Below are 119,131 nucleotides of genomic sequence, written 5' to 3'. Positions count from 1 at the left end.
AATTGGCAAGCAGACTGCAGGAATGTCTACCAGAGCTGTTGCCAGAGAGTGTATTGTTCATTTCTCTACCATAAGCCACCTCCGTCATTTTTGGGGGATAAATTGTCAGTACTGCATCGCGTGGGCGAGCAGTTTACTGATGTCAACGTTGTGAACAGAGTGGTGGTTGTGGGGTATGTTGTGGGCAGGCATAAGCTATGGACAACGATCACAATTGCATTTTATCGATGGCAATTTGAAGGCACAGAGATACCGTGACGAGATCCTGAGGCCCATTGTCATGCCATTCATCCACCGCCATCACCTCATCAAATCATCAAATTTATTTATATAGCCCTTACATCAGCTGATATATCAAAGTGCTGTACAGAAACCCAGCCTAAAACCCCAAACAGCAAGCAATGCAGGTGTAGAAGCACGGTGGCTAGGAAAAACTCCCTAGAAAGACACCTGGAGAGGAACCAGGCTATGAGGGGTGGCCAGTCCTCTTCTGGCTGTGCGGGGTGGAGGTTATAACAGAACATGGCCAAGATGTTCAAATGTTCATAGATGACCAGCATGGTCAAATAATAGTAATCACAGTGGATGTCGAGGGCGCAACAGGTCAGCACCTCATGAGTAAATGTCAGTTGGCTTTTCATAGCCGATCATTCAGTATCTCTACCGCTCGTGCTGTCTCTAGAGAGTTGAAAACAGCAGGTCTGGGACAGGTAGCACGTCCGGTGAACAGGTCAGGGTTCCATAGCCGCAGGCAGAACAGTTGAAACTGAAGCAGCAGCACGGCCATGTGGACTGGTGACAGTAAGGAGTCCTGAGGCATGGTCCTAGGGCTCAGGTCTTCAGAGAGAATTAGAGAGCATACTTAAATTCACACAGGACACCGGATAAGACAGGAGAAATACTCCAGATATAACAAACTGACCCTAGCCCCCCGACACATAAACTACTGCAGCATAAATACTGGAGGCTGAGACAGGAGAGGTCGGGAGACTGTGGCCCCATCTGAGGACACCCCCGGACAGGGCCAAACAGGAAGGATATAACCCCACCCACTTTACCAAAGTACAGCCCCCACACCACTAGAGGGATATCTTCAACCACCAACTTACCATCCTGAGTCAAGGCCGAGTATAGCCCACAAAGATCTACGCCACGGCACAACCCAAGGGGGGGCGCCAACCCAGACAGGAAGATCACGTCAATGACTCAACCCACTCAAGTGACGCACTCCTCCTAGGGACGGCATGGAAGAGCACCAGTAAGCCAGTGACTCAGCCCCTGTAATAGGGTTGGAGGCAGAGAATCATGCTGAATCATGTTTCAGCATGATAATGCACTGCCCCATGTCGCAAGGATCTGTACACAATTCCTGGAAGCTGAAAATGTCCTAGTTCTTCCGTGGTCTGCATACTCACCAAACATGTCACCCATTGAGCATGTTTGGGATGCTCTGGATCTACATGTACGACAGCATGTTCCAGTTCCTGCCAATATCCAGCAACTTCGCCCAGCCATTGAAGAGGAGTGGGACAACATTCCACAGGCCACAATCAACAGCCTGATCAACTCTATGTGAAGGAGATGTTGCGATGCATAAGGCAAATGGTCGTCACACCAGATACTGACTGGTTTTCTGATCCACGCCAATACCTTAAAAAAAAAATGCATCCGTGACCAACATGGCATGGATCAGAAACCAATCCTTTAGTTTTTTTAAGGTACCTGTGACCAACATGGCATGGATCAGAAACCAATCTTTTTGTTTTTTTAAGGTACCTGTGACCAACATGGCATGGATCAGAAACCAATCTTTTAGTTTTTTTAAGGTACCTGTGACCAACATGGCATGGATCAGAAACCAATCCTTTAGTTTTTTTAAGGTACCTGTGACCAACATGGCATGGATCAGAAACCAATCTTTTTGTTTTTTTAAGGTACCTGTGACCAACATGGCATGGATCAGAAACCAATCTTTTAGTTTTTTTAAGGTACCTGTGACCAACAGATGCAGATTTATATTCCCAGTCATGTGAAATCCATAGATTAGGCCTTGCCTCGTCCCTTCCCTAAAGCCAGATGTCCCTTCCCTAAAGCCAGATGTACCTTGTCTTGTCCCTTCACTAAAGCTGTTCATTACAAAATATGATTTATTGAACTAGATCTGGAAGACTTGTGATCCTATCAGATGTCTCTGGATTCTTTTATACTTCATTATGTTTGACTAATACTATGCATGTTGTATCTTGTCATTTTTCTGTGTAGTGGGAATTGCCAATTCGTACAAGGTATCGAAAGCAGGGATGTTGGCCCGTGTTGACTCAAATGCTTCCCACAGTTGTGTCAAGTTGGCTGGATGTCCTTTGGGTGGTAGACCATTCTTGATACACACAAGAAACTGTTGAGCCCAGCAGCGTTTCAATTCTTGACACAAACCGGTGCCCCTGGGCACCTGCTACCATACCCTGTTCAAATGCACTTCAATTTTTTGTCTTGCCCATTCACCCTCTGAATGGCACACATACACAATCCATGTCTCAAGTGTCCCAAGGCTTAATGGTCTGTAGTGGTGGTGTCTACAGGTTGGGCTGTATTAGGTTACTGTAATGGTCTGTGGTGGTGGTGTCTACAGGTTGGGCTTTATTAGGTTACTGTAATGGTCTGTGGTGGTGGTGGTGTCTACAGGTTGGGCTGTATTATGTTCCTTTAATGGTCTGTGGTGGTGGTGTCTACAGGTTGGGTGATATTAGGTTACTGTAATGGTCTGTGGTGGTGGTGTCTACAGGTTGGGCTGTATTAGGTTCCTTTAATGGTCTGTGGTGGTGGTGTCTACAGGTTGGGCTGTGGTGGTGGTGTCTACAGGTTCGGCTTTATTAGGTTACTGTAATGGTCTGTGGTGGTGGTGGTGTCTACAGGTTGGGCTGTATTAGGTTCCTTTAATGGTCTGTGGTGGTGGTGGTGTCTACAGGTTGGGCGATATTAGGTTACTGTAATGGTCTGTGGTGGTGGTGTCTACAGGTTGGGCTGTATTAGGTTACTGTAATGGTCTGTGGTGGTGGTGTCTACAGGTTGGGCTGTATTAGGTTCCTTTAATGGTCTGTGGTGGTGGTGTCTACAGGTTGGGCTGTGGTGGTGGTGTCTACAGGTTGGGCTTTATTAGGTTACTGTAATGGTCTGTGGTGGTGGTGTCTACAGGTTGGGTTTTATTGTTACTTTAATGGTCTGTGGTGGTGGTGTCTACAGGTTGGGCTGTATTAGGTTACTGTAATGGTCTGTGGTGGTGGTGTCTACAGGTAGTCCCCAGGACTACCTGACATGATGACTCCTTGCTGTCCCCAGTCCACCTGGCCATGCTGCTGTTCCAGTTTCAACTGACCTGAGCCCTAGGACCATGCCCCAGGACTAGCTGACATGATGACTCCTTGCTGTCCCCAGTCCACCTGGCCATGCTGCTGCTCCAGTTTCAACTTCCACCTGACTGTGCTGCTGCTCCAGTTTCAACCGTTCTGCCTTATTATTATTCGACAATGCTGGTCATTTATGAACATTTGAACATCTTGGCCATGTTCTGTTATAATCTCCACCCGGCACAGCCAGAAGAGGACTGGCCACCCCACATAGCCTGGTTCCTCTCTAGGTTTCTTCCTAGGTATTGGCCTTTCTAGGGAGTTTTTCCTAGCCACCGTGCTTCTACACCTGCATTGCTTGCGGTTTGGGGTTTTAGGCTGGGTTTCTGTACAGCACTTTTAGATATCAGCTGATGTACGAAGGGCTATATAAATAAATTTGATTTGATTTGATTTGGTGGTATCTACAGGTTGGGCGATATTAGGTTACTGTAATGGTCTGTGGTGGTGGTGTCTACAGGTTGGGCTTTATTGTTACTGTAATGGTCTGTGGTGATGGTGTCTACAGGTTGGGCTGTATTAGGTTACTGTAATGGTCTGTGGTGTCTACAGGTTGGGCGATATTAGGTTATTGTAATGGTCTATGGTAGTGGTGGTGGTGGTGGTGGTGGTGTCTACAGGTTGGGCTGTGGTGGTGGTGTCTACAGGTTGGGCTGTGGTGGTGGTGTCTACAGGTTGGGCTGTGGTGGTGGTGTCTACAGGTTGGGCTGTGGTGGTGGTGTCTACAGGTTGGGCTGTATTAGGTTACTGTAATGGTAGTGGTGGTGGTGTCTACAGGTTGGGCTGTATTAGGTTACTGTAATGGTAGTGGTGGTGGTGTCTACAGGTTGGGCTGTATTAGGTTACTGTAATGGTAGTGGTGGTGGTGGTGTCTACAGGTTGGGCTGTGGTGGTGGTGTCTACAGGTTGGGCTGTATTAGGTTACTGTAATGGTCTGTGGTGGTGGTGTCTACAGGTTGGGCTGTATTAGGTTACTGTAATGGTCTGTGGTGGTGGTGTCTACAGGTTGGGCTGTATTAGGTTACTGTAATGGTCTGTGGTGTCTACAGGTTGGGCGATTATTAGGTGACACGTGGAAAGTCACTGGAATGGAATTGTGTAATCTCATTGTGATTCAAAGTCACTGACTATTATTATTCTGTCTGAGGGAGAATGGGAAAGGTTGGTTTGGCTGGGATCAAAGCAGATTAATCAGGTCTGTGGCATAAAATTATCAGAATTAATGTACTTGCATTAACTTTTATACAGCAAAAGTGTTTGTAGTGTCAACGGTTCCCCTGAACAGCAGTTCACTCTGTCATGAGCTCACTTCTGTGACTGTAGTCAAGGGCTAGGCTGATATTACCACCATGGCTGCTAATGTTAGCACGATGGCTAATATTAACACGATGGCTGCTGATATTACCACCATGGCTGCTAATGTTAGCACGATGGCTAATATTAACACGATGGCTGCTAATATTAACACGATGGATGATAATGTTAACACGATGGCTGCTAATATTAACACGATGGCTGCTAATATTAACACGATGGCTGCTAATATTAACACGATGGCTGCTGATATTAACACGATGGCTGCTGATATTAACACGATGGCTGATAATATTAACACGATGGCTGATAATATTAACACGATGGCTGATAATATTAACACGATGGCTGCTAATATTAACACGATGGCTGCTGATGTTAACACGATGGCTGCTGATGTTAACACGATGGCTGATAATATTAACACGATGGCTGATAATATTAACACGATGGCTGATAATATTAACACGATGGCTGATATTAACACGGTGGCTGATATTAACACGATGGCTGCTGATATTAACACAATGGCTGATATTAACACGATGGCTGCTAATATTAACACGATGGCTGCTAATGTTAACACGATGGCTGCTGATGTTAACACGATGGCTGCTAATATTAACACGATGGCTGCTGATGTTAACACGATGGCTGCTAATATTAACACGATGGCTGATATTAACATGATATCTGCTAATGTTAACACGATGGCTGACATTAACACGATGGCTGCTAATGCTAACACGATGGCTGCTAATGCTAACACGATGGCTGCTAATGCTAACACGATGGCTGCTAATATTAACACGATGGCTGCTGATGTTAACACGATGGCTGATAATATTAACACGATGGCTGATAATATTAACACGATGGCTGATAATATTAACACGATGGCTGCTGATATTAACACGATGGCTGATATTAACACGATGGCTGCTAATATTAACACGATGGCTGCTAATATTAACACGATGGCTGCTGATGTTAACACAATGGCTGCTAATATTAACACGATGGCTGCTGATGTTAACACGATGGCTGATAATATTAACACGATGGCTGATATTAACATGATATCTGCTAATGTTAACACGATGGCTGATATTAACACGATGGCTGCTAATAACACGATGGCTGCTAATGCTAACACGATGGCTGCTAATGCTAACACGATGGCTGCTAATATTAACACGATGGCTGCTGATGTTAACACGATGGCTGATAATATTAACACGATGGCTGCTAATGTTAACACGATGGCTGCTAATGTTAACACGATGGCTGATATTAACACGATGGCTGCTAATAACACGATGGCTGCTAATGCTAACACGATGGCTGATAATGCTAACACGATGGCTGATATTAACACGATGGCTGCTAATGTTAACACGATGGCTGCTAATGTTAACACGATGGCTGCTGATATTAACACGATGGCTGCTAGTGTTAACACGATGGCTGCTAATGCTAACACGATGGCTGCTAATGCTAACACGACGGCTGATAATGTTAACACGATGGCTGATAATGTTAACACGATGGCTGCTAATGTTAACACGATGGCTGCTAATGTTAACACGATGGCTGCTGATATTAACACGATGGCTGCTAAAGTTAACACGATGGCTGCTGATTATAACACGATGGCTGCTAAAGTTAACACGATGGCTGCTAATATTAACACGATGGCTGATAATGTTAACACGATGGCTGATAATGTTAACACGATGGCTGCTAATGTTAACACGATGGCTGCTAATGTTAACACGATGGCTGCTAATTGTAACACGATGGCTGCTGATATTAACACGATGGCTGCTATTCGGTGGTATTGGCCTCACACTCCAAAAGCCCCAATAAGGCAGGGAGTTATCCTAGTCTCCAATCCGTACACTTGCACATGGACACTCATAGAAGTCATCCTGCACTAGTGATTTGGATTTCTCTTGCACTTTTCCACCAGCCAAAGCACTTGACCTTGTATAAAGGGAAATGGCCGCCTCCGCCCCTAGCTTGTAGCACCGCTAGCGTGATGCCAGCCACAGCAGATACTTTGCCCCAGCAGTGTTTGTCGAGTCAAAGGTTTTCCTGAACAGCGGTTCACTTAACTTTGTCCCAAGCTGACGTCTGTGACTGTAGTTTACTCTGGACACGATGGCTGCTGTTCAGAAACTCTTTCCTTATACTCCTAAAGCACCTATAAGGCAGGGGATTTACAGGTAGGCCTCACCTATATTTTACTAATCATTCATCAATGTGTTTTGTGGTGAATCTTTAGAATGCAACTTAGTGCATGGCTTATCTACATCGCTATGGACTGTGTTTCATAAACTCATGAATAAGTAGATCAAACACCTGATATGACTATATAAAGTAGGTTAGAAACAATGTTATGTTTTGAATCTCCATTTTAGCAGGGAGTCCCATTGAGCCCAAGGTTGTTTTGCATAGGAGTGCTGCATTTCACAATTACACAACAAATTACATAATCATGACAGCATAAGAGAATAAGAAAATACCAAAAAGTTGTTACCTAAAAGCTAGTTAAGTTTTTTTTTTTATTTCACTTTTATTTAACCAGGTAGGCTAGTTGAGAACACCTTTATTTAACCAGGTAGGCTAGTTGAGAACACCTTTATTTAACCAGGTAGGCTAGTTGAGAACAAGTTCTCATTTGCAACTGCGACCTGGCCAAGATAAAGCATAGCAGTGTGAGCAGACAACAAAGAGTTACACATGGAGTAAACAATTAACAAGTCAATAACACAGTAGAAACCAAAGGGGGAGTCTATATACAATGTGTGCAAAAGGCATGAGGAGGTAGGCAAATAATTACAATTTTGCAGATTAACACTGGAGTGATGAATGATCAGATGGTCATGTACAGGTAGAGATATTGGTGTGCAAAAGAGCAGAAAAGTAAATAAATAAAAACAGTATGGGGATGAGGTAGGTGAGAAAGGGTGGGCTATTTACCAATAGACTATGTACAGCTGCAGCGATCGGTTAGCCGCTCAGATAGCTGATGTTTGAAGTTGGTGAGGGAGATAAAAGTCTCCAACTAAAAGTTGTTACCTAAAAGCTAGTTAAGGTTACTAAAGGCTAGTGTAAAAGTTGTTTACTAAAAGGCTAGTGTAAAAGTTGTTTACTAAAAGGCTAGCTAAAAGTTGTTAACTAAAAGGCTAGTGTAAAAGTTGTTTACTAAAAGGCTAGCTAAAAGTTGTTTACTAAAAGGCTAGTTAAGTTGTTTACTAAAAGGCTAGTTAAGTTGTTTACTAAAAGGCTAGCTAAAAGTTGTTTACTAAAAGGCTAGCTAAAAGTTGTTTACTAAAAGGCTAGCTAAAAGTTGTTTACTAAAAGGCTAGCTAAAAGTTGCTTACTAAAAGGCTAGTTAAGTTGTTTACTAAAAGGCTAGCTAAAAGTTGTTTACTAAAAGGCTAGCTAAAAGTTGCTTACTAAAAGGCTAGTTAAAAGTTGTTAACTAAAAGTTGGCAACTGTGGTCAGGAGCCAATAAAAGGAGGAGGGGGAGGAGTTTGTTACCATGATCAGAGATAGTAAAAAGAGGATCAAGGTCCACCCCACTAACTAATGGTTAAGGTTGTCTGTTACAGAAACTATGCAGGGCAGCCATAATACTTCAAAGGAAATACAATAACATGTTCGATGTGTTATTTGGTGACTTGGTGTTGACCTAACAGGCTAAAGGAGAAGTCACCTTTTACTTGAATATAACATGGTCAACATAATAGCTAGAAGGAATCTGGTTATTTAAGGATAATTGATATTCCAGTCTCCGTGCACTGGCACATGGAAGTTATTATGTACTCTTTATACAGCTTCTCTCTAGGTGTTCAATGTAGGAGGACAAACTCACCTCTTCTCGTATCAATACGTAGCACCACCTGGGGGATCCCAGCCACGGCAGACACATCCATATGAGTGGAGAGGTTATAGGAGTAGAGGTTATAGGAGTGGAGTGGTTACGGGAGTGGAGTGGTTACGGGAGTAGAGTGGTTACGGGAGTGGAGTGGTTACGGGAGTGGAGTGGTTACGGGAGTGGAGAGGTTACGGGAGTAGAGTGGTTACGGGAGTGGAGTGGTTACGGGAGTGGAGTGGTTACGGGAGTGGAGTGGTTACGGGAGTGGAGTGGTTACGGGAGTGGAGTGGTTACGGGAGTGGAGTGGTTACGGGAGTGGTTACGGGAGTGGAGTGGTTACGGGAGTGGAGTGGTTACGGGAGTGGAGAGGTTACGGGAGTGGAGAGGTTACGGGAGTGGAGTGGTTACGGGAGTGGAGTGGTTACGGGAGTGGAGTGGTTACGGGAGTGGAGTGGTTACGGGAGTGGAGTGGTTACGGGAGTGGAGTGGTTACGGGAGTAGAGTGGTTACGGGAGTAGAGTGGTTACGGGAGTAGAGTGGTTACGGGAGTAGAGTGGTTACGGGAGTAGAGTGGTTACGGGAGTAGAGTGGTTACGGGAGTAGAGTGGTTACGGGAGTAGAGTGGTTACGGGAGTAGAGTGGTTACGGGAGTAGAGTGGTTACGGGAGTAGAGTGGAGTGGTTACGGGAGTGGAGTGGTTACGGGAGTAGAGTGGAGTGGTTACGGGAGTGGAGTGGTTACGGGAGTAGAGTGGAGTGGTTACGGGAGTAGAGTGGAGTGGTTACGGGAGTGGAGTGGTTACGGGAGTAGAGTGGAGTGGTTACGGGAGTGGAGTGGTTACGGGAGTGGAGTGGTTACGGGAGTGGAGTGGTTACGGGAGTGGAGTGGTTACGGGAGTGGAGAGGTTACGGGAGTGGAGTGGTTACGGGAGTGGAGTGGTTACGGGAGTGGTTACGGGAGTGGAGTGGTTACGGGAGTGGTTAGGACTAGAGGTTATAGAGACGAGAGGTTGTAGAGACGAGAGGTTGTAGAGAGTAGAGAGGTTATAGGAGTAGAGGGGTTATAGGAGTAGAGGGGTTATAGGAGTAGAGGGTAGAGGGTTATAGGATTAGATAGGTTATAGGAGTAGAGAGGTTATAGAAGTAGAGAATAGAGGGTTATAGGAGTAGAGGGTTATAGGAGTAGAGGGTTATAGGAGTAGAGGTTATAGGAGTAGAGGTTATAGGAGTAGAGAGGTTATAGGAGTAGAGGTAATAGAAGTAGAGAGGTTGTGGTTATAGGAGTAGAGTGGTTATAGGAGTAGAGTGGTTTTAGGAGTAGAGGGTTATAGGAGTAGAGGTTATAGGAGTAGAGAGGTTATAGGAGTAGAGAGGTTATAGGAGTAGAGAGGTTATAGGAGTAGAGGTAATAGAAGTAGAGAGGTTGTGGTTATAGGAGTAGAGTGGTTATAGGAGTAGAGTGGTTATAGGAGTAGAGTGGTTATAGGAGTAGAGTGGTTATAGGAGTAGATGGGTTATAGGAGTAGAGAGGTTATAGGAGTAGAGTAGAGTGGTTATAGGAGTAGAGGTTATAGAAGTAGAGAGTAGAGAGGTTATAGGAGTAGAGAGTTGTGGTTATAGGAGTAGAGTTGAGGGGTTATAGGAGTAGAGTAGAGGGTTATAGGAGTAGAGTAGAGGGTTATAGGAGTAGAGAGGTTATAGGAGTAGAGTGGTTATAGGAGTAGAGAGTTGTGGAATAGAGTTCCATTTAGTCATGGCTCTATGTAGTACTGTGCACCTACCGTAGTCTGTTCTGGACTTGGGGACTGTGAAGAGACCTCTGATGGCATGTCTTGTGGGGTGTGGACTGAGAAGGCTTGGAAAGACAAGAGACACCACAGTTGATAATTGTAATAATTATTGCACATGAACACTCACTTATTCGGGAATAATTGCAATCAATATATATATATTTACGCTTAGTGTGTCGTCATGATCTCTGTTGGAATCGTCCGTCTTTCTGTTGGAAAGTTCATCTGAACTTCTCTTTGAGTCCCTGGAGTCTTTAGTGGTTAGAATGGTTACTTCAGAGTTCCATTCAGAAATGTTCTTATAGAATAGATGTTTCGGCAGTTGTCGGTCTTCGCATTCCAGGTCGACATAAATTCTAGCTGCAGACTAGTAATTAGTATTGAAGATTTGCTCTTATTCTGTCGCTATCGATAGTCTGAGTTTAACCATTTCCACCAGTGTAGCCAATGGTTTGGTTAGGAATTCAACAATCATTACAACCTTAGCTCCCTCAGACGACCAAGGAATACATGGTCTCTATTCAAACCTTAGCCCTCTCGGTAATCGAGGTACACTTGGTCTCTATTCAAACCTTAGCCCTCTCGGTAATCGAGGTACACTTGGTCTCTATTCAAACCTTAGCCCTCTCGGTAATCGAGGTACACTTGGTCTCTATTCAAACCTTAGCTCCCTCAGCTGACCGAGGTAGGATTGGTCTGAAGTGGGCTTCTCCAGGTGGGGTTTATATTCGGAACAGCAGAAAAGTCTGTCCCATGATGCCAGATCGATGTCTGTGCTCATGGGGCGGGCCAATGACTTAGTTAAACTCCAAAGGGAATTGGATTCTCTTCCCTTAAACAGTTTAAAATCACATGACATAATTACACAAATAGTTTAATCTTTACTCATTCATTTTATACAATAATTAGATGCAAATCTCATAACGGAGGCTCTCTTTTAAAAACTGAGTTGTGGTAATGTGGCTGTATTGTCTCTCATGAGGTCACAAACACTAACACTAAACAAAATGGACCGGTCGTAGCTGGATTCTCCACCGACCGTTTACACATTCTCCAAAACATGGATATTGTTCAGTTCTCAAGTTCTGTGAGATAGAAGAAGTTCCTTTGTTCTACTGTGAACCCTCTCTCTATACCGCATGAGGGAGAGAGTCTCCTCCAGGAATTTACGACCTGAGATAACAGAACCTGGGTGTAGGAGGGAGAGAGAGGGAAGGCACTCCCAATACCCAATGAGGGCCACATCATGACACTAGCAAATTATTGATTTCATGAACCTTGTTTCTTAAGTTACATATGTTAACGTGGGCTATTTTTTTAGCACTTTAGCACAGGTTGAGTTGCACATGGTGGACTTCCTAGTAGAGTGACTTCTGTCCAATTGTTTGTGCTCCAGCCAGGCGGTGGTGGTGGATCGGACCATGTACATCTCCGGCCAGCTGGGGCTAGACGTGGCCTCAGGGAAGCTGGTGGAGGGAGGGGTACAGGCTCAGGTCAGACAGGTGAGAGATAGTGGAGGGAGGGGGGGGGTCAGGTCAGACAGGTGAGAGCTGGTGGAGGGAGGGGTACAGGCTCAGGCCAGACAGGTGAGAGATGGTGGAGGGAGGGGGGCTCAGGCCAGACAGGTGAGAGATGGTGGAGGGGCGTGGGTCAGGTCAGACAGGTGAGAGATAGTGGAGGGAGGGGGGGGTCAGGTCAGACAGGTGAGAGCTGGTGGAGGGAGGGGTACAGGCTCAGGTCAGACAGGTGAGAGCTGGTGGAGGGAGGGGTACAGGCTCAGGTCAGACAGGTGAGAGCTGGTGGAGGGAGGGGTACAGGCTCAGGCCAGACAGGTGAGAGATAGTGGAGGGAGGGGGGGGGGTCAGGTCAGACAGGTGAGAGCTGGTGGAGGGAGGGGTACAGGCTCAGGTCAGACAGGTGAGAGCTGGTGGAGGGGGGGGTACAGGCTCAGGCCAGACAGGTGAGAGATGGTGGAGGGAGGGGAGATCAGGTCAGACAGGTGAGAGCTGGTGGAGGGAGGGGTACAGGCTCAGGCCAGACAGGTGAGAGATGCTGGAGGGAGGGGAGATCAGGTCAGACAGGTGAGAGATGGTGGAGGGGAGGGAGAGATGGTGGAGGAGGGTAGAGAGATGGTGGAGAGAGAAGGGGAGAGGTAAAAAAATATATAGTACTATTATATACTTATCACTATTATATACTTATCATGTTAGTCAGGAATTCTTATATCATGCTCCCTCCCCTCACCCTCCCCCCCACCTCCTCCCCCACTCCCCACCCCTCAGGCTCTGGTCAATATGGGAGAGATCCTGAAAGCAGCTGGATGTGGTTATGACAATGGTAAGCCTCCCTCTTTTTAATATATATCATCAGATCAATAATAATTCATGTATGTTTATTAACTGTAAAAGACAAACAAGGATTAGATTAATACCACCTGAGATCTGAAATGTGTATCTGACAGACTTCCTTACTTTTGTATCTTCCAGTCGTCAAGACAACCGTGCTGTTGGCAGACATGAATGACTTTGTCAACGTCAACGATGTTTATAAGACATGTAAGTGCTTGACCTGACAATGTGAGGGGCTAAGGGCCAAATTATGGGATAATCTCAATTATATTTATTTGTTTCTTCACGTCCTCTCGCCTCCTACTGAAAACACACAAGGAAATCAATTGAGATTATCTCTCTGTCCGCATCGAACGTTTGAGTTTAATCCACCTCTTCAGACTGTCCTGCATGTCCACAACTGTACACACGATGGCGCCCTCTTCCCTGAATAACAGCACTTCTCTCAGGATCTGTTGGCCACTTGTTCGGTGTGCCAACTGCCTAATATTGAATACTGACTTTAGACCCAGCATTCTTCAGTAGCACATTCATATATGTCTGAAAGGACAACAGCTAAGTATATGCAAACCTCCAACGTGTCCTGCATGTACAACGTGTGGTAATCAGTTACATATGGGCCATCCATTGCTATAGTTCAAATTGATGCACAGCTGTACCTCTGCCCTTTATAATTAAACTCTTGTCTGTCTTTGCCTTGCTAAGTTAGGTTTCCCATAGTTCCTTGTCCAAAGGACACACAATGGGACCCCAGCTCTATGGGTATTATCACGATGCACAGTGGAACTGACCCTGGTGTGTGTCCCATCACGATACACAGTGGAACTGACCCTGGTGTGTGTCCCATCACGATACACAGTGGAACTGACCCTGGTGTGTGTCCCATCACGATACACAGTGGGACTGACCCCTGGTGTGTGTCCCATCACGATACACAGTGGAACTGACCCTGGTGTGTGTCCCATCACAATACACAGTGGGACTGACCCCTGGTGTGTGTCCCATCACGATACACAGTGGAACTGACACTGGTGTGTGTCCCATCACGATACACAGTGGGACTGACCCCTGGTGTGTGTCCCATCACGATACACAGTGGGACTGACCCCTGGTGTGTGTCCCATCACGATACACAGTGGAACTGACCCTGGTGTGTGTCCCATCACGATACACAGTGGGACTGACCCTGGTGTGTGTCCCATCACGATACACAGTGGGACTGACCCTGGTGTGTGTCCCATCACGATACACAGTGGGACTGACCCCTGGTGTGTGTCCCATCACGATACACAGTGGGACTGACCCTGGTGTGTGTCCCATCACGATACACAGTGGAACTGACCCTGGTGTGTGTCCCATCACGATACACAGTGGAACTGACCCTGGTGTGTGTCCCATCACGATACACAGTGGGACTGACCCTGGTGTGTGTCCCATCACGATACACAGTGGAACTGACCCTGGTGTGTGTCCCATCACGATACACAGTGGGACTGACCCCTGGTGTGTGTCCCATCACGATACACAGTGGAACTGACCCTGGTGTGTGTCCCATCACGATACACAGTGGAACTGACCCTGGTGTGTGTCCCATCACGATACACAGTGGGACTGACCCTGGTGTGTGTCCCATCACGATACACAGTGGAACTGACCCTGGTGTGTGTCCCATCACGATACACAGTGGGACTGACCCCTGGTGTGTGTCCCATCACGATACACAGTGGGACTGACCCTGGTGTGTGTCCCATCACGATACACAGTGGAACTGACCCTGGTGTGTGTCCCATCACGATACACAGTGGAACTGACCCTGGTGTGTGTCCCATCACGATACACAGTGGGACTGACCCTGGTGTGTGTCCCATCACGATACACAGTGGAACTGACCCTGGTGTGTGTCCCATCACGATACACAGTGGGACTGACCCCTGGTGTGTGTCCCATCACGATACACAGTGGGACTGACCCTGGTGTGTGTCCCATCACGATACACAGTGGAACTGACCCTGGTGTGTGTCCCATCACGATACACAGTGGAACTGACCCTGGTGTGTGTCAGACTCGGAGTGTAAGAGGATACAAGGAAGCTCTGTGAAACTCAACCCTCTCCCTGGGTCCTGTCTGTAGCCTGTAGCCATACGGTTCCAGACAGCCAATACGACTGTAATCAGCCATGAAGTTCACAGTACTAGGTCTAATATATGATCTGGAGAATACGTCTCATGTCCATTACCTTAGTTTAGTGTGAATACTACCAAGAGTACTCTCAAGCAGTGGGGTAAAAAGAGACAGAATCTTAGACCAGCATTCAGTCAGTTTTTCAGCCAGGTGTGTATTTGTGTATATTTGTAATTCAGAGTCTAGACCAGCGTTCAGCCAGGTTTTCAGTCAGGTTTTCAATCAGGAGTATATTTGTTGCTACTCCCTGACATTCAGAGTCTAGACCAGCGTTCAGTCAGGTTTTCAGTCACGTGTTCAGCCAGGAGTATATTTGTGGCTACTCCCTGTCATTCAGAGTCTAGATCAGCGTTCAGTCAGGTTTTCAGTCAGGTTTTCAGTCACGTGTTCAGCCAGGAGTATATTTGTTGCTACTCCCTGACATTCAGAGTCTAGACCAGCGTTCAGTCAGGTTTTCAGTCACGTGTTCAGCCAGGAGTATATTTGTTGCTACTCCCTGACATTCAGAGTCTAGACCAGCGTTCAGCCAGGTTTTCAGTCACGTGTTCAGCCAGGAGTATATTTGTTGCTACTCCCTGTCATTCAGAGTCTAGACCAGCGTTCAGTCAGGTTTTCAGTCAGGTCTTCAGTCACGTGTTCAGCCAGGAGTATATTTGTTGCTACTCCCTGACATTCAGAGTCTAGACCAGCGTTCAGTCAGGTTTTCAGTCAGGTTTTCAGTCACGTGTTCAGCCAGGAGTATATTTGTTGCTACTCCCTGACATTCAGAGTCTAGACCAGCGTTCAGTCAGGTTTTCAGTCAGGTTTTCAGTCACGTGTTCAGCCAGGAGTATATTTGTTGCTACTCCCTGACATTCAGAGTCTAGACCAGCGTTCAGTCAGGTTTTCAGTCAGGTTTTCAGTCAGGTTTTCATTCACGTGTTCAGCCAGGAGTATATTTGTTGCTACTCCCTGACATTCAGAGTCTAGACCAGCGTTCAGTCAGGTTTTCAGTCACGTGTTCAGCCAGGAGTATATTTGTTGCTACTCCCTGACATTCAGAGTCTAGAACTTCCTGTTTCTTTGGAAACGTAATTTCAGTATACACATTTTTGGAATTAGGCCTACTTTAATTCAGTATGACTTGGGGAAATTGTATGTACAATATACTTTCTTTTTTTCTTTCAGTCTTCAGCAAAAACTTCCCTGCCAGAGCTGCCTACCAGGTTGTTGCCCTCCCCAGAGTAAGCAGCATAACCACACAGCTCTAACCCTCCCCAGAGTCAGCTCCATATCCACACAGCTCTAACCCTCCCCAGAGTCAGCTCCATATCCACACAGCTCTAACCCTCCCCAGAGTCAGCTCCATATCCACACAGCTCTAACCCTCCCCAGAGTCAGCTCCATATCCACACAGCTCTAACCCTCCCCAGAGTCAGCACCATATCCACACAGCTCTAACCCTCCCCAGTCAGCTCCATATCCACACAGCTCTAACCCTCCCCAGAGTCAACACCATATCCACACAGCTCTAACCCTCCCCAGTCAGCTCCATATCCACACAGCTCTAACCCTCCCCAGAGTCAGCTCCATATCCACACAGCTCTAACTCTCCCCAGAGTCAGCTCCATATCCACACAGCTCTAACCCTCCCCAGAGTCAGCTCCATATCCACACAGCTCTAACCCTCCCCAGAGTCAGCTCCATATCCACACAGCTCTAACCCTCCCCAGAGTCAGCACCATATCCACACAGCTCTAACCCTCCCCAGAGTCAGCACCATATCCACACAGCTCTAACCCTCCCCAGAGTCAGCACCATATCCACACAGCTCTAACCCTCCCCAGAGTCAGCTCCATATCCACACAGCTCTAACCCTCCCCAGAGTCAGCACCATATCCACACAGCTCTAACCCTCCCCAGAGTCAGCACCATATCCACACAGCTCTACTTATTATGTATCTACTTGATATTAAAGATGTAATACTCTTCCAAATGGTGATTCTAATCTCTCTCTCTGTCTCTCTGACTCTGTGTCTCTCTGTCTCTCTCTGTCTCTCTCTGTCTCTCCGTCTCTCTGTCTGCAGGGTGGTCTGGTGGAGATCGAGGCTGTGGCTGTTCTGGGACCCATCTCTGAGTCCTGACTAACCGGCCAGAGCATCAACAAGCTGTAAACTAACTAACCTGGAAGTGAACGTTTAACAACCTTGAAATAGTCCTAGTTTAAACATTAATTAAATTAACCCAAACCACTCTTAGACTTAGACTACACTGCTCAGACATTCTAAGGCCTTGAAGAGGATATATAATGTCATAACATGTTCCTGTTTGTACACTGAACAAAAATATAAATGCAACATGTAAAGTGTTGGTCCCATGTTTCATGAGCTGAAATAAAAGATCCCAGAAAAGTTCCATGTAAACAAAAGCTTATTTCTCTCAAAATCCATATACAGGCCTTACCCAAAGCCATATACACAGGCCTTACCCAAAGCCATATACACAGGCCTTACCCAAAGCCATATACACAGGCCTTACCCAAAGCCATATACACAGGCCTTACCCAAAGCCATATACACAGGCCTTACCCAAAGCCATATACACAGGCCTTACCCAAAGCCATATACACAGGCCTTACCCAAAGCCATATACACAGGCCTTACCCAAAGCCATATACACAGGCCTTACCCAAAGCCATATACACAGGCCTTACCCAAAGCCATATACACAGGCCTTACCCAAAGCCATATACACAGGCCTTACCCAAAGCCATATACACAGGCCTTACCAAAGCCATATACACAGGCCTTACCCAAAGCCATATACACAGGCCTTACCCAAAGCCATATACACAGGCCTTACCCAAAGCCATATACACAGGCCTTACCCAAGCCATATACACAGGACCTTACCCAAAGCCATATACACAGGCCTTACCCAAAGCCATATACACAGGCCTTACCCAAAGCCATATACCAGCCTTACCCAAAGCCATATACACAGGCCTTACCCAAAGCCATATACACAGGCCTTACCCAAAGCCATATACACAGACCTTACCCAAAGCCATATACACAGGCCTTACCCAAAGCCATATACACAGGCCTTACCCAAAGCCATATACACAGGCCTTACCCAAAGCCATATACACAGGCCTTACCCAAAGCCATATACACAGGCCTTACCCAAAGCCATATACACAGGCCTTACCCAAAGCCATATACACAGGCCTTACCCAAAGCCATATACACAGGCCTTACCCAAAGCTATATACACAGGCCTTACTCAAAGCCATATACACAGGCCTTACTCAAAGCCATATACACAGGCCTTACCCAAAGCCATATACACAGGCCTTACCCAAAGCCATATACACAGGCCTTACCCAAAGCCATACACAGGCCTTACCCAAAGCCATACACAGGCCTTACCCAAAGCTATATACAGGCCTTACCCAAAGCCGTATACACAAGCCTTACTCAAAGCTGTATACACAGGCCTTACCCAAAGCCGTATATAAGACTTACTCAAAGCCATATACACAGGCCTTATCCAAAGCTGTATACACAGGCCATACCCAAAGCCAAATACACAGGCCTTACCCAAAGCCATATACAGGCCTTACCCAAAGCCATATACACAGGCCTTACCCAAAGCCATATACACAGGCCTTACCCAAAGCCATACACAGGCCTTACCCAAAGCCATACACAGGCCTTACCCAAAGCTATATACAGGCCTTACCCAAAGCCATGTACACAGGCCTTACCCAAAGCCATATACAGGCCTTACCCAAAGCCATACACAGGCCTTACCCAAAGCCGTATATAAGACTTACTCAAAGCCGTATACACAAGCCTTACTCAAAGCTGTATACACAGGCCTTACCCAAAGCCCTGTCCACAGGCCTTACCCAAAGCCATATACAGGCCTTACCCAAAGCCATACACAGGCCTTACCCAAAGCCATACACAGGCCTTACCCAAAGCCATACACAGGCCTTACCCAAAGCCATATACAGGCCATACTCAAAGCCATGTACACAGGCCTTACCCAAAGCCATATACAGGTCTTACCCAAAGCCATATACAGGCCTTACCCAAAGCCATATACAGGCCTTACCCAAAGCCATATACACACAGGCCTTACCCAAAGCCATATACACACAGGCCTTACCCAAAGCCGTATATAAGACTTACTCAAAGCCATATACACAGGCCTCACCATTTTAGATAAGCATGCTCCGTTCAAAAAATGCAAAACTAAGAACAGATACAGCCCTTGGTTCACCCCAGACCTGACTGCCCTCGACCAGCACAAAAACATCCTGTGGCGGACTGCAATAGCATCGAATAGTCCCCGTGATATGCAACTGTTCAGGGAAGTCCGGAACCAATACACGCAGTCAGTCAGGAAAGCTAAGGCCAGCTTCTTCAGGCAGAAGTTTGCATCCTGTAGCTCCAACTCCAAAAAGTTCTGGGACACCGTGAAGTCCATGGAGAACAAGAGCACCTCCTCCCAGCTGCCCACTGCACTGAGGCTAGGTAACACGGTCACCACTGATAAATCCATGATTATCGAAAACTTCAATAAGCATTTCTCAACGGCTGGCCATGCCTTCCGCCTGGCTACTTCAACCTCGGCCAACAGCTCCGCCCCCCCCGCAGCTCCTCGCCCAAGCCTCTCCAGGTTCTCCTTTAACCAAATCCAGATAGCAGATGTTCTGAAAGAGCTGCAAAACCTGGACCCGTACAAATCAGCTGGGCTTGACAATCTGGACCCTCTATTTCTGAAACTATCTGCCACCATTGTCGCAACCCCTATTACCAGCCTGTTCAACCTCTCTTTCATATCGTCTGAGATCCCCAAGGATTGGAAAGCTGCCGCAGTCATCCCCCTCTTCAAAGGGGGAGACACCCTGGACCCAAACTGTTACAGACCTATATCCATCCTGCCCTGCCTATCTAAGGTCTTCGAAAGCCAAGTCAACAAACAGGTCACTGACCATCTCGAATCCCACCGCACCTTCTCCGCTGTGCAATCTGGTTTCCGAGCCGGTCATGGGTGCACCTCAGCCACACTCAAGGTACTCAACGATATCATAACCGCCATCGATAAAAGACAGTACTGTGCAGCCGTCTTCATCGACCTTGCCAAGGCTTTCGACTCTGTCAATCACCATATTCTTATCGGCAGACTCAGGAGCCTCGGTTTTTCGGATGACTGCCTTGCCTGGTTCACCAATTACTTTGCAGACAGAGTTCAGTGCGTCAAATCGGAGGGCATGCTGTCTGGTCCTCTGGCAGTCTCTATGGGGGTGCCACAGGGTTCAATTCTCGGGCTGACTCTTTTCTCTGTGTATATCAATGACGTTGCTCTTGCTGCGGGCGATTCCCTGATCCACCTCTACGCAGACGACACCATTCTATATACCTTCGGCCCGTCTTTGGACACTGTGCTATCTAACCTCCAAACAAGCTTCAATGCCATACAACACTCCTTCCGTGGCCTCCAACTGCTCTTAAACGCTAGTAAAACCAAATGCATGCTTTTCAACCGGTCGCTGCCTGCACCCGCATGCCCGACTAGCATCACCACCCTGGATGGTTCCGACCTAGAATATGTGGACATCTATAAGTACCTAGGTGTCTGGCTAGACTGCAAACTCTCCTTCCAGACTCATATCAAACATCTCCAATCGAAAATCAAATCAAGAGTTGGCTTTCTATTCCGCAACAAAGCCTCCTTCACTCACGCTGCCAAGCTTACCCTAGTAAAACTGACTATCCTACCGATCCTCGACTTCGGCGATGTCATCTACAAAATGGCTTCCAACACTCTACTCAGCAAACTGGATGCAGTCTATCACAGTGCCATCCGTTTCGTCACTAAAGCACCTTATACCACCCACCACTGCGACTTGTATGCTCTAGTCGGCTGGCCCTCGCTACATATTCGTCGCCAGACCCACTGGCTCCAGGTCATCTACAAGTCTATGCTAGGTAAAGCTCCGCCTTATCTCAGCTCACTGGTCACGATGGCAACACCCATCCGTAGCACGCGCTCCAGCAGGTGTATCTCACTGATCATCCCTAAAGCCAACACCTCATTTGGCCGCCTTTCGTTCCAGTACTCTGCTGCCTGTGACTGGAACGAATTGCAAAAATCGCTGAAGTTGGAGACTTTTATCTCCCTCACCAACTTCAAACATCAGCTATCTGAGCAGCTAACCGATCGCTGCAGCTGTACATAGTCTATTGGTAAATAGCCCACCCTTTTTCACCTACCTCATCCCCATACTGTTTTTATTTATTTACTTTTCTGCTCTTTTGCACACCAATATCTCTACCTGTACATGACCATCTGATCATTCATCACTCCAGTGTTAATCTGCAAAATTGTAATTATTTGCCTACCTCCTCATGCCTTTTGCACACATTGTATATAGACTCCCCCTTTGTTTTCTACTGTGTTATTGACTTGTTAATTGTTTACCTTTTCTGCTACCTTTTTCTCTTCATGGGCTCTGCTCCATCGTCTCTATGATGTAATCTAACAGTGTGGATGAGATACTGTCTGACAGAAGTACTTTTCCTCATACAAAGGATGCTGCTGAAACAAGCAACTTGTCATTTAAAAAAAGCAACGTCAGTAAATGTCTTGAGTTCAGTACCTGTTTTATTCAAACCGTTATAACATGGCCATAGAGCTTAATAACATGGTCATAGAGCTTAATAACATGGTCATAGAGCTTAATAACATGGTCATATTATATACCCTTATAACATGGTCGTAACATGGTCATAATATGGGTTGTACAGTCTAATAGTTGTTGGCTTCATTTCTTAAATATGTGTGAGTAAATGGATTCAAGTTGTTCCTGAATGAATAACTCTGACAAATTAGTGTTGGTCGCTTAATCTGACATACTTGAACCCACATACTTGATTTCCCTCATACTTGATCCCACATCGTTACAAGGCTGTAATACGAACTCTAGTCACCAGAAATGTAGATTTTAGATTCAAGCAAATATTAATAAGCATTTATAAGTTACTTTGAAGCAATTATCTAATGAATGTTTCATAAACAATGCTAATAATACAACTAAATGCACAGGAAGTAGAGTATTTACAGAGGAAAAAGGCACAGTGATGACCGATTGATCCTGGTCACAGAGATCAGCTGATCTGCAGCTTGGCAACAGGCAAGTGGTGTGTATATATTGTCATCCTCTCTCGCTTTCAAATTAGGACATTCATGCAGATTCTTCATCCACAACAATGGGAAGACCGGCTTCATTTCCCTGACTAGGGGCTAAAATGCAAGCGAGGAAAATCATATTAGAATGGGTGGACATTCAAGAAATATGAAGCAACAGGTTCACTTTGTATTTCATGTAAAATAACCCACCTCGTTGCAGTTGTATCGGCCTCTGCTGTGACCTCAATAACCCTTCTCACCTCGTTGCAGTTGTATCGCCCTCTGCTGTGACCTCAATAACCCTTCTCACCTCGTTGCAGTTGTATCGGCCTCTGCTGTGACCTCAATAACCCTTCTCACCTCGTTGCAGTTGTATCGCCCTCTGCTGTGACCTCAATAACCCTTCTCACCTCGTTGCAGTTGTATCGGCCTCTGCTGTGACCTCAATAACCCTTCTCACCTCGTTGCAGTTGTATCGGCCTCTGCTGTGACCTCAATAACCCTTCTCACCTCGTTGCAGTTGTATCGGCCTCTGCTGTGACCTCAATAACCCTTCTCACCTCGTTGCAGTTGTATCGCCCTCTGCTGTGACCTCAATAACCCTTCTCACCTCGTTGCAGTTGTATCGCCCTCTGCTGTGACCTCAATAACCCTTCTCACCTCGTTGCAGTTGTATCGGCCTCTGCTGTGACCTCAATAACCCTTCTCACCTCGTTGCAGTTGTATCGGCCTCTGCTGTGACCTCAATAACCCTTCTCACCTCGTTGCAGTTGTATCGGCCTCTGCTGTGACCTCAATAACCCTTCTCACCTCGTTGCAGTTGTATCGGCCTCTGCTGTGACCTCAATAACCCTTCTCACCTCGTTGCAGTTGTATCGCCCTCTGCTGTGACCTCACTAACCCTTCTCACCTCGTTGCAGTTGTATCGGCCTCTGCTGTGACCTCAATAACCCTTCTCACCTCGTTGCAGTTGTATCGGCCTCTGCTGTGACCTCAATAACCCTTCTCACCTCGTTGCAGTTGTATCGCCCTCTGCTGTGACCTCAATAACCCTTCTCACCTCGTTGCAGTTGTATCGGCCTCTGCTGTGACCTCAATAACCCTTCTCACCTCGTTGCAGTTGTATCGGCCTCTGCTGTGACCTCAATAACCCTTCTCACCTCGTTGCAGTTGTATCGGCCTCTGCTGTGACCTCAATAACCCTTCTCGTTGCAGTTGTATCGGCCTCTGCTGTGATCTCAGCTGCTTTTGCAAGAACAAACACAAAACAGTCATCAACCTACATTCACTAATCGTTATGTATTAAGTGTTAAGAGGCCTGGAAGGGTAATCCTGAACTACAAAAGCTGCAATGTCCCTTTTCTGCTGTTTGAAGTCAGTGTAGGGCACCTTATTTGTAGTGCACTACTTCTGACCAGGGCTCCCTAGGTTTGGTTTGGCACTACTTCTGACCAGGGCTCCCTAGGTTTGGTTTGGCACTACTTCTGACCAGGGCTCCCTAGGTTTGGTTTGGCACTACTTCTGACCAGGGCTCCCTAGGTTTGGTTTGGCACTACTTCTGTCCCTCTCTGTGTCTCTCTGTGTCTCTCTGTGTCCCTGTGTGTCTCTGTGTCTTTCTGTGATTCTATACTGAACCACTGGTTCAATTCAACTATATACATCATTTGGACACACCTACTGATTCAAGGGTTTTTCTTTATTTGTACTATGTTCTACATTGTAGAATAACAGTGAAGACATCAAAACTATTAAATAACACATATGGAATCATGTAGTAACCAAAAAGGTGTTAAACAAATCAAAACATATTTCATATTTGAGATTCTTCAAAGTAGCCACCCTTTGCCTTGATGACAGCTTTGCACACTCTTGGCATATTCAACTATATAAGGTCTGCTGGCCCACTGGTTCTATTCAACTACATACTGGCCCACTGGTTCTATTCAACTACATACTGGCCCACTGGTTCTATTCAACTACATACTGGCCCACTGGTTCTATTCAACTATATACTGGCCCAGTAGTTCTATTCAACTACCTACTGGCCCACTGGTTCTATTCAACTATATACTGGCCCAGTAGTTCTATTCAACTACATACTGGCCCACTGGTTCTATTCAACTACATACTGGCCCACTGGTTCTATTCAACTACATACTGGCCCACTGGTTCTATTCAACTATATACTACCTTTATCGGTCATATTATTGGTACTTTGTATTCGACAAATACACTATCCAAATGCGCAGTACATGTGACTTGGCAGTAATTTGCATTGGGACTCACTAAGTAAATTGACAAGATTAGTAATGACTTCCATCACCATGGAACCTCTAGGGTCAGTGAGGGATCATGTTAGTAATGACTTCCATCACCATGGAACCTCTAGGGTCAGTGAGGGATCATGTTAGTAATGACTTCCATCACCATTGAACCTCTAGGGTCAGTGAGGGATCATGTTAGTAACCTTGGTAACAATCCTATCCCCTACCCTGGTAACAGACCTATCAATAAAGACCCATTCCTTAACCCCGGCAACAGACCTATCCTTAAAGACCTATTCCTTAACCCTGGTAAAAATCCTATCCCTAACCCTGGTAACAGACCTATCCTTAAATACCTATTCCTTAACCCTGGTAACAATCCTATCCCTAACCCTGGTAACAGACCTATCCTTAAATACCTATTCCTTAACCCTGGTAACAGACCTATCCTTAAATACCTATTCCTTAACCCTGGTAACAATCCTATCCCTAACCCTGGTAACAGACCTATCCATAACCCTGGCAACAGACCTATCCCAAACCCTGGTAACAGACCTATCCTTAAAGACCTATTCCTTAACCCTGGTAACAATCCTATCCCTAACCCTGGTAACAGACCTATCCTTAAATAACTATTCCTTAACCCTGGTAACAGACCTATCCTTAAATACCTATTCCTTAACCCTGGTAACAGACCTATCCTTAAATACCTATTCCTTAACCCTGGTAACAGACCTATCCCTAACCCTGGTAACAGACCTATCCATAACCCTGGCAACAGACCTATCCCTAACCCTGGTAACAGACCTATCCTTAAAGACCTATTCATAACCCTGGTAACAGACCTATCCCTAACCCTGGTAACAGACCTATCCTTAAAGACCTATTCCATAACCCTGGTAACAGACCTATCCATAACCCTGGTAACAGACCTATCCATAACCCTGGCAACAGACCTATCCATAACCCTGGCAACAGACCTATCCATAACCCTGGCAACAGACCTATCCATAACCCTGGCAACAGACCTATCCATAACCCTGGCAACAGACCTATCCATAACCCTGGCAACAGACCTATCCATAACCCTGGCAACAGACCTATCCATAACCCTGGCAACAGACCTATCCATAACCCTGGTAACAAATCTATCCATAACCCTGGTAACAGACCTATCCATAACCCTGGTAACAGACCTATCCATAACCCTGGTAACAGACCTATCCATAACCGTGGTAACAGACCTATCCATAACCGTGGTAACAGACCTATCCATAACCCTGGTAACAGTCAGGGTAATGAGACAGCCAAACAGGGAAACGTCTACATAGATTAATATTCACCTGGGCTCCTAGCTAGCTGTGTTCAGGGGGTCACTGAGGATTACAGTAGGCTAAGTGGAACACTTATCAGGTTACTGTTGATCATTGGCAGTACATTAACATTGTGTACTCGGTCTTGTCAATGGGACAATAGAGAGGGTCATTACACCTTGTTGTTGGATTAATACTGTAAGGGACGTATTTCCAGTCAGACAGGTTAAAGCCTAAAGTCTCTGACTAAAAAGCTATTTCAACTGAGATCATGTTTTTGTTGTTGTAAAGGACTGGGCTTTATCTGTGTCTGGTGAAACTATCCTAATGTGTTTTATCTGTGTCTGGTGAAACTATCCTAATGTGTTTTATCTGTGTCTGGTGAAACTATCCTAATGTGTTTTATCTGTGTCTGGTGAAACTATCCTAATGTGTTTTATCTGTGTCTGGTGAAACTATCCTAATGTGTTTTATCTGTGTCTGGTGAAACTATCCTAATGTGTTTTATCTGTGTCTGGTGAAACTATCCTAATGTGTTTTATCTGTGTCTGGTGAAACTATCCTAATGTGTTTTATCTGTGTCTGGTGAAACTATCCTAATGTGTTTTATCTGTGTCTGGTGAAACTATCCTAATATGTTTTATCTGTGTCTGGTGAAACTATCCTAATGTGTTTTATCTGTGTCTGGTGAAACTATCCTAATGTGTTTTATCTGTGTCTGGTGAAACTATCCTAATGTGTTTTATCTGTGTCTGGTGAAACTATCCTAATGTGTTTTATCTGTGTCTGGTGAAACTATCCTAATGTGTTTTATCTGTGTCTGGTGAAACTATCCTAATGTGTTTTATCTGTGTCTGGTGAAACTATCCTAATGTGTTTTATCTGTGTCTGGTGAAACTATCCTAATGTGTTTATCTGTGTCTGGTGAAACTATCCTAATGTGTTTTATCTGTGTCTGGTGAAACTATCCTAATGTGTTTTATCTGTGTCTGGTGAAACTATCCTAATGTGTTTTATCTGTGTCTGGTGAAACTATCCTAATGTGTTTTATCTGTGTCTGGTGAAACTATCCTAATGTGTTTTATCTGTGTCTGGTGAAACTATCCTAATGTGTTTTATCTGTGTCTGGTGAAACTATCCTAATGTGTTTTATCTGTGTCTGGTGAAACTATCCTAATGTGTTTTATCTGTGTCTGGTGAACTATCCTAATGTGTTTTATCTGTGTCTGGTGAAACTATCCTAATGTGTTTTATCTGTGTCTGGTGAAACTATCCTAATGTGTTTTATCTGTGTCTGGTGAAACTATCCTAATGTGTTTTATCTGTGTCTGGTGAAACTATCCTAATGTGTTTTATCTGTGTCTGGTGAAACTATCCTAATGTGTTTTATCTGTGTCTGGTGAAACTATCCTAATGTGTTTATCTGTGTCTGGTGAAACTATCCTAATGTGTTTTATCTGTGTCTGGTGAAACTATCCTAATGTGCTTTATCTGTGTCTGGTGAAACTATCCTAATGTGTTTTATCTGTGTCTGGTGAAACTATCCTAATGTGTTTTATCTGTGTCTGGTGAAACTATCCTAATGTGTTTTATCTGTGTCTGGTGAAACTATCCTAATGTGTTTTATCTCTGTCTGGTGAAACTATCCTAATGTGTTTTATCTGTGTCTGGTGAAACTATCCTAATGTGTTTTATCTGTGTCTGGTGAAACTATCCTAATGTGTTTTATCTGTGTCTGGTGAAACTATCCTAATGTGTTTTATCTGTGTCTGGTGAAACTATCCTAATGTGTTTTATCTGTGTCTGGTGAAACTATCCTAATGTGTTTTATCTGTGTCTGGTGAAACTATCCTAATGTGTTTATCTGTGTCTGGTGAAACTATCCTAATGTGTTTATCTGTGTCTGGTGAAACTATCCTAATGTGTTTTATCTGTGTCTGGTGAAACTATCCTAATGTGTTTTATCTGTGTCTGGTGAAACTATCCTAATGTGTTTTATCTGTGTCTGGTGAAACTATCCTAATGTGTTTATCTGTGTCTGGTGAAACTATCCTAATGTGTTTTATCTGTGTCTGGTGAAACTATCCTAATGTGTTTTATCTGTGTCTGGTGAAACTATCCTAATGTGTTTTATCTGTGTCTGGTGAAACTATCCTAATGTGTTTTATCTGTGTCTGGTGAAACTATCCTAATGTGTTTTATCTGTGTCTGGTGAAACTATCCTAATGTGTTTTTACAGCTGCTTGAACAAATAGGTATTACATCCTTATCAAAACTGTCACGCATTCACACCTGATCCATGTCCATCCTGAAACAGGCCTCCTGTGTGCCGTGAGCAGATATGAGGACAGCAGAAAGGTGTTATTTGCATTGGAAATAGAGGAACATGATCATGTTGGTTTTGAACAGGCCACTTTGGCTGCGTTTACAGAAGCAGTCCAATTCTGATATTTTGCCCAATTATTGGCAAAAGAGCTGATCAGGTTGATCAAAATACCAATTAGTGGAAAAAGAGCTGATCAGGTTGATCAAAATACCAATTAGTGGAAAAATATGACAATTGGGCTGCCTGTGTAAACACAGCCTCTGACTGTCTGTCTGTGCCTACAGTACCTACCTGGGTCCTGGGCTGCAGGGGGAGGCTCTGGAGAGCTGGCTGGCTGCTCAGGGGAAGTGGCTGCTGCAGGAGCATCGGCTGCAGGCTGGGTCTCACTCTGGGCCGGGGTCTCCGCTGCAGGGGCTGGGTCTGTGGTGTCTGCAGGAGCCTCGGCTTGGGCTGCAGCCGGAGCAGACTGGGCCTCCCCTCCTGTGGCTGCTACGGTCACTGTGGGATCTGGGATGGTCTCACTGTCCTCCGCAACCTTACCGTTCTCATTAGCCGCCCCTGGCAGTGGAACACAAAACATCAGCCACATGCTGGGAGCTCAAGGATTGGTCAATCAAGCAATCATTTTATCAATAAAATGTGATTTATATAGCCCTCAACAAGAACAAAGTTTTTTAATTTTACCTTTATTTAATTAGGCATGTCAGTTCAGGACAAATTCTTAATTTCAATGACGGCCTAGGAACAGCGTGTTAACTGCTTTGTTCAGGCACAGAAAGACAGATTTGTACTTTGTCCTAGCTACGGTTCCTAGTCCAACGCCTTAACCCCTAGGCTACCCTGCCACCACAAAGTACTTTACAGTAATCTACATCAATTGAAATATTCAATGTTTGATGGACAAGCTCAACGGTTACAACAATAGACAATAACGGTCACACCCCTCTACCTTACTGTGAGAAGTAGGCAATTATATAATTATATAGCAACCAGCAGTGTTAGAACAGTGTCATAGGGTCTGAATGGTGTCTATAACGTGATGACTAGGACATGGCTTCAGGTCATGATTAAGTAGCCGTGAAACTGGCAAACAATGCTTCACCTCATAGCAACACCAAACAATCACAGCTCTTTCTCAGTCAACAGCCCAGCTAGTGTAACACAGTTGGTTATGTTTCCACTTGACACTGTAGAAATATGTATTTCATGTTCATGTATTCCTATTGGTTGGTTGAATTAACATATCAATGAGATATTATGCCATTGGTCATTATGCAGATAGTGGGAGACCTCAAACTTAAATTCTACCCAGTCTTATATTTATTTAATTAGCCCAGCAGCATACCACCCAGCATACCACTGCTGGCTTGCTTCTGAAGCTAAGCAGGGTTGGTCCTGGTCAGTCCCTGGAAGGGAGACCGGATGCTGCAGGAAGTGGTGTTGGAGGGCCAGTAGGAGGCACTCTTTCCTCTGGTCTAAAAAAATATCCCAATGCCCCAGGGCAGGACACTGCCCTGTGTAGGGTGCCATCTTTCGGATGGGACGTTAAACGGGTGTCCTGACTCTCTGAGGTCATTAAAGATCCCATGGCACTTATTGTAAGAGTAGGGGTGTTAACCCTGGTGTCCTGGCTAAATTCCCAATCCAGCCCTCAAACTATCAAGGTCACCTATTAATCCCCAGTTTACAATTGGCTCATTCATCCCTGTAACTATTCCCCAGGTCGTTGCTGTAAATGAGAACGTGTTCACAGATAAATAAAAATATATATATTTACAATGACGGCACCGGACGACACTGGGACTCCTGTTCACGGCCGGTTGTGACACAGCCTGGATTTGAACCAAGGTGTCTGTAGTGATGCTTCTAGCACTGAGATACAGTGCCTTAGACTGCTGGACCAGGGTCTGTAGTGATGCAGTGTCTTAGACCTCTGAACCAGGGTCTGTAGTGATGCACTGAGATGCAGTGTCTTAGACCGCTGAACCAGGGTCTGTAGTGACGCCTCTAGCACTGAGATGCAGTGTCTTAGACCGCTGAACCAGGGTCTGTAGTGACGCCTCTAGCACTGAGATGTCTTAGACCTCTGAACCAGGGTCTGTAGTGACGCCTCTAGCACTGAGGTGTCTTAGACCTCTGAACCAGGGTCTGTAGTGACGCCTCTAGCACTGAGATGCAGTGTCTTAGACCGATGAACCAGGGTCTGTAGTGACGCCTCTAGCACTGAGATGTCTTAGACCTCTGAACCAGGGTCTGTAGTGACGCCTCTAGCACTGAGATGTCTTAGACCTCTGAACCAGGGTCTGTAGTGACGCCTCTAGCACTGAGATGTCTTAGACCTCTGAACCAGGATCTGTAGTGACGCCTCTAACACTGAGATGCAGTGTCTTAGACCTCTGAACCAGGGTCTGTAGTGACGCCTCTAACACTGAGATGCAGTGTCTTAGACCTCTGAACCAGGGTCTGTAGTGACACCTCTAACACTGAGATGCAGTGTCTTAGACCTCTGAACCAGGGTCTGTAGTGACGCCTCTAGCACTGAGATGTCTTAGACCTCTGAACCAGGGTCTGTAGTGACGCCTCTAGCACTGAGATGCAGTGTCTTAGACCGCTGAACCAGGGTCTGTAGTGACGCCTCTAGCACTGAGATGTCTTAGACCTCTGAACCAGGGTCTGTAGTGACGCCTCTAGTACTGAGATGTCTTAGACCTCTGAACCAGGGTCTGTAGTGACGCCTCTAGCACTGAGATGCAGTGTCTTAGACCTCTGAACCAGGGTCTGTAGTGACGCCTCTATCACTGAGATGCAGTGTCTTAGACCTCTGAACCAGGGTCTGTAGTGACGCCTCTAGCACTGAGATGCAGTGTCTTAGACCTCTGAACCAGGGTCTGTAGTGACGCCTCTAACACTGAGATGCAGTGTCTTAGACCTCTGAACCAGGGTCTGTAGTGACTCCTCCTCCAGCATTGAGATGCAGTGCCTTAGACCACTGAACCAGGGTCTGTAGTGACGCCTCTATCACTGAGATGCAGTGTCTTAGACCGCTGAACCAGGGTCTGTAGTGACGCCTCTAGCACTGAGATGCAGTGTCTTAGACCTCTGAACCAGGGTCTGTAGAGACGCCTCTAGCACTGAGATGCAGTGTCTTAGACCTCTGAACCAGGGTCTGTAGTGACGCCTCTAGCACTGAGATGTCTTAGACCTCTGAACCAGGGTCTGTAGTGTCGCCTCTAGCACTGAGATGCAGTGTCTTAGACCTCTGAACCAGGGTCTGTAGTGACGCCTCTAGCACTGAGATGTCTTAGACCTCTGAACCAGGGTCTGTAGTGTCGCCTCTAGCACTGAGATGCAGTGTCTTAGACCTCTGAACCAGGGTCTGTAGTGACGCCTCTATCCCTGAGATGCAGTGTCTTAGACCTCTGAACCAGGGTCTGTAGTGACGCCTCTATCACTGAGATGCAGTGTCTTAGACCGCTGAACCAGGGTCTGTAGTGACGCCTCTAGCACTGAGATGCAGTGTCTTAGACCTCTGAACCAGGGTCTGTAGTGACGCCTCTAGCACTGAGATGTCTTAGACCACTGAACCAGGGTCTGTAGTGACGCCTCTATCACTGAGATGCAGTGTCTTAGACCTCTGAACCAGGGTCTGTAGTGACGCCTCTAGCACTGAGATGCAGTGTCTTAGACCGCTGAACCAGGATCTGTAGTGACGCCTCTAGCACTGAGATGTCTTAGACCTCTGAACCAGGGTCTGTAGTGACGCCTCTAGCACTGAGATGTCTTAGACCTCTGAACCAGGGTCTGTAGTGACGCCTCTAGCACTGAGATGCAGTGTCTTAGACCTCTGAACCAGGGTCTGTAGTGACGCCTCTATCACTGAGATGTAGTGTCTTAGACCTCTGAACCAGGGTCTGTAGTGACGCCTCTATCACTGAGATGCAGTGTCTTAGACCGCTGAACCAGGGTCTGTAGTGACGCCTCTAGCACTGAGATGTCTTAGACCTCTGAACCAGGATCTGTAGTGACGCCTCTAGCACTGAGATGCAGTGTCTTAGACCACTGAACCAGGGTCTGTAGTGACGCCTCTATCACTGAGATGCAGTGTCTTAGACCTCTGAACCAGGGTCTGTAGTGACGCCTCTAGCACTGAGATGCAGTGTCTTAGACCGCTGAACCAGGATCTGTAGTGACGCCTCTAGCACTGAGATGTCTTAGACCTCTGAACCAGGGTCTGTAGTGACGCCTCTAGCACTGAGATGCAGTGTCTTAGACCGCTGAACCAGGATCTGTAGTGACGCCTCTAGCACTGAGATGTCTTAGACCTCTGAACCAGGGTCTGTAGTGACGCCTCTAGCACTGAGATGCAGTGTCTTAGACTTTTTCTGAAATTACAATGCAAAAATTCAACAACAAATAATCTTGTATATTGCACCTTTAACCATTAGTTGGGAAAATGCTGACTAAACTGACTCAAGATCAGCATCTAGGGGCAACTTTACCCTACTCCTTGACAAGACACAGGGACAGCTAAGGTTATGACAAGGTTATTATAAGGTTATATTCAATGTTATTATGTTATTATAAGGTAATCACAACGTTATCATATTATTACAATATTATTATAAGGGTATCACAATGTAATTTGAATGTTATCACAATGTTACTATGAGGTTATTAAATGCTATTATAATATCACAATGTTATTATTAGGTTATCAATGTTAGCATAGTTACTATGTTATTACAATGTTATCACAATATGATTACAATGCTGCTATTACAATGTTATTACAATGTTATTACAATGCTGCTATTACAATGTTATTACAATGCTATTACAATGCTATTAGAATGCTATCATAATGTATCATTATGATATTACAATGCCTTTGTTCCCTTGGACTGTAATGATATCAAAGTCTAACCCTAACCCGTTTCCTATTATCCAAGATGGCGTAGCAGTCGGACGTGAGTTTTGTCTTGTCCTGTGAAAATAATTGTTTTCCTAGTTTTTTCCATATATATTTCATATATATTTTAATCTCACTTTCCATCTACGGACTGAATATACTCTCCTGCAACTCGCCTCACCCAATGTGGTATGGATCTGATATTTTTTATACTAGATCCGGAACCCCCATCAGAAGCTAGCCAGCTAACTAGCTACTAGCTAGTAGTCAGTTAGCCACCGCTAGCGGTCTTCACCGTTAACTCGGACACCAACCAGCCTCAGCTCGGTTAATACCTGCCAGTCTGCACAGCGTGATATCAACCCGGAGCATATCGGACAGCTTTTTCTCTACCACATCTCTGGATTCCTACCGCAAGCTCTGGATCATTACACCGGATCATCGCAGCTCGCTAATTCTTGGGCTACAATACCTCTTTTGCCAATTGGCCTGGACCCTTTATTGCCGACACGGAGCCCCACCGTTCCATCACGATTGATCTGCCGACGTAATCGTCCGAGGTGGTTTCAACAGGCTTTTTTCCGTTGCGACATCACAAAAGACCCATCTGCCCGCTAGCTTTCTGAATTGCTGTGTCTCCAGCTTGCCTAGCCTAGTAGCGACTACCGAATGGCTCCCTGAGTCACATATCGATGCTCATTGGACCCTATGATCACTCGGCTACACATGCTTCTCCCTAATGTCAATATGCCTTGTCTACTGCTGTTTAGGTTAGCTATTATTGTTGTTTTTTTCACTGTAGATCCCCAAGCCCCAACCTAAATGCCTTAGATTTTTCTTTTTTCGCACCCTCCACACATGCAGAGACCTCACCTGGCATAACTGGTGCCTCCAGAGACCTCTCTCATCGTCATTCAATGCCTAGGTTTACCTCCACTGTACTCACATCCTACCATACCCTGGTCTGTACATTATGCCTTGAATCTATTCTACCACACCCAGAAATCTGCTCCTTTTATTCTCTGTCCCCAACGCACTAGACGACCAGTTCTTATATCCTTTAGCCGTACCCGTATCCTACTCCTCCTCTGTTCCTCTGGTGATGTAGAGGTTAACCCAGGCCCTGTAGCCCCCAGTACTACACCTATTACCCAGGCGCTCTCATTTGTTGACTTCTGTAACCGTATAAGCCTTGGTTTCATGCATGTTAACATCAGAAGCATCCTCCCTAAGTTTGTTTTATTCATTGCTTTAGCACACTCCACCAACTCTGATGTCCTAGCCGAGCCTTAGGAAGGCCACCAAAACTCCTGAAATGTCCATCCCCAACTATAACATTTTCAGACAAGATAGAACTGCAGAGATAGCCTGCAGAGTTCTGTCATACATTCCAAGTCTGTGCACAAACAATTTGTGCTTCTACTTTTAAATATCCACCTTTCCAGAAATAATTCTCACTGTTGCCGCTTGTTATAGACCCTCCTCAGCCCCCAGCTGTGCCCTGGACACCAAATGTGAACTGATTGCCCCCCATCTATCCTCAGAGTTTGTACTGTTAGGTGACCTAAACTGGGATATGCTTAACACCCCGGCCATCCTACAATCTAAGCTAGATGCCCTCAATCTCACACAAATTATCAAGGAACCTACCAGGTACAACCCTAAATCCGTAACCATGGGCACCCTCATAGATATCATCCTGACCAACTTGCCCTCTAAATACACCTCTGCTGTCTTCAACCAGGATCTCACCGATCACTGTTTCATTGCCTACGTCCGTAATGGGTCTGCGGTCAAACGACCACCCCTCATCACTCATGCAGGCCTTTCTAATTGACCTGGCCCAGGTATCCTGGAAGGATATAGACCTCATCCCTTCAGTAGAGGACGCCTGGTTGCTCTTTAAAAGTGCTTTCCTCACCATCCTAAATAAGCATGCCCCATTAAAAAAATGTAGAACTAAGAACAGATATAGCCCTGGGTTAACTCCAGACTTGACTGTCCTTGACCAGCACAAAAACATCCTGTGGCATACTGCATTAGAATCGAATAGCCCCGGCGATATGCAACTTTTCAGGGAAGTCAGGAACCAATACACAGTCAGTTAGGAAAGCTAAGGACAGCTTTTTCAAACAGAAATTTGCATCCTGTAGCACTAATTCCAAAAGGTTTTAGGACACTAAAGTCCCAGAATAAGAGCACCTCCTCCCAGCTGCCCACTGCACTGAGGCTAGGAAACAATAACCACCGATAAATCTACGACAATAGATCATTTCAATAAGCATTTTTCTACGGCTGCCCATGCTTTCCACCTGGCTACCCCTACCCCAGCCAACAGCTCTGCACCCCCCGCAGAAACTTTCCCAAGCCCCCCCCCCCCCCGCTTCTCCAAATCCAGACAGCTGATGTTCTAAAAGAGCTGCTAAATCTGAATCCTTACAAATCAGCTGTGCTAAACAATCTGGACCCGCTCTTTACAAAATTACCAGCCGAAATTGTTGCAACCCTTATTACTAGCCAGTTCAACCTCTCTTCGTATCGTCTGAGATCTTCAAAGATTGGAAAGCTGCTGCGGTCATCCCCCTCTTCAAATGGCGAGACAATCTAGACCCAAACTATTATAGACCCACAGCTGAAGTCAGACATTTACATACACTTAGGTTGGAGTCATTAAAACTCGTTTTTCAACCACGCCACACATTTCTTGTTAATGAATTAAAGTCGGTTGGGACATCTACTGTGTGCATGACACACGTAATTTTTCCAACAACTGTTTACAGACAGATTATTTCACTTATAATTCACTGTATCACAATTCATTTTTATGCTGATACTGTTATTTACTGTTGTGCCTTGTCTCTTACAAAAGCTTTCCAGAACATGCAAACTGATTTTTATACTGTTCAACATACCTTGTGTGTCAATTGAAGCTTATCCTCAATACTGACAAAACTAAACTAAATAGTGTTTTCTAATGCAAGAAATAGACCTCTGAACCTTTCACCTATTACTACCTGTCAGGGCAAGGAGATTGAGACTGATACCTCATATAAATAACGTGGAATTTTAATTGATGACGGCCTCTCTTTTAAATTGCATATTCAACAACTTACAAAAAAATTGGAGCTGAAATTGGGATTTTATTTTAGGAATAAGGCCTGTTTTTCTGTTGAAGCCAGAAGGAGGCTAGTATCAGCTACATTTATGCCTTTACTAGACTATGGGGATATTTTATATATGAATGCTTCCGCTCAGTGTTTGAGATCAATTGACACTCTTTACCATGGCACTTTGAGATTTATTTTAAACTGCAAAACCCTTACGCACCACTGCACTTTGTATACCAATCTCTAGTCACTCGTAGGCTCAGTCACTGGTATACTTTTATTTTCAAAGCCATTTTGGGTTTACTACCTTTTTATTTGTGCATTTTTATTGTTCAGAAATGTGGTGGGTACTCTCTTCATTCGCTGGACTTTATCCTGCTAACTGTTCCAAATGTCCGAACTGAATTTGGTAAAAGGGCTTTTATGTACTCTGCGCCATCGTCTTGGAACACCTTACAAAATACTTTTAAACTGGAAGAATTTGTCCCGATTGGTGTTTTTAAATCACTGATGAAGGATTTTGAGGCTGATTCCCTGACCTGTCAATGCTTTTAATTTGCTGTTTTATACTCTTGTGAATTCAATGGTTTTTACTAGATTACTTTTAGTTTTTCATGTTGTCTGTATGTAATTTTTTTGTAATGACTTGGTGCTGCCTATCTTGGCCAGGGCTTAATCTCAATGAGCCTGGTTAAATAACGGTTAAATAAAAAATCCCAGAACAACAGCAAAGGACCCTGTGAAGATGCTGGAGTAAACAGGTACAAAGTATCTATATCCACAGTAAAACGAGTCCTATATCGTCATAACCTGAAAGGTCGCCCAGCAAGGAAGAAGCCACTGCCTCAAAACCGACATAAAAAAGCCAGACTATGGTTTGCAACTGCACATGGGGACAAAGATTGTACTTTCTGGAGAAATGTCCTCTGGTCTGATGAAACAAAAATATGACTGTTTGGCCATAATGACCATCGTTATGTTTGGAGGAAAAGGGGGGAGGCTTGCAAGCTGAAGAACACCATCCCAACCGTGAAGTATGGGGATGGCAGCATCATGCTGTGGGGTGCTTTTCTGCAGGAGGGACTGGTGCACTTCACAAAATAGATGGCGTCATGATGAAGGAAAATTAGGTGGATATATTGAAGCAACATCTCAAGACATCAGTCAGGAAGTTAAAGCTTGGTCGCAAATGGGTCTTCCAAATGGACAATGACCCCAAGCATACTTCCAAAGTTGTTGCAAAATGGCTTAAGGACAACAAAGTCAAGGTATTGGAGTGGTCATCACAAAGCCCTGACCTCAAATCTCATAGAAAAATTGTGGGCAAAACTGAAAAAGTGTGTGTGAGCAAGGAGGCCTACAAACCTGACTCAGTTACACCAGCTCTGTCAGGAGGAATGGGTCAAAATTCACCCAATTTATTGTGGGAAGCTTGTGGAAGGCTACCTGAAACGTTTGATCCAAGTTAAACATTTTAAAGGCAAAGATATCAAATACTAATTGAGTGTATGTACAATTCTGACCCACTGGGAATGTGATGAAAGAAATAAAAGCTGAAATAAATCATTCTCTCTACTATTATTCTGACATTTCACATTCTTAAAATAAAGTGGTGATCCTAACTGGCCTAAAACAGGGAATTTTTACTAGGATTAAATGTCAGGAATTGTGAAGAACTGAGTTTAAATGCATTTGGCCTAGGTGTATGTAAACTTCCGACTTCAACTGTCTATCCATCCTGCCCTGCCTTTCTAAAATCTTCGAAAGCCAAGTTAACAAACAGATCACCGACCATTTTGAATCCCACCATACCTTCTCCACTATGCAATCTGGTTTCTGAGCTGGTCATGGGTGCACCTCAGCCACGCGCAAGGTCCTAAACAACAACCGCCATCGATAAAAGACAGTACTGTGCAGCCGTATTCATTGACCGGGCCAAGGCATTCGACTCTGTCAATCACCGCATTCTTATCGGCAGACTCAATAGCCTTGGTTTCTCAAATGACTGCCTTGCCTGGTTCACCAACTACTTCTCAGATAGAGTTCAGTGTGTCAAATTTGAGGGCCTGTTGTCCAGGCCTCTGGCAGTCTCTATGTGTGTGCCACAGGGTTTAATTCTCGGGCCGACTCTGACTATTTTATCTGTATATCAATGATGTCGCTCTTGCTGCTGGTGATTCTCTGATCCAGCTCTACGCAGATGACACCGTTCTGTATACATCTGGCCCTTCTTTGGACACTGTGTTAACTAACCTCCAAACGAGAATCAATGCCATACAACTCTCCTTCTGTGGCTTCCAACTGCTTTTAAATGCTAGTAACACCAAATACATGCTTTTCAACCGTTCGCTGCCCGCACCCGCCCACCCGTCTATCATCACTACTCTGGGCGGTTCTGACTTAGAATATGTGGGCAACTACAAATACCTAGGTGTCTGGTTAGACTGTAAACTCTCCTTCCAGACTCACATTAAGCATTTCCAATCCAAAATTAAATCTAGAATCGGCTTCCTATTTCACAACAAAGCATCCTTCACTCATGCTGCCAAACATACACTCGTAAAACTGTCTATCCTACCGATCCTTGACTTTGCCGATGCCATTTACAAAATAGCCTACAACACTCTACTCAGCAAACTGGATGTAGTCTATCACAGCGCCATCCGTTTTGTCACCAAATCCCCATATACTACCCAACACTGCGACCTGTATGCTCTCGTTGGCTGGCGCTCGCTACATATTCATCGCCAAACCCACTGGCTCCAGGTCATCTATAAGTCTTCGCTAGGTGAAGCCTTGCCTTATCTCAGCTCACTGGTCACCATACCAACACCCACCCGTAGCACACGCTCCATCAGGTATATTTCACTGGTCATCCCCAAAGCCAACACCTATTTGGCCACCTTTCCTTCCAGTTCTCTGCTACCAATGACTGGAATGAAATGCAAAAATCACTGAAGCTGGAGACTTATATCTCCCTCACTAACTATAAGCATCAGCTGTCAGAGCAGCTTACCGATCACTGGACCTGTACACAGCCCATCTGTAAATAGCCAACCCAACTACCTCATCCCCATATGGTTATTTTGTATTTTTATTGCTCATTTGCACACCAGTATTTCTACTTGCACATCTATCACTCTAGTGTTAATCCTAAATTGTAATTACTTTGCCTCCACAGCCTATTTATTGCCTTACCTCCCTAATCTTACTACATTTGCACACACCGTATATAGATTTTTCTATTGTGTAATTGACTATACGTTTTTTAATCCTATGTAATTGACTATATGTTTTTTTAATCCCATGTGTAACTGTGTTGTTGTTTGTGTCTCACATGTCCCTGAGAAAGATGAGGCATGCATGTGTATGTTGGGCATTATCCAAACTGCAGTATCAGCACTGTGTCTAAATCAAGTTGGTCTAACACACCACTTTAACCACAGGAAGAAAGGCGAAGAAAATACCCAGTTAATGATCATATGAAACACAGGCCTCAGGCTAACACAGATTAACTTCCTCACCCACCACAGCCCATGGTTCCTAGAACAGGAATGTGTGTACATGGATGTGAAGCCTGGAGGCCAAGACTAAGGGATATGAGACCGGGTATAGCAGTCGTTTGGAAATTGCTTCCAAGGATGAACCAGACTTGTGGAGGTCTACATGAATCTACTAGCAGGAGTATCTAAACTAAGAGAAAAAAAATAAACATCCTCTCACTGTCAACTGCGTTTATTTTCAGCAAACTTAACATGTGTAAATATTTGTATGAACACAAGATTCAACAACTGAGACATAGACTGAACAAGTTCCACAGACATGTGACTAACAGAAATTGAATAATGTGTCCCTGAACAAAGGGGGAAGGGTCAAAATCTAAAGTAACAGTCGGTATCTGGTGTGGCCACCAGCTGCATTAAGTACTGCAGTGCATCTCCTCCTCATAGACTGCACCAGATTTGCCAGTTCTTGCTGTGAGATGTTACCCCACTCTTCCACCAAGGCACCTGCAAGTTCCCAGACATTTCTGGGGGGGAATGGCCCTAGCCCTCACCCTCCGATCAAACAGGTCCCAGACATGCTCAATGGGATTGCGATCCGGGCTCTTCGCTGGCCATGGCAGAACACTAACATTCCTGTCTGGTGTCTTGCGAGGACCTGCCTTACTACAACAGGCCTACAAGCCCTCAGTCCAGCCTCTCTCAGCCTATTACGGACAGTCTGAGCACTGATGGAGGGATTGTGCGTTCCTGGTGTAACTCGGGCAGTTGTTGTTGCCATTCTATACCTGTCCCGCAGGTGTGGTGTTCGGATACCGATCCTGTGCAGGTGTTACACGTGGTCTGCCACTGCGAGGACGATCAGCTGTCTGTCCTGTCTCCCTGTAGCGCTGTTTTATGAGTCTCACAGTACAGACATCTGCAGTCCTCATGCCTCCGCGCAGCATGCCTAAGGCACGTTCACGCAGATGAGCAGGGACCCTGGGCATCTTTATTTTTGTGTTTTTCAGTAGAAAAGCCTCTTTAGTGTCCTAAGTTTTCATAACTGTGACCATAATTGCCTACAGTCTGTAAGTTGTTAGTGTCTTAACGACCGTTCCACAGGTGCATGTTCATTAACTGTTTATGGTTCACTGAACAGGCATGGGAAACAGTGTTTAAACCCTTTACAATGAAGATCTGTGAAGTTATTTGGATTTTTACGAATTATCTTTGAAAGACAGGGTCCTGAAAAAGGGACATTTCTTTTTTTGCTGAGAATACATTCTTCTACTTGCAGGAGTATCTACATTTATACTAGACCTACACAACTTTTACAAACCATTTGCATTCATGAACAAACATTTGCATTGAATGCACAACTTCACACTAACATCCCTCAGAAACCAACCCCCACTTTTACACTACTGCTACTCTCTGTTCATCATATATGCATAGTCACTTTAACCATATCTACATGTACATACTACGTCAATCAGCCTGACTAACCAGTGTCTGTATGTAGCCTCGCTACTTTTATAGCCTCTCTACTGTATATAGCCTCGCTATTGTATATAGCCTCTCTACTGTATATAGCCTGTCTTTTTAATGTTGTTTTATTTCTTTACCTACCTATTGTTCACCTAATACATTTTTGCACTGTTGGTTAGAGCCTGTAAGCATTTCACTGTAAGTTCTACACCTGTTGGATTCTGTACACGTGACAAATACACTTTGATTCGATTTGAAATTAATACTCAAACCTTTGATCAAAAAATGCAGATGGTGGGGAAGAGAAAGGCCAGTTTGAGTGAGATGACATTTACTCAGAGCGATGCCATGTACGGAGACAAAATACCCATTCAGGAGGGTGTGGGACCAAAACAGTTCCATTGGCATAAAAGCAGAAACAAGCCCAAGGTGTTCTGTGTGACACCTCAAAAACCAAAGCAAAACTATTCTTTCACTCTGTAGTTTGTGCAAGTTGACAATGTCCTTGTTCTGCCTGAGAGGAGTCAGGTTAAAGGAGCCATATGCAAAACTAAGGAAATGTCCCTGCTGCCACATGTTCATCTGACCCAGAGAAAGAGATTAGAGAATTTCTATGAATGCCAAACAGTGGATATGGATCATTTGCAGCAGTGGGAACATTACGTTTAAAGCAACACAATGTTTAGCGTATTTGGAGTGTCTGTAATACATGTTCTGGGGTTGATGGTCACTAGATTTATAGCTGCAGTAGCTGCAGTAGTTTGTGTCAGGGGGCTAGGGTCAGTCTGTTATGTCTGGAGTATTTTTCCTGTCTTATCCGGTGTCCTGTGTGAATTTATGTATGCTCTCTCTAATTCTCTCTTTCTCTCTTTCATTCTTTCTCTTGGAGGACCTGAGCCCTAGGACCACGCCTCAGGACTACCTGGCATGACGACTCCTTGCTGTCCCCAGTCCACCTGGCCGTGCTGCAGCTCCAGTTTAAACTGTTCTGCCTGCGGCTATGGAACCCTGACCTGTTCACTGTGATTACTATTATTTGACCCTGCTGGTCATTTATGAACATTTGAACATCTTGGCCATGTTCTGTTATAATCTCCACCTGGCAGCCAGAAGAGGACTGGCCACCCCTCATAGCCTGGTTCCTCTCTAGGTTTTATCCTAGGTTTTGGCCTTTCTAGGGAGTTTTTCCTAGCCACCGTGCTTCTACACCTACATTGCTTGCTGTTTGGGGTTTTAGGCTGGGTTTCTGTACAGCACTTTGATATATCAGCTGATGTAATAAGGGCTATATAAATAAATTTGATTTGAATGTTATGGATTGTTCTCATATCTGTTGATAGTGATTGACACCAGACTGGAGGTACAAGGACTGATGACATGCTGACTATTCACTGTTGTATTGTATTGATGACATTATGTTGAACACTGTGTGATTCTGTAGCAGCTGACAAAGTCACTGCCTTTTGGTTTAGACATCCTGCAAGACTCTCAGGCTGGTGTTTACAGAAAACTTGGTGCTGTCTGATTAGGATATTAAGGGCATGTCTCCAAGAGACTGGTGTTTACGGAACACTTGGTGCTGTCTGATTAGGATATTAAGGGCATGTCTCCAAGAGACTGGTGTTTACGGAACACTTGGTGCTGTCTGATTAGGATATTAAGGGCATGTCTCCAAGAGACTGGTGTTTACGGAACACTTGGTGCTGTCTGATTAGGATATTAAGGGCATGTCTCCAAGAGACTGGTGTTTACGGAACACTTGGTGCTGTCTGATTAGGATATTAAGGGCATGTCTCCAAGAGACTGGTGTTTACGGAACACTTGGTGCTGTCTGATTAGGATATTAAGGGCATGTCTCCAAGAGACTGGTGTTTACGGAACACTTGGTGCTGTCTGATTAGGATATTAAGGGCATGTCTCCAAGAGACTGGTGTTTACGGAACACTTGGTGCTGTCTGATTAGGATATTAAGGGCATGTCTCCAAGAGACTGGTGTTTACGGAACACTTGGTGCTGTCTGATTAGGATATTAAGGGCATGTCTCCAAGAGACTGGTGTTTACGGAACACTTGGTGCTGTCTGATTAGGATATTAAGGGCATGTCTCCAAGAGACTGGTGTTTACGGAACACTTGGTGCTGTCTGATTAGGATATTAAGGGCATGTCTCCAAGAGACTGGTGTTTACGGAACACTTGGTGCTGTCTGATTAGGATATTAAGGGCATGTCTCCAAGAGACTGGTGTTTACGGAACACTTGGTGCTGTCTGATTAGGATATTAAGGGCATGTCTCCAAGAGACTGGTGTTTACGGAACACTTGGTGCTGTCTGATTAGGATATTAAGGGCATGTCTCCAAGAGACTGGTGTTTACGGAACACTTGGTGCTGTCTGATTAGGATATTAAGGGCATGTCTCCAAGAGACTGGTGTTTACGGAACACTTGGTGCTGTCTGATTAGGATATTAAGGGCATGTCTCCAGGAGGACAGCTAGACATTTCTCTGCTTCTATGTTGAATCGCTCTGTTGCAAATTGTAATAAAACAGATATTTGCAGATATTTTTTTTCACCTGGAAAATCCTATTAACATCTTATTAATAGAATAGCTATTTACTATCATAGATATTCAGAGAAATTATAACAGGGATAATCTTGTTTTTGATGGTCTGAGAGTCTTTAGGTGCCTTTTGGCAAACTCACTTCGGGCTGTCGTGCATTTTTACTGAGGACTGGCTTACGTCTGGCCACTCTACCATAAAAGCCTGATTTGTGGAGCTGCAGAGATGGTTGTCCTTTTGGACGGTTCTCCCATCTGCACAGAGGAACTCTGGAGCTCTGTCAGAGTGACCATCGCATTCTTGGTCATCTCCCTGACCAACGCCCTTCCATATCATGTCCAATCAATTGAATTAGGATCACTGCTACTCTAACTTCCACGATGCATACAAGGCCCTCCCCCGCCGTCCTATTGGCAAATCTGACCACGACTCCATTTTGCTCCTCCCTTCCTATAGGCAGAAAATAAAACAGGATGTACCCGTGTTGAGAAGTACATGGAAATAAAATAACCGTCCTAACTATTTTGGGAACAAACAGCTGACTGAAGATGGGATGGGCGGTCATTCGTATGGTTGAGTCTGTTTCTGCGATAACATGGACTGAACAAAGTGATTCAACTTTGTTGCTCCTTGTTGAAACAAGCAAGGCGTTGTAGAAAACAATTAATAGAATGGGCTTGGAACCTCTAACTCAGGCAATTCGACTGGTAAACTCATGGGTACACTCACAATTGCTGCCTTGTAGAGTGGTGCAATCACTTCCATGGTAAAGGACTAGTCAATGCTGGTCTGACCAATCGGAATCCACGCTTCAAGATTGTTTTGATCACACGGACTGGAAAATGTTCCGGTCAGCCTCAGAGAACAACATCGACCTATACGCTGACTCGGGTAGTGAATTTATAAGGAAATGCATAAGAGATGTTGTATCCACTGTGACTATTAAAACCTACCCTAACCAGAAACCGTGGATAGATGGCGGCATTCAGGGCAAAACTGAAAGTGTGAACCACTGCATTTAACCATGGAAAGGTGACTGGGATTATGGCTGAATACAAACAGTGTAGTTATTCCCTCCGCAAGGCAATCAGTATAGAGACAAAGTGGAGTCGCAATTCAAAGGCTCAGACACAAGACATGTTTTTAATTTTTTTTTTATATATTCTTATTTTCAATGACGGCCTAGGAACAGTGGGTTACCTGCCTGTTCAGGGGCAGAACGACAGATTTGTACCTTGTCAGCTCGGCGGTTTGAACTCGCAACCTTCCGGTTATTAGTCCAACACTCTAACCACTAGGCTACGCTAGTAGACAATCACGGACAACAAAAAGAAAACCAGCCATGTCACGGACACCGACGTCTTGCTTCCAGACAAACTGAACACCTTCTTTGCCCACTTTGAGGATAATACAGTGCCACTGATGTGGCCCACTTCCAAGAACTGTGAGCTCTCCTTCTCCATGGCCGACGTGAGTAAGACATTTAAACATGTTAACCCTCGCAAGGCTGCCGGACCAGATGGCATCCCAAGCCGCGTCTTCAGAGCCTGAGCAAACCAGCTGGCTGGTGTATTTATGGACATATTCAATCTCTCCCTATCCCAGTCTGCTGTCCCCACATGCTTCAAGATGGCCACCATTGTTCCTGTACTTAAGAAGGCAAAGGTAACTGAGCTAAATGACTAGTAGCACTCACTTCTGTCATCATGAAGTGCTTTGAGAGGCTAGTCAAGGATCATATCACCTCCCCCTTACCTGTCACCCTAGACCCACTTCAATTTGTTTAATGCCCCAATAGGTCCACAGACGATAAATCGCAATCACACTGCCCTATCCCATCTGGACAAGAGGAATACCTATGTAAGAATGCTGCTCTTTGACTACAGCTCAGCCTTCAACAACATAGTACACTCACACAAGCTCATCATTAAGCTAGAGGCCCTGGGTCTCAACCCCGCCCTGTGCAATTGGGTCCTGGACTTCCTGACGGGCCACCCCCAGGTGGTGAAGGTAGGAAACAACATCTCCACTTCGATGATCCTCAACACTGGGGCCCCACAAGTGGGCTTGATTACCAACAACGTCAAGAGGAGGAGGAGGTGAGGGCACTCGGAGTGTTGAGTCAGCAAAACAACAGCCCCACTCAACTTCAACAAAAGAAAGGAGATGATCGTGGACTTCAAGAAACAGCAGAGGGAGCACCCCCCCATCCATATCGACGGGACAGCAGTGGAGAAGGTGGAAAGTTTTAAGTTCCTCGGCGTACACATCACGGACAAACTGAAATGGTCCACCCACGCAGACAGAGTGGTGAAGAAGGCACAACAGCGCCTCTTCAACCTCAGGAGGCTGAAGAAATGTGTCTTGTCATCTAAAACCCTCACAAACTTTTACAGATGCACAATTGAGAGCATTCTGTCGGGCTGTATCATTGCCTGGTACGGCAACTGCTCCGCCCACAACCGCAGGGCTCTCCAGAGGGTGGTGCGGTCTGGACAACGCAACAGTACTTGCCCTCTAGAACATTTACAGCACCCGATGTCACAGGAAGGCCAAAAAGATCATCAAGAACAACAACCACCCGAGCCACTGCCTGTTCATCCCTGCTATCATCCAGAAGGCGAGGTCAATACAGGTGCATCAAAGCTGGGACAGAGAGACTGAAAAACAGCTTCTAGCTCAAGGCCATTAGACTGTTAAATAGTCGTCACTAACACAGAAAGGCTGCTGTCTACATACAGACTTGAAATCATTGGCCATTTTAATAAATGGATCACTAGTCACTTTAAACAATGCCACTTTAATAATGTTTACATACAGTTGAAGTCAGAAGTTTACATACACCTTAGCCAAGTACATTTAAACTCTGTTTTTCACAAATCCTGACATTTAATCCTAGTAAATATTCCTTGGCTTAGGTCAGTTCCTTTACTTAGATGTGTGTGCTTCTACACCTGCATTGCTTGCTGTTTGGGGTTTAGGCTGGGTTTCTGTACAGCACTTTGAGATATCAGCTGATGTACGAAGGGCTATATAAATAAATTTGATTTGATTTGAGTTAGGATCGCCACTTTATTGTAAGAATGTGAAATGTCAGAATAATAGTAGCGAGAATTATTAATTTCAGATTTGATTTATTTCATCACATTCCCAGTGGGTCAGAAGTTTACATACACTGAATTAGTATTTGGTAGCAGTGGAGAACAAGTTCTCATTTGCAACTGCGACCTGGCCAAGATAAAGCATAGCAGTGTGAACAGACAACACAGAGTTACACATGGAGTAAACAATTAACAAGTCAATAACACAGTAGAAAAAAAGGGGAGTCTATATACATTGTGTGCAAAAGGCATGAGGAGGTAGGCGAATAATTACAATTTTGCAGATTAATAACACTGGAGTGATAAATGATCAGATGGTCATGTACAGGTAGAGATATTGGTGTGCAAAAGAGCAGAAAAGTAAATAAATAAAAACAGTATGGGGATGAGGTAGGTAAAAATGGGTGGGCTATTTACCGATAGACTTTGTACAGCTGCAGCGATCGGTTCTATTACTGTTTCATCAGACCAGAGGACATTTCTCAAAAACGTACAATCTTTATCACCATGTGCAGTTGCAAACCACAGTCTGGCTTTTTTTATGGTGGTTTTGGAGCAGTGGCTTCTTCCTTGCTGAACGGCTTATCAGATTATGTCGATATAGGACTTGTTTTACTGTGGCTATAGATACTTTTGTACCTGCTTCCTCTAGCATCTTCACAAGGTCCTTTGCTGTTGTTCTGGGATTGATTTGCACCTTTCACACCAAAGTACGTTAATCTCTAGGAGACAGAACACGTCTCTTTCCTGAGCGGTATGATGGCTGCGTGGTCCCATGGTGTTTATACTTGCGTACTATTGTTTGTGCAGATGAACGTGGTATCTTCAGGCGTTTGGAAATTGCTTCCAAGGATAAACCAGACTTGTGGAGGTCTACAATTTTTTTCTGAGGTCTTGGCTGAATTCTTTCGATTTTCCCATGATGGCAAGCAAATAGGCACTGAGTTTGAAGGTAGGCCTTGAAATACATCCACAGGTACCCCTCCAATTGACTCAAATTATGTCAATCAGCCTATCAGAAGCTTCTAAAGCAATTACATTATTTTCTGGAATTTTCCAAGCTGTTTAAAGGCACAGTCAACTTAGTGTATGTAAACTTCTGACTCACTGGAATTGTGATACAGTGAATTATAAGTGAAATAATCTGTCTTTAAACAATTGTTGAAAAAAATGACTTGTGTTATGCACAAAGAAGATGTCCTAACCGACTTACCAAAACTATAGTTTGTTAACAAGAAATTTGTGGAGTGGTTAAAAAACTAGTTTTAATGACTCCAACCTAAGTGTATATAAACTAGTTTTAATGACTCCAACCTAAGTGTATATAAACTAGTTTTAATGACTCCAACCTAAGTGGATATAAACTTCCAACTTCAACTGTATCTTGCATTACTCATCTCATATGAATGAACTGATTTTATACCATCTATTGCATCTTGCACACCCTGCTCTGTCATTGCTCATCCATATATGTATATGTATATATTCTTATTCCATTCCTTTACTTAGATGTGTGTGTATTGGGTATTTGTTGTGGAATTGTTAGATTACTTGTTAGATATCGCTGCACTTTCGGAACTAGAACCACAAGCATTTCGCTACACTCGCATTAACATCTGCTAACCATGTGTATGTGAACAATACAATTTGATTTGATCCTCAGTTTTCTCCTGTCACAGCCGTTAAACTCTGTAACTGTTTTAAAGTCAGCATTGGCCCCATTGTAAAATCCCTGAGCAGTTTCCTTCCTCTCCGGTAATTGAGTTAAGAAAAGATGCCTGTATCTTTGTAGTGACTGGGTGTATTGATAACCCATCCAAAGTGTAATGAATAACTTCACCATGCTCAAAGGGATATTCAATGTCTGTTTATTTAACAGGTATTTTTTAATCACAGCTCGACTGAGGGACCTTACAGATCATTTATATGTGTTGGGTACAGACATTAGGTAGTTTTCATAAAATCATACTAAACACTATTACTGCACTGAGTCCATACAACGTATTATGTGACTTGTTAAGCAAGTGTTTACTCCAGATCTTATTTAGGCCATAACAAAGGGGTTGAAACTCTAAAAACACAAGGCCACTTTGACATTATTGGATATTGTGTGTAGGCCAGTGACACAAAATCTCAATTGAATCCATTTTAAATTCAGAATGTAACACAACAAAATGTGGAACAAGTTAAGGAGGCACCGTATAAAATAACAAAAAAATTGCGACTAAATTGTGTGACACATTTTTATGTCATCAAAATAATGTGTCAACAATACAAGGATGTTGTATCAATAATATAATGACATTCTAGTATTTGAACTTACCTGTAGTGCTGGTTCCATTGCTTTCCTCTGGTTTAGAGCTGGGCTGTCTGGTGGTGTCCTGCGCTGTTGTCTGGGTACTCGTGGAACAGCCCATCCTGCTTGTCTCACATAGAGGACTGAAGCGGATGAAAATGAGATCCCCAAAGAGCCGTCTGTTGCTCTGATCACGGGCTTGATACTATTCAAATCAGCAGGACTGAAGGCTATACAGCAGGGATCATCAACTAGAGTCAGCAGCGGGACGCCAGCTGGGGAACCGTGCTATATAGTCATTTCACTGGTCTCCACAATTGCATATTTGCGCATGCCTCGTTTTAAATACACCGGGCAACGGCTTGTTGTGGCAGCAGCAGGTTACCACCAGTGTGATGCCTGCATAGTGTCGATACTGGGCTACAGCCTGCTTGCTGTGTATTTCAGTACCCAGCAGAGGACAGACACCTACATTATTCAGTGCATGCGATCAGAGAAGGAACGTTGTCTAGCGTGCGTGAGCATTGCACTCTAATAATTGGTCACGTCACTATAGCTGGAAAGCCATCCTGCCCTACCAAGCAAAAACGCAGTAATTGCTAATTTGGTCGAAAATGTGTTAATGTAATTTTTGCTAAGTTAAATACATGCTTAATAATGTGGACAAGTATCCTGCCTCTATTGTATTGTGTTTTGGAGAAAATGGGGGTCATGTTAGCAGTAACTGTATAAAGTTACTGTGAAAACAAGGTAAATAAAAACCACGCTCCGAGGAGTTACTGCCTTTTTGCTTGGTAGGGCAGCATGGTACTTTGTATTTATGTTATTTAAATTATTCTCATACGAATGTGAAGAACGTCAGTTCTTATGTGCGGTATTATTTATTGTTAAAGGGTGGAAAATATGAATGGATAGGCTATTTATTCAACCAATTAGGATGCATATAGTAAAGTAAATGTGTGACATTTTATAGAAATATTTGACTTCTGAATGTTTCGGTGTTTGGAAAAATAATACTTTATCAAGTTCCATACCATCAAATATTTTGTTCAAATCATAAAGTTATTATACAGAATAGAGACAACAGCGTCACCCCGTGGGGCTCCGGGGTTGTGTATGTGTGGATGATTAAATGCATAAAAACAGCCTCTAAATGTAGGTCCGTTTTGTGTTTGTCCTCTGGTTGGTAAAAATCACACTTGCCATTATGAAAGCTTTAGTGTTTTGGCCCTTGCTTTCTCGTGATAAGGTCGTCGGGCTGAAGAATGATATGTAATAGAAATCACCTCAAGTGGAGCACCCTGCTTTAACTGACCAATCCGCTGAGATCAGCGAATCAGCGCAGGACCACGCCAACCTGCCGCAAAGCACGCTGGGACTTCCTTTCTTTCCGAGGCCATATTGGAGCAACAGACTTGTAAGTTCACCTCTTTGTTTAATCTTTAACATTTATATATTTAGGCAATGTTGGTGGACATCACCCGGTTGATTACTAACGTAAAATTGTCCAATCTCATATTTTTTGTTTCAGGTTGGCCAGAACGGAGTAAATCGCAGCTATGGTGGCCGCCAAGAAGACGGTGAGTCGAGCTGTAGTGAACGCATGTGTGGTCTCATGCACTTCAGGAGGAATCATGGCGCTGTCTGGGCTTAGTGCAACACGTGTGTTTACACGTTTTTAGAAACTGTCAATGTCGCCCATACATAACTGTTTGGAACTTGGCCTAACATACAATGTTGTAGTTCCTGAAGATGTCTAGTTTTAGTTGTTAACAATTGACAGAATCCAGATAGCATGTGTTATATTAACCATCACCGGCTTGCCAGCTAACAGGCTAATATAGCGTTAGCCAGACAGCAAGTTGAATGGTTGCACTGGGGGCATTTTGACCTTATGGCTGGCTAATGAAGAAACCCTAACAGCACTGTCATCTGAACTATTATATCTGATCAATTAACTAGATAGGGTTGTGACTGTCATGGACTTTAGGATTTCAGTAATTGGCCACTACCCCCCCCCCCCCACTTCATCGGTAATAAGGTCCTCAATCGACTTTCTGAATTACCCAAGAAGCAACAAAACTTCAAATGTAATAACATTTTAGAAGATTGTTACACAAATAAGGTGCAAGAAATTCAGGCCAATTAGTTTTAAGTCCGTAGAGACAAAAGGAATTTCCGGAGTTGTGACTCAACGTCTGAAGTTTAGTAAAGATGTTAGATACAGTGGGACTTTATGTAAAATTGCTTTATAAATGGAGACATAGCAATGTATTAACTTTCTGGTAGTGAATGCAGTGATGAGTACTAAAATTGTCCCCCATAACAATGTGCAGTGTGCTTTGTTAAACAGTATCTAACGGCTTTAATGAAGTGGCAGCTGCGTTCATATACATGTCGCCATAGTCTAGGACCGATGGTCATGTCGACCTTCATAATCTGCCTTCTACTATTTAACTAGAGGCAGCACCTATTTCTATAAAGCCCATATTTCTCAGCTTCTTAACTCGTCAATATGCTTTTTAAGACTGCTAGCCTTTCATCTATCCCGATGCCCAGATTTTTGTAAACCGGCACATGAGCAATATGAACACCATCAGCTTAAATCATCAGTTGTATGCACTCTAGAGACCCCATCTAGTTAGTTTTACCTGCAGTCAATACTAATTTAAGGTCAGCCATTTTCTGTAATACAAAAGAAGGCAGACCGTAGTTCATGTTGAGCTTGGTCAACCATGGGAGCAATGGCACAACGTAGTTCATGTTGAGCTTGGTCAACCGTGGGAGCAATGGCACAACGTAGTTCATGTTGAGCTTGGTCAACCGTGGGAGCAATGGCACAACGTAGTTCATGTTGAGCTTGGTCAACCGTGGGAGCAATGGCACAATGTAGTTCATGTTGAGCTTGGTCAACCGTGGGAGCAATGGCACAACGTAGTTCATGTTGAGCTTGGTCAACCGTGGGAGCAATGGCACAACGTAGTTCATGTTGAGCTTGGTCAACCGTGGGAGCAATGGCACAACGTAGTTCATGTTGAGCTTGGTCAACCATGGGAGCAATGGCACAACGGTATCATCTGCGTACCGGTGCAGGTTACACGTTTTTACAGACGGGTCGATATTGTTAATGTTAACACTGATGATATAATGGGTGAACTGGTGGCCATTGCGAGTGGACCCGTAGGGGCAAGCAGGAAGTGTACCCATCTATGTGTTGTGATTTGATTCAACTCAACTATTACAAAAAAATACATTCTGTTGCATGAGCCACATCAGTAAGCATCATTTGAATGAACTTTCTACATTACCATTTAAATGATTGCATCACAATACCAGGCAGCCATTGCGAGTGTACACATGAGGTTACATTGGCACATTGGCCACTGTAACCCTGGTAATATGACTGGTGAATAGAACAGGCTTGGAACCTCTAACCCTGCTAATGACTGGTAAATAGAATGAATAGAAACAGGCTTGGAACCTGGTAAATAGAATGAATAGAACAGTCTTGGAACCTGTAACCCTGGTAAATAGAATTCATAGAACCTGTAACCCTGGTAATATGACTGGTAAATAGAATAGGCTTGGAACCTCTAACCCTGGTAACATGACTGGTAAATAGAATGAATAGAACCTCTAACCCTGGTAACATGACTGGTAAATAGAATGGAGAGAACCTGTAACCCTGGTAGTATGACTGGTGAATAGAACCTGTAACCCTGGTAATATGACTGGTAAATAGAATGAATAGAACCTGTAACCCTGGTAATATGACTGGTAAATAGAATGAATAGAACCTCTAACCCTGGTAATATGACTGGTGAATAGAACCTCTAACCCTGGTAATATGACTGGTAAATAGAATGAATAGAACCTCTAACCCTGGTAATATGACTGGTAAATAGAATGAATAGAACCTCTAACCCTGGTAATATGACTGGTGAATAGAACCTCTAACCCTGGTAATATGACTGGTGAATAGAACCTCTAACCCTGGTAATATGACTGGTAAATAGAATGAATAGAACCTCTAACCCTGGTAATATGACTGGTAAATAGAATGAATAGAACCTCTAACCCTGGTAATATGACTGGTAAATAGAATGAATAGAACCTCTAACCCTGGTAATATGACTGGTAAATAGAATGAATAGAACCTGTAACCCTGGTAATATGACTGGTAAATAGAATGAATAGAACCTGTAACCCTGGTAATATGACTGGTAAATAGAATGAATAGAACCTCTAACCCTGGTAATATGACTGGTGAATAGAACCTGTAACCCTGGTAATATGACTGGTAAATAGAATGAATAGAACCTCTAACCCTGGTAATATGACTGGTAAATAGAATGAATAGAACCTCTAACCCTGGTAAATAGAATGAATAGAACCTCTAACCCTGGTAAATAGAATGAATAGAACCTCTAACCCTGGTAAATAGAATGAATAGAACCTCTAACCCTGGTAAATAGAATGAATAGAACCTCTAACCCTGGTAAATAGAATGAATAGAACCTCTAACCCTGGTAAATAGAATGAATAGAACCTCTAACCCTGGTAAATAGAATGAATAGAACCTCTAACCCTGGTAAATAGAATGAATAGAACCTCTAACCCTGGTAAATAGAATGAATAGAACCTCTAACCCTGGTAAATAGAATGAATAGAACCTCTAACCCTGGTAAATAGAATGAATAGAACCTCTAACCCTGGTAAATAGAATGAATAGAACCTCTAACCCTGGTAAATAGAATGAATAGAACCTCTAACCCTGGTAAATAGAATGAATAGAACCTCTAACCCTGGTAAATAGAATGAATAGAACCTCTAACCCTGGTAAATAGAATGAATAGAACCGCTAACCCTGGTAAATAGAATGAATAGAACCTCTAACCCTGGTAAATAGAATGAATAGATCCTCTAACCCCGGTAAATAGAAAGAACAGAACCTCTAACCCTGGTAATATGACTGGTAAATAGAATGAATAGAACAGGCTTGGAACCTGGTAAATGGAGGTTCCAAGCCTGTTCTATTTACTCTATTTCTCTGTGCTGCTGCTGCATTGTGGGGAGCATTGTCTAGGCCACCCGGAGACTTGTTTGCTAGTTTCAGGAACAGTCCATGTTACCACAAAGACTCAACAGTTAATTTGAAGAAAAACAAATGTATATTTTTTTAAATGGTTATGATAGTTATTGTATTACAATGACAGTCTTCATCTATAACCATCGGTTACATGGTGGTATGGTAATTGTGCCGGCCCTAGTTATATGTACTCAAATCGCATGTATCCCAATTAGAAGACCATATATCATGTTTGGTTCAATGCATATGAGCTACGTTCATAGTTCAATGTTTCTCACAAAACATAATTGTTACTTTGATGGCAGAAAAAGTCCCTGGAGTCCATCAACTCCCGTCTCCAGCTGGTGATGAAGAGCGGCAAATATGTTCTGGGATACAAGCAGTCTCAGAAGATGATCCGCCAGGGAAAAGCCAAGCTGGTCATCCTGGCCAACAACACACCTGCTCTCAGGTAACTATGGCCTACATTTATTTAGTATTAGCTAAAGTTAACGACATTATCACTAATATCCCTTTCACACCTAACATGGTGAGCTAAAGTTTATACCTTGCTAGCCTTGGGTTTATTCATTAGTTGAATTCTGTTGCAAAACGTTTTGCAATGGAAAACATTTACTCCAAACAGAAAATGTTCTGCAATGAAATCAAGTTATTATTGGACATTCATGTATGTCTCTCCACGTTTGGTTCCTAGAGTTAACGGTTTCCATTGCAAAACATTTACTAATTTGCTGTCTGCGTCTCCGAAAACACCAGAAAAATCCTGTCGGCTGCAACTGTTAAAGCAAGTTAAAACAGTTTACATTAAGTGTGTGTTTTGATTTGATATGAAAGTCGGGGGATTCATGTTTCTATAACCGTATCGCTATTGAGAATTGATTCACGTTTGGATGGAGTATTTGGCTGTTTTGGCTTCCAGGGCCAATTGTCCCTTTAAACAGAACAGGTAAGGTCCCTAATAAGGGGTAATGTTAGCCTCCTTTCGTTCTTTATTGGACTAGGCATGGTGGACTTCTTCCTTAATGGGATTCCTGTAATCTGGTATGTTACCAGCAACATGTACAGTTTTGGTTTCATTAGATGAAATAAAAGATCCCAGAAATGTTCCATATCCCAAAAAGATTATTTCTCAAAAAATGTTGTGTACAAATTTGTCTACGTCACTGTTAGTGAGCATTTCTCCTTTGCCAAGGTAATCTATCCACCTGACAGGTGTGGCATACCAGGAAGCTGATTAAACATGTCCACCAGAGCTCTTGCCAGAGAATTGAACGTTCCTTTCTCTACCATAAGCCGCCTCCAATGTTTTAGAGAATTCGGCAGTACGTCCAACAGGCCTCCGCAGACCACGTATATGGCGTTGTGGGCGAGAGGTTTGCTGATGTCAATGTTGTGAACAGTGTCCCATGGTGGGGTTATGGTATGGGCCGGCATAAGCTATGGACAACGAACAGAATTGCATTTTATCTATGGCAATTTGAATGCACAGAGATACGTGACGAAATCCTGAGGCCCATTGTCGCCACCATCACCTTATGTTTCAAGCTTGATAATGCACGGCACCATGTCACAAGGGTCTGTCCACGATTCCTGGAAGCTGAAAATGTCAGTTCTTCCATGGCCTGCATACTCACCGGTCACACATTGAGCACGTTTGGATCGACGTGTACGAGGCAGATGGTGGTCTCACCAGATTCTGGTCTTCAGCTCGTCACCTGTGACCAACAGATGCATATCTGTTTTCCCAGTCATGTGAAATCCATAGCTGAAGGCCTAATAAATTTATTTCGCTTGACTGATTTTCCTTTTGAATTGTAACTCAGTAAAATTGTAAAAATTGTTGCATGTTGCGCTTATTTTTGTTCAGTGTATATAACCTCTTGGATTACTTTTTAAATTCAGAAAGCTGGCGTTGTTTCCATCAAGTTAATTTGAACCAATGTGGAATTGGTGTCTGCCCAGTAGAATATTTTCGTTAAATTGTGCATTCATAAAGTATTCAGACCCCTTCACTTTTTCCATGTCACCGATGACACGCCAAATGATGACCACCAATCAGAGACCACTATAATGACACACCAGATGACCACCAATCAGAGACCACTATAATGACACACCAGATGACCACCAATCAGAGACCGCTATAATGACACACCAGATGACCACCAATCAGAGACCGCTATAATGACACACCAGATGACCACCAATCAGAGACCACTATAATGACACACCAGATGACCACCAATCAGAGACCACTATAATGACACACCAGATGACCACCAATCAGAGACCACTATAATGACACACCAGATGACCACCAATCAGAGACCACTATGATGACCACCAATCAGAGACCACTATGATGACACACCAGATGTGTTTGATGGTTATTTTTTGTCTTGTACAGCCTTGTAATCCAACAGTAACTGAAAGTAATCAGATCACATCACTGAGTTAAAACTTACATTACTGATTTAAGAAGTAACTGTAATGGAGTTAATTTAGAAAGTAACCTATCCAACCCTGGTGTAATCCTAGGAATAGTTCCATGTGTTTGAAGGGTTATTTTTTTGTCTTGTACAGCCTCTAAAGGGAAATGTTTTCCAAAAGTAACTGAAAGTAATCAGATTACATCACTGAGTTAATTTACATTATTAATTAAAGAAACTAATGGCGTTAATTTAGAAAGTAACCTATCCAACCCTTGTGTAATCCTAGGAATAGTTCCATTCCTACTTCAATGAATGTTTTCAAATAGTTAGATATTGAATAATTTGCATATCAAGCGTTGCTTGTGCGTTCTTATGGGTAGGTTAATTTTTGTTTTGTTTTCTGTACTCCTACAAAGGCACACCTGTATTGGTCTGCTTGCAGGTGTGTAAGAACAGGAGGAACATTCAAATGAGGGCTGACTGTGTTACTGGCTGCACCTGCAGTTGGTCGTTCAGCAATCAGACACCTTGAGAAAACAACCTAGACAACTACAGCATTAGACTGAAGGGATAATGTTTCATTAGTGTAGCTTGTCCTTGTGTTGCTTTCCCCCATACACGCAGAAGGGATAATGTTTCATTGGTGTAGCTTGTCCTCGTGTTGCTTTCCCCCATACACGCAGAAGGGATAATGTTTCATTGAATGGTAACGTATATAAACTTGTATTGTTTGTTCAGAATTTTGCTGCCTGCATTTCCTGCGGTCATACTTGGCTAAAAGGTATTTGTCCTTCCTCAGGAAGTCTGAAGTGGAGTACTATGCCATGTTGGCCAAGACTGGCGTCCATCACTACAGTGGGAACAACATCGAGCTGGGCACGGCCTGTGGAAAGTACTTCAGGGTGTGCACACTGGCTATCATCGACCCCGGTGAGTGTCCAATCAGACTGCATGTCCTGTTTACCACGCCTATTCTGTTGATGGATGGTCTGCAGACAATCCTTTAGCAGTGAGCAATTTGATACTGTTTATTCTTTAATTCATTTAGCATTGTTTTCAAAGATGACATGAACATCTTTGCAGAGAATTAGAAAAATGTATGAATGAAGAATAAACGAACCGCTCTACTACTAAATTACATGTGCATGTTTGAGTTAATCATTTTGTGAATTTGTAGGTGTAGATATTGTTAAGTTTCACTGATGCTCACAAATTTGCCCGTTTGTACATTTTTGCACCTGGTGGCTCTATGATGATGTGCCCAGCACGTCACTAGATAAACACCTAATGAACCATTTACCTGAACTGACTGGGCTTTAGCCAGTTGCATCATTGGTGTCAATGACTTAGTTCTTCTGAAGTTATTGAAGTGAGTTTTAAGTATATCTTGTATGCTAAATATAGTTCTGTTCTATTTCCAGGTGATTCTGACATCATCAGGAGTATGCCAGACCAACCGCAAGGGGAGAAGTAGACATTTCACACTCAATGTTAAAAAATAAACTGTTTTCTATGGTCTTTCTTTGGTCTGTCTTTCTCTTAGTGTGCACATGATAAACATGTGCTGTAGGCCGTGTCATATCTCTCTTGATTTTTAAAGAAGCCTCCAATCTATACGTAATCATTGAGGCTTGTGGATGTGGTCTATGTAAATCAAACTCAAATCAAATCAAATGTATCTGTCACATACACATGGTTAGCAGATGTTAATGGTCACATACACATGGTTAGCAGATGTTAATGGTCACATACACATGGTTAGCAGATGTTAATGCGAGTGTAGCGAAATGCTTGTGCTTCTAGTTCCGACAATGCAGTAATAACCAACGAGTAATCTAACAATTCCAAAACTACTACCTTATACACACAAGTGTTAAGGGATAAAGAATATGTACATAAAGATATGAATGAGTGATGGTACAGAACGGCATAGGCAAGATGCAGTAGATGGTATCGAGTACAGTATATACATATGAGATGAGTATGTAAACCAAGTGGCATAGTTAAAGTGGCTAGTGATACATGTATTACATAAGGATGCAGTAGATGATATAGAGTACAGTATACACGTATACATATGAGATGAATAATGTAGGGTATGTAAACATTATATTAAGTAGCATTGTTTAAAGTGACTAGTGATATATTTTACATCAATTCCCATTATTAAAGTGGCTGGAGTTGAGTCAGTGTGTTGGCAGCAGCCACTCAATGTTAGTGGTGGCTGTTTAACAGTCTGATGGCCTTGAGATAGAAGCTGTTTTTCAGTCTCGGTCCCAGCTTTGATGCACCTGTACTGACCTGACCTTCTGGATGATAGATGAAAAATTCACCTTTATTTAACCAGGTAGGCTAGTTGAGAACAAGTTCTCATTTGCAACTGCGACCTGGCCAAGATAAAGCATAGCAGTGTGAGCAGACAACAAAGAGTTACACATGGAGTAAACAATTAACAAGTCAACACAGTAGAAAACAAAGGGGAGTCTATATACAATGTGTGCAAAAGGCATGAGGAGGTAGGCAAATAATTACAATTTTGCAGATTAACACTGGAGTGATGAATGATCAGATGGTCATGTACAGGTAGAGATATTGGTGTGCAAAAGAGCAGAAAAGTAAATAAATAAAAACAGTATGGGGATGAGGTAGGTGAAAAAGGGTGGGCTATTTACCAACAGACTATGTACAGCTGCAGCGATCGGTTAGCTGCTCAGATAGCTGATGTTTGAAGTTGGTGAGGGAGATAAAAGTCTCCAACTTCAGCGATTTTTGCAATTCGTTCCAGTCAGAGGCAGCAGAGTACTGGAACGAAAGGCGGCCAAATGAGGTGTTGGCTTTAGGGTTGATCAGTGAGATACACCTGCTGGAGCGCGTGCTACAGATGGGTGTTGCCATCGTGACCAGTGAGCTGAGATAAGGCGGAGCTTTACCTAGCATGGACTTGTAGATGACCTGGAGCCAGTGGGTCTGGCGACGAATATGTAGCGAGGGCCAGCCGACTAGAGCATACAAGTCGCAGTGGTGGGTGGTATAAGGTGCTTTAGTGACAAAACGGATGGCACTGTGATAAACTGCATCCAGTTTGCTGAGTAGAGTGTTGGAAGCCATTTTGTAGATGACATCGCCGAAGTCGAGGATCGGTAGGATAGTCAGTTTTACTAGGGTAAGCTTGGCGGCGTGAGTGAAGGAGGCTTTGTTGCGGAATAGAAAGCCGACTCTTGATTTGATTTTCGATTGGAGATGTTTGATATGAGTCTGGAAGGAGAGTTTGCAGTCTAGCCAGACACCTAGGTACTTATAGACGTCTACATATTCTAGGTCGGAACCATCCAGGGTGGTGATGCTAGTCGGGCATGCGGGTGCAGGCAGCGACCGGTTGAAAAGCATGCATTTGGTTTTACTAGCGTTTAAGAGCAGTTGGAGGCCACGGAAGGAGTGTTGAATGGCATTGAAGCTTGTTTGGAGGTTAGATAGCACAGTGTCCAAAGACGGGCCGAAAGTATATAGAATGGTGTCGTCTGCGTAGAGGTGGATCAGGGAATCACCCGCAAGAGTCGGCCCGAGAATTGAACCCTGTGGCACCCCCATAGAGACTGCCAGAGGACCAGACAGCATGCAGGGGTGAACAGGCAGTGGCTCGGGTCGTTGTCCTTGATGATCTTTATGGCCTTCCTGTGACATCGGGTGGTGTAGGTGTCCTGGAGGGCAGGTAGTTTGCCCCCGGTGATGCGTTGTGCAGACCTCACTACCCTCTGGAGAGCCTTATGGTTGTGGGCGGAGCAGTTGCCGTACCAGGCGGTGATACAGCCCGACAGGATGCTCTCGATTGTGCATCTAGAAGTTTGTGAGTGCTTTTGGTGACAAGCCGAATTTCTTCAGCCTCCTGAGGTTGAAGAGGCGCTGCTGCGCCTTCTTCACGATGCTGTCTGTGTGGGTGGACCAATTCAGTTTGTCTGTGATGTGTACGCCGAGGAACTTAAAACTTACTACCGTCTCCACTACTGTCCCATCGATGTGGATAGGGGGGTGCTCCCTCTGCTGGCTTCCTGAAGTCCACAATCATCTCCTTTGTTTTGATGAAGTTGAGTGTGAGGTTATTTTCCTGACACCACACTCCGAGGGCCCCTCACCACCTCCCTGTAGGCCGTCTCGTCGTTGTTGGTAATCAAGCCTACCACTGTAGTGTTGTCCGCAAACTTGATGATTGAGTTGGAGGCGTGCATGGCCACGCAGTCGTGGGTGAACAGGGAGTACAGGAGAGGGCTCAGAATGCACCCTTGTGGGGCCCCAGTGTTGAGGATCAGCGGGGTGAAGATGTTGTTACCTCCCCTCACCACCTGGGGGTGGCCCGTCAGGAAGTCCAGTACCCAGTTGCACAGGGCGGGGTCGAGACCCAGGGTCTCGAGCTTGATGACATGTTTGGAGGGTACTATGGTGTTAAATGCTGAGCTGTAGTCAAACAGTATTCTCACGTAGGTATTCCTCTTGTCCAGATGGGTTAGGGCAGTGTGCAGTGTGGTTGAGATTGCATCGTCTGTGGACCTATTTGGGCGGTAAGCAAATTGGAGTGGGTCTAGGGTGTCAGGTAGGGTGGAGGTGATATGGTCCTTGACTAGTCTCTCAAAGCACTTCATGATGACGGAAGTGAGGGCTACGGAGGGGCGGTAGTCGTTTAGCTCAGTTACCTTTGCTTTCTTGGGAACAGGAACAATGGTTGCCCTCCTGAAGCATGTGGGAACAGCAGACTGGGATAAGGATTGATTGAATATGTCCGTAAACACACCAGCCAGCTGGTCTGCGCATGCTCTGAGGGCGCGGCTGGGGATGCCGTCTGGGCCTGCAGCCCTGCGAGAGTTAACACGTTTAAATGTTTTACTCACGTAGGCTGCAGTGAAGGAGAGTCTGTTTTGGTTGCGGGCTGTGTCAGTGGCACTGTATTGTCCTCAAAGCGGGCAAAACATTTATTTAGTCTGCCTGGGAGCAAGACACCCTGGTCTGTGACGGGGCTGGTCTTCTTTTTGTAATCCGTGATTGACTGTAGACCCTGCCACATACCTCTTGTGTCTGAGCCGTTGAATTGCGACTCTACACTGACGCTTAGCTTGTTTGATAGCCTTGCGGAGGGAATAGCTACACTGTTTGTATTCGGTCATGTTTCCGGTCACCTTGCCCTGGTTAAAAGCAGTGATTCGCGCTTTCAGTTTCACGCGAATGCTGCCATCAATCCACGGTTTCTGGTTTGGGAATGTTTTAATTGTTGCTATGGGAACAACTTCAATGCACATTCAAATGAACTTGCTCACCGAATCAGCGTATTTGTCAATGTTGTTGTTGGACATATCCCAGTCCACATGATGGAAGCAGTATGTGTACCAGGGTCCCATGTAGATTCAAATGAGATGTCCTTGTGATTTTTTTTATATGCCTTTATTTAACTAGACAAGTTAGTTAATAACAAATTCTTATTTTCAATGACGGCATAGGAACAGTGGGTTAACTGCCTGTTCAGGGGCAGAACGACAGATTTGTACCATGTCAGCTCGGGGATTTGAACTTGCAACCTTTTGGTTACTAGGCCAACTCTCTAACCACTAGGCTACCCTGCCGCCCCTGCACTCCTAACATGCAATTCCACAAGGATAGACTCGTGACAAGGTCTTATTGTGACATCACAATGATGTCACCACAAGCTATTTCGTCATGCTGCTGCACCACATGAACTGACCAGTCTAGATTGTTGACAGTAATGACAATTACAGGATTATCCACGCCTCTCCCTGTGGAGGGTTGTCCAGGCCCCTCCTCGTGGAGGATTGTCCAGGCCCCTCCCCGTGGAGGATTGTCCAGGCCCCTCCCCGTGGAGGATTATCCAGGCTCCTCCCCGTGGAAGATTGTCCAGGCCCCTCCCCGTGGAGGATTATCCAGGCTCCTCCCCGTGGAAGATTGTCCAGGCCCCTCCCCGTGGAGGATTATCCAGGCTCCTCCCCGTGGAGGATTGTCCAGGCCCCTCCCCGTGGAGGATTGTCCAGGCCCCTCCCCGTGGAGGATTATCCAGGCTTCTCCCCGTGGAAGATTGTCCAGGCCTCCCCCTGTGGATAATGTTATAGCTTTTTGGCCGCAAGTCTTCCATGAAGGCCACTTCTGACCAGACTTCTCAGGACAGTAGATGGGTGTACCAGGGCCCCGCTGTTTTCTGCCACTTCTGACCAGACTCCTCAGGACAGTAGATGGGTGTACCAGGGTCCCGCTGTTTTCTGCCACTTCTGACCAGACTCCTCAGGACAGTAGATGGGTGTACCAGGGTCCCGCTGTTTTCTGCACTTCTGACCAGACTTCTCAGGACAGTAGATGTGTGTACCAGGGTCCCACTGTTTTCTAACAATTCTGAGCTCTTTTTTTATTAAAATGTTACGTTTTTTTCTCCCCAATTTCATGGTATCCAATTGTTAGTAGTTACTGTCTTGTCTCATCGCTACAACTCCCGTACAGACTCGGGAGAGACGAAGGTCGAAAGTCTTGCGTCCCCCGAAACACAACCCAACCAAGCCGCACTGCTTCTTAACACAGCACGCATCCAACCCGGAAGCCAGCCGCACCAATGTGTCGGAGGAAACACTGTGCACCTGGAGACCTGGTTAGCGTGCACTGCGCCCGGCCCTCCACAAGAGTCGCTAGTGCGCGATGAGACAAGGATATCCCTACCGGCCAAACCCTCCCTAACCCGGACGACGCTAGGCCAATTATGCATCACCCCACGAAGCTCCCGGTTGCGGCCGGCTGCGACAGCCTGGGCGCGAACCCAGAGTCTCTGGTGGCACAGCTGGCACTGCCCTAGACCGCTGCGCCACCTGGGAGGCTCTCTGCTGGACATCTTCTGATTGCGAAGAGAAGTATTGAATGATGTGTCTTTCATCTGCTACAGTAAGTTTCCTTGGCTGACCACTGCATCTACGGTCCTCAACGTTGCCCGTTTCTTTGTGCTTCTTCAAAAGAGCTTTGACACCACATCTGGAAACCCCTGTCTGCCTTAATGTCTGTCTGGGAGAGACCTGAGAGACCAGTCTGCCTTAATGTCTGTCTGGGAGAGACCTGAGAGACCAGTCTGCCTTAATGTCTGTCCGAGAGAGACCTGAGAGACCAGTCTGCCTTAATGTCTGTCTGGGAGAGACCTGAGAGACCAGTCTGCCTTAATGTCTGTCCGAGAGAGACCTGAGAGACCAGTCTGCCTTAATGTCTGTCTGGGAGAGACCTGAGAGACCAGTCTGCCTTAATGTCTGTCTGGGAGAGACCTGAGAGACCAGTCTGCCTTAATGTCTGTCTGGGAGAGACCTGAGAGACCAGTCTGCCTTAATGTCTGTCCGAGAGAGACCTGAGAGACCAGTCTGCCTTAATGTCTGTCTGGGAGAGACCTGAGAGACCAGTCTGCCTTAATGTCTGCCTGGGAGAGACCAGTCTGCCTTAATGTCTGTCTGGGAGAGACCTGAGAGACCAGTCTGCCTTAATGTCTGTCCGAGAGAGACCTGAGAGACCAGTCTGCCTTAATGTCTGTCTGGGAGAGACCTGAGAGACCAGTCTGCCTTAATGTCTGCCTGGGAGAGACCAGCTGCATTGCTTGCTGTTTGGGGTTTTAGGCTGGGTTTCTGTACAGCACTTTGAGATATCAGCTGATGTACGAAGGGCTATATAAATAAATTTGATTTGATTTGATTTGATTCATGTCTGTCTGGGAGAGACCAGTCTGTTTTAATGTCTTTCTGGGAGAGACCTGAGAGACCAGTCTGCCTTAATGTCTGCCTGGGAGAGACCAGTCTGCCTTAATGTCTGCCTGGGAGAGACCTTGCTGATGCAGTATAACTACCTTCTGTCTTGTTGCTGTACTCAAATCAAATCAAATCAAATTTATTTATATAGCCCTTCGTACATCAGCTGATATCTCAAAGTGCTGTACAGAAACCCAGCCTAAAACCCCAAACAGCAAGCAATGCAGGTGTAGAAGTACTCAGTCTTGACTTTTGACAGTAAACTGTCTTCAGCAACCTCACCTTGTTAGCTGAGTTTGGCTGTTCCTGTTTCAGTTAATGATTTGTGTTTCAACTGTACATAATTGATTGATGATCATTAGCACCTGTTTGGGATAATTGTTTAATCATACACCTGACTATATGCCTACAAAACCCCTGACTGTGCAAGTGTACCTAGAGGAATTGATGCTGTTTTGAAGGCCATGGATGGTCACACCACATATGTATTTAATGTAGATTTTTCTTCTGTTCACTCAATTTATATTTATCAAATAACTAAATGCAATCTAGTAATCTATTTTTGAAAGCATTTGTACTTTACAGTATTTCTTTCACATCTGCCAAAAAAAAATTCATAGTACTGTACATATCTACAGTATTGAGTTGCACCCCCTTTTGGCCTCAACAAGGTGTCAAGTGTTCCACAGGGATGCTGGCCCATGTTGACTCCAATGCTTCCCACAGTTATCAAGTCGGCTGGATGTCTTTTGGCTGGGGGATTATTCTCGGGGAAGTGTTGAACATGAAGAACCCAGCAGTGGTGCAGTTCTGGACACTCAACCCGGTGCGCCTGGCACCTACAGCCGTACCCCTTTCAAAGGACACTTAAATATTAACCCTCTGAATGGCCCACACATAATCCATGTCTCAAGGTTTAAACAACCTCGGGCGGCAGTGTAGCCTAGTGGTTAGAGCATTGGACTAGTAACCGAAAGGTTGCAAGTTCAAATCTGAAATCTGTCGTTCTGCCCCTGAACAAGGCAGTTAACCCACTGTTCCTAGGCCGTCATTGAAAATAAGAATTTGTTCTTAACTGACTTGCCTAGTTAAATAAAGGTAAAATAAATAAAAACTTCAACCTCTCCGCTTCATCTACACTGACTTGAACTGGATCTTTAATTAACAGGTGACATCAATAAGGGATCATAGCTTTCAGTAATCATAGCTTTCAGTAATCATAGCTTTCAGTAATCATAGCTTTCAGTAATCATAGCTTTCAGTAATCATAGCTTTCAGTAATCATAACTTTCAGTAATCATAGCTTTCAGTAATCATAGCTTTCAGTAATCATAGCTTTCAGTATGTCACGGAGAAGTTTACTTAATGTGTTGTACACTGTGTATATTGGAGTGTTGATGGGAGTAAAGTGTCTAGGAGGTTTTGCTAAATAATTAGCCCTGACAGCCCAAAGCTATACTGAACAATGTGTTGTACACTGTGTATATTGGAGTGTTGATGGGAGTAAAGTGTCTAGGAGGTTTTGCTAAATAATTAGCCCTGACAGCCCAAAGCTATACTGAACAATGTGTTGTACACTGTGTATATTGGAGTGTTGATGGGATTAAAGTGTCTAGGAGGTTTTGCTAAATAATTAGCCCTGACAGCCCAAAGCTATACTGAACAATGTGTTGTACACTGTGTATATTGGAGTGTTGATGGGATTAAAGTGTCTAGGAGGTTTTGCTAAATAATTAGCCCTGACAGCCCAAAGCTATACTGAACAATGTGTTGTACACTGTGTATATTGGAGTGTTGATGGGATTAAAGTGTCTAGGAGGTTTTGCTAAATAATTAGCCCTGACAGCCCAAAGCTATACTGAACAATGTGTTGTACACTGTGTATATTGGAGTGTTGATGGGAGTAAAGTGTCTAGGAGGTTTTGCTAAATAATTAGCCCTGACAGCCCAAAGCTATACTGAACAATGTGTTGTACACTGTGTATATTGGAGTGTTGATGGGAGTAAAGTGTCTAGGAGGTTTTGCTAAATAATTAGCCCTGACAGCCCAAAGCTATACTGAACAATGTGTTGTACACTGTGTATATTGGAGTGTTGATGGGAGTAAAGTGTCTAGGAGGTTTTGCTAAATAATTAGCCCTGACAGCCCAAAGCTATACTGAACAATGTGTTGTACACTGTGTATATTGGAGTGTTGATGGGAGTAAAGTGTCTAGGAGGTTTTGCTAAATAATTAGCCCTGACAGCCCAAAGCTATACTGAACAATGTGTTGTACACTGTGTATATTGGAGTGTTGATGGGATTAAAGTGTCTAGGAGGTTTTGCTAAATAATTAGCCCTGACAGCCCAAAGCTATACTGAACAATGTGTTGTACACTGTGTATATTGGAGTGTTGATGGGATTAAAGTGTCTAGGAGGTTTTGCTAAATAATTAGCCCTGACAGCCCAAAGCTATACTGAACAATGTGTTGTACACTGTGTATATTGGAGTGTTGATGGGATTAAAGTGTCTAGGAGGTTTTGCTAAATAATTAGCCCTGACAGCCCAAAGCTATACTGAACAATGTGTTGTACACTGTGTATATTGGAGTGTTGATGGGAGTAAAGTGTCTAGGAGGTTTTGCTAAATAATTAGCCCTGACAGCCCAAAGCTATACTGAACAATGTGTTGTACACTGTGTATATTGGAGTGTTGATGGGAGTAAAGTGTCTAGGAGGTTTTGCTAAATAATTAGCCCTGACAGCCCAAAGCTATACTGAACAATGTGTTGTACACTGTGTATATTGGAGTGTTGATGGGAGTAAAGTGTCTAGGAGGTTTTGCTAAATAATTAGCCCTGACAGCCCAAAGCTATACTGAACAATGTGTTGTACACTGTGTATATTGGAGTGTTGATGGGAGTAAAGTGTCTAGGAGGTTTTGCTAAATAATTAGCCCTGACAGCCCAAAGCTATACTGAACAATGTGTTGTACACTGTGTATATTGGAGTGTTGATGGGAGTAAAGTGTCTAGGAGGTTTTGCTAAATAATTAGCCCTGACAGCCCAAAGCTATACTGAACAATGTGTTGTACACTGTGTATATTGGAGTGTTGATGGGAGTAAAGTGTCTAGGAGGTTTTGCTAAATAATTAGCCCTGACAGCCCAAAGCTATACTGAACAATGTGTTGTACACTGTGTATATTGGAGTGTTGATGGGAGTAAAGTGTCTAGGAGGTTGTGCTAAATAATTAGCCCTGACAGCCCAAAGCTATACTGAACAATGTGTTGTACACTGTGTATATTGGAGTGTTGATGGGAGTAAAGTGTCTAGGAGGTTTTGCTAAATAATTAGCCCTGACAGCCCAAAGCTATACTGAACAATGTGTTGTACACTGTGTATATTGGAGTGTTGATGGGAGTAAAGTGTCTAGGAGGTTGTGCTAAATAATTAGCCCTGACAGCCCAAAGCTATACTGAACAATGTGTTGTACACTGTGTATATTGGAGTGTTGATGGGAGTAAAGTGTCTAGGAGGTTGTGCTAAATAATTAGCCCTGACAGCCCAAAGCTATACTGAACAATGTGTTGTACACTGTGTATATTGGAGTGTTGATGGGAGTAAAGTGTCTAGGAGGTTTTGCTAAATAATTAGCCCTGACAGCCCAAAGCTATACTGAACAATGTGTTGTACACTGTGTATATTGGAGTGTTGATGGGAGTAAAGTGTCTAGGAGGTTGTGCTAAATAATAATAATTAGCCCTGACAGCCCAAAGCTATACTGAACAATGTGTTGTACACTGTGTATATTGGAGTGTTGATGGGAGTAAAGTGTCTAGGAGGTTTTGCTAAATAATTAGCCCTGACAGCCCAAAGCTATACTGAACAATGTGTTGTACACTGTGTATATTGGAGTGTTGATGGGAGTAAAGTGTCTAGGAGGTTGTGCTAAATAATAATAATTAGCCCTGACAGCCCAAAGCTATACTGAACAAAAATATAAACGTAGCATGCAACAATTTTGAATAATTTATTGAGTTTATTTAAGGAAACCTGTCATTTGAAATAAATTAATTAGGCCCTAATCTATGTATTGGGAATACAAATACCTTAAAAGATAGGTTTGTGTTTCATAAAACCAGCCAGTATCTGCTGTTACCACTATTTGCCTTGTGCAGCGCGAGACATTTGATCAGGTTGCTGATTGTGGCCTGTGGAATGTTGTCTCACTCTTCTTCAATGACTGCGAAGTTGATGGATATTGGGAACTGGAACACACTGTCAATCCAGAGCATCCCAAACATGCTCAATGGGTGACATGTCCGGTGTGTATGCAGTCCATGGAAGAACTGGGACATTTTCTGCTTCCAGGAAGTGTACAGATCACGGGGCCATGCTGAAACATGAGGTGATGGTGGTGAATGAATGGCACGACAATGGGCCTCGGGATCTCGTCATAGTGTCTGCATTAAAATTGCAATCGATAAAATGTACTGTAATTGTGTACGGTGTCCGTAGCTAACAGAATGCCTGACAATACCATAGCTCCACCGCCCCATGAGGTTCTCTGTTCACAACATTGACATCAGCAAACCTTCTGCCCACATAACGCCATACACATGGTCTGCGGTTGAGAAGCTGGTTGGATGTACTACCAAATGGAACATTTCTGGGATCTTTTATTTCAGCTCATGAAACATGGGACCAACACTTCATGGAATTGTGGTCCAGATGACAGCCAAGCATGTGCCTCTTGGCTGTCCTTTCGTGCATCATCATAGCCATAGACAGTATACTATTCTACCGTCTGCTTCAAAAAGGGTTGGAACAGCTCAAGCCTATCCAACCACAGTATTTCTAGTCATTCTCAGCAATATTGAGGATTTATTTTTCTTCATTTTATTTAACCTTTATATAAGCAGGCATGTCCTCTAGTTCTGTCTTAATGTCCCTCAGGAATAACCAGACATGACAGTGTCTTAATGTATCTCAGGAATAACCAGACAGGACAGTGCTTAATGTCTCTCTGGAATAACCAGACAGGACAGTGTCTTAATGTCTCTCTGGAATAACCAGACAGGACAGTGTCTTAATGTCCCTCAGGAATAACCAGACAGGACAGTGTCTTAATGTCCCTCAGGAATAACCAGACAGGACAGTGTCTTAATGTCCCTCAGGAATAACCAGACAGGACAGTGTTTTAATGTCCCTCAGGAATAACCAGACAGGACAGTGTCTTAATGTCTCTCAGGAATAACCAGACAGGACAGTGTCTTAATGTCCCTCAGGAATAACCAGACAGGACAGTGTCTTAATGTCCCTCAGGAATAACCAGACAGGACAGTGTCTTAATGTCCCTCAGGAATAACCAGACAGGACAGTGTCTTAATGTATCTCAGGAATAACCAGACAGGACAGTGTCTTAATGTCCCTCAGGAATAACCAGACAGGACAGTGTCTTAATGTCCCTCAGGAATAACCAGACAGGACAGTGTCTTAATGTCTCTCTGGAATAACCAGACAGGACAGTGTCTTAATGTCTCTCTGGAATAACCAGACAGGACAGTGTCTTAATGTCTCTCTGGAATAACCAGACAGGACAGTGTCTTAATGTCCCTCAGGAATAACCAGACAGGACAGTGTCTTAAGGATCCACCCTTTTTTTCAATTTTCACCTAAAATTACATACCCAAATCTAACTGCCTGTAGCTCAGGCCCTGAAGCAAGGATTTGCATATTCTTGGTACCATTTGAAAGGAAACACTGAAGTTTATGGAAATGTGAAAGGAATGTAGTAGAATATAACACAATAGATCTGGTAAAAGATAATACAAAGAAAAAAACACAGTTGTTTTGTATTCTCTTGTACCATCAGTGTTGAAATGCAAGAGAAAGGCCATAGTGTATTATTCCAGCTCAGCTACAATTTAGATTTTGGCCACTAGATGGCAGTAGTGTATATGCAAAGTTTTAGACTGATCCAAGGAACCATTGCATTTCTGTTCAAAATGTTGTATCAAGACTGCCCAAATGTGCCTAATTTGTTTATTAACATCTTTTCATGTTCAAAATTGTGCACTCATTAAAACAATAGCATGGTACAAAAGCATTCTTTCACTGTAATAGCTACTGTAAATTGGACAGTGCAGTTAGATTAACAAGAATTTAGGCTTTCTGCCAATATCAGGTATTGTTACTTATAACCTCATGCTAATCGCATTAGCCTACGTTAGCTCAACCATCCCATGGAAGGGACTCCGATCCCAAAGAAGTTTTATTAATGTCCCTCAGGAATAACCAGACAGGACAGTGTCTTAATGTCCCTCAGGAATAACCAGACAGGACAGTGTCTTAATGTCCCTCAGGAATAACCAGACAGGACAGTGTCTTAATGTCCCTCAGGAATAACCAGACAGGACAGTGTCTTAATGTCCCTCAGGAATAACCAGACAGGACAGTGTCTTAATGTCCCTCAGGAATAACCAGACAGGACAGTGTCTTAATGTCCTTCAGGAATAACCAGGCAGGACAGCAGAGTAGAGACTATTCCTCTGAGGGACAATACGACAGAACAGCCTGGTTCATAGCCTGGTTCCTCTCCAGGTTTCGGCCTTTCTAGGGAGTTTTTCCTAGCCACCGTGCTTCTACACCTGCATTGTTTGCTGTTTGGGGTTTTAGGCTGGGTATTCAGCTGATGTAAGAAGGGCTTTATAAATACATTTGAATACAGAGACAGCAGACAGACTAACAGAGATCCCATATGAAGTCTATCTGAGATCAAGACAAGCCAATGCAGATCCAATAATGTGCCACGAGGATGATGAAGACAATCCAGTGCTTCTTCTGTGATCTACACCTTCTAAAGACGACAAACTAGCCCCATGACCCAGTCCTGACTGGAAACACGCTGGCTCCTTGATCACAATGGAGAGTGGAGACAGTAAGGGCCGGTCCCAAATGGCACCCAATTCCCTTTATAGTACACACTACTGTGTAACCATAGACACGGTGCATCACCCCAGACACGGTGCATCACTAACACTCACGTAACCACAGACACGGTGCATCACTAACACACAGGTAACCACAGACACGGTGCATCACTAACACACAGGTAACCACAGACACGGTGCATCTCTAACACTCAGGTAACCACAGACACGGTGCATCACTAACACACAGGTAACCACAGACACGGTGCATCACTAACACACAGATGACCACAGACACGGTGCATCACTAACACACAGGTAACCACAGACACGGTGCATCACTAACACACAGGTAACCATAGACACGGTGCATCACTAACACACAGATGACCACAGACACGGTGCATCACTAACACACAGGTAACCACAGACACGGTGCATCACTAACACACAGGTAACCATAGACACGGTGCATCACTAACACACAGATGACCACAGACACGGTGCATCACTAACACACAGGTAACCATAGACACGGTGCATCACTAACACACAGATGACCACAGACACGGTGCATCACTAACACACAGATGACCACAGACACGGTGCATCACTAACACACAGATGACCACAGACACGGTGCATCACTAACACACAGGTAACCACAGACACGGTGCATCACTAACACACAGGTAACCACAGACACGGTGCATCACTAACACACAGATGACCACAGACACGGTGCATCACTAACACACAGGTAACCACAGACACGGTACATCACTAACACACAGATGACCACAGACACGGTGCATCACTAACACACAGGTAACCACAGACACGGTACATCACTAACACTCAGATGACCACAGACACAGTGCATCACTAACACACAGATGACCACAGACACGGTGCATCACTAACACTCAGATGACCACAGACACAGTGCATCACTAACACACAGATGACCACAGACACGGTGCATCACTAACACTCAGATGACCACAGACACGGTGCATCACTAACACTCAGATGACCACAGACACGGTGCATCACTAACACTCAGATGACCACAGACACGGTGCATCACTAACACTCAGATGACCACAGACACGGTGCATCACTAACACTCAGATGACCACAGACACGGTGCATCACTAACACTCAGATGACCACAGACACGGTGCATCCTAGATTCTAATAAAAAAGATTTCAAATATCTCACATGGATTATTTTTTTAATGTGCAATGTGTCTACATCTTTCATTAGCCGTTCTTGTTTTGCAAAAGCAGTGGTCATAATTCACACGTGAATGTCTAGCAGTAATTCTACGTCTCTAACTACAGCAGTATTGTCCTGATACTCTACTGTAAAGACAAAGGAATGAGTGTCGCAGAGCTTTTTTTTATTGGGAAAAATAAGAAATCTATTGTAAACCAAAGCTACATGAAACTGGAAATGATAATGTGATTGGTATGACTAAGTCTCCCTGGATAAGAACTACATTAAACTGGAGATGACTAAGTCTCCCTGGATAAGAGCTACATGAAACTGGAGATGACTTAAGTCTCCCTGGATAAGAGCTACATGAAACTGGAGATGACTTAAATCTCCCTGGATAAGAGCTACATGAAACTGGATAATAGCTACATGAAACTGGAGATGACTTAAGTCTCCCTGGATAAGAGCTACATGAAACTGGAGATGACTTAGTCTCCCTGGATAAGAGCTACATGAAACTGGAGATGACTAAGTCTCCCTGGATAAGAGCTACATGAAACTGGAGATGACTAAGTCTCCCTGGATAAGAGCTACATGAAACTGGAGATGACTTAAATCTCCCTGGATAAGAGCTACATGAAACTGGAGATGACTTAAGTCTACCTGGATAAGAGCTACATTAAACTGGAGATGACTAAGTCTCCCTGGATAAGAGCTACATGAAACTGGAGATGACTAAGTCTCCCTGGATAAGAGCTACATGAAACTGGAGATGACTTAAGTCTACCTGGATAAGAGCTACATGAAACTGGAGATGACTAAGTCTCCCTGGATAAGAGCTACATGAAACTGGAGATGACTAAGTCTCCCTGGATAAGAGCTACATGAAACTGGAGATGACTAAGTCTCCCTGGATAAGAGCTACATGAAACTGGAGATGACTAAGTCTCCCTGGATAAGAGCTACATGAAACTGGAGATGACTAAGTCTCCCTGGATAAGAGCTACATGCAACTGGAGATGACTAAGTCTCCCTGGATAAGAGCTACATGAAACTGGAGATGACTAAGTCTCCCTGGATAAGAGCTACATGAAACTGGAGATGACTAAGTCTCCCTGGATAAGAGCTACATGAAACTGGAGATGACTAAGTCTCCCTGGATAAGAGCTACATGAAACTGGAGATGACTAAGTCTCCCTGGATAAGAGCTACATGAAACTGGAGATGACTAAGTCTCCCTGGATAAGAGCTACATGAAACTGGAGATGACTAAGTCTCCCTGGATAAGAGCTACATGAAACTGGAGATGACTAAGTCTCCCTGGATAAGAGCTACATGAAACTGGAGATGACTAAGTCTCCCTGGATAAGAGCTACATGAAACTGGAGATGACTAAGTCTTCCTGGATAAGAGCTACATGAAACTGGAGATGACTAAGTCTCCCTGGATAAGAGCTACATGAAACTGGAGATGACTAAGTCTCCCTGGATAAGAGCTACATGAAACTGGAGATGACTAAGTCTTCCTGGATAAGAGCTACATGAAACTGGAGATGACTCAAGTCTCCCTGGATAAGAGCTACATGAAACTGGAGATGACTCAAGTCTCCCTGGATAAGAGCTACATGAAACTGGAGATGACTAAGTCTTCCTGGATAAGAGCTACATGACCAACATGTAAAAGGGATGACTCTGGCTTGTCTTTATATTACGGTGGTTATTCTACATCGCCTGAACCCCGAGGCAAAGAGGGACATATGTTATTTAACCAATGATATTATTTTATAGATTTTATGTGCTACTCTATTGTTGAAGGAATTCTAAATTCCTCTGTTTTATTTCCCAATCAAAATTAAACACTCTGTCTATGCATTTAAGGGTTTGTAAGACCCTAATATTTTATAAGAATGGACAGAGCCCCGGTCTTGAAAGTCAGGTAACAGCGTTTAATTCAAGAGAGTACTGCCTTCATACACATTTTGCCACAGGTAATAAACTGAAAATGACGTCAGCGTTTTCTAAATGTTCTATCTCTTCATGACACTGGTAGAGAGGCCCTATAGTTCTCGAGCCTTCCCTCCTCGCCTAAAGCCAAGGTCAGTCAGTGTAGATAGCATTCTAGACAGTCTGGAGATAGTCCGTCCCTGCCATCTGGAGTACATCTGGAGTACATTCATTTGGAGTACATTCATTTGGAGTACATTCATTCATCTGGAGTACATTCATTTGTACCAAGGCATTGTTCTAAACTCCTGACTATATTATATACAATTGGGAATGGGAGCAAGAGAGAATTCATACATGTACAGCACATGATAGCATTTGGACTAGTCAGTCCTGATTGAAATGTACACATAATTAGTCATCATTGATAAAATTCCCTTAACATCTATCAAGGGTAACGTCTCCATTGTGACTATCACAGGAAAAGTAGCATTTTAAACATTTTAAAAGATTATATTACTGCATGTGCAAAACAAATAAAATCATAATATCACAGGGTTTTATTAGTATATAGCCGCATATCATGCTGAGATAACAGGGTTGGGGTCAATAAAAAAATGCAAACCTTTAAAAAAATGTATTGCTTTTACTTTTAAGTTTATTGTGAAATCAATAAAAATAGATGGCGGTCAGTTTACTTCCTGAATTGACTGCCTGGGTTGAGCCCAACCCTGTTAGATAAACATCTCCCTATTAAGAATCGTCCTCAGTCTAGCTAGCTCGGGTTAGCTCAGCTACAAAGATGAGATCTTACCGTCATGTAAAAAAAAAACACATGGTTTAAACGTATAACTCAGGGTTCTAGTTCAGCGTTACAGCGTGATTGAAATTTAAAGGCAATGTTTCTGCGCTGGTGGAGACTACCTTCATGGCAAACACTGCATATGTTGGCTCCATCGGAAATGAACCTTATATTTCATTTTGAAACTACAACACAATACATACCAACCAAGACAAGTACTTCAGAACATTACTTTGAGACCAACAGAACTTTGAGACCAACAGAATAATGGAAAGGTTTAGGGCCAGATGGAACAGAATAGTATTTTACAGACAGGAGGAGAGGGAGGGAGGAACGGAGGAGGAAGGGGAGGGAGGAGGGGGAGGGGGAGGAGAGAGATGAGGGAGGAGGAAGGGAGGAGAGAGAGAGGAGTAAGGGGAGGGAGGAACGGAGGAGGAAGGGGAGGGAGGAGAGGGAGGGGGAGAGGAGGAGAGAGAGGGGGAGAGAGAGGAGAGAGGAGGGGGAGAGAGAGGGGGAGAGAGAGGAGAGAGGAGAGGGAGGGAGAGAGGAGAGGGAGGGGGAGAGAGAGGGAGGAGGGAGGAGGAAGGGAGGGAGGGAGGGAAAGGAGGAGATGGGGGGAGGAGGAAGGAGGGGAGAGAGGGAGGAGGAGAGGAAGGGAGGGAGGAGGATGAGGAAGGGAGAAAGGAGGAGAAGGAGGAAGGGAGAAAGGGAGGGAGGAGGAGAGAAAGGGAGAAAGAAGGGGAGGGAGGGAGGAGGAGAGGGAGGGAGGGTAGGGAGGAGGAGGGGAGAGGGAGGGAGGAGGAGGGGAGAGGGAGGGAGAGTAGGGAGGAGGAGAGGGAGGGAGGAGGATAGAGAGAGAGAGGAGAGGGGAGGAGGAAGAGAGGAGGAAGGAGAGGGATGAGAGAGAGGGAGAAGGAGAGGGAGGGAGGAGGAGAGAAAGGGAGAAAGAAGGAGAGGGAGGGAGGGGGAGGGAGGGTAGGGAGGAGGAGGGGAGAGGGAGGGAGGGTAGGGAGGAGGAGAGGGAGGGAGGGAGGAGGATAGAGAGAGAGGAGAGGGAGGAGGAAGAGAGGAGGGAGGGGGAAGGGAGTAGAGAGAGGGAGAGATCAGAGGGAGGAGGAGAGAGAGGGAGGAGGAAGAGAGGAGAGGGAGGTGGTAGGGAGGAGAGAGAGGGAGGGATCAGAGGAAGGGAGGAGAGGAAGGATAGGGAGGAGAGATAGGGATTTAGGAGGAGGGGAGAGGGATGTAGGAGGAGGGGGAGGGATGGAGGGGGAGGGATGTAGGAGGAGGGGGAGGGATGGAGGGGGAGGGGGAGGTGTGTGGGAGGAGGGGATGAGGGGAAGGAGGGAGGAGGTCCAGGGCAGAGTCTCTCTCCCTCTCCTCATGCTTCCACACACTGAGGCCTCCTTGTGACGGATGGCAACAACCTCTTCATAGGGCAGCAGTAGAACCTTCAACACAGAGACACACAGCCTGATTAGATACATTGTGGTGTACTGCTGTAGCCACACTATTCTAAACTAATATGCACTCAGTGGCCAGTTTATTAGGTACACCAAACTGGATGGCTCCTACAGACAGTGAGTCACATGGCCATGGCTTGCTATATCAACACATTGCCTCCAGTACTCGTTCTTCAAAAACTCTCAACCATTGTTACAAGGTAGGGGTGGTATACTCCGGACTTTACAGACAGGAGGAGAGGGAGGTGATGACATACACTATACATGGTGACATACTACACTATACATGGTGACATATTACACTATACATGGTGACATACTACACTATACATGGTGACATACTACACTATACATGGTGACATACTACACTATACATGGTGACATACTACACTATACATGGTGACATACTACACTATACATGATGACATATTACACTATACATGGTGACATACTACACTATACATGGTGACATACTACACTATACATGGTGACATACTACACTATACATGGTGACATACTACACTATACATGGTGACATATTACACTATCCATGATGACATACTACACTATACATGATGACATATTACACTATACATGGTGACATACTACACTATCCATGATGACATACTACACTATCCATGATGACATACTACACTATCCATGATGACATACTACACTATACATGATGACATATTACACTATACATGATGACATATTACACTATACATGATGACATATTACACTATACATGATGACATATTACACTATACATGATGACATATTACACTATACATGATGACATATTACAATTTTTTTTATTTTTTTATTATAATATTTTTTTTAACCTTTATTTAACTAGGCAAGTCAGTTAAGAACAAATTCTTATTTTCAATGACGGCCTAGAAAAGATTCCCCGCTCCATTGCACCATCAAATAAAATAAAATGTTTTTGGCCGCATACACATGTTTAGCAGGGTTAGCTCCAACAGTGTTCCAATCTGACCACTAAGGGCTTTATCAATCTGACCACTAATCATTCTGGTCACGAATCAATCTGACCACTAAGGGCTTTATCAATCTGACCACTAATGAATCTGGTTGCTAAGGGCTTTATCAATCTGACCACTAATCAATCTGACCACTAAGGGCTTTATCAATCTGACCACTAATGAATCTGGTTGCTAAGGGATTTATCAATCTGACCACTAATGAATCTGGTCACTAAGGGCTTTATCAATCTGACCACTAAGGGCTTTATCAATCTGACCACTAATCAATCTGACCACTAAGGGCTTTATCAATCTGACCACTAATCATTCTGGTCACGAATCAATCTGACCACTAAGGAATTTATCAATCTGACCACTAATCAATCTGGCCGTTAATCAATCTGGTCACTAAGGGCTTTATCAATCTGACCACTAATCAATCTGGTCACTAAGGGCTTTATCAATCTGACCACTAATCAATCTGGTCACTAAGGGCTTTATCAATCTGACCACTAATCAATCTGGTCACTAAGGGCTTTATCAATCTGACCACTAATCAATCTGGTCACTAAGGGCTTTATCAATCTGACCACTAATCAATCTGGTCACTAAGGGCTTTATCAATCTGACCACTAATCAATCTGGTTGCTAAGGGCTTTATCAATCTGACCACTAATCAATCTGGTTGCTAAGGGCTTTATAAATCTGACCACAAATCAATCTGACCAAAAATCTATCTGGTCACTAAGTGCTTTATCAATCTGACCACTAAGGGCTTTATCAATCTGACCACTAAGGACTTTATCAATCTGACCACTAATCAATCTGGTCACTAAGGGCTTTATCAATCTGACCACTAATCAATCTGGTCACTAAGGGCTTTATCAATCTGACCACTAATGAATCTGGTTGCTAAGGGCTTTATCAATCTGACCACTAAGGGCTTTATCAATCTGACCACTAATCAATCTGGTCACTAAGGGCTTTATCAATCTGACCACTAATCAATCTGGTCACTAAGGGCTTTATCAATCTGACCACTAATCAATCTGGTTGCTAAGGGCTTTATCAATCTGACCACTAATCAATCTGGTCACTAAGGGCTTTATCAATCTGACCACAAATCAATCTGGTAACTAAGGGCTTTATACATCTGACCACAAATCAATCTGACCAAAAATGAATCTGACCACTAAGGGCTTTATCAATCTGACCACTAATCAATCTGGTCACTAAGGACTTTATAAATCTCACCACTAATCAATCTGACCACTAATCAATCTGGTCACTAAGGACTTTATCAATCTGACCACTAATCAATCTGACCACTAAGGGCTTTATCAATCTGACCACTAATCAATCTGGTCACTAAGGGCTTTATCAATCTGACCACTAAGGGCTTTATCAATCTGACCACTAATCAATCTGGTCACTAAGGGCTTTATAAATCTGACCACTAAGGGCTTTATCAATCTGACCACTAATCAATCTGGTCACTAAGGGCTTTATCAATCTGACCACTAATCAATCTGACCACTAATCAATCTGGTCACTAAGGGCTTTATCAATCTGACCACTAATCAATATGGTCACTAAGGGCTTTATCAATCTGACCACTAAGGGCTTTATCAATCTGACCACTAAGGGCTTTATCAATCTGACCACTAATCAATCTGGTCACTAAGGGCTTTATCAATCTGACCACTAATCAATCTGGTCACTAAGGGCTTTATCAATCTGACCACTAATGAATCTGGTTGCTAAGAGCTTTATCAATCTGACCACTAAGGGCTTTATCAATGTGACCACTAATCAATCTGACCACTAATCAATCTGGTCACTAAGGGCTTTATCAATCGGACCACTAAGGGCTTTATCAATCTAACCACTAATCAATCTGGTCACTAAGGGCTTTATCAATCGGACCACTAAGGGCTTTATCAATCTAACCACTAATCAATCTGACCACTAATGAATCTGGTTGCTAAGGGCTTTATCAATCTGACCACTAAGGGCTTTATCAATCTGACCACTAAGGGCTTTATCATTCTGGTTGCTAAGGGCTTTATCAATTTGACCACTAATCAATCTGACCACTAAGGGCTTTATCAATTTGACCGGTAAGGGCTTTATACATCTGACCACTAATCAATCTGACCACTAATCAATCTGACCACTAAGGGCTTTATCATTCTGGTCGCTAAGGGCTTTATCAATATATCCTTCCTGTTTGGCCCTGTCTGGGGGTGTCCTCAGATGGGGCCACAGTGTCTCCTGACCCCTCCTGTCTCAGCCTCCAGTATTTATGCTGCAGTAGTTTATGTGTCGGGGGGCTAGGGTCAGTTTGTTATATCTGGAGTACTTCTCCTGTCCTATTCGGTGTCCTGTGTGAATTTAAGTGTGCTCTCTCTAATTCTCTCTTTCTCTCTTTCTTTCTTTCTCTCGGAGGACCTGAGCACTAGGACCATGCCTCAGGACTACCTGACATGATGACTCCTTGCTGTCCCCAGTCCACCTGGCCGTGCTGCTGCTCCAGTTTCAACTGTTCTGCCTTATTATTATTGGACCATGCTGGTCATTTATGAACATTTGAACATCTTGGCCATGTTCTGTTATAATCTCCACCCGGCACAGCAAGAAGAGGACTGGCCACTCCACATAGCCTGGTTCCTCTCTAGGTTTCTTCCTAGGTTTTGGCCTTTCTAGGGAGTTTTTCCTAGCCACCGTGCTTCTACACCTGCATTGCTTGCTGTTTGGGGTTTTAGGCTGGGTTTCTGTACAGCACTTTGAGATATCAGCTGATGTACGAAGGGCTATATAAATAAATTTGATTTGATCAATCTGGTCGCTAAGGGCTTTATCAATCTGACCACTAATCAATCTGGTTGCTAAGGGCTTTATCAATCTGACCACTAATCAATCTGGTTGCTAAGGGCTTTATCAATCTGACCACTAAGGGCTTTATCAATCTGATCACTAAGGGCTTTATCAATCTGATCACTAAGGGCTTTATCAATCTGACCACTAATCAATCTGACCACTAAGGGCTTTATCAATCTGACCACTAATCAATCTGGTCACTAAGGGCTTTATCAATCGGACCACTAAGGGCTTTATCAATCTGACCACTAATCAATCTGGTCACTAAGGGCTTTATCAATCTGACCACTAATCAATCTGGTCAATAAGGGCTTTATAAATCTGACCACTAAGGGCTTTATTAATCTGACCACTAATCAATCTGGTCACTAAGGGCTTTATCAATCTGACCACTAAGGCTTTATCAATCTGACCACTAATCAATCTGGTCACTAAGGGATTTATCAATCTGACCACTAATCAATCTGGTCACTAAGGGCTTTATCAATCTGACCACTAATCAATCTGGTCACTAAGGGCTTTATCAATCTGACCACTAATCAATCTGGTCACTAAGGGCTTTATCAATCTGACCACTAAGGGCTTTATCAATCTGACCACTAATCAATCTGGTCACTAAGGGCTTTATCAATCTGACCACTAATCAATCTGGTCACTAAGGGCTTTATCAATCTGACCACTAAGGGCTTTATCAATCTGACCACTAATCAATCTGGTCACTAAGGGCTTTATCAATCTGACCACTAATCAATCTGGTCACTAAGGGCTTTATAAATCTGACCACTAAGGGCTTTATTAATCTGACCACTAATCAATCTGGTCACTAAGGGCTTTATCAATCTGACCACTAAGGCTTTATCAATCTGACCACTAATCAATCTGGTCACTAAGGGCTTTATCAATCTGACCACTAATCAATCTGGTCACTAAGGGCTTTATCAATCTGACCACTAATCAATCTGGTCACTAAGGGCTTTATCAATCTGACCACTAAGGGCTTTATCAATCTGACCACTAATCAATCTGGTCACTAAGGGCTTTATCAATCTGACCTCTAATCAATCTGGTCACTAAGGGCTTTATCAATCTGACCACTAAGGGCTTTATCAATCTGACCACTAATCAATCTGGTCACTAAGGGCTTTATCAATCTGACCACTAAGGGCTTTATCAATCTGACCACTAATCAATCTGGTCACTAAGGGCTTTATCAATCTGACCACTAATGAATCTGTTTGCTAAGGGCTTTATCAATCTGACCACTAAGGGCTTTATCAATCTGACCACTAAGGGCTTTATCAATCTGACCACTAATCAATCTGACCACTAAGGGCTTTATCAATCTGACCACTAAGGGCTTTATCAATCTGACCACTAAGGGCTTTATCAATTTGACCGGTAAGGGCTTTATACATCTGACCACTAATCAATCTGACCACTAATCAATCTGACCACTAATCAATCTGACCACTAAGGGCTTTATCATTCTGGTCGCTAAGGGCTTTATCAATATATCCTTCCTGTTTGGCCCTGTCTGGGGGTGTCCTCGGATGGGGCCACAGTGTCTCCTGACCCCTCCTGTCTCAGCCTCCAGTATTTATGCTGCAGTAGTTTATGTGTCGTGGGGCTAGGGTCAGTTTGTTATATCTGGAGTACTTCTCCTGTCCTATTCGGTGTCCTGTGTGAATTTAAGTGTGCTCTCTCTAATTCTCTCTTTCTCTCTTTCTTTCTTTCTCTCGGAGGACCTGAGCACTAGGACCATGCCTCAGGACTACCTGACATGATGACTCCTTGCTGTCCCCAGTCCACCTGGCCGTGCTGCTGCTCCAGTTTCAACTGTTCTGCCTTATTATTATTGGACCATGCTGGTCATTTATGAACATTTGAACATCTTGGCCATGTTCTGTTATAATCTCCACCCGGCATAGCAAGAAGAGGACTGGCCACTCCACATAGCCTGGTTCCTCTCTAGGTTTCTTCCTAAGTTTTGGCCTTTCTAGGGAGTTTTTCCTAGCCACCGTGCTTCTACACCTGCATTGCTTGCTGTTTGGGGTTTTAGGCTGGGTTTCTGTACAGCACTTTGAGATATCAGCTGATGTACGAAGGGCTATATAAATAAATTTGATTTGATCAATCTGGTCGCTAAGGGCTTTATCAATCTGACCACTAAGGGCTTTATCAATCTGACCACTAATCAATCTGGTCACTAAGGGCTTTATCAATCTGACCACTAATCAATCTGGTCACTAAGGGCTTTATCAATCTGACCACTAATCAATCTGGTTGCTAAGGGCTTTATCAATCTGACCACTAATCAATCTGGTCACTAAGGGCTTTATCAATCTGACCACAAATCAATCTGGTAACTAAGGGCTTTATACATCTGACCACAAATCAATCTGACCAAAAATGAATCTGGTCACTAAGGGCTTTATCAATCTGACCACTAATGAATCTGGTTGCTAAGAGCTTTATCAATCTGACCACTAAGGGCTTTATCAATGTGACCACTAATCAATCTGACCACTAATCAATCTGGTCACTAAGGGCTTTATCAATCGGACCACTAAGGGCTTTATCAATCTAACCACTAATCAATCTGGTCACTAAGGGCTTTATCAATCGGACCACTAAGGGCTTTATCAATCTAACCACTAATCAATCTGACCACTAATGAATCTGGTTGCTAAGGGCTTTATCAATCTGACCACTAAGGGCTTTATCAATCTGACCACTAAGGGCTTTATCATTCTGGTTGCTAAGGGCTTTATCAATTTGACCACTAATCAATCTGACCACTAAGGGCTTTATCAATTTGACCGGTAAGGGCTTTATACATCTGACCACTAATCAATCTGACCACTAATCAATCTGACCACTAAGGGCTTTATCATTCTGGTCGCTAAGGGCTTTATCAATATATCCTTCCTGTTTGGCCCTGTCTGGGGGTGTCCTCAGATGGGGCCACAGTGTCTCCTGACCCCTCCTGTCTCAGCCTCCAGTATTTATGCTGCAGTAGTTTATGTGTCGGGGGGCTAGGGTCAGTTTGTTATATCTGGAGTACTTCTCCTGTCCTATTCGGTGTCCTGTGTGAATTTAAGTGTGCTCTCTCTAATTCTCTCTTTCTCTCTTTCTTTCTTTCTCTCGGAGGACCTGAGCACTAGGACCATGCCTCAGGACTACCTGACATGATGACTCCTTGCTGTCCCCAGTCCACCTGGCCGTGCTGCTGCTCCAGTTTCAACTGTTCTGCCTTATTATTATTGGACCATGCTGGTCATTTATGAACATTTGAACATCTTGGCCATGTTCTGTTATAATCTCCACCCGGCACAGCAAGAAGAGGACTGGCCACTCCACATAGCCTGGTTCCTCTCTAGGTTTCTTCCTAGGTTTTGGCCTTTCTAGGGAGTTTTTCCTAGCCACCGTGCTTCTACACCTGCATTGCTTGCTGTTTGGGGTTTTAGGCTGGGTTTCTGTACAGCACTTTGAGATATCAGCTGATGTACGAAGGGCTATATAAATAAATTTGATTTGATCAATCTGGTCGCTAAGGGCTTTATCAATCTGACCACTAATCAATCTGGTTGCTAAGGGCTTTATCAATCTGACCACTAATCAATCTGGTTGCTAAGGGCTTTATCAATCTGACCACTAAGGGCTTTATCAATCTGATCACTAAGGGCTTTATCAATCTGATCACTAAGGGCTTTATCAATCTGACCACTAATCAATCTGACCACTAAGGGCTTTATCAATCTGACCACTAATCAATCTGGTCACTAAGGGCTTTATCAATCGGACCACTAAGGGCTTTATCAATCTGACCACTAATCAATCTGGTCACTAAGGGCTTTATCAATCTGACCACTAATCAATCTGGTCAATAAGGGCTTTATAAATCTGACCACTAAGGGCTTTATTAATCTGACCACTAATCAATCTGGTCACTAAGGGCTTTATCAATCTGACCACTAAGGCTTTATCAATCTGACCACTAATCAATCTGGTCACTAAGGGATTTATCAATCTGACCACTAATCAATCTGGTCACTAAGGGCTTTATCAATCTGACCACTAATCAATCTGGTCACTAAGGGCTTTATCAATCTGACCACTAATCAATCTGGTCACTAAGGGCTTTATCAATCTGACCACTAAGGGCTTTATCAATCTGACCACTAATCAATCTGGTCACTAAGGGCTTTATCAATCTGACCACTAATCAATCTGGTCACTAAGGGCTTTATCAATCTGACCACTAAGGGCTTTATCAATCTGACCACTAATCAATCTGGTCACTAAGGGCTTTATCAATCTGACCACTAATCAATCTGGTCACTAAGGGCTTTATAAATCTGACCACTAAGGGCTTTATTAATCTGACCACTAATCAATCTGGTCACTAAGGGCTTTATCAATCTGACCACTAAGGCTTTATCAATCTGACCACTAATCAATCTGGTCACTAAGGGCTTTATCAATCTGACCACTAATCAATCTGGTCACTAAGGGCTTTATCAATCTGACCACTAAGGGCTTTATCAATCTGACCACTAATCAATCTGGTCACTAAGGGCTTTATCAATCTGACCTCTAATCAATCTGGTCACTAAGGGCTTTATCAATCTGACCACTAAGGGCTTTATCAATCTGACCACTAATCAATCTGGTCACTAAGGGCTTTATCAATCTGACCACTAAGGGCTTTATCAATCTGACCACTAATCAATCTGGTCACTAAGGGCTTTATCAATCTGACCACTAATGAATCTGTTTGCTAAGGGCTTTATCAATCTGACCACTAAGGGCTTTATCAATCTGACCACTAAGGGCTTTATCAATCTGACCACTAATCAATCTGACCACTAAGGGCTTTATCAATCTGACCACTAAGGGCTTTATCAATCTGACCACTAAGGGCTTTATCAATTTGACCGGTAAGGGCTTTATACATCTGACCACTAATCAATCTGACCACTAATCAATCTGACCACTAATCAATCTGACCACTAAGGGCTTTATCATTCTGGTCGCTAAGGGCTTTATCAATATATCCTTCCTGTTTGGCCCTGTCTGGGGGTGTCCTCGGATGGGGCCACAGTGTCTCCTGACCCCTCCTGTCTCAGCCTCCAGTATTTATGCTGCAGTAGTTTATGTGTCGTGGGGCTAGGGTCAGTTTGTTATATCTGGAGTACTTCTCCTGTCCTATTCGGTGTCCTGTGTGAATTTAAGTGTGCTCTCTCTAATTCTCTCTTTCTCTCTTTCTTTCTTTCTCTCGGAGGACCTGAGCACTAGGACCATGCCTCAGGACTACCTGACATGATGACTCCTTGCTGTCCCCAGTCCACCTGGCCGTGCTGCTGCTCCAGTTTCAACTGTTCTGCCTTATTATTATTGGACCATGCTGGTCATTTATGAACATTTGAACATCTTGGCCATGTTCTGTTATAATCTCCACCCGGCATAGCAAGAAGAGGACTGGCCACTCCACATAGCCTGGTTCCTCTCTAGGTTTCTTCCTAAGTTTTGGCCTTTCTAGGGAGTTTTTCCTAGCCACCGTGCTTCTACACCTGCATTGCTTGCTGTTTGGGGTTTTAGGCTGGGTTTCTGTACAGCACTTTGAGATATCAGCTGATGTACGAAGGGCTATATAAATAAATTTGATTTGATCAATCTGGTCGCTAAGGGCTTTATCAATCTGACCACTAAGGGCTTTATCAATCTGACCACTAATCAATCTGGTCACTAAGGGCTTTATCAATCTGACCACTAATCAATCTGGTCACTAAGGGCTTTATCAATCTGACCACTAATCAATCTGGTTGCTAAGGGCTTTATCAATCTGACCACTAATCAATCTGGTCACTAAGGGCTTTATCAATCTGACCACAAATCAATCTGGTAACTAAGGGCTTTATACATCTGACCACAAATCAATCTGACCAAAAATGAATCTGACCACTAAGGGCTTTATCAATCTGACCACTAATCAATCTGGTCACTAAGGACTTTATAAATCTCACCACTAATCAATCTGACCACTAATCAATCTGGTCACTAAGGACTTTATCAATCTGACCACTAATCAATCTGACCACTAAGGGCTTTATCAATCTGACCACTAATCAATCTGGTCACTAAGGGCTTTATCAATCTGACCACTAAGGGCTTTATCAATCTGACCACTAATCAATCTGGTCACTAAGGGCTTTATAAATCTGACCACTAAGGGCTTTATCAATCTGACCACTAATCAATCTGGTCACTAAGGGCTTTATCAATCTGACCACTAATCAATCTGACCACTAATCAATCTGGTCACTAAGGGCTTTATCAATCTGACCACTAATCAATATGGTCACTAAGGGCTTTATCAATCTGACCACTAAGGGCTTTATCAATCTGACCACTAAGGGCTTTATCAATCTGACCACTAATCAATCTGGTCACTAAGGGCTTTATCAATCTGACCACTAATCAATCTGGTCACTAAGGGCTTTATCAATCTGACCACTAATGAATCTGGTTGCTAAGAGCTTTATCAATCTGACCACTAAGGGCTTTATCAATGTGACCACTAATCAATCTGACCACTAATCAATCTGGTCACTAAGGGCTTTATCAATCGGACCACTAAGGGCTTTATCAATCTAACCACTAATCAATCTGGTCACTAAGGGCTTTATCAATCTGACCACTAATCAATCTGGTTGCTAAGGGCTTTATCAATCTGACCACTAATCAATCTGGTCACTAAGGGCTTTATCAATCTGACCACTAATCAATCTGGTCACTAAGGGCTTTATCAATCTGACCACTAATCAATCTGGTCACTAAGGGCTTTATCAATCTGACCACTAAGGGCTTTATCAATCTGACCACTAATCAATCTGGTCACTAAGGGCTTTATCAATCTGACCACTAATCAATCTGGTCACTAAGGGCTTTATCAATCTGACCACTAAGGGCTTTATCAATCTGACCACTAATCAATCTGGTCACTAAGGGCTTTATCAATCTGACCACTAATCAATCTGGTCACTAAGGGCTTTATCAATCTGACCACTAAGGGCTTTATCAATCTGACCACTAATCAATCTGGTCACTAAGGGCTTTATCAATCTGACCACTAATCAATCTGGTCACTAAGGGCTTTATCAATCTGACCACTAAGGGCTTTATCAATCTGACCACTAATCAATCTGGTCACTAAGGGCTTTATCAATCTGACCACTAAGGGCTTTATCAATCTGACCACTAATCAATCTGGTCACTAAGGGCTTTATCAATCTGACCACTAATGAATCTGTTTGCTAAGGGCTTTATCAATCTGACCACTAAGGGCTTTATCAATCTGACCACTAATCAATCTGACCACTAAGGGCTTTATCAATCTGACCACTAAGGGCTTTATCAATCTGACCACTAAGGGCTTTATCATTCTGGTTGCTAAGGGCTTTATCAATCTGATCACTAATCAGTCTGACCACTAAGGGCTTTATCAATTTGACCGGTAAGGGCTTTATACATCTGACCACTAATCAATCTGACCACTAAGAGCTTTATCATTCTGGTCGCTAAGGGCTTTATCAATATATCCTTCCTTTTTGGCCCTGTCTGGGGGTGTCCTCGGATGGGGCCACAGTGTCTCCTGACCCCTCCTGTCTCAGCCTTCAGTATTTATGCTGCAGTAGTTTATGTGTCGTGGGGCTAGGGTCAGTTTGTTATATCTGGAGTACTTCTCCTGTCCTATTCGGTGTCCTGTGTGAATTTAAGTGTGCTCTCTCTAATTCTCGCTTTCTCTCTTTCTTTCTTTCTCTCGGAGGACCTGAGCACTAGGACCATGCCTCAGGACTACCTGACATGATGACTCCTTGCTGTCCCCAGTCCACCTGGCCGTGCTGCTGCTCCAGTTTCAACTGTTCTGCCTTATTATTATTGGACCGGTCTGGTCCGGTCTGGACTGGTCTGGTCTTTACTAAAATCTCCATGTTGTGTCTGGTCTGGACTAAATCTTATTGAGATGTTATCTACATGTTGTGTCTGGTCTGGACTAAATCTTATTGAGAGGTTATCTACATGTGTCTGGTCTGGTCTGGACTGCTCTGGTCTGGACTAAATCTTATTGAGAGGTTATCTACATGTGTCTGGTATGGTCTAGTCTAGTCTGGTCTGGTCTGGACTGGTCTGGACTAAATCTTATTGAGAGGTTATCTACATGTGTCTGGTCTGGTATGGTCTAGTCTAGTCTGGTCTGGCCTGGTCTGGACTAAATCGTATTGAGATGTTATATACATGTCGTGTCTGGTCTGTACTAAATCTTATTGAGATGTTATCTCCATGTTGTGTATGGTCTGGACTAAATCTTATTGAGATGTTATCTCCATGTTGTGTCTGGTCTGGACTAAATCTTATTGAGATGTTATCTACATGTGTCTGGTCTGGACTGGACTGGTCTGGTATGGTCTGGACTGGTCTGGACTGGACTAAATCTTGTCTGGACTAAATCTTATTGAGATGTTATCTCCATTTTGTGTCTGGTCTGGTCTGGACTGAGTCTTATTGAGATGTTATCTACATGTGTCTGGTCTGGTCTGGTCTGGTATGGTCTGGTCTGGACTGGTCTGGTCTGGACTAAATCTTATTGAGATGTTATCTCCATGTTGTGTCTGGTCTGGACTAAATCTTATTGAGATGTCTGGTCTGGTCTGGACTAAATCTTATTGAGATGTTATCTACATGTTGTGTCTGGTCTGGACTAAATCTTATTGAGATGTTATCTACATGTTGTGTCTGGTCTGGACTAAATCTTATTGAGATGTTATCTACATGTTGTGTCTGGTCTGGTCTGGACTAAATCTTATTGAGATGTTATCTACATGTTGTGTCTGGTCTGTACTAAATCTTATTGAGATGTTATCTACATGTTGTGTCTGGTCTGGACTAAATCTTATTGAGGGGTTATCTACATGTTGTGTCTGGTCTGGACTAAATCTTATTGAGGGGTTATCTACATGTTGTGTCTGGTCTGGACTAAATCTTATTGAGGGGTTATCTACATGTTGTGTCTGGTCTGGACTAAATCTTATTGAGATGTTATCTACATGTTGTGTCTGGTCTGGACTAAATCTTATTGAGGGGTTATCTACATGTTGTGTCTGGTCTGGACTGTTCTATGTATAATATTCTATGTATAATATATTATATATTACACTTGGAACATTTTGAGTGAGTAATTTAGTAAAATGAACTACGATTGAAATACTTTTCTTTTCACTGTGTTGGGTGTCAATCATTTTTTGATGGTGAGTTTCTTTACACAGTGGAAGACAAAATGAGTGTTATTCCTTTTGACATTAATGTGGTGTCATATTAAAGAAGAGGTTGTGCTATTTAGAACTGTTAACTTGTAATTGTCTTTAATTATTTTTTTTAGATATGTCTGTTTGAAATGTGAGAAAATTAGTTTTATTTAGAAAATTCTCAGTAATCTACAGCAGCATTCTATAAATCTATTAGGGGTTTAAAGGGTTACACTTAACCCACGACCAGGTAAAGCAAGTCCCAGTGCTTTATGTACAATCACCATCTAGAGGAGTTGGGTTAAATGCAGAAGACACATTTCAGGTGAATGCATTCAGTTGTACAACTGACTATTCCCCCTTTTCTCTTTCCTCAGTTCTATTAATATTTCAGATTTGAATAGCAGACAAATAGAGGAAGATTTCATATGCAAAGTGGCCAATGGGGAGTTTTAGAATTATGAAAAAGTCCCATTAAAGTGAATGAAAATTGACAAAAATAAAAAAAGTTTAAATATAGAAAAAAGTTATATGCAAGCAACCTAATCCAGATCAGTCTACACGTTCTACCTGAAACAGAGTATGAGTTACACGTTCTATCATAAACAGAGTAAGAGTTACACGTTCTATCTGAAACAGAGTAAGAGTTACACGTTCTATCATAAACAGAGTAAGAGTTCCATGTTCTATCATAAACAGAGTAAGAGTTACACGTTCTACCTGAAACAGAGTAAGAGTTACACGTTCTATCATAAACAGAGTAAGAGTTACATGTTCTATCATAAACAGAGTAAGAGTTACATGTTCTATCATAAACAGAGTAAGAGTTACACGTTCTACCTGAAACAGAGTAAGAGTTACACGTTCTACCTGAAACAGAGTAAGAGTTACACGTTCTATCTGAAACAGAGTAAGAGTTACATGTTCTATCATAAACAGAGTAAGAGTTACACGTTCTACCTGAAACAGAGTACGAGTTACACGTTCTATCATAAACAGAGTAAGAGTTACACGTTCTATCTGAAACAGAGTAAGAGTTACACGTTTCTATCATAAACAGAGTACGAGTTACACGTTCTATCATAAACAGAGTAAGAGTTACACGTTCTATCTGAAACAGAGTAAGAGTTACACGTTCTATCATAGAGTAAGAGTTACACGTTCTATCTGAAACAGAGTAAGATTTACACGTTCTATCTGAAACAGAGTAAGAGTTACACGTTATAAAGTCTACACGTTCTATCTTAAACAGAGTAAGAGTTACACGTTATAAAGTCTACACGTTCTATCTGAAACAGAGTAAGAGTTACACATTTCTATCATAAACAGAGTAAGAGTTACACGTTCTATCTGAAACAGAGTAAGAGTTACACGTTCTACCTGAAACAGAGTAAGAGTTACACGTTCTATCATAAACAGAGTAAGAGTTACACGTTCTATCTGAAACAGAGTAAGAGTTACACGTTCTATCATAAACAGAGTAAGAGTTCCATGTTCTATCATAAACAGAGTAAGAGTTACACGTTCTACCTGAAACAGAGTAAGAGTTACATGTTCTATCATAAACAGAGTAAGAGTTACACGTTCTACCTGAAACAGAGTACGAGTTACACGTTCTATCATAAACAGAGTAAGAGTTACACGTTCTATCTGAAACAGAGTAAGAATTACACGTTCTATCATAAACAGAGTAAGAGTTACATGTTCTATCATAAACAGAGTAAGAGTTACACGTTCTACCTGAAACAGAGTAAGAGTTACACGTTCTATCTGAAACAGAGTAAGAGTTACACGTTCTATCTGAAACAGAGTAAGAGTTACACGTTTCTATCATAAACAGAGTAAGAGTTACACGTTCTATCATAAACAGAGTAAGAGTTACACGTTCTATCTGAAACAGAGTAAGAGTTACACGTTCTATCTGAAACAGAGTAAGAGTTACACGTTCTATCATAAACAGAGTAGGAGTTAAACGTTCTATCTGAAACAGAGTAAGAGTTACACGTTCTATCTGAAACAGAGTAAGAGTTACATGTTATAAAGTCTACACGTTCTATCATAAACAGAGTAAGAGTTACACGTTCTATCTGAAACAGAGTAAGAGTTACACGTTCTATCTGAAACAGAGTACGAGTTACACGTTCTATCTGAAACAGAGTAAGAGTTACACGTTCTATCTGAAACAGAGTAAGAGTTACACGTTCTATCTGAAACAGAGTAAGAGTTACACGTTCTATCTGAAACAGAGTAAGAGTTACACGTTATAGTCTACACGTTCTATCTGAAACAGAGTAAGAGTTACACGTTCTATCATAAACAGAGTAAGAGTTACACGATACAAAGTCTACACGTTCTATCTGAAACAGAGTAAGAGTTACACGTTTCTATCATAAACAGAGTAAGAGTTACATGTTCTATCATAAACAGAGTAAGAGTTACACGTTCTACCTGAAACAGAGTACGAGTTACACGTTCTATCATAAACAGAGTAAAAGTTACACGTTTCTATCTGAAACAGAGTAAGAGTTACACGTTCTACCTGAAACAGAGTACGAGTTACACGTTCTATCATAAACAGAGTAAGAGTTACACGTTCTATCTGAAACAGAGTAAGAGTTACACGTTATAGTCTACACGTTCTATCTGAAACAGAGTAAGAGTTACATGTTATAAAGTCTACACGTTCTATCATAAACAGAGTAAGAGTTACACGTTCTATCTGAAACAGAGTATGAGTTACACGTTCTATCTGAAACAGAGTAAAAGTTACACGTTTCTATCTTAAACAGAGTAAGAGTTACACGTTCTACCTGAAACAGAGTACGAGTTACACGTTCTATCATAAACAGAGTAAGAGTTACACGATACAAAGTCTACACGTTCTATCTGAAGCAGAGTAAGAGTTACATGTTCTATCATAAACAGAGTAAGAGTTACACGTTCTACCTGAAACAGAGTACGAGTTACACGTTCTATCATAAACAGAGTAAAAGTTACACGTTTCTATCTTAAACAGAGTAAGAGTTACACGTTCTACCTGAAACAGAGTACGAGTTACACGTTCTATCATAAACAGAGTAAGAGTTACACGTTTCTATCTGAAACAGAGTAAGAGTTACACGCTCTATCATAAACAGAGTAAGAGTTACACGTTCTATCTGAAACAGAGTAAGAGTTACACACTATAATGTCTGGCGTTTCTATCTGAAACAGAGTAAGAGTTACACGTTATAAAGTCTGGCGTTTCTATCTGAAACAGAGTAGCGTGCAGAAGAAGAAGTAATAATACGAAGTATGATGAATATCTAAAGACGCTTCTCAAGTCCCAATAATAATATGAGAACGTACGAAATACAGAGCATGCACACTTAATAACTACTTAATAACAGCAGATGTACTAACCACTTAATAACAGCTGATTTAATAACTACTTAATAACAGCAGATTTAATAACTACTTAATGACACACCAATAACAGGAGATTTAATAACGACTTAATAACAGCTGATTTTTTAACATCTCCTTTTTTCATCTCCAGCCAGAAGAGGACAGCTGCACCATCGAGAGCATCCTGACCGGTTGCATCACCGCCTGGTATGGCAACTGCTCGGCATCTGACCTTAAGGCGCTACAAAGGGTAGTGCGAACGGCCCAGTACATCACTGGGGCCAAGCTTCCTGCCATCCAGGACCTATATAATAGGCGGTGTCCGAGGAAAGCCCAGAAAATTGTCAGAGACTCCAGTCACCCAAGTAATAGACTGTTCTCGCTACTAAAGCATGGTAAGTGGTACCGGAGCACCAAGTCTAGGAACAAAAGGCTCCTCAACAGCTTCTACCCCCAAGCCATAAGACTGCTGAACAATTCATCACATGGCCACCGGACTATTTACATTGACCCCCCTCTATTTGTTTTGTACACTGCTGCTACTTGCTGTTTATTATCTTCATCCCTACCTACATGTACACTGCTGCTACTTGCTGTTTATTATCTTCATCCCTACCTACATGTACACTGCTGCTACTTGCTGTTTATTATCTTCATCCCTACCTACATGTACACTGCTGCTACTTGCTGTTTATTATCTTCATCCCTACCTACATGTACACTGCTGCTACTTGCTGTTTATTATCTTCATCCCTACCTACATGTACACTGCTGCTACTTGCTGTTTATTATCTATGCATAGTCACTTCACCCCTACCTACATGTACACTGCTGCTACTTGCTGTTTATTATCTATGCATAGTCACTTCACCCCTACCTACATGTACACTGCTGCTACTCGCTGTTTATTATCTATGCATAGTCACTTCACCCCTACCTACATGTCCACTGCTGCTACTTGCTGTTTATTATCTATGCATAGTCACTTTACCCCTACCTACATGTACACTGCTGCTACTCGCTGTTTATTATCTATGCATAGTCACTTCACCCCTACCTACATGTACACTGCTGCTACTTGCTGTTTATTATCTATGCATAGTCACTTCACCCCTACCTACATGTACACTGCTGCTACTTGCTGTTTATTATCTATGCATAGTCACTTCATCCCTACCTACATGTACAAATTACCTCAACTAACCTGTACCCCCGCACATTGACTCGGGACCCCCGGTAAGCCTTGTTATTGTTATTTTATTGTGTTACTTTTATTTATTTTATTTGGTAAATGTTTTCTTAACTCTTCCTGAACTGCGCTGTTGGTTAAGGGCTTGTAAGTCAGCATTTCACAGTAAGGTCTACACTTGAACTACATTGTTGGTTAAGGGCTTGTCAGTCAGCATTTCACGGTAAAGTCTACATTGTTGGTTAAGGGCTTGTCAGTCAGCATTTCACGGTAAAGTCTACATTGTTGGTTAAGGGCTTGTCAGTCAGCATTTCACAGTAAAGTCTACATTGTTGGTTATAAGGGCTTGTCAGTCAGCATTTCACAGTAAAGTCTACATTGTTGGTTAAGGGCTTGTCAGTCAGCATTTCACAGTAAAGTCTACATTGTTGGTTAAGGGCTTGTCAGTCAGCATTTCACGGTAAAGTCTACATTGTTGGTTAAGGGCTTGTAAGTCAGCATTTCACGGTAAGGTCTACACTTGAACTACATTGTTGGTTAAGGGCTTGTAAGTCAGCATTTCACAGTAAGGTCTACACTTGAACTACATTGTTGGTTAAGGGCTTGTCAGTCAGCATTTCACGGTAAAGTCTACATTGTTGGTTAAGGGCTTGTCAGTCAGCATTTCACGGTAAAGTCTACATTGTTGGTTAAGGGCTTGTCAGTCAGCATTTCACAGTAAAGTCTACATTGTTGGTTATAAGGGCTTGTCAGTCAGCATTTCACAGTAAAGTCTACATTGTTGGTTAAGGGCTTGTCAGTCAGCATTTCACAGTAAAGTCTACATTGTTGGTTAAGGGCTTGTCAGTCAGCATTTCACGGTAAAGTCTACATTGTTGGTTAAGGGCTTGTAAGTCAGCATTTCACGGTAAGGTCTACACTTGAACTACATTGTTGGTTAAGGGCTTGTCAGTCAGCATTTCACGGTAAAGTCTACATTGTTGGTTAAGGGCTTGTCAGTCAGCATTTCACGGTAAAGTCTACATTGTTGGTTATAAGGGCTTGTCAGTCAGCATTTCACGGTGAGGTCTACACTTGAATTGTATCCGGCGCATATGACAAATAAAGTTTGATTTGATTTAATTTGACTGGCCACCCCCCGGAGCCTGTTTCCTCTCTACTCAGTACAGCCCGAAGAGGACTGACCACCCATCACAGCCTGGTTCCTCTCTAGGTTTTTTCCAAGCTTCCTGCCTGTCTAGGGTTTTTTTCCTAGCCAACATGCTTCTACATCTGCATTGCTTGCTGTTTGGGGTTTTAGGCTGGGTTTCTGTACAGCACTTTGTGACATCAGCTATTTAAATTTCCGACTTCAACATTACATGCAGGTCTATACTATATATCATATACGTATATGATTACCTTAAAGGAGAGGATGCAGCCCAGGGAGAGCAGCACCAAGGCCAGGCACAAGGTGTTGGTGGACATGATGTCCTCGTCGTATGGTAACGTCCCTGGCTGAGAGAGAAGAAGAAGATTAGATAAATAACACCAGAATCAGAGACGTACAGTTGAAGTAGGAAGTTTCCATACACCTTAGATAAATACATTTAAACTCTGTTTTTCACAATTCCTGACATTTAATCCCAGTAAAAATTCCCTGTTTTAGGTTAGTTAGGATCACCACTTTATTTTAAGAATGTGAAATGTCAGAATAATAGTAGAGAGAATGATATATTTCAGCTTTTATTTCTTTCATCACATTCCCAGTGGGTCAGAAGTTTACATACACTCAATTAGTATTTGACAGCATTGCCTTTAAATTGTTTAACTTGGGTCAAACGTTTTGGGTAGCCTTCCACAAGCATCCCACAATAAGTTGGGTGAATTTTGGCACATTCCTCGTGACAGAGCCGGTGTAACTGAGTCAGGTTTGTAGGCCACCTTCCTCGCACACACTTTTTTCAGTTCTGCCCACAAATTTTCTACAGGATTGAGGTCAGGGCTTTGTGAGTAAACATTTCACGGTAAAGTCTACACTTGTTGTATTCGGAGCATGTGACTAATAAAGTTTGATTTGATTTGAGTAGCTTCCAGAACTTGGTACAGTAGGGTTTTTTAGGTTCTCTGTGACTACATTTAGATATAAATCTGACTTGGACTTCCTGATCAATCCTGTCCATTTGTTTCTTAGCGCTCTAAAGGAGGCCTAGTCAACAGGAACATGTGTATGTCTAGCTTGAGCCCAAGAGACATCTCTTTCTAATTAATTCTGCCAAGTTATCTGAAAACCATGGATTGTCCCCCTTCCACTGATTCTATATTTAATCACAGCCTTCAGAAACATTGTAAGTTATTTATTAACCAATCTTACTTTGTTGAGTTTGATCTTGAATTCAATAAAGAAAGCAACTAAAATATACGTTCCTTTACTGATACAAAGTGAAACTGTTTTTGAATCCCAGTAATCAGAAGATTTACTGGCATCATCCATGACATCATCCCAGTAATAAGAAGACTTACTGGCATCATCCCAGTAATAAGAAGACTTACTGGCATCATCCATGACATCATCCCAGTAATAAGAAGACTTACTGGCATCATCCATGACATCATCCCAGTAATAAGAAGACTTACTAGCATCATCCATGACATCATCCCAGTAATAAGAAGACTTACTGGCATCATCCATGACATCATCCCAGTAATAAGAAGACTTACTGGCATCATCCATGACATCATCCCAGTAATAAGAATACTTACTGGCATCATCCATGACATCATCCCAGTAATAAGAATACTTACTGGCATCATCCATGACATCATCCCAGTAATAAGAAGACTTACTAGCATCATCTATGACATCCTTCCAGTAATAAGAAGACTTACTAGCATCATCCATGACATCATCCCAGTAATAAGAAGACTTACTGGCATCATCCATGACATCATCCCAGTAATAAGAAGACTTACTAGCATCATCCATGACATCAAAGTCTGATCCCAGCTCAGCGTTGGTAAGGTGGTAGCGGTACTGGATCGGGTTGCTAAGGGCCAATAGGAGGATGAGGAGAACCACTGCATTGATGAGCTGGAGGAGAGGAACATAATTTAGAGGAGCTGGATAATTGTTTTAGGACCCAATACTTCACCGAATGGAAGCCTGAGAATGATCGTCTTTATGTATGTAGATTAACAGTTCAAAAGTAAACTGCCACCATGCAGGTAACTGCCAAAATGAAAGAAACACCCAACATAAAGTGTCTTAATAGGACGTTGGGTGACCACGGACCGTCCAGAATAGCTTCAATGCGCCTTGGCATAGATTATACAAGTGTCTGGAACTCTATTGGAGAGATGCGAAACCATTCTTCCACAAGAAATTCCATAATTTGGTGTTTTGTTGATGATGGTGGAAAACGCTGTCTCGGGTGCTGCTCTAGAATCTCCCAGAAGTGTTAAATTTGGTTGAGATCTGGTGACAAACAGACGCACATCAACATTTTAACTTATATCCTCGTGAAGACCAAACATGTATTTCCATTCAAAATCCTATTTTCCCTCACCCTCACCCAACCCCTTAAACCTGACCTCTACGCTTAAAATAACCTTTTTCTTCATGGGGATGTGGGAAATGTCCATCTGTTCTGGGTCAATGTGGATGGATCTGGTGTCTTCTTTTATGGTTCTTGTCATTTCCTTGTTTTTTCCAATTAAAAATGAGTGTTTTCTTTGCACCATCAAGCACTCTATATAATCAGACCATCCATATTAGACCCTCCATATACTCAGGCATTCCATATTAGACCCTCAATATACTCAGACCCTCCATATACTCAGACCCTTCATAAACTCAGACCCTCCATATTAGTCCCTCAATATACTCAGACCCTCCATATTATACCCTCAATATACTCAGACCCTCCATATTAGACCCTCTATATACTCAGAACCTCCATATAGTCAGACCCTCCATATACTCAGACCCTCCATATACTCAGACCCTCCAAATTAGACTCTCCATATACTCAGACCCTCCATATACTCAGACCCTCCATTTTAGAACCTCTATATACTCAGACCCTCCATATTAGACCCTCCATATACTCACCCTCCATATACTTAGAGCCTTCATATTGGTCCCTCCATGTTAGACCTTCCATAATAGAACCTCTATATACTAAGACCCTCCATATAAACAGACACTCCATATTAGATCCTCTATATAGTCAGACGCTCCAAATTAGACCCTCTATATAGTCAGACGCTCCATATCAGACCCTCTACAACCTCAGGCCCTCCATAATAGACACTCCAACTACTTAGGGCATCCATATTAGACCCTCCATACAATCAGACCCTCCATATTAGACCCTCCATATACTTTGACCCTCCATAAACTCAGACCGTCCATATTAGACCCTCCATATTAGATCTTCTATAAACTCACACCCTCCATATTAGACCCCCTATATACTCAGACCCTCCATATACTCAGACCCTCCAAAAACTCAGACCCTCCATATTAGACCCTCCATATACTCAGACCCTCCATATTAGACGCTCCATATACTCAGACCCTCCATATTACACCCTCAATATACTCAGACCCTCCATATTAGACCCTCTATATACTCAGAACCTCCATATACTCAGACCCTCCAAATTAGACTCTCCATATACTCAGACCCTCCATATACTCAGACCCTCCATTTTAGAACCTCTATATACTCAGACCCTCCATATTAGACCCTCCATATACTCACCCTCCATATACTTAGAGCCTTCATATTGGTCCCTCCATATTAGACCTTCCATAATAGAACCTCTATATACTAAGACCCTCCATATAAACAGACACTCCATCTTAGATCCTCTATATAGTCAGACGCTCCAAATTAGACCCTCTATATAGTCAGACGCTCCATATCAGACCCTCTACAACATCAGGCCCTACATAATAGACACTCCAACTACTTAGAGCATCCATATTAGACCCTCCATACAATCAGACCCTCCATATTAGACCCGCCATATACTCAGACACTCCATATTAGACCCTCCATATACTTAGACCCTCCATAAACTCAGACCGTCCATACTAGACCCTCCATATTAGAGCTTCTATATACTCAGACCCTCCATATTAGACCCCCTATATACTCAGACCCTCCATATACTCAGACCCTCCATATTCTCAGACCCTCCATATTCTCAGACCCTCCAAATTAGACCCTCCATATACTCAGACCCTTCATATTAGACCCTCAAAATACTCAGACCCTCCAAATTAGACCCTCTATATAGTCAGACGCTCCATATCAGACCCTCTACAACATCAGACCCTCCATACACTCAGACCATCAAAATTAGACCATCCAAATTAGACCCTCCATATAGTCAGACCCTCCATAAACTCAGACCCTCCATATTAGACCCTACATATTAGACCTTATATATACTCAGACCCTCCAAAAACTCAGACCCTCCATAATAGACCCTCCATATTAGACCCTCCATATACTTAGACCCTCCACATTAGACCCTGCATATACTCAGACCCTACATATTAGACCCTCCATATACTCAGACCCTCCATATACTCAGACCCTCCATATACTCAGACCCTACATATTAGACCCTCCATATACTCAGACCCTCCATACACCCAGTCCCCCCATATACTCAGACCCTCCATATTAGACCTTCCATATTAGACCCTCTATATACTCAGACCATCCAAATTAGACCATCTATATACTCAGACCCTCCAAAAACTCAGACCCTCCATATTAGACCCTCCATGTACTTGGACATTCCATATTAGACCCTCAATATACTCAGACTCTCCATATTAGACCCTCCACATGTTCAAACCCTCCATATTAGATATTCAACATACTCAGACCCTCCATATATCCATAGATCCTCTATATAGTCAGACGCTCCAAATTAGACCCTCTATATAGTCAGACGCTCCATATCAGACCCTCTACAACATCAGGCCCTCCATAATAGACACTCCAACTACTTAGAGCATCCATATTAGACCCTCCATACAATCAGACCCTCCATATTAGACCCGCCATATACTCAGACCCTCCATATTAGACCCTCCATATACTTAGACCCTCCATAAACTCAGACCGTCCATATTAGACCCTCCATATTAGAGCTTCTATATACTCAGACCCTCCATATTAGACCCCCTATATACTCAGACCCTCCATATACTCAGACCCTCCATATTCTCAGACCCTCCATATTCTCAGACCCTCCAAATTAGACCCTCCATATACTCAGACCCTTCATATTAGACCCTCAAAATACTCAGACCCTCCAAATTAGACCCTCTATATAGTCAGACGCTCCATATCAGACCCTCTACAACATCAGACCCTCCATACACTCAGACCCTCAAAATTAGACCATCCAAATTAGACCCTCCATATAGTCAGACCCTCCATAAACTCAGACCCTCCATATTAGACCCTACATATTAGACCTTATATATACTCAGACCCTCCAAAAACTCAGACCCTCCATAATAGACCCTCCATATTAGACCCTCCATATACTTAGACCCTCCACATTAGACCCTGCATATACTCAGACCCTACATATTAGACCCTCCATATACTCAGACCCTCCATATACTCAGACCCTCCATATACTCAGACCCTACATATTAGACCCTCCATATACTCAGACCCTCCATACACCCAGTCCCCCCATATACTCAGACCCTCCATATTAGACCTTCATATTAGACCCTCTATATACTCAGACCATCCAAATTAGACCATCTATATACTCAGACCCTCAAAAACTCAGACCCTCCATATTAGACCCTCCATGTACTTGGACATTCCATATTAGACCCTCAATATACTCAGACTCTCCATATTAGACCCTCCACATGTTCAAACCCTCCATATTAGACATTCAACATACTCAGACCCTCCATATTAAACCCTCAATATATTCAGACCTTCAATAATAGACCCTCTATATACTCAGACCCTCCAAATTAGACCCTACATATACTCACACCCTCCATATACTCAGACCCTCCATATACTCAAACCCTTCATATTGGACACTCTATATACTCAGACCCTCTAAATTGGACCATCTATATACTCAGACCCTCCATATTAGATCCTCCAAATTAGACACTCCACATTATACCCTCCATATACTCAGACCCTCCATAAACTCAGACCCTCCACATTATACCCTCCATATACTCAGACCCTCCATATACTCAGACCCTCCTTATACTCAAACCCTTCATATTGGACCCTCCATATACTCAGACACTCCATATTATACCTTCCATATTAGGCCCTCTATATACTCAGATACTACATATTAGACCCTCCATACACTCAACCCACCATATAGTCAGATGCACCATACTAGACCCACTAAAACCTCAGACCCTCCATATTAGACCCTCCATATACTAAGATCCTCCAAATTAGACCCCCTATATAGTCAGACGCTCCATATCAGACCCTCAACTACCTCAGACCCTCCATATTAGACCCTCCATATACTCAGACCCTCCATATTAGACCCTCTATATACTCAGAACCTCCATATAGTCAGACCCTCCATATACTCAGACCCTCCATATACTCAGACCCTCCAAATTAGACTCTCCATATACTCAGACCCTCCATATACTCAGACCCTCCATTTTAGAACCTCTATATACTCAGACTCTCCATATTAGACCCTCCATATACTCACCCTCCATATACTTAGAGCCTTCATATTGGTCCCTCCATGTTAGACCTTCCATAATAGAACCTCTATATACTAAGACCCTCCATATAAACAGACACTCCATATTAGATCCTCTATAAAGTCAGACGCTCCAAATTAGACCCTCTATATAGTCAGACGCTCCATATCAGACCCTCTACAACCTCAGGCCCTCCATAATAGACACTCCAACTACTTAGGGCATCCATATTAGACCCTCCATACAATCAGACCCTCCATATTAGACCCTCCATATACTTTGACCCTCCATAAACTCAGACCGTCCATATTAGACCCTCCATATTAGATCTTCTATAAACTCACACCCTCCATATTAGACCCCCTATATACTCAGACCCGCCATATACTCAGACCCTCCAAAAACTCAGACCCTCCATATTAGACCCTCCATATACTCAGACCCTCCATATTAGACGCTCCATATACTCAGACCCTCCATATTACACCCTCAATATACTCAGACCCTCCATATTAGACCCTCTATATACTCAGAACCTCCATATACTCAGACCCTCCAAATTAGACTCTCCATATACTCAGACCCTCCATATACTCAGACCCTCCATTTTAGAACCTCTATATACTCAGACCCTCCATATTAGACCCTCCATATACTCACCCTCCATATACTTAGAGCCTTCATATTGGTCCCTCCATATTAGACCTTCCATAATAGAACCTCTATATACTAAGACCCTCCATATAAACAGACACTCCATCTTAGATCCTCTATATAGTCAGACGCTCCAAATTAGACCCTCTATATAGTCAGACGCTCCATATCAGACCCTCTACAACATCAGGCCCTACATAATAGACACTCCAACTACTTAGAGCATCCATATTAGACCCTCCATACAATCAGACCCTCCATATTAGACCCGCCATATACTCAGACCCTCCATATTAGACCCTCCATATACTTAGACCCTCCATAAACTCAGACCGTCCATACTAGACCCTCCATATTAGAGCTTCTATATACTCAGACCCTCCATATTAGACCCCCTATATACTCAGACCCTCCATATACTCAGACCCTCCATATTCTCAGACCCTCCATATTCTCAGACCCTCCAAATTAGACCCTCCATATACTCAGACCCTTCATATTAGACCCTCAAAATACTCAGACCCTCCAAATTAGACCCTCTATATAGTCAGACGCTCCATATCAGACCCTCTACAACATCAGACCCTCCATACACTCAGACCATCAAAATTAGACCATCCAAATTAGACCCTCCATATAGTCAGACCCTCCATAAACTCAGACCCTCCATATTAGACCCTACATATTAGACCTTATATATACTCAGACCCTCCAAAAACTCAGACCCTCCATAATAGACCCTCCATATTAGACCCTCCATATACTTAGACCCTCCACATTAGACCCTGCATATACTCAGACCCTACATATTAGACCCTCCATATACTCAGACCCTCCATATACTCAGACCCTCCATATACTCAGACCCTACATATTAGACCCTCCATATACTCAGACCCCTCCATACACCCAGTCCCCCCATATACTCAGACCCTCCATATTAGACCTTCCATATTAGACCCTCTATATACTCAGACCATCCAAATTAGACCATCTATATACTCAGACCCTCCAAAAACTCAGACCCTCCATATTAGACCCTCCATGTACTTGGACATTCCATATTAGACCCTCAATATACTCAGACTCTCCATATTAGACCCTCCACATGTTCAAACCCTCCATATTAGATATTCAACATACTCAGACCCTCCATATATCCATAGATCCTCTATATAGTCAGACGCTCCAAATTAGACCCTCTATATAGTCAGACGCTCCATATCAGACCCTCTACAACATCAGGCCCTCCATAATAGACACTCCAACTACTTAGAGCATCCATATTAGACCCTCCATACAATCAGACCCTCCATATTAGACCCGCCATATACTCAGACCCTCCATATTAGACCCTCCATATATTTAGACCCTCCATAAACTCAGACCGTCCATATTAGACCCTCCATATTAGAGCTTCTATATACTCAGACCCTCCATATTAGACCCCCTATATACTCAGACCCTCCATATACTCAGACCCTCCATATTCTCAGACCCTCCATATTCTCAGACCCTCCAAATTAGACCCTCCATATACTCAGACCCTTCATATTAGACCCTCAAAATACTCAGACCCTCCAAATTAGACCCTCTATATAGTCAGACGCTCCATATCAGACCCTCTACAACATCAGACCCTCCATACACTCAGACCCTCAAAATTAGACCATCCAAATTAGACCCTCCATATAGTCAGACCCTCCATAAACTCAGACCCTCCATATTAGACCCTACATATTAGACCTTATATATACTCAGACCCTCCAAAAACTCAGACCCTCCATAATAGACCCTCCATATTAGACCCTCCATATACTTAGACCCTCCACATTAGACCCTGCATATACTCAGACCCTACATATTAGACCCTCCATATACTCAGACCCTCCATATACTCAGACCCTCCATATACTCAGACCCTACATATTAGACCCTCCATATACTCAGACCCTCCATACACCCAGTCCCCCCATATACTCAGACCCTCCATATTAGACCTTCATATTAGACCCTCTATATACTCAGACCATCCAAATTAGACCATCTATATACTCAGACCCTCAAAAACTCAGACCCTCCATATTAGACCCTCCATGTACTTGGACATTCCATATTAGACCCTCAATATACTCAGACTCTCCATATTAGACATTCAACATACTCAGACCCTCCATATTAAACCCTCAATATATTCAGACCTTCAATAATAGACCCTCTATATACTCAGACCCTCCAAATTAGACCCTACATATACTCACACCCTCCATATACTCAGACCCTCCATATACTCAAACCCTTCATATTGGACACTCTATATACTCAGACCCTCTAAATTGGACCATCTATATACTCAGACCCTCCATATTAGATCCTCCAAATTAGACACTCCACATTATACCCTCCATATACTCAGACCCTCCATAAACTCAGACCCTCCACATTATACCCTCCATATACTCAGACCCTCCATATACTCAGACCCTCCTTATACTCAAACCCTTCATATTGGACCCTCCATATACTCAGACACTCCATATTATACCTTCCATATTAGGCCCTCTATATACTCAGATACTACATATTAGACCCTCCATACACTCAACCCACCATATAGTCAGATGCACCATACTAGACCCACTAAAACCTCAGACCCTCCATATTAGACCCTCCATATACTAAGATCCTCCAAATTAGACCCCCTATATAGTCAGACGCTCCATATCAGACCCTCAACTACCTCAGACCCTCCATATTAGACCCTCCATATACTCAGACCCTCCATATTAGACCCTCTATATACTCAGAACCTCCATATAGTCAGACCCTCCATATACTCAGACCCTCCATATACTCAGACCCACCAAATTAGACTCTCCATATACTCAGACCCTCCATATACTCAGACCCTCCATTTTAGAACCTCTATATACTCAGACCCTCCATATTAGACCCTCCATATACTCACCCTCCATATACTTAGAGCCTTCATATTGGTCCCTCCATGTTAGACCTTCCATAATAGAACCTCTATATACTAAGACCCTCCATATAAACAGACACTCCATATTAGATCCTCTATAAAGTCAGACGCTCCAAATTAGACCCTCTATATAGTCAGACGCTCCATATCAGACCCTCTACAACCTCAGGCCCTCCATAATAGACACTCCAACTACTTAGGGCATCCATATTAGACCCTCCATACAATCAGACCCTCCATATTAGACCCTCCATATACTTTGACCCTCCATAAACTCAGACCGTCCATATTAGACCCTCCATATTAGATCTTCTATAAACTCACACCCTCCATATTAGACCCCCTATATACTCAGACCCTCCATATACTCAGACCCTCCAAAAACTCAGACCCTCCATATTAGACCCTCCATATACTCAGACCCTCCATATTAGACGCTCCATATACTCAGACCCTCCATATTACACCCTCAATATACTCAGACCCTCCATATTAGACCCTCTATATACTCAGAACCTCCATATACTCAGACCCTCCAAATTAGACTCTCCATATACTCAGACCCTCCATATACTCAGACCCTCCATTTTAGAACCTCTATATACTCAGACCCTCCATATTAGACCCTCCATATACTCACCCTCCATATACTTAGAGCCTTCATATTGGTCCCTCGATATTAGACCTTCCATAATAGAACCTCTATATACTAAGACCCTCCATATAAACAGACACTCCATCTTAGATCCTCTATATAGTCAGACGCTCCAAATTAGACCCTCTATATAGTCAAACGCTCCATATCAGACCCTCTACAACATCAGGCCCTACATAATAGACACTCCAACTACTTAGAGCATCCATATTAGACCCTCCACATGTTCAAACCCTCCATATTAGATAGTCAACATACTCAGACCCTCCGTATATCCATAGATCCTCTATATAGTCAGACGCTCCAAATTAGACCCTCTATATAGTCAGACGCTCCATATCAGACCCTCTACAACATCAGGCCCTCCATAATAGACACTCCAACTACTTAGAGCATCCATATTAGACCCTCCATACAATCAGACCCTCCATATTAGACCCGCCATATACTCAGACCCTCCATATTAGACCCTCCATATACTTAGACCCTCCATAAACTCAGACCGTCCATATTAGACCCTCCATATTAGAGCTTCTATATACTCAGACCCTCCATATTAGACCCCCTATATACTCAGACCCTCCATATACTCAGACCCTCCATATTCTCAGACCCTCCATATTCTCAGACCCTCCAAATTAGACCCTCCATATACTCAGACCCTTCATATTAGACCCTCAAAATACTCAGACCCTCCAAATTAGACCCTCTATATAGTCAGACGCTCCATATCAGACCCTCTACAACATCAGACCCTCCATACACTCAGACCCTCAAAATTAGACCATCCAAATTAGACCCTCCATATAGTCAGACCCTCCATAAACTCAGACCCTCCATATTAGACCCTACATATTAGACCTTATATATACTCAGACCCTCCAAAAACTCAGACCCTCCATAATAGACCCTCCAAATTAGACCCTCCATATACTTAGACCCTCCACATTAGACCCTGCATATACTCAGACCCTACATATTAGACCCTCCATATACTCAGACCCTCCATATACTCAGACCCTCCATATACTCAGACCCTACATATTAGACCCTCCATATACTCAGACCCTCCATACACCCAGTCCCCCCATATACTCAGACCCTCCATATTAGACCTTCATATTAGACCCTCTATATACTCAGACCATCCAAATTAGACCATCTATATACTCAGACCCTCAAAAACTCAGACCCTCCATATTAGACCCTCCATGTACTTGGACATTCCATATTAGACCCTCAATATACTCAGACTCTCCATATTAGACCCTCCACATGTTCAAACCCTCCATATTAGACATTCAACATACTCAGACCCTCCATATTAAACCCTCAATATATTCAGACCTTCAATAATAGACCCTCTATATACTCAGACCCTCCAAATTAGACCCTACATATACTCACACCCTCCATATACTCAGACCCTCCATATACTCAAACCCTTCATATTGGACACTCTATATACTCAGACCCTCTAAATTGGACCATCTATATACTCAGACCCTCCATATTAGATCCTCCAAATTAGACACTCCACATTATACCCTCCATATACTCAGACCCTCCATAAACTCAGACCCTCCACATTATACCCTCCATATACTCAGACCCTCCATATACTCAGACCCTCCTTATACTCAAACCCTTCATATTGGACCCTCCATATTCTCAGACACTCCATATTATACCTTCCATATTAGGCCCTCTATATACTCAGATACTACATATTAGACCCTCCATACACTCAACCCACCATATAGTCAGATGCACCATACTAGACCCACTAAAACCTCAGACCCTCCATATTAGACCCTCCATATACTAAGATCCTCCAAATTAGACCCCCTATATAGTCAGACGCTCCATATCAGACCCTCAACTACCTCAGACCCTCCATATTAGACCCTCCATATACTCAGACCCTCCATATTAGACCATCCATACTAGATCCTCAATATATTCAGACCCTCCATATTAGAACCTCTATATACTCAGACCCTCAATATACTGAGACGATCAATATACTCAGACCCTCCATATACACAGACCCTCCATACTAGACCCTCAATATACTCAGACCCTCAATATACTCAGACCCTCCATATACTCAGACAATCCATATACTCAGACCCTCCATATTAGACCCTCCAGATACTCAGATCCTCCATATTAAACCCTCCATATACTCAGACCCTCTATATACTCAGACCATCCATATTAGACCCACTATATACTCAGACCATCCATATTAGACCCACTATATACTCAGACCCTCCATATCAGACCCTCGATATACTCAGACCCTCCATATTAGACCCTCTATATAATCAGACCCTCCATATACTCAGATCCTCCATATTAGAACCTCCACATACTCAAACCCTCCATATTAGACCCTCAATATATTCAGACCTTCCATATTAGACCCTCAATATACTCACACAATCCATATACTCAGACCTTCATTATACTCAGACCCTCCATATTAGACCCTCCAGGTACTCAGACCCTCAATATTAGACCCTCTATATACTCAGACCCTCCAAATTAGACCATCCATATACTCAGACCCTCCATATTAGACCCTCAATATACTCAGACCCTCCATATTAGACCCTCAATATACTCAGACCCTCCATATTAGACCCTCCATGTACTCAGAACCTCCCTTTTAGACCATCAATATACTCAGACCCTCCATATTAGACCCTCTATATACTCAGACCCTCCATATTAGAACCTCAATATACTCAGAACCTGCATATTAGACACTCAACATACTCAGACCCTCCATATTAGACCCTCAATATATTCAGACCTTCCATATTACACCCTCAATATACTCAGACCCTCCATATTAGACCCTCCTCATACTCAGACCCTACATATTAGACCCTCCACATACACAAACCCTCCATATTAGACACTCAACATACTCAGACCCTCCATATTAGACCCTCAATATATTCAGACCTTCCATATTAGACCCTCAATATACTCAGACAATCCATATACTCAGACCTTCAATATACTCAGACCCTCCATATTAGACCCTCCATGCGCTAAGACCCTCCATATTAGAACCTCTATATACTCAGACCGTCCATATTAGACCCTCTATATAATCAGACCCTACATATACTCAGACCCTCCATATTAGACCCTCTATATACTCAGACCCCCAATATACTCAGACCCTCCATATTAGACCCTGCATGTACTCAGAACCTTTTGTTGTTGTTGTGTGATTTGGATTAATCCCCTCTACCACACGGAACCCCACTAATCTACTGACGGAACGCAAGAGGTAGCTAACAACAGACCTCCATCCTATGCTAGCTTGCTACCGATGCCCTGGCTAGCTGTCTAAATCACCAACCAACCTCTCCACTCACCGGACCCTTTTGATCACTCGACTAAGCATGCCTCTCCTTAATGTCAATATGTCTTGTCCATTTCTGTTCTGGTTAGTGTTTATTGGCTTATTTCACTGTAGAGCCTCTAGTCCTGCTCACTATACCTTATCCAACCTATTAGTTCCACCACCCACACATGCAATGACATCTCCTGGTTTCAACGATGTTTCTAGAGACAATATCTCTCTCTTCATCACTCAATACCTAGGTTTACCTCCACTGTATTCACATCCTACCATACATTTGTCTGTACATTATACCTTGATGCTATTTTATCGCCCCCAGAAACCTCCTTTTACTCTATGTTCCAGACGTTCTAGACGACCAATTCTCATAGCTTTTAGCCGTACCCTTATTCTACTCCTCCTATGTTCCTCTGGCGATGTAGAGGTGAATCCAGGCCCTGCAGTGCCTAGCTCCACTCCTATTCCCCAGGCGCTCTCTTTTGACGACTTCTGTAACCGTAATAGCCTTGGTTTCATGCATGTTAACATTAGAAGCCTCCTCCCTAAGTTTGTTCTATTCACTGCTTTAGCACACTCTGCCAACCCGGATGTTCTAGCTGTGTCTGAATCCTGGCTTAGGAAGACCACCAAAAACTCAGACATTTTAATTCCAAACTACAACATTTTCAGACAAGATAGAACTGCCAAAGGGGGCGGTGTTGCAATCTACTGCAAAGATAGCCTGCAGAGTTCTGTCCTACTATCCAGGTCTGTACCCAAACAATTTGAACTTCTACTTTTAAAAATCCACCTCTCTAAAAACAAGTCTCTCACCGTTGCCGCCTGCTATAGACCACCCTCTGCCCCCAGCTGTGCTCTGGACACCATATGTGAACTGATTGCCCCCCATCTATCTTCAGAGTTCGTGCTGCTAGGCGACCTAAACTGGAACATGCTTAACACCCCAGCCATCCTACAATCTAAACTTGATGCCCTCAATCTCACACAAATTATCAATGAACCTACCAGGTACCTCCCCAAAACCTTAAACACGGGCACCCTCATAGATATCATCCTAACCAACTTCCCCTCTAAATACACCTCTGCTGTCTTCAACCAAGATCTCAGCGATCACTGCCTCATTGCCTGCATCCGTAATGGGTCAGCGGTCAAACGACCTCCACTCATCACTGTAAAACGCTCCCTGAAACACTTCTGCGAGCAGGCCTTTCTAATCGACCTGGCCGGGGTATCCTGGAAGGATATTGATCTCATCCCGTCAGTAGAGGATGCCTGGATATTTTTTTAAATGCCTTCCTAACCATCCTAAATAAACATGCCCCATTCAAGAAATTTAGAACCAGGAACAGATATAGCCCTTGGTTCTCCCCAGACCTGACTGCCCTTAACCAACACAAAAACATCCTATGGCGTTCTGCATTAGCATCGAACAGCCCCCGTGATATGCAGCTGTTCAGGGAAGCTAGAAATCATTATACACAGGCAGTTAGAAAAGCCAAGGCTAGCTTTTTCAAGCAGAAATTTGCTTCCTGCAACACTAACTCAAAAAAGTTCTGGGACACTGTAAAGTCCATGGAGAATAAGAACACCTCCTCCCAGCTGCCCACTGCACTGAAGATAGGAAACACTGTCACCACTGATAAATCCACCATAATTGAGAATTTCAATAAGCATTTTTCTACGGCTGGCCATGCTTTCCACCTGGCTACTCCTACCCCGGACAACAGCACTGCACCCCCAACAGCAACTCGCCCAAGCCTTCCCCATTTCTCCTTCTCCCAAATCCATTCAGCTGATGTTCTGAAAGAGCTGCAAAATCTGGACCCCTACAAATCAGCCGGGCTAGACAATCTGGACCCTTTCTTTCTAAAATTATCTGCCGAAATTGTTGCCACCCCTATTACTAGCCTGTTCAACCTCTCTTTCGTGTCGTCTGAGATTCCCAAAGATTGGAAAGCAGCTGCGGTCATCCCCCTCTTCAAAGGGGGGGACACTCTTGACCCAAACTGCTACAGACCTATATCTATCCTACTGTGCCTTTCTAAGGTCTTCGAAAGCCAAGTCAACAAACAGATTACCGACCATTTCGAATCTCACCATACCTTCTCTGCTATGCAATCTGGTTTCAGAGCTGGTCATGGGTGCACCTCAGCCACGCTCAAGGTCCTAAACGATATCTTAACCGCCATCGATAAGAAACATTACTGTGCAGCCGTATTCATTGATCTGGCCAAGGCTTTCGACTCTGTCAATCACCATATCCTCATCGGCAGACTCGACAGCCTTGGTTTCTCAAATGATTGCCTCGCCTGGTTCACCAACTACTTCTCTGATAGAGTTCAGTGTGTCAAATCGGAGGGTCTGCTGTCCGGACCTCTGGCAGTCTCTATGGGGGTGCCACAGGGTTCAATTCTTGGACCGACTCTCTTCTCTGTATACATCAATGAGGTCGCTCTTGCTGCTGGTGAGTCCCTGATCCACCTCTACGCAGACGACACCATTCTGTATACTTCCGGCCCTTCTTTGGACACTGTGTTAACAACCCTCCAGGCAAGCTTCAATGCCATACAACTCTCCTTCCGTGGCCTCCAATTGCTCTTAAATACAAGTAAAACTAAATGCATGCTCTTCAACCGATCGCTACCTGCACCTACCCGCCTGTCCAACATCACTACTCTGGACGGCTCTGACTTAGAATACGTGGACAACTACAAATACTTAGGTGTCTGGTTAGATTGTAAACTCTCCTTCCAGACCCATATCAAACATCTCCAATCCAAAGTTAAATCTAGAATTGGCTTCCTATTTCGCAACAAAGCATCCTTCACTCATGCTGCCAAACATACCCTTGTAAAACTGACCATCCTACCAATCCTCGACTTTGGCGATGTCATTTACAAAATAGCCTCCAATACCCTACTCAACAAATTGGATGCAGTCTATCACAGTGCAATCCGTTTTATCACCAAAGCCCCATATACTACCCACCATTGCAACCTGTACGCTCTCGTTGGCTGGCCCTCGCTTCATACTCGTCGCCAAACCCACTGGCTCCATGTCATCTACAAGACCCTGCTAGGTAAAGTCCCCCCTTATCTCAGCTCGCTGGTCACCATAGCATCTCCCACCTGTAGCACACGCTCCAGCAGGTATATCTCTCTAGTCACCCCCAAAACCAATTCTTTCTTTGGCCGCCTCTCCTTCCAGTTCTCTGCTGCCAATGACTGAAACGAACTATAAAAATCTCTGAAACTGGAAACACTTATCTCCCTCACTAGCTTTAAGCACCAACTGTCAGAGCAGCTCACAGATTACTGCACCTGTACATAGCCCACCTATAATTTAGCCCAAACAACTACCTCTTTCCCAACTGTATTTAATTTTAATTAATTTATTTATTTTGCTCCTTTGCACCCCATTATTTTTTATTTCTACTTTGCACATTCTTCCATTGCAAAACTACCATTCCAGTATTTTACTTGCTATATTGTACTTACTTTGCCATCATGGCCTTTTTTGCCTTTACCTCCCTTCTCACCTCATTTGCTCACATTGTATATAGACTTGTTTATACTGCATTATTGACTGTATGTTTGTTTTTACTCCATGTGTAACTCTGTGTCGTTTTATCTGTCGAACTGCTTTGCTTTATCTTGGCCAGGTCGCAATTGTAAATGAGAACTTGTTCTCAACTTGCCTACCTGGTTAAATAAAGGTGTTCTCAACTAGCCTACCTGGTTAAATAAAGGTGTTCTCAACTAGCCTACCTGGTTAAATAAAGGTAAAATAAAAAAAATAAAAAAAATAAAAGGTTTCAAAAAATAAAAGAACCTCCCTTTTAGACCATCAATATACTCAGACCCTCCATATTAGACCCTCTATATACTCAGACCCTCCATATTAGAACCTCAATATACTCAGAACCTGCATATTAGACACTCAACATACTCAGACCCTCCATATTAGACCCTCAATATATTCAGACCTTCCATATTAGACCCTCAATATACTCAGACCCTCCATATTAGACCCTCCTCATACTCAGACCCTACATATTAGACCCTCCACATACTCAAACCCTCCATATTAGACACTCAACATACTCAGACCCTCCATATTAGACCCTCCATGCACTAAGACCCTCCATATTAGACCCTCTATATACTCAGACCGTCCATATTAGACCCTCTATATAATCAGACCCTACATATACTCAGACACTCCATATTAGACCCTCTATATACTCAGACCCTCAATATACTCAGACCCTCCATATTAGACCCTGCATGTACTCAGAACCTCCATATTAGACCATCAATATAATCAGACCCTCCATATTAGACCCTCTATATACTCATACCCTCCATATTAGACCCTCAATATACTCAGAACCTGCATATTAGACCCTCAATATACTCAGACCCTGCATATTATACCCTCCATATACTCAGACCCTCCATATTAGACCCCCCACATACTAAAAACCTCGAAATTAGACACTCAACACACTCAGACCCTCCATATTAGACCCTCAATATATTCAGACCTTCCATATTAGACCCTCAATATACTCCGACCCTCCATATTAGACCCTCCATGTACTCAGGACCTCCATATTTGACCCTCAATATACTCAGACCCTCAATATTAGACCCTCTATATAATCAGACCCTCCATATACCCAGACCCTCCATTATAGAACCTCAATATACTCAGACCCTCCATATTAGACCCTCGATATACTCAGACCCTCCATATTAGACCCTCCACATACTCAGGCCCTACATTTTAGACACTAAACATACTCAGACCCTCCATATTAGACCCTCAATATATTCAGACCTTCCATATTAGACCCTCAATATACTCAGACAATCCATATACTCAGACCTTCAATATACTCAGACCCTCCATATTAGACCCTCCATGCACTAAGACCCTCCATATTAGAACCTCTATATACTCAGACCGTCCATATTAGACCCTCTATATAATCAGACCCTACATATACTCAGACCCTACATATTAGACCCTCTATATACTCAGACCCTCAATATACTCAGACCCTCCATATTAGACCCTGCATGTACTCAGAACCTCCATATTAGACCATCAATATACTCAGACCCTCCATATTAGACCCTCTATATACTCAGACCCTCCATATTAGACCCTGCATGTACTCAGAACCTCCATAATAGACCATCAATATACTCAGACCCTCCATATTAGACCCTCTATAAACTCAGACCCTCCATATTAGACCCTCAATATACTCAGACCCTGCATATTAGACCCTCCACATGCTCAAAACCTCCATATTAGACACTCAACATACTTAGACCCTCCATATTAAACCCTCAACATATTCAGACCTTCCATAATAGACCCTCTATATACTCAGACCCTCCATATTAGACCCTCTATATAATCAGACCCTCAATATTATACCATCCATATACTCAGACCCTCCATATTAGACCCTCCATATACTCAGACCCTCCATATTAGACCCTCAATATACCCATACCCTCCATATTAGACCCTCAATATACTCAGACCCTCCATATTAGACCCTCCATGTACTCAGAACCTCCCTTTTAGACCATCAATATACTCAGACCCTCCATATTAGACCCTCTATATACTCAGACCCTCCATATTAGAACCTCAATATACTCAGAACCTGCATATTAGACACTCAACATACTCAGACCCTCCATATTAGACCCTCAATATATTCAGACCTTCCATATTAGACCCTCAATATACTCAGACCCTCCATATTAGACCCTCCTCATACTCAGACCCTACATATTAGACCCTCCACATACTCAAACACTCCATATTAGACACTCAACATACTCAGACCCTCCATATTAGACCCTCCATGCACTAAGACCCTCCATATTAGACCCTCTATATACTCAGACCGTCCATATTAGACCCTCTATATAATCAGACCCTACATATACTCAGACCCTCCATATTAGACCCTCTATATACTCAGACCCTCAATATACTCAGACCCTCCATATTAGACCCTGCATGTACTCAGAACCTCCATATTAGACCATCAATATACTCAGACCCTCCATATTAGACCCTCTATATACTCATACCCTCCATATTAGACCCTCAATATACTCAGACCCTGCATATTAGACCCTCAATATACTCAGACCCTCCATATTAGACCCCCCACATACTAAAAACCTCGATATTAGACACTCAACACACTCAGACCCTCCATATTAGACCCTCAATATATTCAGACCTTCCATATTAGACCCTCAATATACTCCGACCCTCCATATTAGACCCTCCATGTACTCAGGACCTCCATATTTGACCCTCAATATACTCAGACCCTCAATATTAGACCCTCTATATAATCAGACCCTCCATATACCCAGACCCTCCATTATAGAACCTCAATATACTCAGACCCTCCATATTAGACCCTCTATAAACTCAGACCCTCCATATTAGACCCTCAATATACTCAGACCCTGCATATTAGACCCTCCACATGCTCAAAACCTCCATATTAGACACTCAACATACTTAGACCCTCCATATTAAACCCTCAACATATTCAGACCTTCCATAATAGACCCTCTATATACTCAGACCCTCCATATTAGACCCTCTATATAATCAGACCCTCAATATTATACCATCCATATACTCAGACCCTCCATATTAGACCCTCCATATACTCAGACCCTCCATATTAGACCCTCAATATACCCATACCCTCCATATTAGACCCTCAATATACTCAGACCCTCCATATTAGACCCTCCATGTACTCAGAACCTCCCTTTTAGACCATCAATATACTCAGACCCTCCATATTAGACCCTCTATATACTCAGACCCTCCATATTAGAACCTCAATATACTCAGAACCTGCATATTAGACACTCAACATACTCAGACCCTCCATATTAGACCCTCAATATATTCAGACCTTCCATATTAGACCCTCAATATACTCAGACCCTCCATATACTCAGACCCTACATATTAGACCCTCCACATACTCAAACCCTCCATATTAGACACTCAACATACTCAGACCCTCCATATTAGACCCTCCATGCACTAAGACCCTCCATATTAGACCCTCTATATACTCAGACCGTCCATATTAGACCCTCTATATAATCAGACCCTACATATACTCAGACCCTCCATATTAGACCCTCTATATACTCAGACCCTCAATATACTCAGACCCTCCATATTAGACCCTGCATGTACTCAGAACCTCCATATTAGACCATCAATATACTCAGACCCTCCATATTAGACCCTCTATATACTCATACCCTCCATATTAGACCCTCAATATACTCAGACCCTGCATATTAGACCCTCAATATACTCAGACCCTGCATATTAGACCCTCCATATACTCAGACCCTCCATATTAGACCCCCCACATACTAAAAACCTCGATATTAGACACTCAACACACTCAGACCCTCCATATTAGACCCTCAATATATTCAGACCTTCCATATTAGACCCTCAATATACTCCGACCCTCCATATTAGACCCTCCATGTACTCAGGACCTCCATATTTGACCCTCAATATACTCAGACCCTCAATATTAGACCCTCTATATAATCAGACCCTCCATATACCCAGACCCTCCATTATAGAACCTCAATATACTCAGACCCTCCATATTAGGCCCTCGATATACTCAGACCCTCCATATTAGACCCTCCACATACTCAGGCCCTACATTTTAGACACTAAACATACTCAGACCCTCCATATTAGACCCTCAATATATTTAGACCTTCCATATTAGACCCTCAATATACTCAGACAATCCATATACTCAGACCTTCAATATACTCAGACCCTCCATATTAGACCCTCCATGCACTAAGACCCTCCATATTAGAACCTCTATATACTCAGAACCTCCATATTAGACCATCAATATACTCAGACCCTCCATATTAGACCCTCTATATACTCATACCCTCCATATTAGACCCTCAATATACTCAGACCCTGCATATTAGACCCTCAATATACTCAGACCCTCCATATTAGACCCCCCCACATACTAAAAACCTCGATATTAGACACTCAACACACTCAGACCCTCCATATTAGACCCTCAATATATTCAGACCTTCCATATTAGACCCTCAATATACTCCGACCCTCCATATTAGACCCTCCATGTACTCAGGACCTCCATATTTGACCCTCAATATACTCAGACCCTCAATATTAGACCCTCTATATAATCAGACCCTCCATATACCCAGACCCTCCATTATAGAACCTCAATATACTCAGACCCTCCATATTAGACCCTCTATAAACTCAGACCCTCCATATTAGACCCTCAATATACTCAGACCCTGCATATTAGACCCTCCACATGCTCAAAACCTCCATATTAGACACTCAACATACTTAGACCCTCCATATTAAACCCTCAACATATTCAGACCTTCCATAATAGACCCTCTATATACTCAGACCCTCCATATTAGACCCTCTATATAATCAGACCCTCAATATTATACCATCCATATACTCAGACCCTCCATATTAGACCCTCCATATACTCAGACCCTCCATATTAGACCCTCAATATACCCATACCCTCCATATTAGACCCTCAATATACTCAGACCCTCCATATTAGACCCTCCATGTACTCAGAACCTCCCTTTTAGACCATCAATATACTCAGACCCTCCATATTAGACCCTCTATATACTCAGACCCTCCATATTAGAACCTCAATATACTCAGAACCTGCATATTAGACACTCAACATACTCAGACCCTCCATATTAGACCCTCAATATATTCAGACCTTCCATATTAGACCCTCAATATACTCAGACCCTCCATATACTCAGACCCTACATATTAGACCCTCCACATACTCAAACCCTCCATATTAGACACTCAACATACTCAGACCCTCCATATTAGACCCTCCATGCACTAAGACCCTCCATATTAGACCCTCTATATACTCAGACCGTCCATATTAGACCCTCTATATAATCAGACCCTACATATACTCAGACCCTCCATATTAGACCCTCTATATACTCAGACCCTCAATATACTCAGACCCTCCATATTAGACCCTGCATGTACTCAGAACCTCCATATTAGACCATCAATATACTCAGACCCTCCATATTAGACCCTCTATATACTCATACCCTCCATATTAGACCCTCAATATACTCAGACCCTGCATATTAGACCCTCAATATACTCAGACCCTGCATATTAGACCCTCCATATACTCAGACCCTCCATATTAGACCCCCCCACATACTAAAAACCTCGATATTAGACACTCAACACACTCAGACCCTCCATATTAGACCCT

General features: G+C 43.3%; 3 protein-coding genes across 5 annotated transcripts; 2 read left to right on the top strand and 1 right to left on the bottom strand.

Annotated features, from left to right (window-relative positions):
- Positions 1 to 6,748: 6,748 nt before the first annotated feature.
- Positions 6,749 to 17,317, top strand: rida (reactive intermediate imine deaminase A homolog). Of its 2 annotated transcripts, none has more exons than XM_031789160.1 (6): positions 6,749 to 6,946; positions 11,791 to 11,887; positions 12,677 to 12,731; positions 12,881 to 12,949; positions 16,091 to 16,146; positions 16,990 to 17,317. In XM_031789160.1, exons 1-6 carry the CDS (start codon positions 6,882 to 6,884, stop codon positions 17,044 to 17,046), a joined length of 399 nt encoding a protein of 132 aa, XP_031645020.1. In that variant the 5' UTR covers positions 6,749 to 6,881; the 3' UTR covers positions 17,047 to 17,317. The 2 variants fall into 2 exon arrangements, with proteins under 2 accessions (XP_031645020.1, XP_031645019.1); XM_031789159.1 differs by having other exon boundaries at positions 6,753 to 6,946; positions 11,791 to 11,896.
- Positions 17,318 to 21,558: 4,241 nt separating this feature from the next.
- Positions 21,559 to 49,457, bottom strand: si:dkey-284p5.3 (predicted GPI-anchored protein 58). Of its 2 annotated transcripts, none has more exons than XM_031789157.1 (4): positions 48,980 to 49,457; positions 28,300 to 28,566; positions 23,266 to 23,347; positions 21,559 to 22,219 (listed from the first exon to the last, which is right to left on the bottom strand). In XM_031789157.1, exons 1-4 carry the CDS (start codon positions 49,071 to 49,073, stop codon positions 22,213 to 22,215), a joined length of 450 nt encoding a protein of 149 aa, XP_031645017.1. In that variant the 5' UTR covers positions 49,074 to 49,457; the 3' UTR covers positions 21,559 to 22,212. The 2 variants fall into 2 exon arrangements, with proteins under 2 accessions (XP_031645017.1, XP_020324322.2); XM_020468733.2 differs by having other exon boundaries at positions 23,266 to 23,350; positions 48,980 to 49,435.
- A 292-nt stretch (positions 49,458 to 49,749) lies between these two features.
- Positions 49,750 to 57,991, top strand: rpl30 (ribosomal protein L30). The gene is made up of 5 exons (XM_031789158.1): positions 49,750 to 50,369; positions 50,484 to 50,532; positions 54,347 to 54,492; positions 57,273 to 57,403; positions 57,895 to 57,991. Exons 2-5 carry the CDS (start codon positions 50,512 to 50,514, stop codon positions 57,945 to 57,947), a joined length of 351 nt encoding a protein of 116 aa, XP_031645018.1. The 5' UTR covers positions 49,750 to 50,369; positions 50,484 to 50,511; the 3' UTR covers positions 57,948 to 57,991.
- Positions 57,992 to 119,131: the final 61,140 nt, after the last annotated feature.

This window comes from Oncorhynchus kisutch, linkage group LG14 (genome assembly GCF_002021735.2).
Source record: "Oncorhynchus kisutch isolate 150728-3 linkage group LG14, Okis_V2, whole genome shotgun sequence".
In the NCBI taxonomy this organism is placed as follows: Eukaryota; Metazoa; Chordata; class Actinopteri; order Salmoniformes; family Salmonidae; genus Oncorhynchus; species Oncorhynchus kisutch.
The sequence above is the reverse complement of the archived record's forward strand: the minus strand, read 5'-3'. Positions and strand labels throughout refer to the sequence as shown.

Coding starts and splice junctions, on each gene's coding strand:
- rida (XM_031789159.1), top strand. CDS start 6,882: ATGGCTGCTGTTCAGAAACTCTTTCCTTATACTCCTAAAGCACCTATA. Junction 11,897..12,676: donor TACAGGCTCAGGTCAGACAG/GTGAGAGATAGT, acceptor CCCACCCCTCAG/GCTCTGGTCAATATGGGAGA. Junction 12,732..12,880: donor TGGATGTGGTTATGACAATG/GTAAGCCTCCCT, acceptor TGTATCTTCCAG/TCGTCAAGACAACCGTGCTG.
- si:dkey-284p5.3 (XM_020468733.2), bottom strand. CDS start 49,073: ATGGGCTGTTCCACGAGTACCCAGACAACAGCGCAGGACACCACCAGA. Junction 28,567..48,979: donor CAATGGAACCAGCACTACAG/GTAAGTTCAAAT, acceptor TTCCACTGCCAG/GGGCGGCTAATGAGAACGGT. Junction 23,351..28,299: donor CCCTGCAGCCCAGGACCCAG/GTAGGTACTGTA, acceptor TTCTTGCAAAAG/CAGCTGAGATCACAGCAGAG.
- rpl30 (XM_031789158.1), top strand. CDS start 50,512: ATGGTGGCCGCCAAGAAGACG. Junction 54,493..57,272: donor AACAACACACCTGCTCTCAG/GTAACTATGGCC, acceptor GTCCTTCCTCAG/GAAGTCTGAAGTGGAGTACT. Junction 57,404..57,894: donor ACTGGCTATCATCGACCCCG/GTGAGTGTCCAA, acceptor TTCTATTTCCAG/GTGATTCTGACATCATCAGG.